General features: G+C 33.4%; 8 protein-coding genes and 1 pseudogene across 24 annotated transcripts; 5 read left to right on the top strand and 4 right to left on the bottom strand.

The window, feature by feature from the left end:
- The window catches only part of LOC107931310 (pentatricopeptide repeat-containing protein At4g18975, chloroplastic-like), a 5742-nt pseudogene extending 3136 nt beyond the window's left edge, over positions 1-2606 (bottom strand).
- Positions 2607-7017: 4411 nt separating this feature from the next.
- LOC107931348 (ribosomal L1 domain-containing protein 1) lies at positions 7018-8420 on the bottom strand. Its single transcript, XM_016863223.2, has one exon. The coding sequence runs from the start codon at positions 8318-8320 to the stop codon at positions 7259-7261; it is 1062 nt and encodes a 353-aa protein (XP_016718712.2). The 5' UTR covers positions 8321-8420; the 3' UTR covers positions 7018-7258.
- A 10304-nt stretch (positions 8421-18724) lies between these two features.
- On the top strand, positions 18725-21152 carry LOC121221081 (uncharacterized). The gene is made up of 4 exons (XM_041101535.1): positions 18725-18911; positions 20420-20499; positions 20653-20730; positions 20864-21152. The coding sequence occupies exons 1-4, from the start codon at positions 18779-18781 to the stop codon at positions 20963-20965; spliced, it is 393 nt and encodes a 130-aa protein (XP_040957469.1). The 5' UTR covers positions 18725-18778; the 3' UTR covers positions 20966-21152.
- Positions 21153-42142: 20990 nt separating this feature from the next.
- On the top strand, positions 42143-76821 carry LOC107931356 (ubinuclein-1). Of its 5 annotated transcripts, XM_041101532.1 has the most exons (12): positions 42143-42615; positions 59238-59312; positions 59517-59800; positions 65613-65712; positions 65815-65924; positions 66042-66128; positions 68382-68486; positions 68913-69053; positions 69142-69189; positions 69776-70000; positions 74391-74492; positions 76044-76821. In XM_041101532.1, exons 2-12 carry the CDS (start codon positions 59270-59272, stop codon positions 76461-76463), a joined length of 1665 nt encoding a protein of 554 aa, XP_040957466.1. In that variant the 5' UTR covers positions 42143-42615; positions 59238-59269; the 3' UTR covers positions 76464-76821. The 5 variants fall into 5 exon arrangements, with proteins under 5 accessions (XP_040957466.1, XP_040957467.1, XP_040957465.1 ...); XM_041101533.1 differs by having other exon boundaries at positions 59238-59800; positions 76049-76821; XM_041101531.1 differs by having other exon boundaries at positions 59238-59800.
- On the top strand, positions 53974-54636 carry LOC121221080 (uncharacterized). Its single transcript, XM_041101534.1, has one exon. It carries the CDS (start codon positions 53974-53976, stop codon positions 54634-54636), a length of 663 nt encoding a protein of 220 aa, XP_040957468.1.
- A 2000-nt stretch (positions 76822-78821) lies between the features above and the next one.
- On the top strand, positions 78822-83919 carry LOC107931308 (RNA polymerase II transcriptional coactivator KIWI). Of its 4 annotated transcripts, XR_001693201.2 has the most exons (7): positions 78871-79123; positions 79300-79405; positions 81493-81515; positions 81952-82055; positions 82714-82796; positions 82885-82978; positions 83579-83919. XR_001693201.2 is itself a non-coding variant. In XM_016863168.2 (4 exons), exons 1-4 carry the CDS (start codon positions 78986-78988, stop codon positions 82009-82011), a joined length of 327 nt encoding a protein of 108 aa, XP_016718657.1. In that variant the 5' UTR covers positions 78822-78985; the 3' UTR covers positions 82012-82305. The 4 variants fall into 4 exon arrangements, 1 of the variants encoding a protein (XP_016718657.1); XR_001693200.2 differs by having other exon boundaries at positions 78845-79123; positions 82885-83919; XR_001693202.2 differs by lacking the exons at positions 82714-82796; positions 82885-82978; positions 83579-83919 and adding an exon at positions 80035-80082 and having other exon boundaries at positions 78864-79123; positions 81952-82068.
- Positions 83920-86112: 2193 nt separating this feature from the next.
- On the bottom strand, positions 86113-88222 carry LOC107931340 (large ribosomal RNA subunit accumulation protein YCED homolog 1, chloroplastic). The gene is made up of 2 exons (XM_016863209.2): positions 87604-88222; positions 86113-86636 (listed from the first exon to the last, which is right to left on the bottom strand). The coding sequence occupies exons 1-2, from the start codon at positions 88161-88163 to the stop codon at positions 86228-86230; spliced, it is 969 nt and encodes a 322-aa protein (XP_016718698.1). The 5' UTR covers positions 88164-88222; the 3' UTR covers positions 86113-86227.
- A 384-nt stretch (positions 88223-88606) lies between these two features.
- On the top strand, positions 88607-100837 carry LOC107931339 (tRNA uridine 5-carboxymethylaminomethyl modification enzyme MnmG). 8 transcript variants are annotated; one of them, XR_005918363.1, is made up of 15 exons: positions 88613-88842; positions 88917-89074; positions 89182-89273; positions 89621-89734; positions 91793-92123; positions 92814-92993; positions 93919-93999; positions 94803-95021; positions 95844-95986; positions 98507-98673; positions 99344-99561; positions 99725-99817; positions 100187-100327; positions 100436-100590; positions 100727-100837. XR_005918363.1 is itself a non-coding variant. In XM_041101530.1 (14 exons), the coding sequence occupies exons 1-14, from the start codon at positions 88659-88661 to the stop codon at positions 100445-100447; spliced, it is 2127 nt and encodes a 708-aa protein (XP_040957464.1). In that variant the 5' UTR covers positions 88607-88658; the 3' UTR covers positions 100448-100837. The 8 variants fall into 8 exon arrangements, 4 of the variants coding, with proteins under 4 accessions (XP_040957464.1, XP_016718695.2, XP_016718694.2 ...); XR_001693210.2 differs by having other exon boundaries at positions 100687-100837; XR_001693209.2 differs by having other exon boundaries at positions 100187-100373; positions 100450-100590.
- A 1642-nt stretch (positions 100838-102479) lies between these two features.
- Positions 102480-109697, bottom strand: LOC107931303 (CDP-diacylglycerol--serine O-phosphatidyltransferase 1). 3 transcript variants are annotated; one of them, XM_041101527.1, is made up of 13 exons: positions 109401-109697; positions 107933-108101; positions 106838-106903; positions 106689-106748; positions 105259-105349; positions 104679-104733; positions 104434-104580; positions 104212-104300; positions 103987-104071; positions 103345-103436; positions 102977-103230; positions 102807-102895; positions 102480-102724 (listed from the first exon to the last, which is right to left on the bottom strand). In XM_041101527.1, exons 1-13 carry the CDS (start codon positions 109468-109470, stop codon positions 102597-102599), a joined length of 1395 nt encoding a protein of 464 aa, XP_040957461.1. In that variant the 5' UTR covers positions 109471-109697; the 3' UTR covers positions 102480-102596. The 3 variants fall into 3 exon arrangements, with proteins under 3 accessions (XP_040957461.1, XP_016718650.1, XP_040957462.1); XM_016863161.2 differs by having other exon boundaries at positions 104212-104328; positions 104501-104580; positions 109401-109696; XM_041101528.1 differs by lacking the exon at positions 109401-109697 and adding an exon at positions 108389-109332 and having other exon boundaries at positions 104212-104328; positions 104501-104580; positions 107933-108128.
- Positions 109698-144179: the final 34482 nt, after the last annotated feature.

Below are 144179 nucleotides of genomic sequence, written 5' to 3'. Positions count from 1 at the left end.
AGATCAAGAAGCTGCATAGATGGAGTTATTTTAGTAATTTAACAACCCAGTTTAGCATGAAAAATTAAAGCCAATAAGGAAAAAAAAAAAAGAAGATGACATGCTGTTATACTTACTGTGGTGACAAGAAACTTAATTTTGTCCTTTCTCGAGACATTCTGCCCAATTTGGAGCTTCTGTTGACCTCCAACATTTGGCTTGGGATAAAGATTCGCGACTTGGTTATTACATTGATCCTTAAATAATTCCCATATCGGTTAAGGCAGTCAAATAAAATGAACTCAACAACTCAAAAAGTTGAAGAACTTATCCAAAATAAAGCAGCATGTAAAAAACAGATTAACAAATTAATAAGATAAGATATCTGTGTAAACCTCTATTATATTTGATAAATCATGCTTGTCCAAAAGATAAATAAACCCTTTTTGTACAAGAAAGAAATATGAAAAACTTCAAAATAATTGCTTAACCCTTCTTCCAATCATAGAACACCGTACTCAAACATGTTTCAAACTTTAAGGATCTGTCATGTTCCCTTCATTCTATTTTTTGCAAGTCAAAAAAGTTCCTATGCTATTTATTCCTATAAAAGTTGATATACATGAGAAATGAAGGAAAATAAATAGAGATAACAGGATGGCTTGAAATATTAAATGGAAATTACAGAAAGATGATATTTGATGACAAATTGAAAATTAAAATTTGTGATAGATACCTATGTTGCTTTGTTTCTTCATAATCCCTAAAGAGTCTGTATTTGACATAAACCTAGACACTGTACGTAAGTATGACCTTGCAAATTTATAACAGGAACGAAAAAAAAACTTGCAAAACATTTCTGAGTATACCCATTCCAGACACATAATCATATTCAACACTTACCAGGTGTTTGAGTGACATAGCTAGTTAATCATTTTAAGTACCACATAATATAATATTCCAAATTAAAACTTTAGGAATATTTAGTAGTTTAAATAAATTTATTTCATTCAACCAACAATATTTTACTTTTAGACCACATTATCCTAGTGTCTTACTAATGGACCTTCTGTGCCATCTTCTATTGCGTAAAATCTCATTAGTTGTAAAATCACTACAAAATAATATATTACAACTTCAAAAACCTAATAAAAGCAGATTCATGCTTCTTCTCTTTTTAAGCAAATGCAGAATCAAGCTTTAGTTATTCAATATTTATCTTTTTTCAATTTATCAAATAAAATTAACTAAAAGTTGGTTTTTATTTATTTATAAAATTTGATTAAGAATGAATGAACCTCCAATTGAAACTCATCCTTACTAGGAGTGTAGGGAAGCCAAGTCTTGCTCATACATGTATGTAATTGAGCTGTTGACTTAATAACAAATCTCTCTGTCACAAAGTGTATGAGCTTGATTTTATCTTTAATGATATGAGGCTAATTGAATAGCTCACTAACTTTTAGAATCAATATCAAATTTGAAGAATAAAACTCTATCAAACTTAGCCCTATTTTAAGTTTTTGCGAGTGAAGTTCAAACATTTAACTCCGTTGATCAACTTGGTTAGAGTATACCACTAACAGTAAAATGACAAAGGCTTCAACTTTTTGAAAAATTACAGCAACTCAATGGCAACATATCAAAGAACTTACCTTCACAACGTGGTCACAGTGTGCTTCTCTTCCTTGTCCTTTTGGGATAACCTATATAAACATAGTTAAAGAAATGAGCAAATCAGACGGCCTAGTTATTAACTGTCAAGTATCTCCCCCCCCCCCCGCTTTTATTTTTCTAATATATGCATAAATACATACACATATTTATAAATTTTATACATTGATTACATGAAACCAGAAAAGGGTAACTCAAACAGAGACCGGTTCTTTACTTGGACTAAGAGAAAAACAGAGAAGTTCAGAAGCTGAGAATCTGAATAAGGAGTAGACATTAACCAGCCATCAAAGAATAGCAGGGTCTTCAAAGTTAGAAATATTAGCAGAGAAGGAAACCAAAGTTCTAACTAAAAAAAAAAAGTTGAATTACATTGAAAACTCATTTCGTAATTTAATCAAACAGGTGATGGGGGTGACAGATTTTGGCACCAGTTATGAAAGAAAACTTGAAAACAAAAATATCACCTCATATGTAGCAAAGGAGCAACCTCTCATCAACGTTGATGTTGCAGGAAGAAAAATCCTTTGCGTGGAGTGTCCAGAAATCTATAAATAATAATGAAACAAGTATGTAGCTTTTAATTATATAAAAATGAACATAAAAGTGCATGATTTACATGGAAAAGGAGAAAAGAAAGAGTACTTTTTGCAATGCAAATCGCAGCATCAGAACGGGTTGGATTCGATATGGCAATGGAAGAGCTAAAAGCGTGGTAGTGGCGCTGGTCTTTCAAGACGAGAGCAAGAAACAGGTGGAACTCGTAAATATGTTTATAAGTACCTACTGGTTACTGGCTAATTTCTTGTCATTCAAAATAATAATAATGGTATAACCGAAGACAAAAGAGGGAGTGAACCTGCTCGGACTGAATTAGGTCGAGACGGGTTTATCGTTTACCAAGGGTGGGATTTATTTGGGTCGTCATTACAATTTGTATTTCGGTTTGAGTTGTCTTTGGGCTGGAATTATTTTTTATTTATTTGTATTTGGTAAAAGTATTACTCGATCGAGTTTAAAAATGATATTAATTTATTCTAATTTTTTATATTTTTTTAAACTCGGTTTAAAATACAAATTTAAAATTTACTTAAATCTATCTATAATTGTAAATTGCTAACCCAAATTCATTTAGTTCATCCATAATTTTCTTAAAATAAAAATTATATTTATATTATTTTTAATTTTTTATTTATTACAATTTTATATATAGTCATCTTAATATTTTTTTAATATTTATATTATAGTAGTATTATAGATTTAATTTTTATGTGCTATAATTTACATAATATATAAAAATAACATAATATAAAACATTACAAACTTAACAAAAGCGGGTGGAACCGAGCCGAGCTTGGGCCTTGAATGTTCAAACTCAAGCTCGACCCATATTTTAAATGGGCCTGATTTTTTTGCTCAAGCCCATTTTTTGAACTCAATATTTTTGCTCAAATCCTCTCAAAATTCTGGTGGGCTTTCGAGCTTGGGCGGATAACTTAACCATGAACAAACTTAGCATTTGAAAATTGGATAGTTGAATCAATCTCCCGATCCTTTCACAAATATTTTTGCCCAAATCCAAATGGCAAAGGATCAATCACCCGATCCTTTCACAAGTCAATATCCACAAACAATTCTAGATGGGTAAAGGATTCATCATCTTTGGTTTTTAATGGCTAGTTTTTTTCTTAAGGGAACGATATCCTCTTCAGAATAATAAATTTCCTCCATTCACAGGTCAGTATCCATAGACAATTTTAGAGGGGAAAGGATCAAGCCTTTTTGATTTCTAATAGCTAGTTTTTCTTAAGGGTCATTTTCAAAATGATCGATCCTTTATGTTGAAATGCTACAGTTACTTGTGTATTTAATGTTTCAACGACTATAATCACTCTCTAGCTACTTCAAATGGCTAGAATTCAATGAGAGGATATAAATGAGGGTCCCTAAATATTCAAATGAGACCAAGATATAAGTTCAAAAGATTAAAAAGCAAATATTTAAAGATTTCATCCTTTATCCTTTCTATATTTAAATTTAATTTATAGACACTTGTTAGAGTTAAAGTTCTTATTCTTTGTTCAAGTGTTTATTTGTATATATTTTCCTTCAAAAGATTAAGATATTTGCAAATGTTCTACCTTATTCGAAATTTGTAAATGTTATACATTATCATGAAAACTAAGGTAAAGTAACTAAATAATTGAGTAAAAATCACTATAAATTCTTATATTAATTTTTTATTTAAAATATTGAATACCAATTCACCTCCATCAGAAATGGGTCACTCATCAAGCTTGAAATTCTCGATCTTGTTTCAAAGAACCTCATTACGTGAAAAATCTTCCGTGCGCACACACAAATATCTAACTTTTACCAAAATTTTAACATTTTTTTGTTGAAAGTATTGGTATTGCGCACATACAAATATTTAATTTTTTTAGAAATATAGGTATAAATTAGAGATATTAGTAAAAGGTTAAATTTTTTGGCACAGCAGAACTGTCCGAAAATTTGAGCTCTTCTTTGCACATGTAACTGTATTTCCTACTAATGGAGATAGATAGTTCAAAGTATGGTCATATGAAGATAACAAACAGAAATAGGATCATAGAAGCACATTTTGCAGCTGTTGATGTTGAAGAGTCTATCTTGTTTGAACTTAGAAAACAGTTTACAATGCAATGGCAAGAGTATGGAACCCCACAGGAGAGGCATGTTGTAGAACCTGCCAACTCTTTCAACAGCAGCAACTCTACATTCCTTTAAACATCCACCAAGTGCAGGGCCGACTCGATTAATAACAAACGAGCAGTGGTAACTCAATGATTTGCCCCTTCTGAATGTCATGGAAACAAAAGCAAAAACACCAGTGTACGTTAAACTTAAATAAGATATAGAGTTAAAACTCATATATTTTGGCAGCCATTTATCTTTTATGGCAGACAAACGCACTTCTTCAGTGCTCATCACGTGATTGTAATGTTGACTGTATGTTAAAATTCTAAGATGAGCACTGAAGAAGTGTATTTGTCTGCCATGACGAGAACACTTAGAAGGTGAAAGCTGAGCCATGATGAAGAAGAAGATCACACACACAGCTGTTCTCAATGGTCAATGCAGATCAGAAAGATGAGCTTCTTCCATGTATCAAAGCATTAGCAGAGTGGTAGAACAACGAAGGCTGACATTTTACCATTAATTAGATGGAACTAAATGGTAACAGTCAGCACCAGCTCTAGCGATAAATTCATGGTCAAAGACTAGTCCAAAAGGCAAGTCAAGATATGCAAAAGATTGCCAAAGAGCACAATACTGGCTGCTGTCTGAATAAAGTTCTTAAGAATATCAATAATGTACCAGCAATATATGAGCAAATAGTTGATATGCTCCAAGTAAACATTCGAAAGTGGTCATCGTAACCATAACTAAATCCTGAAGGAGAGTGATGATACTAATTCTGGTCATAGGGGCATTAAAACAGCCTCTGTTACTCCAGAATCCAGGGCCTGAATGGTAACTTACATCATCCAACTTACTTTAAAGTTTGTCAAGTAAGATATTATTCACAAGGAATACAGGAAAAACAGAAACTCAAAACTTGCTAATTACATGTACTATTGAAATATAATCATAAATCAAGATGTGCATTCCATATGGTACGAAATGGTCTGTACTTGCCACCAAACTTCAAAGCAACAAGTTCAAATAAGTTAAAAATTTTGGCTTGGCACTTCGATTTGTGCAAGGCCTATTAGCATATGCAGCTAAAGATGAAATCACTACTACAATGATTTTGGATCATCTAGATGAAAGTTTGCTCAGAAAATAAAAAGCGGAAGGGTAACAATTTAGTTTAAGTGAGACAAACACTACAAACTTGGAGGAGAAGTTTGATGATGCTGGTGGTGACCTGAGAGCTCAATATTGCTAGTTCACTGATTTTCCTAGTGTTTCCCTGCCATTGTGTAGCATCATCTAATAAAAGACTAATAATTGATAACATATTTTTACTTTACTAAAGCATACAAGAAGATGGGGGTTTTGTTCTGACAATACCAAAGAACAACTAAACAAAATTTAAACTCAAAAGCAGCAAGCCAAAGAGGTAGAGTCATAGAGAGTAGAGACTAGCACGGAACAAAAACTTACCACATCAGACCACGGCAATTTATAAGATCCCTTTGCTACTATCTGTGAAAAGTCACCTTTAGTCAAGGGACGGTTGAGGTATCTTTTTCATTTTCTAAGCCACAAAGAACATCCACTTGAGTCCCAATATATCAAATATCAAATATCAAAATCACAAACAGAGCAAAAAGAAAAGAGGAGACCAATATCCCAAATTTCCCACACCATGAATGGTCTCCTACTCCCCATTTGGCTCTTGAAGGCAGGGGACCAGCTGTAGAGACAGACAGAGAGAGACAGAGAGAGAGAGAGAGATGATGGTTACCGCTTTACCTTTCTAATGAGTATTGGTTACATCTTGCTAGAGCATCATAGTGATGGTTGTCCAATCGCCGTGGCAATTAGACACATGGAATAGCTTATTTCTTTTTAGATTCATATTACAAGCAACAAAATCGTTTCTCATTCAGTAATTCTTACAGTAAAGGCTCTTTCTCTTTCACTTAAGTTCCCTCTCCATCATTCCATGATACCATCAATTCACCTTCATAGGTTTAGAAATTAATGGGACCTCAAGACATCTGATGCCTATAGGTAACACATGATATATAAATGTGTGTGTGTGTGTGTGTGTGTGTGTGTGTGTACACGAAGCTCAAACATACAATACTTTTTTCACATCAGTTCCCTCAATAACTTCCAATTATAAACATCAATCTGATTTAAAAAGTCTAATCCTACCATACTGGGATTCTCAACAAACAAATGAAGTTGAAACTAAGTAAACACTGAACAAATCCTGAGGGGCAACAAACAAACTAATAGATTTAAACAAAAAAATGAAAACCAATTTGATGTCAAAAATCAATCAAGATAATAAGCTTGGTATTCAGCAAGTTTCAATCAACCGCCATTACTTTCATCAAAATCCAGCAGCACCAACAAGACAAAGATAAACAGAGTATGAGTGTAAAACCTATAGATCTTACAAATAATTCTGTATCAAACTTCTATTCCTCCAAAAATCTTACCTTATTATTATCCAAACACGGAGTATCTTTAGGTAGGACAATCCAATCTAGAAGTAGTCCACATATAAACAAGCAAAATTAGAGGCACCTTCTTCAGATTCATTTTGAAGTCTTAACACAGTTTAGATACACATGGATATTTGCATTTTACAATATGTAAACTCTTTTCATAACATTGTATACCATTAAATATGTAAAGAAATTAGATTCAAATGCTGCTTACAGCAATCATTCTCCAAATTCATTCTTAACAATCTAATACAAATAAAAAGCTAAGTAAAGAAGCATTCAAAATAACATAGACCTTCAAAAGATCAAGAACAACCCAAAATTGAAAGGTAAAACCAATTACAAAAGAAACAATAATGAGTACTAATCCGGAAGAACAAGAAGCAGTAAAGTTGAACTTAAAGTTTACTAGGTGGTACTAAGCAAAAAAAACATTAAGCTGCTAAACTTTTCTTCTTTTTCTTATCCTTGACCTTGATGTCAATAGAGCATAACTTTTTTAGTGCAGTCTTCTTTTTCTTGGTTGAGATATTCGCATTGATTTCATGTTTTCTATCAGCCTCAGAGTTAGAGTCATTAATATGTTCTTGATCATCCATGTACTGAACATCGTGTATCCTCCCCTTGTTTTTCTTCTTCTTCTTCGTCTTCTGATGGGAAGTATCATCTTCCTCTTCTTCAACTTCCTGTTTTTCCTCCTTAGAAGAAGTATGGTGATCAGCATCAGCGAGAATCTTCAAACGCAAATCAGGCATAGCTTGAAAAAGAGGTAAAGCCAAGCTATCGAGCAACTTCAAATGAAACGACCTGATATTACCCCACTTGCTCGGCACACGCTCTGCAATCCCATTAATAGCAGCAATCACGTTTTCAACAATCTCCTTCTTTTCCAACGAAAGCTTCGCCACCTTCACCACGCAGCAAGTCCCGCTACCCAAGAATAACATAGCAGAGGAACAAGCATTATGGATCTGCTCCTTCCAGTTGTTATGCTTAAGGTCCACAGGCACTGGAATCTTCTTCTTCTTGAAAAATTGCTTCCCCAATAACCGAGGCAGAAGTGGGATAATTCTCTTATCAGCGAAAAACATATCATATGAATCACAAAGCTTCCTTTTGGCCTCGAAGGGCTTATAATCAGTCTTGAGCTTGGACAGCTTAATGACCTTGTTGATGGGTATGTTTTCCGACTTGATTTTCTTAGACGCAGCGTCTTTGGTGATACCAGACTTCGAGCGGTCATCGATGAACAAGCAAAGCTCGGCGGGATCATCGATGATGGGGTGAGGGAGAGGGACTTTGATGGGGTTAACGCGAGCCTTTTGAGGGATTTTCTTCAGGCTGACGATGAGATATAGGAATTCATCCTGTTCAAGAAGTTGGGGTTTTTGGGCTTGGGACTGAGAATCTCTCCATTTGAGCAGAGCATTCACAGCCTTCTCCACATTCAATTCGGATAAAGCAGCCGCTACCGCTACTCCCATGTTCTTCGCCATCTTCCTTCTTTCTTTCTTTCTTTCTATTTTGCTAGGGTTTTATTCACTTTTTCCCCAGCCGCCAGTTAGGGTTTAATAAACGTCACAAAAATTAGTCGCTTAGCCGGGTTAATGTTTTTATAATTATTTGATTTATATTTTATCATTTCTGTATTTTTGAGTAAACTATATAGTCATTCAATTATCAAAAATTTTCATTTTAGGTATTTAAAATAAAAAAATTGTAATTTAAATACCCACATTACATAGTTCATTCATTTGAGTCACTCTCTTAAGCTAATTATTTATATATAATTCATGCAAAAACAATTAATTTAAGTTATTTTTGGTGTTTTATGCCTGTTTGAGATTATTACCTTTTTCTTTGCCTCATTACTAGTTTGTCTAGAAAGAGGCTTCGAGTTGTTTAAATTCAACAACCCACTCTATTCAGCGGCAAAACTCTAAACTTGAGTTCAAACAACAGGGTTCATCAATTTAAAAAAATGGATATTCCCTTTCCCAATAATACTTATTTCAATTCTGAATTTGCACATATATTTTGTATTGAAATGATGACTTGATTGTTCTTGCGATGTTAATTCCAGAAATGGAACAATCTCCAAAATTAGGGCTTTCAGTCGAATACAAGGATGTTAGTATTTCTCTGGCTACGATTCAGGAAGCAAAGGACAAAATTTCTCAGAACAAGTACACCTTTTGAAGCCAACAGTATCCAAATTTCCAGTCGCAATGTAAAGCTCGGAGAAAATATCTGAAGAGGCTGAAGATGCATTGAAGAAGAAGTTGTAACATATGGCATTCATTGACAGGTTCATGTGTCAAAAAAATCGTGTCAAAATTTCGTTTTTTTTAATGTAAGTAACCAAAATGACTTATACAAGGTCAATGATCATGCTCATACAAACCAAGCTTCTGCATTTTTTAGTTTTACTTTTTAAAATTAAGTTCTAACGTTAAATATATATTTGCAATAGATAAAAACTAATCTATAATTTATATGTAACACCCTTAACTCATTTCTATCGCCAAAGTCGGGTCACTAAATGTAACACCCCAAACTCGGCCTAAACGTTATGGTCGAACCTGGCGATGTCACATTATAACACCCCTTACCCGTATTCGATGCCAGAATAGGGTACGAGGCATTACTAGAACACTTACACTTATAAATGTATTAAACCAAGTTATAAAATTTCATACAGATTAAAACTTTCAAATTATTGTCTTTGAATCGCTAATTAGGGCTTACGAGGCCCAATATATACTCATTCAATCCAAGCCTTATAGCTACCACCATTGTAATATATTAAATATTCAATATCTCGTAACGATTCGCTAATCTATCCCATATACTTTCACACAGATTAATTCACAATTCACAAGTCTTATCATTTCAAAGCTTATAAGACACATGTACATATCTATACTAACTCGTATGAGTCTCATACTCATTCATATGCTCAATAAATCCGTTAAATCATTTCAACATCGAAGAATCCACATTATGTCAAAAACAATACTAATAACAATCATAAATCTTTTCATATTAATTCCATGTATCATTTACTGAACTTCAACTATCATTTCATAAATAGGTAATTCACTAATACATCTTGCCATATACAATATCCAATTGGTGAAATCACTTAATTGAATTCAACTTCAATCACAATAAATCTATCACTTGAATATGAGTCCATGTGACCCTTACCAACTTTGTCAAATTAGTGAACGTCTTACGGAATTGAGTACTTATTTTCTCGATGCCATAGTCCAACTATGGTCTTACACATAATCACATAACATATACCGATGCTATAGCCCAGCTATGGTCTTACACGGAATTACATATCACTTATTGCCATGGTCCATTCATGGTATTTTCCGTCAATTCGTCTTTATCACTGAACGAAAGTATTCAACCCTGTGTTCTACTAAATTTGAACTTTCATTCCAATTTATCTATCTTTCTCAACAATCATAATTCAACCATGAATATATATATATGGAATAATACATTATGTCATGCATAATATTAACAAATAATTGTTTGGTTTCAGCCATATGAATTTACAATTCAATTAATAATAACTAATTGAAATGAAACATTATGTCATTTCTAATTCAACGTTTATCAAATATAATCGGGCATATGACCAATTTATACACAAATCATTCATATATTTCATTTTTCCTCCTACTCCTCTCCATTCCACATCCTTAATGTACATAACACTCTTATAAATAACATTTTCTATAATTTTACTATTCACTCATATGTATATTCAAAGCTTTCTATCCGAGACAGAGTCACTAAATTATTTTTATTTGGAGCTACAAAGCTCCAAATTAAGATCCGTTAATTTTCCCCGAAACTATATTCACATATCTTCTTACCATAAAATTTTCAGAATTTTTGGCTTAGCCAATAAGTACAGTTTATTCTTTAAAGTTTCCCCTATTTCACTGCTCGTCAGTTCTGACCTCTCTTTACTAAAAATTAATTATCTCACTGTACAGAATTCGGATGGTACTTACGTTTATTTCACTTGAAAATAGACTCATTTAGGGTCTAAACATATAAATTTTAGCTTGTAAATATTTTTTATATTTTTTAACAATTTTCCAAAGTCAGAACAGGGGATTCCAAACTCATTCTGACCCTATCTCACTAAAGTTAAAATATCTCAAAATATATAACTCTGTTGCTTGCTCTGTTTCTTTTATGTAAAAAAAGACTCATCAAGATTTCATTTCATACTTATTCACTCTCTAATTTGATTTCCACGATTTTTGGTGATTTTTCAAAGTCACACAATTGTTTCTGTCCAAAACTATTTTGTTGCTAATTCTACTATTTCACAATTTCACTTTTTCACTTTCAATCAATATTCAATTCAATTCCAAACATATATTCATCATTCAATTACACTTAGTCGTTACATGATCTCATGTATTGTCACTTAGTCAATTTCCCGTTGAACACTCGGAATATACACAAATACGTAGAGAATTAGCACATAAGTGCCACACTGATATGTAGCCGAAGCTACCACTGATATGTAGCCGTAGCTACCACTGATCAATAACACTGGAAATGTTCACAGGCCTGCTCACACAAGCTGTCAGGTGTCTACAACACATGCTAGATTACCCAGCACCCGGGACTCACTGTAACACTGTAACACTGTAACATTGGTCTCTAGTGACATGTCACTTGTATCCACTTCTATTCCTAAGTTCAACCGGGAATTTACACTTAACACTTTATTTTAAACACTTTATCACTTGAATAATTCATGAACAATTTTCCTTCCACATTCAATATTAATTCACATATCAAATATAATTCACAATTTATAAAAATATATTGCTATTATTTACACATAACTTACTTTGGTGCAACAATATAAAAATTTAGCAATTTAGTCTTTAATCTTTTCTTTTCTCCGATCAAGGACGATTCCACTTATTTCTTGATTTATAATAGCACATTTGACTTATTTAATACTCACATTTATCAAAACAGTCCTTGACTCAAACTTTGGCAAAATTACAATTTTGCCCCTAAACTTTTGCATATTTACACATTTGCCCCAAAGCTCGTAAATTAAAATTCATCCCTTATTCTTATGTATTATGGTATACTGAACATTTTTCGCTTCTATGGCAACATCAAATTCCCACTCTAACACTTACTTATGAACATTAGGTATTTTTACCGATTATATCGTTTTACTCGTTTTCACTTAAAATCACTTAGCAAAAGTTGTTTAACATAATTTCAAGCTTCATATTCTACCATAAAACATCAAAATAAACACATTTCACCTATGGGTATTTTTCCAAATAAACCATAGGTTAAATTATTGCTAGAATAAGCTAAATCAAGTTACTGAGACTCTAAAAAACGTAAAGAACATTAAAAACGGGGATTGGAATCACTTACTATAGAGCTTGGAAGCTTGAAAACCCTAACTATGGCTTCCCCCCTTGTGAAATTCGGCCAAAGCTTGAAGATGGAATTTTTTTTGGCTATTTTGGCCTTTTTAATTCTTTTAATACTAAATGACCAAAATGCCCCCTACTTAAAAATATCTTATTTCACTTATCTTATGTCCATTTTTGTCCAAAAAGTTAACCAATGGTCTAATTTCCATTTAAGGACCTCCAATTTAAAATTTCATAACAATTGGACACTTTTAACATGTAGAACTCAACTTTTGCACTTTTTACAATTTAGTCCTTTTTATTAAATTGAGTGCCCAAACGTTGAAATTTTTGAACGAAATTTTCAAAAAATCATTCTGTGAAATCGTAGACCATAAAAATATAATAAAAATAAATTTTTTTCTCATCAAATTTGTGGTCCCGAAACCACTGTTCTGACTAGACCCAAAATTGGGTTGTTACACGAAATATTACGATGTCAATTTAAACCTTTATTATTACTTACTCATAAATATCCAACCATGAATATAAGCAATTAATCACACTGCAATTATAACAAACATACACTTACGAGCCTTAAATCGAGTTTACGGGGCTTTAAAAATAGTTTTAAAATATTTTGGGGTGGATTCGAAACAAAACGGAAAAGTTAGAAAAAAGTTGAAAATTTTGAGAATAGGGGACATACAACTGTGTGTCATAGTCCAGACCGTGTAGACATTTGAAATCCAGACGCACGACCGTGTCCCAGCCCATGTGTCCACCTGTGTGTGCATTTAATGTTGAGTCACACGGTCGTGTCGCAGACCATGTCTCAGACCGTGTAACTAACTATTTTAAGACACACGGCCTTGTGCCAGGCCATGTGAAACCTGCACCTAAATCATTACGACACACGGTCGTGTGACAGCCCATGTCCCTGGCCGTATGCCCCAAAATTTTCTTATAAAACAAGGCAATTTTTACATCTATCTTGGCTCTCAAGCCAAACCTAAAACCACATTAAAACCATGACCAAAATTGTCCTTAAGCAATTAAAATATATATATACATATCAAAATCCTACAATTCCTGTGTCTAACCAATATGCCATTCAAAGACACATTAACAAGGATTTAACATTCAATAAAGTAATATAAGAAGACACATAACTCAAACCAAGCTCTCACATTCTAACATCAACCAAATGACCAAACATATATATATATATATAGACATGAGTACATATATGTAGACTTTTTTTCTAATACTAATTCAAGCACAACAATAGCATAATACCAAAGTGACCAATTCACTAGAATAACTACCATGTGAAAACATTTACATAAATAACTCCAAACATCTATATATAACTATGTTTTAAAGTAACATATCATTCATAACTTATAGAACTACATTCAATACAAGTAACCTTCACTAGAATAAACCATAATCAAAATATCGTTGTTTCAATATCAGTAACCTAGGTACATGCCAAGACACAAAAGAAATATATCACCAACTTGAGTTCGGGATTGATGTGTTAGATACCGAAATGTCAATCAAAAGTAGGTACCTAACCTACACATAAGGTAACGATCAATTAAAAAATACTTTACTTGACTCAAAGAGCTACAATTTTATTTAATAACCATCATTTCATAAAATAATTCATATAAACCTTAATCCAATTTGGTTATCATTGAATTCAACCCGAGTATACATAATTATATATATCTTTCTTAATAATTCTCGTTTACCAATCTTCTTTAATGTTTTGATTATACCTGATTTGTATGAGTCATTTAGTGGATGACACTTAGTACCTAACGGATAAACTGTAATAGAGATTTGCACCCAGTGCTAGTCAGATCACCGACGATAGAAGTGCCTAGCACTAGTCGAACGAATCGACAAAAGTTGTGTCCAGCGCTAGTCGGGTAAACTGAAAAATATAATGGTGTATCCAGTACTAGTTAGATAAACTAACAAAGGTTATGCCCAGCACTAGCCGGATAAATCGACAAGTATAATGGTGTGCCTAGCACTAGTTTAATAAAACAATAAAAATTGCGCCTATTGCTAGTCGGATAATCGACAATAGTTGTGCCCTGCACTAGTTGGATGCACCAATGATAAGTTGCGCCCAATGCTAGTTGGATAAACCGACAATTTCAATTACATAATTCCACATTCCATCAATTCATAATCAATCTTTCACATTAATCAATTATGCTATATCCCATGATCGAATTTCATAACATTCAATATAATTCCATTCAAGCAATTTAAATTCTAATAATTCATTGATTCATTTCATAATGCCACATTTCATATATGTTGGGAATCGACCCGATTAAGCAGCGAATAATTAAAAATAGCGGAAGAAATTGAGAAATTGAACACAATAATTTAACGTGGAAAACCCCTCCAAAGAGGATAAAAAACCACATGCAAAGATAATTCTACTATAATGGCAAAAGAACGAAGAGTACAAAAGATGGAGATAAAAACTAAACCTCGAAAACTCAAAAATAAAGAATCCTCAAAATGTAAACACAAAATTCTCTAAATGTGTTATGAGTTCTAATATCTAATGGGTGTGTTTTCTAAGGTTGTAAATGAGCTTATTTATAGGCTAAATTCATAAGTCAAATAATAAAATAATCTAGACTAATCAGAGTTTGATTAAAACAAATAAATAGAGTTTAACTGAAAGATTATTTCTTAAATTTGACTAAAATAGGAGTCATACTCAACAAATCTTCACCTTGACTCATATTTCCACAATGCCATCTTTGTCAAAGCCCGTCACGAGCCTATCTTGAACTATGTAGGGAATTAACTAAGTCGAATCTGTGCTTCGAAACTGGAAGACTTCTAGCCTTCGACTTATACACTGCCAAATTAAAACTAACCCGAGTCTAATTTTCACAAACACGGAGCCCTAACTTTTCAAAACCTGCATCCAAAAAAGAACTTTTCTTTAACGAAACGGTTATACCTTTTTCCCTCTTATGACCAAGTTGCCTCCGCTCCAAACGAGTTAGATTTGATTCCGTAACGGACGAGAGACGTCTGATTTCATCGATCACTGTAGAACCTTCCAGAATATAAAGACTGCCAATTCTTTCACCTTTTAACAAAACAAGAGCTCCACGAGATATTTTAATGTCACTCGACTCGATGTTGATTCTGCATCCTTTCAAGTCTAAAATACTCAAGGATATGAGATTCTTTCGTAAATCAAGTACATACCTGACATCTAAGAGTGTCTTAATTTTCTCATCGTGTATCTTAATTTTAACAGTACCAATACCAATTACCTTACTAGATGAATCGTTTCCCATGCGCACAACTCCACCTTCAATCGAACTGTATGTGGAGAACCATTCTCTATTGGGACACACGTAGAAAGAACATCCTGAATCTAGGATCCACTCGGACGTGAGCTTGGAGTTATCCCTCGTTGACACTAACAAGAAATCATCACCGCTTTCATCGGCCAAATTAGCACCAGCTACATCTTCCTCGTTACTCTTAGAAGCTCTTTTATTTCACAGTTTATAACAATTTGCTTTGATGTGACCTAACTATTTACAATAGCGATACTTTTTGTCTTGTTTCTTTGATGCTACCAAAATGGAAGCTTGCCTATCTACCTTGCTATCCAAACCAAACTCATTATCGAGTTTGTCTCTACTCAAAAAATGACCATTCACATCTTTGAACGAGAGTTTGTCTCTGCCATTAATCAGGGTTTCCCTGAAAGACTTGTATGAATGGGGTAAATAGCACAATAAAAGCATAGTCTAATCTTCATCGTCAATATTAACCTCAACGTTCTTTAACTCATTTAAAAGAGTAATGAATTGACTGATGTGATCTCTAAGAAGCTCACATTCGTTCATGCGAAACGTAAATAGATGTTGTTTCAACACTAAACGGTAGCCAGAGACTTAGTCGCATACAGAGTTTCTAACTTTTTCCACAAGGCGGATGGGGTCTTCTTCATCAAAACCTCTTGCAATACCGTATTCGCGAGGAACAACTGGATTGCAGACAAGGCCTTTTCATCAAGCTCTTCCCATTCTGTTTGATTTAGATTCTCAGGCTTTTTCCCGGTAACAACCTTTTTCAAGCCAGTTTGAACTAGAATTGTTATTATCCAAACTTGCCATAGATTGAAATTTGTCTCACCATCGAACTTTTCAATTTCAAACCTTGTTGCTGCCATATCTGAACGGGCTGGTCTATGAAAATTGAACCAGCTCTGATATCACTTATTGGGAATCGATTCGATTAAGCAGCGAACAATTAAAAATAGCGGAAGAAATTGAGAAATTGAACACACAAATTTAACGTGAAAAAACCCCTCCAAAGAGGATAAAAAACCATGTGCAAAGATAATTTTACTATAATGGCAAAAGAACAAAGAGTACAAAAGATAGAGATAAAAACTAAACCCCGAAAACCCAAAAATAAAGAATCCTCAAAACGTAAGCACAAAATTCTCTAAATGTATTATGAGTTCTAATATCTAATGGATGTATTTTCTAAGGTTGTAAAAGAGCTTATTTATAGGCTAAATTCGTAGGTCAAATAATAATAAAATAATCTAGACTAATTAGAGTTTGATTGAAACAAATAAATAGAGTTTAACTGAAAGATTATTTCTCAAATTTGACTGAAATATGAGTCATACTCAACAATATATACAATTCACAATTTTTTCATTTCATAATTTAATCATTTGCATATATATAAATATAATTAAGATATCAAAGTAGTAATTAAGTATTTAAATTAAATAAATAGAGTTTGAGTTCAAAGACTACGAACTTACCAAATTTACAATAGTTTCCACTGATCGAGGTTGATTAATCGATAACTTTCTCCTTTCCTCAGTTAACGGCCGCTTTACTTGTTTCTTGGTCTAAATACAATAATCTAATTCAATTAACTAACTCAAAACTTCAATAATTCAATCTAACTATCAATTATAAAATCATATTTCAACATTTAACCCTTAATAATATGTCGCTACACAACTAAATCCTTAACATAAAAGTTAACTTCATCTCATCCTCATTTAATTTCCATAGCTAATCGAATACACATATAATTCACTATCAGTCCCTAAATTCTTGAAATTTATAATTTAACACCATGACATTTTAATTTATAACACTTAACTTCTTTAAAGCTAATACTAATTAAATCACTACTTAAAGTAATAATTTCTCACACCATACAATTTAATAACTCAACCAACAATTTCCAGCAAGATAAATAGTCTCAAAAAAATCCCTATGTTTATCATAATTTATCCATTTAGTCCCTCAATTAGCAAATTTTTATATAAATTAGTCCTTAATGCAAAATTTCCTAAATTCACTCTACAAAGTACTCTCACTTAACTTCTAACCCCAAAATCTATCAAAGCAACTTCAAAAACTTAAATTTCTCAAAGATAACATATCCCACAACATTAACAATTCTAAAAACCCCAACATGGGCAATCTACTTTATGATCTCAAGGTTCCAAAAACATAAAGGCTGTGTTTGATAGGGGGAAAACCAATTCCGGAATTGGTTTTACACATTTTCCAGTGTTTGATAGCAGGAAAATATTTTCCTTTTGTAAAACCAATTTCGCAACACGGGAAAACCTATTACAAATTTGGAGAAAATGTCTTACGCTTTTGAACTCGGTAAGACATTTTCCGGAAAATGATGCCTTCTTCTACCCTTTCCCCTTTCCCTTCCCCTTCCCTTTTCCCTTCCCCTTGGATTGCAAATCAGTTTGGTCAAAGACCTCTTCCGGTTCCTCCTTAATCCAGGTAAGGCTCCTTCTTCTTCTTCCGTTTTTCATTCCTTTTTCTTCTTCTGTTCTTCATCTTCTCTTCTCAGCATATTCTGTTTTGTTTCCTCTCTTCCTCTCTCGTTCTTTGATTTCTAACATTTTTATTTTAATAAATTATATTGATTGTCATCAAATTGAGAGAAAGTATAGTAGCCGATGAAGATTACAGATTATCTATTGGGCTATTCGCCTCCTATTTGGGCGACTTTTCTTGCTGGATGATGTTTTGGTTATATTTTGGTTATATACAGATGGTTGAAGCCCAAGTGGAGCCGCCCTATCCTCCAGATTATGAAGGTAAGTTAGCACAGCTTTGCAACTTCTTTCTTGCTTCAGGTTGTGTTAAAGATTAACAGTATTTCTTTACTAACTGATATTGGAAATTTCCTCTTCATATTCCAAGACTTTACTCTATTCCAGTCCACTTTTCTTTCATTGTTTCTTAACTAATCTCAACCAAACAGTAAATTGCAGGTTTGGTTCATTTGAGTATGTACTTGAGTGTTTAGAATTATCCTGTGATTTGCTTGTAAATTTGTACCAACCCAATACTAGTTCCTCCAATTGCTTCTCAAATATTTGTTCTTTTCTTTCTGGGTTTGCAGTAAGAGCTCTTCGTGAGATAGCAACAAAACTTGGGAAGAAGGATTGGAATTACAATGAAAACCCTTGCAACAATAAGTCAAGTTGGTTTACTCCACCGCCGCCGCCAAATGTGCCTGAGGCCATTAACAACAGTACTGTCACCTGCAATTGCTCCTTCCCCAATGGTGAATGTCATATTGATGGCATGTAAGTCCTCACTAGTCATAATAAAATTGATGCTTATTTTAATTTCCTTAACCATAGACAGTCCTCTTTCTTTTTATTTTCAGTATGTTAACTTTGATTTCTGTATCAGTGATTTGCTTTGCTTGAATTGTCCATTTTGATTTTAGCACTATGAAATTATTACCATAGGCAAATAGAGTAAGGGTGTGCCTCATTCAAGATGAATGGCTGTATGAGTATGGCTTCGAATTCGGATACAAATTTATCCCAATTAATCATCTCAGTCATTAGAATAGAGCACATATTTCGAAGTGGCTAAGGTTATCCATTAGAATGTATGGAAGTTTTGAGAACTCATTGGACGAGCTGAGATCCTTTTTTAGAGAAGTCAATGTCCGTTTTGAGTTCCTTTATTAATATTTCCTTTCTTTTTAGACTGTTTGGTTTCTTGTGCATGGACTGTGGTCTAATGGTGTTACATAAGGTCTTTTCTCTGGCTTCACTTGTTTGCAGGACTTGGTTTTCAAGAAATCATGCTCATTCCTTGATGTTACTTAAAAAAAACATATTATTTATCACTAAGCAAAACAATACATGTTGACTTGTCACATTGTGCTGAAAACAAAGTTTCAACTGAGCAAATCACACAAAATCGCCTTGTAGCATACAAATATGAAAATCTTCCTCACACTCCTTTTGTGAACGATTTTTTTCTTTTTTTCATATAATAATAAAGCAAATGAGAGGTTTATATTTCATCGATTTCTGTCTTTTTCTTCTATAATTTTCTGGCCTTATGATGCGGGGAACCTTATTGAACCCCATATTCTTTTAGGAAAATATAGTCATTTTTCTCATGTTGTACTAGCTGAACTGTATTGTTCTTTTATATATGTGCTGCTATAATTTTACCGGGTTGTTAGACATTATCTTAACTCACACGACTTGTACCTCTTTGATTATGTTCATCATTGCTAGACATTTTTTTTGTTGTAGTGACTCCAACCTCTTCAGTTCAGTGCTTAGAAATGTGTGTTTTCCATTTCTTTTAGGCAAATGCATGACCAAGTTGTATTCAAGAGTGAAAAATGAAGAAACATGTTGCTATTGTATCATCTGATGTTGTCACTGTAAACATCTTATCTTGCTCGTTACTTTCAAAGTAATTAGTTATTTTGAGAATGAAAAATATTATGTGGTTCTGGCTATAAATTCTTATGCTGTGATTGTGTTCATTTATGCTATGTTTGGAAACATTAATTTGAAAATTTGGATTTGGAATTCATTTGTAACCTCAGAGTACTCTTCTGTTTTAATTGCTGTAATGTGGGTTTTAAGATCCATTGCAATTACATGTCAAGCTTTTCACTTTGCCAGAACCCCAAAGGCATTATTGTTTGAGATTTTTGACGGAATTATTTGATATGTACTTGAAATATTTTGCTAACAGCCTAAAAGTTAAAAATGAATTATTTGCTAACATTTTGCAAAAGGCTCACAAGGACCTTGACAAAATGGGTCTACTGCAGTTTCACAAGACATTAACAGTCTGAAACATATTGCATTGATGGAGGCCAAGATGAAAAAACTCTCTAATTTACTGAGTAAGGTTAGTTGGTTGCTTACTTTGCCCTTAACTGTCTTTGATAAAAATGTGAAACATGAGCGAAAGTCTTTGCAAAAGTATGTCGCTGCTGTTTGTAGTCCAGATATGGTAACTATAGTGGATGGTTTTAACTACTATTTCTGTGATCTTTTACAGACAATTGAACAAACAAAAGAAAATGTGGTAAAGAAGCTAGCATTGACGTATGAGGAAATGGAACAAGAATGTAAGGAGGTAAGTTAATCTCTTGGCATACTAATTCAAGTGTATCTAATACTAGAACAAAAAAAAATGTTGGTTCCAATTTACATATCATGAAGATGGTAGTTATATAATTTTACATTCCTGTGTTTTGGTGTGATTGCAGATCATGGATGGTTTTGCTGAGGGGAAAGACCTGGTTGTGTCTGTTATGTCTGCAATGGGGGAAGAGCAGATATGTGCTCTCAAAGACATTGGTCCTAAGTAGTTTCAAATTCATTTATTGCAAATCTTAGATGGAACCATAAAAGACTTTGGTAGTACTAAATGCGGTTTTGATGTTTTGTTTTGGGTTTGGATAGAAAAAAGAGAACAACAATATAACTAGTTTCTTGTTGTGCTATGGATTACTGTTTTGCTTTTCTTTTTCAATAATTTTTATTATCTCGTCTTTATTTTTTGTGTTGGTAACATTTAAATTCTAGCTTTTAATTGCATATTACACTTGCATTAGTTACCCAATATATATTAATGTAGCAATTTAAGTTTGACATATCATTTAGTACGAGTTAATACAATATACTAGTTTTTAAAAAATGAAATTTTCTAATAATTACAGTATTTTTTATTTTAATTTAAATCCCATGTTAAATATATGTATCACAAGAATCAGATTGGATAAAAGTAGAATCAAATTAATATAAAATTTAAATACAAATAAATGTTTTAATAATGAAGAAGTAAAATCAAATCGGTATAATCTACAAATAGATGAACATTTGGAATTTAATTAGATAAAAACTTTTATTAATAAAAAATTTATTTATAAATAAATCATTGCAATATGCGTAAAAATAATTTAAAATATAAAAATTTATTAATATGTATATAAATTTATTAATATATGTAAAAACAACTTTTCCGGAAAATATTTTCAAGAAATCTGTCAAACAGCAGAAAATATTTTACACAGATTCAATCAAACACTAGAAAATATTTTCCAGTAAATCATTTTACAGAAAAGTAAAACATTTTCCAGAAATCATTTTACGGAAAACATTTTACTGCCAATCAAACAGACCCAAAGTTTATGCAAAAAGGACCAAAGTGTACTCACCAATTTGAGTTCCAAGGGTTAAAGATTAAGGCTGAAAATGCTTCTTCCCCTCCCGAGTTCGGCATTCAAGAAATACTATCAAAACCCATATAAATATTGGTCTATTTATTTAATAAGTCCCTTAATCTAATCCCACTTTAAAATTTAATGTTAATTACTATTTTTATTACTCATTTAATTTCGTCCTTGTACTTAATTTTAAACACTGATAATTAAAATTATCTAACTATCATTCAGTTCACTTCTAATGTAATTAAAAAAATAAATATAATAATAAATATTTACAATCATGGTTCTCAAAAACGGAGTCCCGAAGGTATGTTTCCTGACACCTCTGACTTTTGAGTTGTTACATTATATCTATAATGTATAATCTATAGCATATATTTATATTATATTTAAGCCCCTAACGAAGTTAGTGTCACGAGCCAACCGAAAACTAACTCGATTAGAGAAATTATGGAAACATCTATTCGTTATTAAAATAAGTTATATTATTTAAGGGTACTTTAATCTTTTCATTTTAACAAAAATCAATAAAAATATGCATATGATGATATTTGAACCCACTAATTGGACTAGTGGTTCGGTATCATAGGTGAGAGTTCTTTTGTGTAACCCTAAAGAACCCACCGTTATTCCGATAGTACATGAATTTTATGCATCATTTAAGGACTAAGAATCTAGGAGACCTTATGATGATGTTTGGGAAGATATAACAGTAATGGGTCAAGAGGTGCACGTCACCCCTAGGAAAATTTGTGACTTTTACAATGCACTATATTATGTGTCTTATTTTCTTAACAATACTGATTTAACACACTTCAAAAACATAGACATGGATAACATTGTGAATTATCTGATCAATGGTAGGGGTGAATGGAAGCACTGATCGGGTACTAAATTCTCATATTCCTTTAACCAAGCGATCATGTTTCCTATAGCAAAAATGTGGATGTAGTTTTCATGCACTCGAATTACGCCTATTTTAAATGTATCTAACATTAATAATTTTTGAGTCATTTTGTTATATGTTGTTTTACAAAAGAAACAAGAATGTATCGGGAAGTGGATCTACCATAGTATGAAGTGGTGGATAAGGGGCTAGAAGGTCAGGTTTTCATTCCCCACTTAGTGATGACACTATGCAGAAAGGTTAGGGTTCCAATGACAGCAAACGAAAAATTTATGAGGTCGAAGAAGATCTTAATTGGAGACTTAATGTATACTCAATATGTCAAGCTTAACCAAAAACAAATAAAAGATTGGAACCAGCAAAGGAAACAGAAGATAGATGTACCAACATCCCTGAAAGGAAAAACAACATCAACAACATGAAAAGGAACTGAGGGAAGTGATATCCTTGACCTTGAATAGATCATATGGTGGATGCAAGATATGGGACCAATTGGACAAGAATTTGCAAGGCAACACGTTATGCAAATACCGAATTTACCCCCTAAAAAAATGGCCCGATACAACACCACCAACGATCTGAGGAGGAAGAGGAAGAAAATGTGAAAGATGAAGAAGATAATGAGGATGAAGAGGAGGAGGAAGAGGAGGATGATACGGAGCATGATGATGACCACGATTATGATGCAACATTCCAACCGCAATAATCTTCAGATAGAGAGCTAGTCATCCGCAACCCTACTCGACAAGTACATTCGTCGGGTGCAGGCTCATTGCGAGCCGAAGTTTCGGGAAAAGAAAAAGCTCCGGTGGAGGGGTGGCAGCCACTCCATTTTGACTATTAAAACTTTATTTTTAATTTTTATTTTAGAGACTGTAAACAATTATCTTGGATGATTTTTTATTTTATTTTAGAGTAGGAGTAGGTTAACAATAGTATAGGTATTTTGTTCTAATTTTTCTATGCAGGAACCTACACGAGGAAAGCACTACATTTACGAGTTTTAACGAACAAGGAAGGAATAACTGACCAGAAGGCTACGACAACGTCACAATCAATCGGGTAACTTCTTTCTTACTCTTAACAGTTGCGTATTAGGGATAATGTGCTATCTAAAGTGGGGGGTAACATAGTAAATATATGTCAGGAAAATTATGTATTTAGTTCATACTTTTAATCTTTGTTTTTATTCTTATTTTTCTTGTTGAAAGTGTGCTTGTGCTTGTAGAAATACAAGTGATTGGTTAGGAGTATGAATTTAGGTTGATTCTGTTTACTGTAAATTTGGCATGATTGTGAATTATTTTAAATTATCAACTATTAGACTAATTAGTTCTATATATTACACTGTGAATAGACATTAAGTAATTAAGTATACCAAATGATAGAGAAAATATAGCGAAACGAGCATTCGAGCATGAATAATAGATGACTAGAATTGTGATTACTTAGTAGATTAAATTTACGAATATTGAGATACCTAGGGATGACCTAAGGCATTTTTTGGTATAAACATAGAGCCAAAAAGTCAACCTTATTCATTGACCTTGAAGACCTATATTTGAGCCAGAAATCACTTCTCGAGTAACCTCTGTACAAAGTTTGAGGCCAAAATGTGAATTGTACTTGTCCTTTTTCTTTAGTCCCCAAATTGCACGAACTTAGACGTCAGGCCATACTTATTGAGGGATACGTAGAGACATAAATGTATTTTTGAAAAATTAAAGTGAAATAGGAAGAAATAATGTGATACAATAATTATAGGTCAAGATAAAGTGTGTAAATAAAGAAAAATTTAGAAAAAAGTCAAAACGAGAGGAAAAAGTACCAAAGCAATAAAAAAGCATTGTGAGTGAAAAAATAGTAAAAAAGTCAAAGTAACCCAAAAACAAGGTCACAAAAATAGAAAACTCTGTCATTAGTGCACCAAAACTCGTTAAGTTGACCATCAGTTGCTATTATTATAATGTGACTTCCTACATGGAGAAATATGGAAGGTGAGAGAATGAGAGATAAGACAGTGAGTTGGAAATGGACACAAAAAAGGGTGAATAGGGAACAGTGCGATGTGTCAAACTAATTTCGTGCTTGAAACCGTTTTGATGCTCCCTATTCTTTAATTCCATACCAACCTTCAGCCTCAGAATGTTACTAGCCGAAAAGTCCTATGTGACCTAGGTAAATATATTTTTGAGTTGACATTGTATTGAGTGATTGTAATAATAGTTGTATGTATTCTACTAGTATTATTGAAATTCCTATGTAATTTCTTGATGACTAATATATTTGATGTTCTTTTTGCTTATATGCTTTGTAATATGTTGAACTGAGGTGTTTGAGGTTGACAGTGGTAAGTCATTCACGTATCATGCCAGAATTATGTCTATTTACGATTACTCCTACTTATTTTGCTCCAAAACTAATCTTTCTATCATACTTGCTCAAGGGTCTTCATTTACATTATGTTTTTTTGTATGTTTTCTTGCTTGAAGACAATCAATGACTTAAGTGTAGGGGAGTTTGATCTATCGTATTTTATTGTAATAGATTAAACTACTTTATTCACTTAATGAGCATGTAGGAAAGCAAATTAGTTATGTTTTCGTTTATTTCTCACTTTCAATCTTTAGGTAATAAAATGAGCGATTCCGGTAATTTATACGACCTTGGGGGCCAAAGTGGGCCTAAAGGTAGACTAAAATGTTTAGTGAGTGTGTCGGACATTATTCGGAGGCACGAAGATAGTAAACTGCCCACAATGTTGCAACACGGAGCTGGATATCACAATGTAGTGAATAGAGTACCAAAAGGAGCAGTGTGCCAATGGTGTCATAATACAGCCACAGGGTGTCACAATTGAGCCCTGAAGACACACCCTAATTAGTAAATGATCTGTCGTAATTCAGTGTAGCAGATTAAACTAGTTTTTGCATTTGAAGAGCTTGAATACAAACACTTTAGTTAAGGTTTTAGTGAAGTTTTCGTTATCTTATTTAAATTCAAGTAATTGTGTAATTTGAGTCTATATTGACCTTAGGGTCCCAATAATGCCTAAGGGTGAGCCAATATGCTTTACAAGTGCGTAGGAGACCATTAGAAGGTGTGCTAACTCGATACTGGTTGTTGTGTTGTAACACAGAAAGTTGGATGTCACAACATAAGGAGCAGAATAGAAGAATTTTAAGACGGCCTTCTGTGTCACGACATAGCCTAAGTGCAATACCCCCTAATCCCTCTCCCTCATCGAATTAGGGTCACGGGCATTACAACCAATTAGAACATTTAATTACATTGCAAGCTGTAGTAAAAGTGAACTAATATCGTCACAATAATGTCTTATACAATTGAACAACTAATCATGTTAAGTAATGCTAAACTTGGTCTTCCATTGTCTACACTCTTATCACTATTTATACCTTCTTGAATGCTAGAAGTTAGGTACATGCAAGACTATTCCAATTATTAGCATCAGAGTATTGGTCCATACTCTGACTATTTATTTTCTTTATCTTCAATGATGTTAGTAGAATGAACTTAATTTAAGGTTGCTAATCTATTCCAATTCAGGGTATAAGTTACTCTTATAACCCCTATTTTTAGTCTATGAGACCCTAAAAATAGTTTAGAAATAGGCAATGACTAATTTGGAACAATTCTAGAAGTTTAGGATCATTTTTTAAGATTCCCAAAAACTTGGGACACACGTCCATGTGGAATGCCCCAAGCCGTGTGACTCTCGAAGTTGAGACACACGGCCATGTCTCAGCCCGTGTCCTTGCTCGTCTAACTCACTAACTTGAGACACACATACATGTCTCTGCCCGTGTAACTCACTTACTTGGGTCACACGCCCGTGTATGTTGCTCGTGTGTGACACACGCCCGTGTGCCAAGCCGTATGCACCTAAAAGTACCATAAAGCTTAAGTTTACCATTTTCTACTTGCTTGGACACTAAACAACTCAATTACCAGTCATTTAGCTTATTCAAAACATGATTAAACATGCCCAAAATATACCAAATTCATTACCTAATATGTCTAACTAATGTACCCTCATTGGTACCATATTTTATATGTTCAAATACATGAACAACACATCAAACATTCAAGACTTCCATTCACATCACATTTACCATATTTCAACTAACTTTCAACTTCTAAATTTACCAAATTTGAAGCTAAGCACATACCAAGAATTATGCTACGCTACCAAACTTTAAACTATCACATATCAAAATATAAACTAGGCTAACATACCAACATAGCCTCAACCACAACCATATACACATTTAACAATCCTTTCACTAGAAACTAAGATAACAACACCTCATCAAAGATATCAACAAAAGACTCCCTAGGTACATGCCATTACAAAATAAGATATCACCACACTTGAGCTCGGAGTTTGTTGTTTGATGCTGAGTCGAGCATGAGTCGAACAGTACCTAGCCTACGCACGGAAAATAAAACCGCACGCTGAGTATAAATCAGTGGTATTTCTATAATCTGAATAATATAAACTTGATATAAGCATGTAACTGCAAAATGCAACAAGTAGGCTATGTTTAAGAGTTTCAATTCAATAATATAATTTTGCTCATTCCTTATTCACATCTACTAAGATTTCACATATTCAAATAGATATATACATATCAATGGCATTTCATATGACATTTGAATATATCAACTCATACAATGACATGATTCATCTATTTGATCACTACTTGAATTCATTTCAAGTTTCATATCTTATTTCATCATTTCATATTTTATTTCTCATTTTATATTCAATTACTATCTTTGCCATTTCAATATTTTCTCATCTTATATTCATTTCTCATCTTTGTCATTTCAATATCAATCACATAAACTTATTATTTAATTTCCCATATTAACACGACTGGGATTTGGATGGACACACAGATCCAACCAACACACCAGTTTGACACCTGGTGCCTCATTAGATAAATCCAAAGTAATAACTGCACCTAGCACTATATAAATTGACACCCAGTGTCTCATCGGTTAAATCGAAGCAAATTGGCACCCAGTGCCTCATCGACTCAAAGTCGAAGTAATCCCTAAACTTTTCCTATCCTATGATATACCATTTATATTCGACTCAGTCTGATACAGTTAATAGGGTTCCATTTCACTTTTCAATACAACCAATGTCTCAATTTCACATATATATACATATTATCAGATATAAACATATATTCAATTCAATCTCCATATTTTCAAATTCATAATATACCAAATCAATCCATTTCAATCGACTACGAATTCAATTCAATTTCAAAGTAAAAAAGTATTCACCTCAAGTGCTTACCATATGCAACAATTCAAAATGCAATAATTTATAACTTAGTTCGGATTATAGAAACACAAACCGTGAATTCTGAGCTATTCGACGTCGATTTTATCCTTCCCCTTTTTACTTGAGGATTCCGGTACGACATTAGCTATGTAATAAAACAATTAAACTGCATTAATATAACACAATTAAATTTCATATTAAAATTCAATTTTCACACTATATTTTACTTATCCTTCAATCTAGTCCCTAAATTGAGACTAATTTTAACCTACTTATTTAAACTCAAATTTTTATACTAATTTCACTCTAAGCTAAATTTAGCTTCCTCTTTTCCAGTTCGACCCTTTAACTTTGAATTTTTTACAATTTAGTCCCTATTGCTCAAAATCAACAATTTATTTCACAATTTAATCCTTTTCCATTTTAACTTAAAAATCTATCTATTTAATCCCTAATACTTAAACTATTCAACAATGTCAACATCTAAAATCTTAAACTATTCAACAATGTCGATATCTAAAATCTTGAACAATACAAAAATTACACCATAGGTTAGGTAGCCCTAGGTATCGGGATTCCAAAAACGTAAAAATTACAAGAAAATTACTAAATTGCACTAACTAATTTGAGCTTAAACCCTAAAAATTTCCTAGCCGTACGTGACTATCTTCTTCTTTTCTTTCTTTCTTTTAATTTGCATGCACTCATCTTTTTCTTTCCACTTTCTTTCTATTTTTTTTTTGTTATGTTTTCATTTTATCATTATCATCATTATTATATACATTAAAGTTAACATAATTATATTTATAATAGGCACATGAATTTTATTTAGCCCATGGTCGGCCACCTATACACCATCATTAATTAAGTGGCATAATTGCTACTTTATCCCCTTTAGTTTATTTCAATATATAATTCAACTTTTAAATTTAACGTGATTTAGTCCTTGTACCATAATGCTCCTAATTTGCGATATTGACTTAACCAGAATCTAATTCACCACTAAACTAACCTCATAAATATTTAATAATAAATATTTACGAATCTGATTTACGAGTATGGAGTCCCGAAAATACACTTTTCGACACCCCTGACTATCAGGTCGTTACACTAAGGATGTCGTGACACACCCCTGATGATACCCTGAAGATGAGCATACTGCCATCGATGTCGCGACACAGGACCTGGGGTGTCGCGACATTGACTCTATACAAGAAACAATTACAAGCCAAGGGTATTTTGACCCGTACAATCAACCCTAAGCACGAGAGTGGCAACTGACTTAGGGTTAAGGATGACAACCACTCTATGTCTATAAATAGGCTCATTTAACAAATGTTACAGACAACTTTTTAGATTGTATAATTTTCTTCATAGTTTTAGTTTTTAGTTTTCTCTTTTCTTAGGCTTTAGGATTATTTCAATTTTGTTGTTTGCTTTCATTTGGAGATCCGACCTATGAAACTCAATCAACTCTATGTGGATTCGACATTATCTTTAATACAATTCAAGCTTCTCATAAAATTTATTCTCTTGATTCATTATTCATGCCTATTTTCTATATCAAGTTTATCATGTTTACGAGATTCATGAGGAACTAATCATTTTATGGGGAATTAGTAAGTGGATGTATGTTTAATTAATTGTTGTGTAAGGTTTTCTTAACGGATTAACTATTCAGGAGAGGAAGAACTCAAACCCTAGCCTTGAAGACTCTAGGAAGTGATTTAGGTGAGAATTAACCCAAAATTGGTATGGCCTATCCGTGAACACCTTAGCCTCGAACCGGTTTGGATTGTGAGGTCAAGAGTAAGTAGTTCTTACCGACTCGTTATTCTGGTGGAAGATCAGAAGATCCTGTTTGGGTATCAACTACTTGATTGAACAAGGAACCCGAAGCTACAGTTAATTATGATTACTGAAGCGAGCTAATCACCCATGCTCAGATCTAACTAAATTTCCATAACAAATCTTCCAAGTTTTTCTATTTATATTATTTTATTTCTTTAGCTATTAAAAACCCTATCTTTATGTTTAGCTGTAATATAGTTTATTTAAGGTACTAATTCATTCTATTTGTGCTTAGGTTAAGATTAATTTAGTGCTCACCTCCCTTGGGTATGATCTTTGGAGTACTCACCTACTTCGTTGTAACTATATTACAACATGAACCGTATATTTTTAGACACCGCCTTTTTAACATATGTTGTGTAGGATTTTTACTCTGGACATTGGTACGGCTGGAGGTGGTTAGTAAACTGCCATCAGTGTCGCGACATCGATGTGACGAGGTCACTTAATGGTCTAAGAGTGTTTCCGTCTGCACAATGAACTTTAACACAGAATAGTCAGTCGAATTAGGTCAAGGATCAGCGGTCAAACCTAGGCATATAAATAGAATTGCTCTGAACAGTTTATGGACAACTTTTTACTTAGTTTTATTTTTACTTTCAATTGTAACCTAGATTTCTTTTCAGTTGTAGCTTTCATTTTAGTTTTCTATTTTGTTTTTTGCGAGGATCAGATTTTAGATCAATCAACTCTTCAATGGATTACGATTCACTCTTTTATAATTACATCAAGATTTTTCTTATCTATGTTTTTTATATGTTCTTAATGTTTTTATTTTCCATCAATTGCATTGTATCTGTTAAATCCATGGGGAACTAATCCGGTAAGGGAGATTAACGAGTGGATGTGAGATTAATTAACATTTATGTAAGGTTTCTTAGCGGGTCAGCTGGTTGAGATAGGCAACGAAAGAAGCGATATGGCTTCGAAAGTTCTTAATCAATCTTGAAGTCATTCCTAGTATGAAAAGAGTATAACACTGTATCGTGATAACAATGATGTAATAACTAATACCAAGGAAATAAAAAGTCACAAGAGGACCAAACACATTGGTCGGAAGTATCACTTGATATGAGAGGCAATAGCAGTAGGAATAATAAATGTGGTGAAAGAAGCTTCTAAAGATAACCTTGTGGATTTATTTACTAAGACTTTTGTAACTAGGAGTTTTAAGAAACATGCCAAGGATATAGGAGTGCGAAACATGACACATTTACTTCAATGGGGCAAATGGAAGATTGTTAGGAAATGTGTCCATATTGTAGTAAAAATGTAATTGTTTTCTACATATTTGAACGATGAATAAATAAATAAAGTTAATTTCATATTTCACTGTTATATTTTTGTGTTTCTGTCTTTCATGTTTTTGCATACATAGCAAAATTATGACAAGCAAATATTAGCTCATTGATTGTGTAAGTTCAAACTGATAATAAGTGGCATTGTAAAAATGTTTATATTGCGAGAAAGATAACTTACTTTAGTACATAAACTAAACAAGTTTATAATCCTGTAAAAGAATCAAAGTGAACGTTTGATTCAAACATTTAGATATAAGTGGAGGCTTATGCTCTAAAGATGATCGAGCCTACAGTCGATATGTTAGGTACATGACTTGTCTATGGCATGGCTTTACTAGAAACAATGGAATTCGTAACTCGATCAAAGATTTAACGATATACTTTCATCGACATTGTATGGATTGACAACTATGGAATGTGGCCACGGATTGCTTATTCTCAAACAAACAATTTATCACAGTCATTTGTTGACAGTGATCATATTAATCATTAAGAGGAAACAATGGTGACAATGAGATAAATTAGGATTGTATTGAGTAAACATATTTAACTTAAAGGAATCAAGGATATCATATGAGGGTAACACACACATGACGAGGTCATTGGAAAAAGTAATTGCATGAATTATTTTCGTAAAAAGTATATAATAAGAAGTTTTCAATCATGGTACTTCTTGTGGACTGAGTCCATAATTAAATAAATTGTGAATTATCAGAACGATGCTTCTGGATATAATTGCAATTACTAGAGCCTAATTGTATATGTCTAATTGTTCCCTCCGCTAGCTTAACAAAAGCTCGATCGGACTCCATTTGAATAAAAAAAATCTACAACTTTGGAAATAATTTAATTGAGTCGATTTATTTGATATGAAATTAAGTTGGGAGGTCGTGAGAATTGTTCAATTAGAGAACTTGATTAAAGAATTTTCTTGAAAAATTACTTTTGGAAAATCTCAGTGATTTTTAAGAGAATGAATTTTTATCAAACAAAATTAAATTAATAAAATTAATTAAAATAAATATGATATTTTTTGGAAATTAGTTTTCAAGTCAGACAATTGGCCTAATGAGTAATTGAACTTAAAAATTGGACTTGAGATCGAAAGCTGGAATCGAGAACCAAAAATCGAGATTAAAACCTAAACCTGGTCGAACTGAGCATAGTATGTGAAACCGAGCTGACGATCTAACCGGTGGCTAGACCAGACCGGTCGGGTAATCATTGGCATGAACCGGTTAGGTTGTCACAGGCTTGAACCGACCCAGCAACGGTCGAATTGCTCGATGTGTCGTAAAGGTATCGCACCTACGGTGACACCATCGAGCACGACAGTTGTGACGGCAGCATTCTAGTGGCCGGCGGATGATCGGCGGCATTCTTCGATAGTTGAGCAGTGGGAGAATTACACTCCTATTAGGACTCTATCAGATAATTTAATATTAATGTGATTAAGTTTGTCTTAGTTGAACTATCTAAACTCTCTTTATATAAAGAGAGTCCCGTGTCATTATTTTACACAAACTTAAGTTCAAGAGAAAGGAGTAGAAAGAAATTTCTCTGAAGAAATTATTTTAGAATATTTCTAGAAATATTTTTCTTATTTATAACTTGGCCTAGAAACGTTTGAGCGTGTTTTCAACTTAAAATTTGATCCTAGACATATCTAATCACTCACAAATAGTTAATGATTTCGAGATTATTTTAAAACTCATAAATTGATTTTTACCCTATTTATAAGATTTATTTAAATTGATTCCATGTTTAAAATCTCAAACATTTTCGAGATTTCAACTTCGCATGTGTTTCAATGACATCCCTCATCCGTACCGAATGTTGAGACGAGTAAGGTGTATTATAGCATTCTTGGTGTACGAAGTTGTGGCCTTGAAAGCAAAAAAATTCTTGCCCTGAGGCAAGACACGAATGATATAAGAGGAAAGTAATAAGTAATTCGTAAAAGAAAAAAGAAATTACGAAAAAATTTTCAAAAAATTAAATAAGTTTACCTCTAACCTATTAAATTGACTGTAGCTCATCATAATCGCATGTTAAAAGTGTTTATTGGAGAACTCCCCATAAATACATTTTAAAGGATTTTAAGTAATAATGAAACTATTAATTTATTTAAATTACATATCACTCAAGTTAAGTTTTGTTCTTTTGAGAGCCATAAGGGTAAACAAACAATTTTTTAAGCGTAGGTTTGGATGGGCGATTGGGTGCGATGCGGTGCGTTTAACTTATTTTTTGTCTCACGCTACAGTATTACTACTGTATATAACCTCACCACCACCATTGTTTTTACACTAACCGCAGGTAAACGCACTGCTCATTCAAACCCACCCTAAGTCAAAAGTTTTTTTTTATTACTCAAAATTACCGCTTTTCGAGTTAAATGATAATTTTTAAATTTTATATAATATTTATATTAAATATACAATTATTTTTATATTGAAATTTATTTGAAATATATAACATTATTTCTTTGAATTCGTAATAATTATATTTTAATATTTAAAATATAATTTATATACTCAAATTAAAATTTACAAATAATTAATATTAACTACTTAAAAAAATATTTAAAATTTATATTACAAATATATCAAAGTATCAATAATGAGTCAAAATAAATTATTTTTATATACTTCTGTCACAGCGGAAACTTAAAATTTTGAAAAACCTAGTCAGTTTGTGATATTTATAACAATATATTTTTTTTTCAAAATGTATCAATGCTTTGTGTGAAACAGATCCTAGATGTTCTCGGCTTTCAACCAAACAACCTTCTCCACTATTCTCGGACTACATCACTTCGAGTGTGAGTTTGAATAATCACGAATAAAACACAAATTTAGAAACAATTTATTAATTTCAGTGGGAAAATATATTTCTCTCAATAGAAACTGACAAAATTGTTATTCCCGAAAAGTATAATTTATACTCAGAAACTAAATTATCACTATTTTCGGGTAGAATAACAATATCTCAAAGTTGTATTATTTTAGCCCTACTAGTCCAATCTATTTATAATGAGAGATAGAATAATCTTGGTTGAATTAGTAAAATACAAATAATACTTATATGATAGAAAAACTAGCCCCCTAGTTCAACTAGAAGAGAGGGGCAGCACACCCTAGTTAAATATACTAGGTTGTCACCTCTCATATGTATTATTGTCCTCACATTATTTTTGCATATAAATCAAATAGAAGCAAATATTAGCTCACTAGTTTTCTAATGTTTAATTAATACTAAACGGTATTACGTGGTTGGATTGTAATATGGAAAGGCAACTTATATTAGTAGACGAACCTAAACATATTTTTAGTCTAATTAGAAATGAGCAAACCAATTGAAATGCTAATATGTTGTCTATCAAGTTCAATTTGGGAGATGCCTTGTTTTGGGCATCGGAGCTGATGACTCCCAGAAGATAGAAACATAAATGTAACTAACTGGACTGACAATACATCGGACAGGACCCAAGTAGAATAGATCCTAAATTTGTTTATAGATTTATTCACTTGTGACGTTTAAAGTGTGACATACCTTAATCCTGAGTGAATGACAGACTATGTATGCGTGACTCGTATACTTTGATATAAGTAAAAGCGCGAGTTCAAATAGATAAGGAATCGAAAGCTGGTACGTTGGATATACAACTTCTGCAATATGTAACGTCATTCACAATAGTGGAATTCATAACCCGAGATATGAGTAAATGATATTATCTTATTGGCAATTATATGATAAATGAAAAGTAAATATGACCGTGGATCCTTCGTCTTTGTGATAAATGACTTTATTACTATTTGATAGTAATTGACTTTTCATAAAGGAAAATGTAATGGTTATCATGAGATAAAAATAGGATTATATTGGGACAACAGATTTATCTCAAAGAGATTAAGAATATCCTATGAGGGTGACACACTTGTGACAAGGTCATTAGACGAGTACTAATAGAGTAACTTTCGTAGTGGTATGTAATTAGAGAGAACTTAGTCATGATACTATAGTAGAATGACCTTCGTGACTAAATGAGTTATAATTAATAGGCAAAAAAACTTAAATTTAATTATAAATCATTGAGTCCTAATTACATATATCCAATCGGTCCCTCCGCTAACTCGTTAAAACCAAAAATAAATTGCATGTTAAATCAAATTACCAAAAATGGATAGAAATGAGAAACATTCAGAAATGAATATGATTTTCTTATTAAATGAAAATGACCTGAAAAATTAATTTATGGTTTTTCAAATTGTAATTTAATTAAATAATTAAAATTTGAAAATGTAATTAAATTAATTGGTTATTATGAATTCCTTGAATGTAGAAATATTAAATATATTTTCTCATAGATTCTTTTATGGTAAAGTTGCAATGATTTTAATGGAATTAGAATTGGGTTAAGAAAATTATTTAATTAAGAAAATTAATTATTTAAATTAATAAATAATGTCTATTTTGAGAAAATAGAAAAGTATGTACTGAGTTAGATTCAATTATAAAGTGTTGGGTTAAAAATCTAGGAAGCACATATAAATGGACCCAATACAGCAAAGGCTTCCTTATCATAATACTGTTGGAAAAATGGGTTTGGAAAACGCAACGGAAAATAAATATAGGAAAAAACCAGAGTTTTAATTTTTTTTCAAAACAAGATATTGGTTGTGATATCTAAAGTAATAAACACTTAATCAAAATTGTACTTTTTCAATTCGTCTTGGATGAGCATTTCGACCGAGTAGTCTTCTCCACTATCCTCAAGCTCACGTCCGCCGAGTGTGGGCTCGCTTCGAATCGGAAAAATTTCACAAAAATTACTAGTGGGTAATTTTACAATTTCTCTAAACTTTTGGGTTAAGTTGTAAATCAGAAAAATATCTCTAGAAATTTAGAAATTTTCTGAAATAATCTCTTCATATAATTTTCTCTCTACAACTTTCTCTTGAATTCAAGTGTGTGTAAATAATGACCCAATACTCTATTTATACAGAGAGAGTTTAGAGAGTTCAACTATGATTAAACTTAATCACTTTAATATTAAATTAATATAATATTTATAAAGATAAATATTATATTAAATTTACTATTAAGATAATCACTTTAATATTAAATTAATAAAATACTATTAAGATAAGTATTAAATTTAATTTAATAGTAAACTATTAAAATAATATTATTTTTGGAATAATTAATTTGAAATCAAATTATCTGGTAGTCTTAGTAGGAGTATAACTCTTACACTGCTCAACCACCGATGACCAACTGTCGCCGGCACCAGGACACTGTCGTCGTAGCCATTGACACCACCATGTCCGGTGATGCAGATGCAACACCCCGAGCCGGTTCAATCTGGGTCAGTGACGACCCGACCGATTCAGTCTAGTCACCGGTTGGACAATCGGCCCAGTTCGACTAGTTTTTGGGTCTTGGTCTCATTTTGGGCTCCTAGGCCCAATTTACAATCTCAGGTCCAATTTTGAAGTTCAACTACCCATCGAGCCAATTATTTGACTTGAAATTTAACTTCCGAAAATATTATATTAATTTTAATTAATTTGATTAATTTAATTTTACTTGATTAAAATTAATTTTTCCAAAAATCACTTAGATTTTCTAAATTATCTTTTTCAAGAAAATTCTTTAACTAAATTCTCTAGTTGAACAATTCTCGTGACCACCTAATTTAATTCCACATCGAATAAATCGACTCAATTAAATTATTCTCAAAGTCGTAAAATTTTCTTTTAATTCAAATGCAGTCCGATTGAGTTTTTGTTGAACTAGCGGAGGGACCAATCAGACGTATACAATTAGGCTCTAGTGATTGCAATTATATCCAGAGGCATCGTTCCGATAATTCGTAATTACGTAATCTTGGAGTCAGTCCACAAGAAGTATAATGATTGAAACCCCCTTATTGTATAATATTTACAAAAGCAATTCATCCAACTGTTTTGTCCAATGACCACGTCATGTGTGTGTTACCCTCATATGATATTATTGATTCATTTAAGTTAAATCTATTCACTCAATACAATCCTATTTTATTTCGTTGTCACCACTGTGTCTTCTTAATTATTAATATGATCATTGCCAACAAATGATTGTGATAAATTGCTCGTTCGAGAACTAGCAACCCGTGGTCACGTTCTATATTTATCAATCCACACAATGCGAATGAGAGGATATCATCAACTCTTTAATTGAGCTAAGAATTACAGTGTTGCTAGTAAAGTCATGCCATACACAAGTCATGTACCCAAGATACCGGCTATGGGCTCGATCATCTTTAGAGCATAAGCCTCCACTTATATAAAAGCTCATGAGTTGCATACGCATGGTCAGTGACTAACTCAAGTTTTAGGTAAATCACAACATAAATGTCACAAGTGAATTAATTCACAAACGGATTTAAAATTAATTTATCTTGGGTCCAATCCAATATATCATTCTACCAATGAATACATCTATGTCTCTACTCGTGGAGTCAATTGCTCTGATAGCCAATACTAGTAATCTCCCTAATTGAAATTGTAGACGACGTAATAATGCTTCTTTGTATTTGAATCAAATGCTCACTTTGATTTTTTTATGGGATTACAGACTCATTTAGATTATCTACTAAAGTAAGTTGTCTTTCTCGCAATATAAACGTTCTTTATAATTCCACTTATCTTCAGTTTGAACTTTAGACAATTAATGAGTTAATATTTGTTTCCCATAATTTTGCTATGTATGCAAAATATAAAAAGTAGAAAATACAAAAGATATAATAGTGAAATGTGAAATTAACTTTATTTATTTATTCATTCATCATTCAAATAAATAGAAAACAATTACATATTTACTACAATATGAACACTGTAATACCCAAATTTTGCCCGGCCCGAGCCCAACTATTAAAACCCACATACATTTCAGAAATAAATAAATATTTAAATTTAGCCCAAATGTCCATTTACACAGCCCAATTACAATTACAATTAAAAAAACTAAAACTAAACCCAATACCTAAACTATTCAAATACTAGCCTAACCTGGTTGCATAAGCCCAACACCCAGTAGCCCATTACATTTCAGGAAGCAGAAACCCTAGGGATTCTAACTTCCCCTTCAGCCGCTGATGCCAACACACGTCCGCTCCTCCCACGCGCGCCACGCCACCACCTCCGTATGACTGTACCTGCAGAGGACAAACAAACAAAGAAAAAACAGAAAACGACAGCAAACATGGAATAACAAAAATAGCAAATAGAAAATAGAAGAAAAACAGAAAAAATGGGTATTTTCGGAGGCTATAAAACCCCATTTTCTGTATTGTTGAGGGGCATTTTTTTTCCTGTTTTACACGGAGATTGAATGTAGAACACCCACGATTATTGAATACAAAGAAAGATTCTTAAAAGAAAAAAAGCAGGAAAGATTGATCATTTTCTTTCCAGAAGGTGGTTTTATTTCTTTTTTTTTTAGAATTTTTTTCTTTACTGTTTCTTGATTGTTTTGATGGGTTTGCATAAATCGAATAAAAAGGAGTAGTAAATAGAGGAGGAGAGACTTACCTTCTCGAAGCACGCCGTTAGATCTCTGCTCGCTTCGCCTTGATCGGAGTTTGGGGCAGAGGTTTTGAGAATACAAGTCTTTAAGGTTTGAAGTGGAAGAGGAGAAAATGTTCTCTGGCTTGCAGATGAGATTGAAATGGCAGAAGGTTGTTTGAATCAAATTTTAAGGTTTATTTACCCTTTTATATGGTTCAAGAACAGTGCCGTTTTAAGCCTATGTTAGTGGCTTTAAAACGACGCCGTATTGGCCTATAACTGATGATCCGACCCGTTTGCATATGTGATCCGCGTCTTTCTGCGGTAAAAGGGAAATTTGCGCACTAAACCCGTCTGAGTTATTCCCGCTTTGTAATCAGATCCTTTATTCTATTTTATTTACGAATTTTCCCTCCATTCTAGTTTTAAATCCAATTTAATCCTCTTGATTTTAGTTTATAGTTTATTTGATTGGATGTATGTTACTTCATTTTAGATATAATATTTCTATATGGTTTAGCTTAATAATATTTTTAATTTATCATCAATATAATTAACATTATTTCATCTCGCGGTTGTTTCTTAAATTTATTATATACTACAATTTTAAGTCTTCATCAATTATTACTTAAATTTAACATTAATTTTTTAATGATTACCTTAACGCGATTTGCACATTCTTTTGTTATAGTTTTTATAATCTTTAGTTTTAAATTCTCTTTTATATTCCTATATTCTAAAAGTTACAATTATATAATTTTTTTATATGAACATATTATTGATTTCCTATTATTATAATTATTATCTTTTAGCTTTCTTTTAGATAAGTTACTTTTATAATTCATTTTTTAAAAAACCCTACCTTTCGGTATTGTTATTATGTATATATTATCATTCATTTGATATGTATTGTTTTGTATATTATAAATTTCAGTTTTCTACTCATACCATATTTACTTTAGAATCATGTGAAATCTATTTCAAACTTTTATACGTGTTATTCATTTTAAAAATTTTGTATATATAATTTATTAATTATAATTCACCTGCTTTCATACCATTTGTTTCTTAAACTATATCTTGAACTGGTACACTTTATTTGTGTTTATTCACTTGTTTTAATTAGTGTTGCCATGCTTGTTTCTATTTGTTTATTGGTTATTTGTTATTCATTAGTGTACATTCTATTTTCAAGTTATCCTTTTACACGGTATATTATCATGGTGTTTCATTAAAGCACTAAAATCATTCTATTTTATAATTTTCAAAAAAGCCTGGTTTTCATAGTTCTTGAGATAATTGTGCACTAACTCACTGGGCTTCAATTCTTCTCGATGAATTTAAATAGCCAAGTGTTTACTTTGTTAGAACCGTGTAATTTCAAAATAAAACTTTATAGATTTCAAGATGTCGGATCCTAACTTACTGGATATGGTATTTGGTTATCTTGATTTTAAAATAAAGGCAATATTTGGTGTTTAGGAATTTTAAGACATTGAACCCTAACTTATTGAATTCTAATTTCTCGATTGACCTAAATAACCAAATATCCTTCTCAAAACATGTGAATTTTTAAAATTTTAAAAGACGAATCTAACTTCAAAGATTGAACTGTTGCACCCTAACTTACTGAGTGCGACAATTTATTTCTTTAAATGAGTAGGGCCTATTATTCAATTTGATTATTCAGGCTTTTATTTCGTGGGATTGTATTCTAAAATCTTTTCAAAATTTCGACATTAAGACATTAAACAATCAATTCGGTACCAATTTTGGGCATCACGAGGGTGCTAACCCTTCCTCATGCGTAACCGACCCCCGAACCTGTTTTCTCAAAATTCGCAGATCTAAAATTATTTTCAAGGTGATCCGATCACACCATAATAAAAGATCGGTGGCGACTCCCATTTTCATTTTCAAAGTCGATCCCCTTTTTTTCAAACTTAAAAAATGGTTTCGACAGACACATTTCTCAACAAATACATATGAGGGAAAGTACACCCTCTTTTCCCTAGTTCAACTAGAAACTTATTTTTCGATTAAATAGATTTCTATTATTTAATTAAGAGTTTCACTTTTTCTCCCTATAAATAGATGACACTGGTAGGGCTAAATATACAATAAGTTATATACAACTTTTAAGATATTGTTATTCTACCCGGAAATAGTGAGAATTTATTTCTAAGTATAAATTTTATTTTTCGGAATAATAATTCTATTGGTTTTTATAAGAGAAAGATTTACTTTACTGCTGAAAGTATGAAAATTATTTTTGATTTTGTGTTTGATTCATAATTATTCGACCCCACACTCAAAGTAGTTCGTGGTACGAGAATAGTAGATAAGGTCATTTGGTTGAAAGTCGAGAATGTCTATGATTTGTATCGCTCAAAGCACATGTATTATTTAGGAGAAAGTTCACAAACTGGCACGATTTTCAAAATTTTTATTTTTTGTTGTGCAAGAAAATCGTTTTGGAACTGAATTTTTTCAAGCAATAACATCACTTAGTATTAGTTAAACATTAGATAACCAATGTGCAAATATTTGCTTTCATTTTGCTTTGCATGTAAAAACTATCGAGGACAATATACAAGCATATTAATGTAATTGATTGATATTTTCATTAACCAATTTGTTTGAAAAAAATACTAGTATACAAATCAAATATACTACACTTAGGGCACCAGGTCCAATAGTACCAACTAGCAGTGTTGTTTGAACCAGACATGATCGACCGGTTGAACTGATAACTGGCGGGGTACCTATATGAACTAGTTGAATTGACTAAATAAACAGTTGAACTAGGATTTTTTTTTTATTTTTAATATTTTTTAATCAAATTGGTTGGACTAATTGAATTGATCGGATCGTTGAACCAGTAGCTTGATCGATTCGACCACCAGTTCAGTTTAAAAAATATTGTCAACTAGATAAAAAAATTAAGTACAAACTAGGTACTTTTAACAACCTGAGGCACAAACTACATATATTAGAGGTGTTCATAGATGGGATTGAGTTAGGTTTAGTGTGAGTCGAGTTGGGTTCAGGTTAGACCTAAGTATAATATTAACACATTTTGTACTTACCCAAGCTAGACTCGACCTAAAACATGATCCTAATTTTTTGCTCAAACCCGTTCATATTTGCAAATGGCTAACCCATACTCATTATAATCCCGCTTATATTATTTAAAAAAATTTATTTCTATTATTTTAATTAATATTTAATAATTTATTATTGGTTAAAAAATTATATATAATTATGTAAAATTTTTAATATTTACATTATAATAATATTATATATTAATATATATATATATATTTATAAATTACATATTTTTATTATTCAAACTCAATTTTTGTATTTAAGGTACTTCAAATTTGGAACCAGGTTGGAGCTTCCACTTTACCCGACACTAGTTTAGCCCTTAGTTTCCCCAATCGGCAAGCCGCTTATAATAAGGGCAAACATTTGACCAGAGGAATGCATATTCAAATCAAATTCAATGGATTTGTTTGAATAACACGACTTAAACAGCTTAAACCTTCTCTTTCCCAAGAAAGATCACAGTTGTTCTTTTGATTATCGATGGCGGTAAATTCAACCCAAATGCTATAGAAATCGAGAATCTTCAAAGTGCTGATCCCATGGAGGAAGGTGATAAAAGCACTGGTGTTGGTGGAGAAACCTCTACGAGGGTTTCAGCGGGTTCAACATCTTGGTTATTTGCTAGCCGCCAAAGATTCACCATTGAACTCAGGCCTGGTGAAACCACGATAGTTTCTTGGAAGAGGCTTATCAAAGATGCCCAGGACACGTCTCCTCATTTGACTGCCCCAAACACTGAGGATTCTCTGGTGAGAGTTTGCGGTCCAAGCCTATCTTGCTAAATTGCTTGTTTTTACTTCTATATCTTTATTTTCTAGGATTGGATTTTGGACTTTATTGAAATTAACTTTGCAGGAATGGAATGTGATTATTAATTCTTATGGTAAATTTAATTATATGGGTTGGCTTTGGAGCAAAGTGTTATAGGTAAATGTATGGTTCTTTGAAATTAAAACTGCTTTGAATCCAATTAATTTTGACTTAACCAAACTCCTTATTGCTTGACATTCAACAAAAAAAGAAGCAGCAATGCGACTACCTATATTTCAGTATGGAATCTGATTAATACTAATTGTGTTAGGATTCCTTGCAACCATTAGCTTCTTTGTTGTCGGAACTAAAAGGATGTAAATTCCCCTAACTGTCCATGCTTTAGTGGCTAAATGCTAATTCTTTATACCTAATAGGTTGATAGATTTAGTTAGTTGGTTTCTTGTTGTGGGTCGTCCATGAAAATATTACCTATGGCATCTTTTTAAACATAAGTCAGATTAATCTTGTATTTGTAGTGTTTACTGTTTTGAACTAAAACAGAATAATTGCTTAGGTTTCCTTTACCCAAAATAATTTTGGCAGATAACACTATTACAATCCGCTTCATGATCTAGAATGTTCTCTCTGCCTGGCTTAGCTGTAAAAGGCATTTGCATTCCTGAGTGGGCCTTTGTGGTTCTATAGGGTTTTATGATGATTTCTCCAACTACATTTTTTCAAATAGAAGCAGTTATACTATACAAATCTATTTGTGATTCTTTGGTTTTTGGATGGGCAATGATGTAGTATTTTAGTTGAAGATCCTGTTTCATTTTAAAATTGCTGCAAATGAACCCGCTTAAATGTTAAAATTTGAACAAAATACTGAGTGCTTTCGTGTTACAATTTAGCCACTAGTGGTTCACTTGATGTTTGTAAACTTTAGGATGCCATGTAGGGTAAAGCTAAGTTAGCCAGTTATAACTATTCAATGTGGTAAGCGTGAATCTGGGCATGATCCTTTTTCCTTAATCTTATTTAAGACCGCTTTATATTATGAGCAATAATTTCTAATTAATACTTGCTTTTGTGTCCTTGGACATAAAAAAGAAAGACGAAGAGGCAATACCCCTCTAACTTGTTTCGTGATCTTAAGACATTGGACAAATGATTTGATAACCACATCTTCCTATGTAGATCACTTAATTGCTACAACTTGTTCTCTATTGCATATATTTCTTAGACTCCATTTTAAAATTCAAACTCTTGTCCTTTGTTTCTTTGGTTATCTAAGACTAGTTTAACTAGATTGGTCAAGTACTGATGATTTGGGATGTAGTTTTTCCATAAATGACTAACCAAGCTGGAATTGAAGTTTGATACCTTATCAAATGCTTTAGAGTGCCAAAAGATTTAGTCTCAAAGGTTGCTGTGAATCTTTGACTTTTAAGGATGTGTTTGTGTCATAGAAAATGACTTAACGGAAAATGTTTTCTTTCTATATTGTCCTGCGTTTGTTTGATTGAAAGCAATTTGATCAATGAAAAATGACTTACAGGTCAATAGAAAATAAGTTTTTTTTCTTTCTAAAATTGACTTACCTTTTTTAAAAGCGTAAGTCATTTTTCTAAAAAGAGCTAGTTTATTAGTAATTTTATTTTTATATAAAAATTAACTTAAATCAAGTTTAATATTATCATATTAATAATAAAATTTTAATTTTAATTTAAAAAAATATTATAATATTAATATTCAATATTCAATATTATTAAACATATATATTTAATCATTTATATTCAATAATATAAGGGAAATTATTTGGTACTGCAAGTGAAGTTTTCAGACTCCACAAGTAGGTTAAGGGGGTTGACAAATGTACTTTAGGGGTACAGTAAAATATTTAAAATAAATATTTTAAAAAAAGAGACACATGTCAGTTTTTTAAGACTTGTGGAATAAAAAAATGCATTGCCAATATACCAAATATTCATCTATATAATAAATTGTTAATATAATTTATTAAATTTAATATTAGACTTTTATCTTAATAATAAATTTTAACAATAATCATTTTAAATTTTAAATAATATTATCAATATATTATTTGAGAATACTTATATTAATATTTTAATAATAAATATATTATAACTTACAAATGTTTTATAGTTTAAAATATGAATATTTTGATTACATAAAAATGGGTGTTCGTTTAAATTATGCTTAGTTTCATTTATTCCTTCCAACTCTGATTTGTCATTATCTACTCCAATATATGTAATTTAAATTAAAACTTAATTAGGAATTGTTTATTATTAAGTTTATATAAGATATTAATTATTATAAGATATTATCTTATTATAAAATAAATTTTGATTGTCAAAAGGACATGCTACTATAATATTTTGTAATAAATATATTTATGTTGTGTTTGTTTCATTAAAGAGCAACTTTTAAAAAAAGTTCTTAGAAAATTTTGCCAAATAAAGAAAAATATTTTACACAGAATCATCTAAAATCTAAAAAGTATTACCTTTTTTAGGAAATCAATTTATTTTTTAGAAATCATTTTACGGAAGTTGTTTTCAATGAAACGGCTTCTATCCATTATTTTATAATAATTTTTACGGAAGTTGGATTTGGTACTGGCCTTTGTACCAAAAATATCAGCACATCTTGCTAAATGTAGGTCAAACATTTTGTTATGATTCAATTGGGTTTTGTTTCTTGTTTGTAATTTTTCAAGTATAGCTTGGTTAATATCTTAGCAATAGTACTAAATCATTGCATTCCCGCGTTTTTCATCTATTTAATGATCGCTAAAAATGTTCATTTGTCTATTGTCACGCAGGATGAATGTTGTCGAGATGACAAGTCAACAAGTAAACAAAATGGATTACTTGTAAAGTTTGATAAATTGGAATGCACGTGAGTTTTTTCCTTATCTAAGTCATTCTTCTTTATTTACTTTTCATTTTTACATTGTTGGGATGCTCCAAGAAAATGATATTTTTTCTTTGATTTTCTAATATAAAGCATGGTTGATAAGCAATATGCCAATTTTGAAAGATTCTTTATTTTTTAATGGCTTAAACAACAAAATGGTACCTAAACTTTTTTTTTTGTCAGAACTGGTATCTAAACTATTAAACCGTTACCCATTTTACCTCAATTGTTAGTCCTGTTAGAAAAAAAAATTTAGCCAATCATAACTTGCCGCGTAGACCTTTTCCACATTGAAATTGGGAGAAATCATTTTATGGCTCCTCTCTGTTAGCTTATTCCTAGTGGATTTGAGCAACTCTTGTACCTTTTCCACATTGAAACTGAGAGAAATCATCACAAATCCCCTGAGCTACTCCTTCAAGTCATTTGTGTGTCCGTTGACCACATCGAGTGTCTTCCTCACGTCCCCTATTGACTCTTCGAGATTGATCATTTGTTCTTTTACAGCTGACAATATGTCTTTCAATAGGATTAGTTTTCTGTCCCTTCAATGGGTCTTCCTTGGCTCACTTTGATCAGCAACTTCTTTCGACATCTCTAATGGTGTTTTCGCAACCTTAGCTTGGATACCAATTGTCACGAGGTTAGACTTTTAGTCTCATAATCCGTGCGGCCTTAAACGATTCTTTTGCTTCAAACACGCCTAACTCAACCTAACCCTCACAAAGTGAAGATTCTCGTAGAATTCCTCCAAGACATCAATTTTATAGCGGAAACAACTCGAGCTAAAAAAAATGCTCAAAGAACAGAATAGCCACAAAAAAACAATGTACGAAAGGTGTTTAAGTAAATGTTCTCAATTTAGTATTCACTACTAAAGAATGAAATACAATGGATGAATTACAACTGAATGGGGGACTCTTTATTTATAGTAGAGCTCTTTTAAATCCAACGGTCTAGTTAAATTTACATCTAAGAATGAGATGAAGTCTATCCCTACAATTAATGGATTTACAATATTATATAATCAAATCACGTCTAATTTTATCAAATATTATTTTTTTCAATCTTTTAAAATTAGTTTCCCTATTTACCGAGGTAGTCTAATTTTTCATATTTGTTTCATTGGGTCACCCAGTCTTTAAATAGACAAGTTTTTTCATCAGTTCTTTGAATCGAGTCAATTCTCGTGGGTCAAATAAGCCTTATCTAACTGATAGGCTTCCATGGGACCTATTTGTGCAATGATCATGGTCTTCAAACTATAGGCCTTGAAACTTGAACATAGAAATATTGTTGATTTGAGATGATCTTTAAATATAACTATGATAATTGAGGAAGGATAAGATGGTTGATATGGTTGATTTGTATAGTTTTTTTGAGCATATTTGGATAACCTAATTGGTAATGCCACAACATGACTACACCATCCTTGTTGGTATTAGATAATAAAGCTACACAAGTTGATTTTTAAGTTTGTCTTTTTGAGAATTCAACTCTAAGATGGATGAAGTGTTGAAAGTAAAAAAAATGTATAAGAAGTAACTATAGGAAAAAATGTATAAGAAGTAATTATAGGAAAAAATGTAAAACTTTAGAAAAGAAATATGAGGTGACTTGGGTTTGAAGGCCCAAAATATTGAATCCAATTGAAATATTTTATATTATATTCTTTTTCAAAATTATTTATAATTGATGATAATTAAAAAGAAATGTAATAGAGAAATGTTTTTGTAAAAACTAAAATTAGTATAATGTATTTATTATCACATATATATTCAAACCAATAATTGTAATCATATATATTATATATTCAAGCATATATATAAGATGAGCCCTGCACTCACCTCTCGGATCCTTTTGTCGTGTATCCTCAAGTTGAGTTCAAATCAATCTACGAGTCAAACGTCTAGATACGTACCTGTCGGACACCCATACTCCAATCTGAGCTACATAGGTTTAAAGAGAGATTGAAGGTTTCGTTATAATTTTTTAAAATGTTTTGAGATATGAATTAATAAAATAATCATATTTATTGTGTTTTGACTTTAAAAGGAAAAAAAATGAAGATTCAAGAGGTCAAAACTGGTTTTTTTTCATCTAGAGTTGAGCGCATTAAAGCAATCAGCTCTTTGAAATAGCCTTGCCTGGGAGGCTGTGAAGCAATTTTGATCACTTTGGCTACGCCTAAGTGCTTAGGCTTTAATGTCACAGCTTGCCATGTCTGGCTTGTGAGGTTTAGTTTCTCTTCTTCTATTTTTTTAAAGGAATGATTTAGAACTGGCTTTGGTACCATGTTGAGAACTAGGAATAGTAGGAGAAAAAAGTGTGTTGAGGAAGGGAATGAAAGAGCATTTTTGAGAGAATAAAGCTTTTTTCTTTTCCTTATTTTTGTTAATTACAATAGCCTAAAAATAGGAAACTATACAAAGCAGGATATTAGGCCCTAATAAAGGGTGTTATTACAAAAATGCAAGAACTAGTCCTAAATTATCTCTACCAACCACTAGTGTCATGGGTTGCGCATGGGAGCCCGCAACCATGACACATTCGTGTGATCCATCAAGTGGGAAGGAGGTCATTTGGCCCGATCGGACTGACCCATTGCTTGAAGAGATTGAAGGCCCATTGATACGAGTCACAAAAGCCCAAATTCTTGAAGGCCTCCAATAAGCAAATTCCCAGCCCAATCAAGAAATCCATCCATACTTAGTTGAAAATCAGGCCAAATTGTCAAAGTGGCCCAAGTTGTAAAGTTTTATTTTTATTTTTATTTTTTATTTATTTACTTAGTTTAAATTTTTATGTCAATATTCAGTCCAAGAGTCCCAGATAAAATGACCTTTGACCGAATTTCCATATTAAAATAATTAGGAGTTTTTTTTATTTTAGTTTTCTAATTAGATTAGGACTAGTTATAAGGCCTATTTAAATGCATGGCTGTCCACCTTGTTAAACACTTATCATTATTATTAAAATTTCAGATTTGTTGAGAGCAGAATTTTCTTTGAGTTTTCTCCAAGATTTCTCTCTTGAGTTTTCTTTAAAAGTTGTTTTAACAATCTTTTTGATTGTGGGAGCCATCTTCAACCTTCTTCTTGCCATTGATATTCTTTGGAGGGGAGATTAGAGCCGTTTGAAGGGAGTTGTGAGATCTTTCGAGATTTCAAGGCTTCTTAGGACTTATCTTTTAATTTCTTACTGTCAATTCTTTCTTTATTTCTACTTGTGCTGAATCATTATCTAATCTATTTTCTGTTCTTATTGTGTTTTCAGCCTTTTTCTATCTTAAGGAATCAGCCCAAAAATTCCCAATTTCTAGGGTTTTTCCATACTCTTTTTGGGTGAAATTAGATTGTCGAAATTTGGGGAAAACTATCTTGGTGTTCAATTGGGCAGAATCACAATCTCCTTGAGGGTTTCAAGAACCCTAACACTTATTTCTATTCTCAATTTAATTCTTGCTGTTTTCGATTTCTTTCTTTACTTTTCTTTGCTTATACTTGTGCCCATTTCTCATCTAATATTTTGCTATTCTTGTTTGTTTTCCAGCATTGATTAAACTCAAGATCTCATCGTTTAAGTTGTTCTCCTATTGGCAGCACCCATTCGAACCCAAAAATCCCCAATTCCTAGGGTTTGGCCGATTGGATTTCTTTCAATTTGGGAATCAATTGATTGCTGGAAATTGGGCATTCTTGGCCAAATCAATTCCTTGGCAGATTCGCATCTTTTCTTTCTTCTCAATTTCGTTTGATTCATCGATTCTATTTCTTTTCTTCTTGCTGCTCTTTTAATTGAATTTGGGAATTTTAAATTCAAATCTGATTCGGTTTAATCTTAATCTTTGTTTTTGATTTCAGATCTGTTCGTCTAGGATCTTTCGTAGTTTCTCGTGACTTGGCAACTCGATCTTGGTCCGCGCGCAACCCCCGTATCATTTGGTATCAGATTTTGGGCGTTTTGGGTGTTCTTGGTTGATTTCTAAACTGATCTCTATTTTTTAAATTACAAACAGCAGTTTTACCCAGAAAAATTTTCGAAAAAAATTCATTTGAGTGGGTAAACGTTTTCTGATTGATCTGAAATTTTACATACATATTTTTGGCACTGTTATTGAATATACAAAAATATTTCCCGCAAAAAATAAGTCGAAAAAGTCAAAAAATTGAAAAAATACGAAATCCAATAAAAAATTAAAAAAATATTCAGCGGGTTGAATTTGGTGCCCAAATTTTCCAGATCAAAAATTAAATATATAAGGACACTCCAGATTTAATTTCGTGATTTTTGGAGATCGGGAACACCTCGAACGAAGTTGTCAAGTTACTCCGCAGTTTTTCGGGTTTTCTGTTTTCAGCAATTTTTATTGATTCTTAGCTGTAGGTTTTCATTTGTTTACCTTTATTCTTCCTTTACGTTATCTAACACCTTCTTGTTTCTTGTGTTAGTAGGATTTAAACGTGTGCACAACTTCTTCCTCGGTGCAACACGAATCAATTGGTGTCTCGTCAGTTTTTGGCATCCTAGTGCAAATTAGGATTCTTTGGTAGTTTGGTTCACACTCTCTAATTGGTTGATATAAACTCTGATAAAGAACTCACAAGATTGAATTCGACCTCATTGAGAATTTGAATTTTCTTTTTGAGTGATTAATGGTGAGGTTTGCTAACTTTTATTTTTGAGTGTTGAGTGTTTATTTTTTACAGGTTTTGAAGATGTCTAAAGGTGATAATAATGATGCACTTATGAAAGTCCAACAACAGTTAGATGGACATACTGCTGCAATCACACAAATAAATGCTACACTTCAAGCATTGAATACTACTTTGAATGAGGTACGAGTGAATCAAAAACATCAATATCGAGATCCAATTAAGGAAGATAGGGATAACCAACCCCAAAGGCGCGGCCTTCGACGTGTCACTAGAATGGATGATGATTTTCATGATCGTGGACAATCATCTTTGGCAAAACCAAGGAGCGAGCAGCAACGAGAACATCTCTTTCATACTCGCTGCCATGTACAAGGTAAGCTTTGTAGAGTTATTATTGATGGTGAAAGTTGCTCGAACATAGCCAGCACGACGATGGTGGAAAAGCTTTGCTTAACCACTACCAAGCATCCACAACCTTATCAACTACAAGGGCTTAGCAACGAAGGCCAATTTAGGGTCACTCAACAAGTGCGCATTGCCTTTTCTATCGGTAAGTATCAAGACGAAGTTGTGTGCGACGTAATGCCTATTCAAGCCTGCCATTTGTTGCTAGGAGAACCATGGCAACTGGATCGAAAAGTCACTCACGATGGTCGTACCAATAGGTATTCTTTCAAGCATCAAGGAAAGAAACTTACCTTAGTGCCGCTCACTCCGGAACAAGTCCATGAGGACCAAATCAAACTGAGAAATTCTGTTAAAACAAGTGAGGAAAAAGAAAAAGAGAATGAAAAAGAGCAAAAAGAGATTGAGAGTGAAAAGGAATGTGAAACAGAAAAGAAAATTGAAAAAGAAGTTGAAGAAAGAAGAGAAAATGAGTTAGAAAAAGAAACAAAAGAAAAAGACGAGGAAAGGCTAGTGAGGAATGTTTCCACTAACCAAGATATGAATTTTTCTTGTGTTGCTACTTTTCAGGTTCCCGAAAGATCGAAAGATAACTTTCAACTTCAATACCTCTCAAATGAAAGACGCTTTCATACGATCAACTTAGGCAAAGATGAAATCACACTACATGATCCCGAAGGTAAGCGAGGTAAGGAAATTTTAGAAACCGAGTCCAGTGCAGATTTGAAAATTATTGATAAAACTTTTGGTGACTTAGTTCTTAAAAGATCCCCTCATTTTGATCCGATTAATTGTTACTCTTCGATTGTGGTTGATAAAGTCATTACGAAAAGAAGCGTGATTTGTTATTCTCTTGATTTACCTTGTGTAAAATCCTTGAATTTGTCCAAATCTGTTTTGGAGAATAAAGTAACGAAATTTTCCAAATTTGTTTTCAATTTATATTCGTGCCTTAAACAGTTTATGTGGTTGTACATGAAGTTTGAGTTCCATTTGACAAAGGTTAACTCAACAACGGAGATTCGACTACACTATGCCCCCGATGAGCGAAGGTTTGTTTTAAATGAAAAAGGTAAAATCGACCCTTATTCTTCTGCTTATCGAGGTAAGATGCTTGAAACCTTTGAAACACTTTTGTACTCCTCGGATAGTGATAAAGATCGTGTTGATGAACACTTAGATCGAAACGTGCTTGACTGTCCTATTTTATTTATTGATGATCTATCTGTTTTGATGGTTGATAAAAAGATTCTTGTTTTTGATAATGCATGTGTGAGTGAATCTATAGACCGTCGATTAATGCATGGTATGATTATGCAACTTTGTGAACCATGTGAATCTTTTCAAATACCTACTTGTGACGATTATGTTTACCATTTGATTTATTACTCGCAATTTATTCATGGTTTGTGGGAACAATGTGAGACGACTGAATGCCTTAAAACATGTCCATCTTTGTTTCAAATATTTGACGAGGCAGTGGTGAGTAAATTAGATTGTTTGCATGGTAATCTGAATCTGTCCATTCACATGCGTTATACCTGTTCTATTATGCTTATGATTGGACTACAAGCTTATTTCCGTTACTATTTACTATCTCATGGCTATTCTTCTCAGTGGACTCAATTGCCATTAGTCCCGTTCGATAGAGGAAAGTCGAGTTCATTTGATTTTTCAGATTCGAGGACGAATCTTTTTGAGGAAGGGGGAATGATACGAGTCACAAAAGCCCAAATTCTTGAAGGCGAGGCCCAATAAGCAAATTCCCAGCCCAATCAAGAAATCCATCCATACTTAGTTGAAAATCAGGCCAAATTGTCAAAGTGGCCCAAGTTGTAAAGTTTTATTTTTATTTTTATTTTTTTATTTATTTACTTAGTTTAAATTTTTATGTCAATATTCAGTCCAAGAGTCCCAGATAAAATGACCTTTGACCGAATTTCCATATTAAAATAATTAGGAGTTTTTTTATTTTAGTTTTCTAATTAGATTAGGACTAGTTATAAGGCCTATTTAAATGCATGGCTGTCCACCTTGTTAAACACTTATCATTATTATTAAAATTTCAGATTTGTTGAGAGCAGAATTTTCTTTGAGTTTTCTCCAAGATTTCTCTCTTGAGTTTTCTTTAGAAGTTGTTTTAACAATCTTTTTGATTGTGGGAGCCATCTTCAACCTTCTTCTTGCCATTGATATTCTTTGGAGGGGAGATTAGAGCCGTTTGAAGGGAGTTGTGAAATCTTTCGAGATTTCAAGGCTTCTTAGGACTTATCTTTTAATTTCTTACTGTCAATTCTTTCTTTATTTCTACTTGTGCTGAATCATTATCTAATCTATTTTCTGTTCTTATTGTGTTTTCAGCCTTTTTCTATTTTAAGGAATCAGCCCAAAAATTCCCAATTTCTAGGGTTTTTCCATACTCTTTTTGGGTGAAATTAGATTGTCGAAATTTGGGGAAAACTATCTTGGTGTTCAATTGGGCAGAATCACAATCTCCTTGAGGGTTTCAAGAACCCTAACACTTATTTCTATTCTCAATTTGATTCTTTGCTGATTAGGAGATTTTATTTCAGATCTGAAAATTCAAAAATCTAATCTTTTAATTTTCTGTTTCGTTTCAGATCTAATTGTTTAGGGTTTTCGTAGGAGTTTCCCGTGACTTGGCAACTCGATCTTGGTCCGCGCGCAACCCCGTATCACCCATCTATAAGCTCGTCACATATGGAAACATAATCTTTGAAGATATACAATCGTAGATTTGATATGTAATCTTAGGAGATATGATTTTGTAAATCTTAGAGATTTGATTTGTAGATACCATTCGATCTTAGCCATTCATGTACTTGATCTGTACCGTTGGATTTGGGGAGGCTCTACTATAAATAGAGGCCTCTCCCCTCAATGTAAATCACTTGAGTTTTGAGGAATAATAAGAGTTCTTGAGAGTATTCACTCAAACATTATTCTCTCTTGTGTTCTTGATATTTCGTGGCTTGTTCTTATTTCGTTCTTCGTTCGCCTTTGTTTGATCGTTGAGTTGCTTTCGTTTGTGTTGGTTTTCAAAGGGGAATTCTATTGAATCCTCAAATTGTGGGAGTTAAGCTGACTTAGGAGTTTTTAAAGCAAGAAACTGCCTAAGGCCGCACGGATTGTGAGGCAAAAATTCTAAGTCCGTGACAGTTGGTATCCGAGCCAGTCTTTCGAAAGCACTATTGAAGGATGTCGAGAGAAGTTGGTGAGAATGAGCCAATGGAGACCCGTGGGAGGGCCAGGAAGGCTAGTCGATCGAGGGACATATTGTCGAGCTTGGAAAATCGAGTAGTCAATCTCGAGGAGTCTGTTGGTGACATGAGGGAGACACTCGAAGTGGTCCTAACCCGTATGGAGGAACTGAGGGAAGACAGCAAAGTATTCGTGCTTGACACTCTTAGATCCACTTCGGACAAGCTGACGGTAAGGGACGAAGCTCTTGAGGCCCTGGTGACTGCCATGAAAGAGGAGATTGCTGAGCTTAAGGGGGAGCTCACAATTTGTAAGGTCGCTCTGGGAAATGGGATGTTGACTTCAGGACCGAAGCAACGCCATGTAGATGTTCCAAAACCCGAGAAGTTCAAGGGGGCTAGGTCTGCGAGAGAAGTGGACAACTTCCTGTGGGAATTGGAGCAATATTTTCGAGCAATGGGCATTGAGGATGATGCCACTAAGGTAAACACTGCTTCGATTTACTTTACTGATGTTGCTCTCTTATGGTGGCGACGTAGGTCCACGGATGAGAGACGTGGAGGAACGGCCATTGGGACTTGGGAGGAGTTCCAAGGAGAGTTAAAGAAGCAGTTTTATCCGCAGCATGCTGAAAAGGAGGCTCGTGCTAAGTTGCGTCGGCTTACGCAACAAGGCACTGTTCGAGATTATGTGCGGGAGTTTAGTGAGCTGATGCTTCAGATCTCAGACTTGAATGAGAAGGAAGCATTTTATATGTTTGAGGATGGGCTAAGAATGTGGGCTAAGTAAGAGTTGCGCCGCCTAGGCATCACCGATTTGACTGTAGCTATGGCTGAGGCAGAGAACTTCTACGAAGCTGGTGGGAGAAAGTTTGACAATAATGATGCTTCCAAACCCAAGCCAAGACCCAAAGGCAATGGTGGGGGAGACAAAGAGCAAACAGAAAGGAGTGGCGAAACCCCAAGGAATTATAATGGTAGACCAGGGGATAAGAAAGAGCCAATGAGATGCTTTCTTTGCCAAGGTCCACATCGGTTGAGTGTTTGTCCAAAGAGGGCCGCTTTCAATGCTATGGAAGCACGCGAAGAGGCCAATCCTGACACCAAAAGTCTTGGTACGATATTGGGCGGTGTTGAAGACAAGACGAGTAATGGGCTGATGTTTGTGGACATCATCGTGGCAGACAGAAAATTGAATGCCCTTGTTGATACTGGTGCATCTGATTTGTTCATGTCTAAAGAGATGGCGAAGGAACTCGGTCTCAAAGTGGAGGAAGATTCGGGTCGAATAAAAACGGTAAACTCAGAAAGTATTCCCATAACGGGTGTGGCTAAAGGGGTGGAACTCAAACTTGGCGAGTGGACAGGCAAGGCAACCATTAAGGTAATCCCACTTGATGATTATGATTTTGTGGTAGGATTGAGTTTGTTTGACCGACTTAATGCGTATATTCATCCTTCCGAGAACTACATGATGATCTCTGATTCGAACCATCGTTATATGGTGCGAATGAAAAGAAAGGGAAACATGGAAGGCAAAACATTGTCGGCAATCCAATTTGCCAAAGGAGTACGTAGAAACGAAGTCTCCTATTTAGCCACCTTAAGGAACAATGTGGAGGAGAAATTCGAGGAGGAAATCCCAAAAGAAGTGAAGCAGTTGTTGCAGTCTTTTCAAGATGTAATGCCCATAGAGTTGCCCAAGACATTGCCACCAAAGAGGGAGGTAGATCACAAGATTGAGTTGTTGCCTAATACTGAGCCACCAGCAAGGGCACCATATCGAATGTCTCCGCCTGAGTTGGAGGAATTGAGGAAGCAGTTAAGAGAACTTCTAGATGCCGGGTTTATTAAACCTTCCAAAGCCCCATTTGGAGCGCCGGTGTTATTCCAAAGGAAGCATGATGGGTCCTTAAGATTGTGCATTGACTATAGGGCCTTAAACAAGATCACTGTGAAGAACAGGTATCCCATTCCTCTCATTGCAGATCTGTTCGATCAACTTGGTAGCGCGAGATGGTTTACTAAGTTGGATTTGCGATCGGGGTACTACCAAGTGAGAGTAGCCGAAGGGGATGAGCCCAAAACAGCCTGTGTGACTCGGTATGGGTCTTTTGAATTCTTGGTGATGCCGTTCGGGTTGACAAATGCTCCGGCAACATTTTGCACCCTAATGAATAAGGTATTACAACCTTTCTTAGATCGCTTTGTGGTTGTTTATCTTGACGACATTGTGGTGTACAGTAAGACGCTTGAGGAGCATGTTGGACATCTGAGAGAGGTGTTCCAAGTCCTACGGGAAAATGAGCTGTATGTCAAAGAGGAAAAATGCTCATTTGCCCAACGAGAGGTGCCTTTTCTTGGCCATATTGTAGGAGGTGGCATGATCCGAATGGATGCAAGCAAAGTCCGAGCAATTTCCGATTGGGAGCCACCAACCAAGGTAACGGAATTGCGGTCCTTTCTTGGTTTAGCAAACTACTATCGACGTTTCATTGAAGGCTACTCCAAGATCACTACACCCTTGACGGACTTATTGAAAAAGGGCAAAGTATGGGACTGGGACTCTCGGTGTGAGAAAGCTTTTGACCAAGTAAAGCAAGCAATGGTGAGTGAACCTGTACTTGCTTTACCGAATTTTACAAAGGCGTACGAGGTACGCACGGATGCCTCAGACTATGCAATTGGGGGAGTATTGATGCAAGAAGGACATCCAATTGCTTTCGAGAGTCGAAAGCTGAATGAGACAGAACGGAGATACACGGTCCAAGAAAAAGAGATGACTGCTGTGGTGCATTGTTTGCGCACATGGAGGCACTATTTGCTGGGTTCCAGGTTCGTGGTATTCACTGATAATGTTGCAAATAGTTATTTCCTAACCCAGAAAAAGTTGTCCCCCAAACAGGCTCGTTGGCAGGTTTTCCTAGCAGAGTTTGATTTTAGCATGGAGTACAAGCCGGGGAGTGCCAACATTGTAGCTGATGCGCTTAGCCGAAAGATGGAATTTGCAACGATAAGCCAACCCAATAGTCCCTTATTGGAGCGCATTCAAGAAGGGTTGTCCCACGATTCCACGGCCAAAAATTTGATTGAGCTTGCTAAAGAGGGAAAAACGAGGCGATTTTGGCTCGAGGGAGAATTATTATACACTCAAGGACAACGTCTATATGTGCCCCAACATGGGAACTTACGAAAGGAAGTCATGAAGGAATGTCATGATTCAAGATGGGCTGGACATCCAGGCATGCACCGCACTTTAGCTCTCTTGGAGGATCGATTTTATTGGCCTCACATGAGTGACGATGTGGAGACTTATGTGAAAACTTGTTTGGTGTGCCAACAAGATAAAATCGAGTTGAAGGCTTCTGCTGGGTTGCTACAGCCTTTACCTATTCCGGAGTGCCCATGGGAGAGTTTATCCATGGACTTTATTGTAGGTTTGCCTAAATCTGATGGATTTGCAAGCATTTTTGTTGTGGTGGACAGGTTTTCGAAGTATGCAACTTTTATCCCCACAACCAAGGAGTGTCCTGCTGAGGAGGCTGCTCGCTTGTTTCTTAGACATGTGGTGAAGTATTGGGGAGTGCCACAATCTATCATCAGCGATCGAGATGGGCGATTCACGGGACGATTTTGGACGGAGTTGTTCAAGTTAATGGGTTCAAACTTGAACTTTTCAACCAGCATGCATCCACAAACCGATGGGCAAACTGAACGAGTGAATACGTTGTTGGAGATATATCTACGGCACTATGTGAGTGCCACACAAAGGGACTGGCCAAAGTTGCTAGATGTGGCTCAGTTTTCTTACAATTTGCAAAGAAGTGGGGCGACAAACCAGAGTCCGTTCGAGATAGTAACAGGACAACAGCCACTTACACCCAATGCTGTTGCGACTCGTTATGGGGGACCGAATCCAGCAGCCTATCGATTTGCGAGAGATTGGCAAGAGCAAAACGATTTGGCTAGAGCTTGTCTTCACAAGGCAAGTAAGCGCAATAAGAAGTGGGCGGATCAGAATCGAAGGGATGTGCAATATCAGGTTGGTGACTCCGTCCTTGCTAAACTGCACCAGATTTTGCGACACAATGGGTTGCATAAAGGGCTTGTTCGACGTTATGAGGGGCCGTTCTGAGTTTTGAAGAAGGTAGGCAAGGTGGCCTACAAGCTTGAGTTGCCTGAAAAACTCAAACTCCATCCAGTGTTTCATGTGAGTATGCTTAAGCCATTCCATGAAGATGGAGAAGACCCAAACCGAAACAAGTCCAAACGAGCACCGATGGGGGCAAAAACCGCCTATGATAGAGAAGTGGAGAACATAGAGGGGGATCGTGTGATCAGACGAAAGTACTATCGACCGCGGCAGGAATACCTAGTCCGATGGAAGGGATTCCCTGATAGTGAGACAAGTTGGGAACCCGCTGAAGCCTTGTGGCAATTTCAAGACAAGATAGATCGTTACCACGCGAAGGATGCAACGAGGACGTCGCTAGATTTGGTGGGGGAGAATGTCATGGGTTGCGCATGGGAGCCCGCAACCATGACACATTCGTGTGATCCATCAAGTGGGAAGGAGGTCATTTGGACCGATCGGACTGACCCATTGCTTGAAGAGATTGAAGGCCCATCTATAAGCTCGTCACATATGGAAACATAATCTTTGAAGATATACAATCGTAGATTTGATATGTAATCTTAGGAGATATGATTTTGTAAATCTTAGAGATTTGATTTGTAGGTACCATTCGATCTTAGCCATTCATGTACTTGATCTGTACCGTTGGATTTGGGGAGGCTCTACTATAAATAGAGGCCTCTCCCCTCAATGTAAATCACTTGAGTTTTGAGGAATAATAAGAGTTCTTGAGAGTATTCACTCAAACATTATTCTCTCTTGTGTTCTTGATATTTCGTGGCTTGTTCTTATTTCGTTCTTCGTTCGCCTTTGTTTGATCGTTGAGTTGCTTTCGTTTGTGTTGGTTTTCAAAGGGGAATTCTATTGAATCCTCAAATTGTGGTTGTTAGGCTGACTTAGGAGTTTTTAAAGCAAGAAACTGCCTAAGGCCGCACGGATTGTGAGGCAAAAATCCTAAGTCCGTGACACTAGTCAATAAATTAGTAGTAATGTATTTATACCAATCATTGATCAACATAATTACTCCTAAATATTTTAACATCCCTTGATTTCCACATAAACCATGTTTTCCAATATGAGCTATTATATCGTCATATAATTACAGATTTGTGATGCATACTTGTTTTTGTTTGCTTATTTTTAATAGTTATTCATGCCATACTTTTTGTTTGAGAAAATGATTTATTAATTTTATTGTTGATTTGACTTTTTTAATTGTATATTGATTTGGTCCAGAAATGAAATAGTTTTGTCAGTGGCTCAACCATCAAGAAAACGAAATAAAAATATGGCTGAAGCTCAAGGAGAGAAAGTTGGTGATCACAAACCTAGTAAGCATGTGAAAGTAGAACAGGGGAGGCTAAATTTTGTTGCAACAAATGCAGTGCCTAGAGAACAATCTTTTGTTCTCTTGCAGAACTTAGATGCTAATAGTGAACATGATAAAAAATTGCTTGATCTCTTTAGTACTTCTGTAAGCTCTATTAGAACAACTACTAATATTGGAACTAAGTTTGAGCATTCTTCATGCATAGGAGTCTCAAATAAAGATGCTTCTATATCTCCATCAAATTCAGAGGATGTTGATAAGTATAGGAGAGTGACCGTCCATTCCAACAATTTAGAGAATAATACAAACTCTCTAGCTACAAATCAGAAGTATGTGGAAAAAAAGCCTTGTAAAAAACTTGAGTCTCCTGTCAAAAAATTGATGATTGAAAATGACGTGGAAGGAATTTCCACGAAGGTAGAGCAGAGGGAGAAATCATGCGGTGAACTGCCAGATCTTAATCTTCCTGTTTATCCAGTGCAGTCAGAGGTAAGCAACTATATCTCCAAATTTCATAAAGAATATTTAGTATTTGGTCTTATTTTGTGAATTGTCACATTTAATGGCCATGTGTAAATTCATTGTTTAGGATATTTGTGAATGAAATACCTTTGTTTTTGTTGAAATTAGAGAAAAATACTCTAATGTGTTAAGGAAAAACTCTCTCATAAGTATGTATTTCTTAGAAATATGTACATCTACATATACATGAAGCATTTAATCAATTAAGGAAAGAATATCTCTAATTAGCATTTCTAAAAATCAGGTGTAATATCTAAAGATATGCTATTCAATGTTATTAAATAATCAAAGGTTCTCAACATTCCCCCCTCAAGTTGGTGCATATATATCTTGCATGCCCAACTTGTAAAGAAGATTATAATAAGTCTTATAGTTGGGCCCTTTAGTAAAAACATCAGCCAATTATTTTTCGGATGCTAGATAAAATAAACTTAAGACACTGTTGACTACTTTTTTCTTGATAAAATGACGATCTATTTTGATGTGCTTGGTTTTATTGCGCTGCATTGGATTTTGATCTATGCTGTGGCTTCTTTATTGTCATGGTACAAGGTTGATCCATTTTCATTCAACAAATTTAGCTCTTCCAATACCTGTTCTAGTCATAAAAGCTCACAAACACCTTGAGTCATGCCTCTATATTCAGCCTCTGCACTTGATCGAGCCACAACACTTTGTTTCTTGCTCTTATAAGTGATTAAGTTCCCTCCCACAAGTGTACAATTACCCATTATAAACCTTTTGTCATCAAGTGAGCCAGCCCAATCTGCATCTGTAAATATTTCTATCTTGAGATGACTATTTTTGGAGAAGAGTATCTTTGCCCGGTGTAGACTTCAAATAGCACAAAACTCGCAATAATGCCTGCATATGGGCTTCGCGAGGATCATGCATAAATTGGCTTATCAAACTAACTGCATTGGCTATATCAAGTCGAGTATGAGCGAGATAAATCAATCATCCGATAATTCTTTGATATCTTCTTTTATCCACCATTTCACTAATTCCTGCTTGTAACCTGTGATTACTCTCAATAGGTGATTCTGTTGGTTTGCAACCTAACATGCCAGTCTTTGTTAGAAGATCTAAGACATACTTTCTTTAGGAAATAAAGATTCCCTCTTTCGATTTAGCCACTTCTATTTTGAGGAAATATTGTAACTTTCCTAAGTCTTTGGTTTCGAATTCCTAAGCCAATTGTTTCTTAATCCGAGCAATTTCTTCTTTGCCATCTCTAGTCATAATTATGTCATCAATATAAACTATAAGAAGAGTAATCTTACCCTTGTAATGTTCTATAAAGAGGGTATGATCCAAACAACACCATAGCCTTACTAAATCTGTCAAATCAGGTTTTGGGGGATTGCTTTAGTCCATATAGGGTCTTTTTCAGTCTACATACCTTTCCTTTAGTGTTCTTATCTTTGAATCCTGGAGGAACTTTCATGTGATGACATCTTCTTTCTTGCTTTCTCAGTCTACTCACATGATAGTGAAGAGTCAAGGCGTAAAGTAGATTGTAAGATGGCATCTTTTTTCTTGCTTTTCTTAGTGTAAGTTCTTAAATCAAGTCTATCCAACAATCCTCCACTAGTCTTCCCTTGAACCTAAGTCTCTACTGGAACTAAATTCTCCCTCTGAAAGGTAACAAAATAGGGTGTATCTTTCATTTTCAATAACCTCTCCCTGAAGAGATGGTTGTGATGAAGAAAAGTAAAGTTCATTCTCACGAAATGTTACATCCATATTTACATAATACTTTCTAGATGACAGATGATAACATTTGTAACCCTTTTGTGTAGGAGAGTATCCAATGAAAACACATTTGATTGCTCGAGAGTCCAGTTTGCTCTTATGTCAAAGATGAATGAAGCAAACACAACCAAAGGCCTTCGGTGAAATTGGATAATCTGTCTTGCCCTATAAGGTTTCAATGAGACTTTTAAAATCAAGGACTCGAAGAGGCATCATATTAATGAGATAAGTAGCAACCAAAATCGCATCCCCCTAGTGAGGCTTTGAGAGGTTCATAGTGAACATAAGTGATCTAACAACCTCCAAAAGATGTTGATTTTTTCTTTTGGCAACATCATTCTGAGCATTTGTATCTGGACAACTGGTCTAATCCAAAATCCCATATGATTCTATATAATCATTAAAGTTATACTCGATTCCATTATCATTTTGCAAAATTTAACCTTAGCATTAAACTGAGTAGTAATTAATTTATAAAAAGAACGAAAATATGAGAAAACATCACTTTTGGACTTTAATAAAAAATACCAATGTCATCCGAGTGCAACAGTCAATAAATGTAACAAACTAACGATTACTAGATAAAGAAGGCGAGTAGGGCCCCAAACATCCGAATAAATAATCTTAAAAGAAACAGTACTTCTATTATGACGTAAAGGATAACTATTTGTTGTATGCTTAGCAAACTTATAGGCATCACAAATTAAAAAGTCTAATTGAGTTCTTGAAAACAAAGTAGGAAACATCTTGGCAAGAACAGTAAATGATGGATGTCTTAACCGCTTATGTCACTGAATTATCTCTCGATTGACACCTTTATTGTCTCCAACTAAGGCTTGAGACATATTGGGCGATCGATCTAGAAGATATAAATCATTACACAATCTACCATTGCCAATCGTCTTCCCTGTTTGGAGGTCCTGAAAGACACGGTAATTAGGAAAGAATTTTTAAGTTTACAATTTAAGATTTTAGTGATAGTACTAACAGATAAGAGGTTAACTGGAAATTTAGGAATATGAAGGATAGAGGATAAAGTGAGATTAGGAGTACAAACAATAGAACCTGTTCTAGAGATGAAGGTAAGAGAGCCATCGACTATTCGCATGCTATCTTTATATAGACACGTAGTATAGTTTAACTAGCTTTTGTTTGACCCTGTCATGTCTATTCGCACCGGAATCAATAATCCAAGATTTAGAAGTAGATGGAGTATTTAAAACAGTACTTGAGTTCGAATGATTAGACTTAGCAATCGAGGTAGAGTCCAATTGAGACAAGAGGCGTCGGAGATGTTGAATCTCGTCCGAGGTAAAACTCCCAGTAGAAGTGGACTTGTCCTCTGTTGTCACAGAGTCTGACAAATGTGCCTGAGGTCGAGTATTATCCCCTTGTTTTCTACCACAACCTCAAGTGGGGTGACCATACAACTTTTAGCACGGATCTTTAGTGTGTCGAGGCTTACTACAGTAATCACACGTCAAGTGATCCTTGTTAAACTTACCACCCGATGGACCATCCTGATTAGGAATGAGACCAACTTTCTTAAAAGATAGATTATAAAGTATAACAACACGATGACTCTCCTCTTATTGTTCATAGGAGTATGCCTCATGGAGAGAAGGAAAAGGAGTTTTGCCAAGAACTTAAACTCAAATCTAATCATACTCAGTATTCAACCCAACCAAGCAATAAAAAATGCGCTCGTTTTCCACCATCTTCTGAAATTTTTCGGCATTATTGGTGCAAGACGCCTGAAAATCTTTGTAATAATCAAGTTCTTGCCACAACGCACTTAATTTAACAAAATATTGAGAAGTTATTAGCTACCCTATTTTGTACCGTGGACCTTATTACAAATCTCAAAAATTTGCGCATTATTTTCAACACGAGTGTAGGTGAGAGTAGCAGAGTTCAAAATTTTTTTGCAACATCAAGTAGCAAATAAGTTTTGGAAATATTGGGTTGCATAGAGTTGATAAGCCATGCCATAACAAGAGAGTTTGTTGAATCCCACAGACTAAATGTTGAATCATTGAGTTTAGGTTTCGATGTTGCACTGGTGATGTATCCTTGCAGGCCACGAGCCTTGATAAACAAGAAATAGGACCTTGACTGAGTAAGGTAATTATGTCCATCAAGCTTCATAGGACTAATTTGCAACAAAAGGTTATCGGTTGGAATCACGAGCTTCTCGTCCTTAGACATAAGGCCGGAAAAACAACTAATACCCAAAAAAAATTGCTTGGAAAATTAGGGGGGGAAAACACCTAAAAAGAACACAAAAGAGATCCCAAGAAAAACTTAGCCAAAAAACACCACCGCTTAGAGGAGAATGACCAGAAGGGAGCAGAGAGCACAGTGGCGGCGTCGGAAAAAACACGGCAGCAGCAGGTGAAGTCCACACGCGGTGCGTGAAACGAAGCTGCAGAAGCTTGCAACGGCACATGAGGCCCACGCATGGGTCTTCTGGTCACCAGAGTTTGGGGTTTCGCTGGCGAGTGTATTTCGACTCCAATGGTAGGGGCGGAGAGAGAGAAAAATAAGACTAGGGTGGAAAGTACCAATTTTGTGTTTTATAAGATTTTTGGAACAAATTTTAAAATCAGAAAAAAAATCACAGAAGTCTGATAAAAAAACTGATACCATGATGAAATTAGAGATAAATACTCTAATGTATTGAGGAAAAACTCTCTAAAAATTACGTACTTATTAGAAATATGTACAACTATATATACATGAAGCATTGAATCAATTAAGAATATATCCAATTTGTATCTCTAAAAATCGGCTGTAATATCTAAAGATATGCTATTCAGTGCTATCAAATAATCAAAGATTTTCAACAGTTTTTGATATAATTGATTCCTATTTAGAATTTGAAATTAAATTGTTATAATTAGCTTTCATAGTTAGAATCCTTATTCTCATTCCATAGATTCATGTATCTATATCCTACCATAGTCTGTAATAGTGGATGGCTTTCGCATTGTCTTAGTGTTGATGCTCAACTCTTAACTAAATGTATATTAACTGAAAATTTAGCTATATCAGGTTAATCACAACTTTCAAGTTTTGGAATAATATTTCTATATGTAATATTATAGATCAAGTACAAAAAAATTAGTAAAAGTCATCTTAGCAAGCTGAAACTTACTCGGACTTGATAGCAATTAAATTGATCTATGAGCACTTAGCAAGTCAAGCTCGAGTAGGATGTGAGCAGATTAACTTACATGCTTAGAAATGTAGATAATTTATTGTCGTTTCTTTTGATTTTAAAGTTATATCTGATGATAGATTCAAACCTCCTGTGTTTTTCTATCAGATTAGAAACACACATGACATGGGATTTTTCTAATGTCTGGCTAAAGTACATGTGATTACATAACATGACTTATGGAAAAAGAAATTAGAAAGTAATAGTGACTGGAAAATTACTCATACACAATTGATAGCTGTCTTCTTTCTTCAAACCATTGATGGTGGAAATGATAAGCTTTTGAAGTTGGACAAGGTAACAATTTATATGTATCAAGTTCTTGTTTGCTGAGTGGTTCCATGTTTCTTCTATTCTTTTAATTTTTATGTAAACAAGAACAGGACATCTAAGCAGTAGCTCTTTAATTAAGGAGCCAAATGTTAGCATGCATGAACTTTTGCAATAACCTAACAATAGTGTTTTGGTTTAAATTGTCTCAAATATTGGTAGAACCCATGGATAGAAGACTTCCAAGTTCAAAAAATTGTTAAGCAATACTAATTGGCTTTTATACATGAAGGGGTAGAACGTTGTTGCCTTTTGGGGCCAAAATTGTTACTGCTATAATTTTTTAATAATTGAGCTGAGAAAGAATGTTGATGAACTAACTTCTGAATGTTAACTTCTTTCTAATGTATAAAGGTTGGTACATTTTACTTCTTGTCCTGGCAATTTTGTTTTTCATCTTTGTTGTTTCAAAGTTGTATAATGATTTGCATGTGCTTAGACTAATTAAGGTGATCTTATATTCAAAATTGCCAGAAAAGTCACTCTTTGCAGTCAAAAGATGTTTCTAATTTGAGGACAAAAGGAATAATGCTTGAAAGGGCAATGAGAGAGTTGGAGAAAGTTGTTGCACAATGTGAGTTGTGTGGTTACTTTTGTATGTTCAATTTCTTGCTTACAAAGAAGTTTAAGATGTGTTCTCTATAACTTGCTACTGTCTACTCAATATTTGTAACAGCAAGACTATCAACTATGGAAGTTCAGGATATTGATGCTTCATCTACCACTATCAAAAGAAGGTTGCCTTGTGAAGTGAAGCAGAAGCTTGCTAAAGTTGCTAGACTAGCAGTAAGAATAAAATATATCATCCGTTCAACTATTCTTTAGCTCCTTTGACGAGGAAGGGTTTCACTTCTTGCTAAAAGTTATGATTACGTTCTAAACCATATTCTATGGTAATTTCAGCACTCAAGCCAAGGGAAAATATCCAAGGAGTTAATTAACAAGCTTATGAATATTCTCGGACATTCGGTGCAATTGAGAACATTGAAGGTATGAGCTTAGTCACACAAATTTGGAATTAGTGAACAGGAGCCCAGTGCATCAAAATCTGGACAGTAAAACCTATTAGCCTAGTGCATAACATTTGATAGAAGTAAAATTTAATCAAATTTGACTATGGTGCCTTAAGGCCATATGAGCATGATTGGGATGCATGTATTTGATTATAGACCTATTATTTTTATATAAATGTATTTTTGTTTGTGTTTGTGCACTTGCATTATGATTTGCTAGTATATTTTCCCTTAAATTTCTTGTTGTGTTACATTATTTATTCATTCTTTACATGAGGAAATAATTTAAAATTAGTTGTGAAGTCAAACCGTGTGCCTAGGTTCTAAGATGCAGTGCAATAGAGGAAAAGAACTTTAAACCCCTCTAGACTAGAGGTCTTTTCTAGGGCAGCTTGCTTTTTGTTGATAAGCGTTTGCCTTGAAAGGCAAAAGGCACAGAAAAGGCATGCATTAATTGAGTTCTTTTCCATGAAGCATGGGCATTGCTTCCTCTCACATCTGTTTCTGGTATGCATTGCATCTTGGGAAGATGTTGCTAAAACGAAGTATCCAATAATATGTAAAGGAGTGGGAAAAAATGTTTATAATGCCGTATCAGGCTTTGGCCTTGACTCACCTTATGGTGCATTCTCCGGTGGAAAAGCACTTTCAAGCTAAAAGTGCTTCTCCACCGTAGAAGAAATGAAGAATACTTAGCTTTTGGAGTCAAAAGTGAAGTCAAAAAGTGTATTTTCAACCAAAAAGCTGGAATTTAGGTGCTTTTGGCTTTTGCGTTTGAAAGTGAAACTTATAAAAATATCTTTATTTATATTAACTATTTAAAAAGTATATAAAAAATTAGATTATTTTATATTTTATATTAAATTATATTAAATTATTTAAATCTTATTTATTATTATATTTAATTTTTTAAAGTATTTTATATACCATTAGTTTTAGAAATAATTTATATTAATTACTTAAAAAGTATTTAAACTTTATATTTCATGTATCGTTATATTAAATTATTTAAATACCATATAACTTAACAAATTTTTTACCTTCTACTATCATGTTTGAAAAGGACATTTTAACCTTCCATCACAATTTTTGGTAGCAATGGAGAGCACTAAAAATTAATAAACTACACTTTTCCACAACACTTTTCTACCACTCTTGAAAAGCACTTTTCAACCACAACAGCAATGAAGAACTAACCCTCAATCTATGTAGATGAAACCCATATTAGAAAGTTAAATATTGGGTTGAAAGATAATGCAATAAAAGGTACACAGGTGTATTGCCGCTGCTGTCTATTTCATTGTAAAAAGGGAGAAACTAGGTACTAGGGTTGAACACCAAGTTTGGTTAATTGGGCTTTTATTTGGAAAGTTTAGAATTTATTGGGTACAATCTGCAGGCCTATAAAGGTTTGGGCTAGATTAATTTGATTTATATGCAATCCAATAGCACATATTTCCATGATAATAATACCAAATAAGGAAGTTATGATAATAAAAATTTTCCACTGCATTTTTTTTATAGATATGCATATGTATGCGTGCTTGTGTGTAAACACATATTAAGGCTTTTTAGTGCTTATTGTTCATGATATCCATATTTATAATAGGTATACATATTTGTTTCTATTTTGAGGGTTTTGATATAGATATCATGGTAAATAAATAGATTTGCATATGGCAGAAGACTCCCACTAGAATCTTCTAGAGTCTTGAAATAAAAGTTTGAATTACTTGTATCCAAGCTGTAAACGAAATGCATGGAGTTCTCTTTTGTATGTATGATGCAGTAAACATTCATTGTCATGTCAGTATCCACATCTTGTAATTCTTTTTCCTATGCTGTAGCTTCTCTTATGTTTTCTTCAATAATGTTTCCTTCAATGAAAAAGAAATGATATATTAGTGTGTCATTTCAAGAACTAGGAAAGTGTTACATTGCCATGTATAAATTCTTCTTGGTGATGGAAGTGGGAGAACTTATAGCTAGAGTTTGATGATTTGTAATAATGTTTGATCTTTATAACACTATATACATAATTATGTCGACTTTTAACTTTTGCTGATTAGAAAAACTTATATACTGCAAGGTTTTAGGTATAAACCGTGTTCTCTCTCTATCTAACAATTAAGATGGTTGCATGTTCATAACTAGGTTCATTATGTTTTAATTATGTACTTGCATACTAACCTTCTTTTTGCCCCTGCCTCAATCGATTGTTTGGATTCAGAGGAACTTAAAAGAGATGATTTTAATGGGACTCTCGGCAAAGCAAGAAAAAGCTTCTAGATTTGAACAGATCAAATTGGAGGTCATTGAAATGATCAAATCGCAGGTTTCCTCGAAAATCACTTTGAGCAATATGCAAATTAGTTCTAGGTGCTTAATTTCTTTCAATAGAAGTTCTCTTTTTGATTTATTGGTTCCATATTGGTGTTTCAATAAGTTTTGGCCTCTTTCTATCTTCATTGGTATTTTATATCATGAAAGATTTGGATACTATCACTTTGATCACCAGCATCATACATTTTTCTTTCTCATAAGAAACAACACTTATACCAACATATAGGCTGGAACTTTGATCTCCATCTTATGTTGTGAGAATAATGTGATACAAACATTTATGGTTGCAAATTGTTATCTTGTCACTTATGTTAGAAATACATTCTCATGCTAATATATTATTTAGTATATGTGCATATTCGGTGGAAAGTGATGCTAATATTTTAGTTCTTTGCTTATTAACTGCATTGCTTCCCAGGCATCTATGCTAGGAGATGTACCAACTTGTGACATACAAGAAGTGCTTGGTTATGAAGAAAAAGTAGCCCTTAAAAAACAATACAGCATGGATAACGTCATTGAGGATAAAATTTGTGATCTTTATGACTTGTACACTCAGGTGCTTTTATCAACTAACTATTCATGTTCTCTGTATTATAAATAATTTTATTAGGTCACTAAGTTCTTTACGTTATTAATGGTTGTAGGGGATAGATGAAGACAAAGGTCCGCAAATCAGAAAGTTATATGTCGAGGTATTCATTGCTCCTATGAAATTTGGTTGCAGTCATTTGATCCAATTTATTTGTTTTTCTTTTATGAATGAACTGCCTCGATATATCCTAAGGATTGACTTATTCTTTGTTGATAATTAAGTGCTAGCATAAGGTGTAGCATTATCAATCTTTGACCTAATTTGTGAAACATTGGTCTCGAGCCTTTTGACTTGGTTGTTATCCTTTCTCTCTGTTCTCCTTTTTAGTTCAAACTATTAAGGTGCTTTGAGCTGCCAAATTTTTAACTAGTAGTAGAAAATAGGTTAGGTAAGGTGACTATTTGTTTGTATTGTGATAGACATAATCTTAGAGATTGATAGACATGATTTTAGGAGTAGAGTTTAAAAAATTTGTATAATATAGGCTGTAATCTTATTCTTTCCTTTTTAGTATAGTTTATGATAGTATAAAATCCCATTCAAGGTTGAAGGAAGAATCAAGCTGAATTTTTAGAACTTCAACCTCCTCTTATTTGGCCTTTCCCTTTCTTTCTGCTCCTTTTCTGTTTCAGCATTCTCTCACTACAGCCTCTACATTTTCTTCTCACCATTTTGTTTCTCTCAAGGCACATGGTATTAGAGCCTATCTGATCTCACTGCCCCTGTATTGGAAAGCCCATCCACTGTCGAGTTGTTCAGCTGAATTCTGTCGACAGAAGCTGCGTGTGCAAACCACACACACCGCTACAAGGAATCTTCCTTTTCCCACGCACCGACGCGTGAGCACTATTTTGACCACCACTTTTTCGTCGGCTCTTTCTAATATGTCTTGCCCTATAATTTCAACTCAAGTAAGACCCTCAATTTGTTGTTCTGCCCCTTTTGAATTTGGGCATTTCTTGTTCCTCCCAACATGGTTGAAATCTCAGATTCTCTCAAACCTCTCTTTTATTTTTTGGTTAACTTGTTAATACTACTGTCAAATTACAAGATAGAAATAACTATGTCTCTTGGGCTGCTTTTGTTGAATTCTGGTTTATGGGGCAAGGGGGTAAAAGGATCATTTAGAAAATGGTGCTAGTAAAATTACTGAGAAAAAAAGAGATGCTTGGCTCAAAATTGATGCACAACTATGTAGTCTATTGTGGCATTCACTTGAGCCAAAGCTACTTGGTTTTAGTCTTCTAAAACGTGTTATAAAATTTTGGCTAAGGCCGACATTTTATACACCAATGGTATTCAGCGAATTTATAAAGTTGTTTTGAGCCTTGTTCATCTGCAACAAAATCAGCAGGATACTGATAGTATTTGGGTCAAGTTGAAACTTTGAAGGACAAATTTAATGTTCTTATGCCTCTTTTTGAAGATGTTCCTGATCAGGGACAATAGAGATTTTTTATGGTAATTGCTTTGATAGGACTATGACCAGATCTAGTCTCTGTCTCAGATTAGATTCTTGCTAGCCCAATTATTCTTAATCTTGAAGATGTGAGTACTCGTTTACTTCATATCTCGTCAAACCAAGCCCAAGTCGTGGAAAACTCCTCTATGTTAGCCATATAGAGAACTAGCTAGCAAGGATATAATATAAGAGGAAAAGGCAGAGGATTCTAGCCCACTGCATTTATTGTGACGAAAGTTGTCACATGTGACACTTGTTGGGCTTTACATGGGCGATCTTCTTGCAATAATTGGCTTGCTGCTCATATAGTGTAGGTTCAAAGAGATGAACTTTTTTCTGCTACCAACCTCCCATGCACAAGGGTCCAAATCAGTCACATTATTTGGATCAAATTATTATGAGTGAAGAAGAGAGAGGAAGAAAGAAAACAGCTGCTGTTGCAGCTCTACTGTTGGCTGTAACAGCCGTGAAAAAGAAAGAAAAATAAGGAGAAGTAAAGAAGAGAGAAATAGATAAAGACTTGTGTGAAAATATTACTTGTCAATTTACATCAAGTTACATAGCCTATTTATAATAAAAACTAGATACAAAAATAAGGAAAGTCTAAGATATGATATGATATGATATGCCTAATGTTATGCTAATTAATCTAGAATCATGACATAATTATGCAGGATATCACAACATCACAACAGAAACAATAGTTTTCCACCATGGTTTCTGTTGCTCAACCAAGTAATTCTTTTGCTTGCTTAACTTTGTCTTTCTCAAATGGACCTTAAATACTTGACTTAGGTGCTTTTGATCATAACTTTGGTTCTCTTGTTTTATAGTTGTTTTTCTGTAGGCTCTTTTTGAGGGGGTCTATCTGTATCCGCTCCGAACCCGTAACGGATAGTAATTGTAACATCCTAATTTGAATATTATTCGAATACACAAAATCCAAATTGAATATCTGTAGATATCTAAATTTGTAATGTGAATTGTCATCCCTATCATCACCTTAATGTTATGCCTTTACCGTGACTATATCCAATCTGTCCATTCCTAAGATTATTACTGTAACAAAGGCAGAGCTTGGATGACAACAAGTTATGGAGGAAATAAATACTCTTCATGCTAATCATTGGGATCTTGTTACCTTATCATTGGGTAAAATTGCAGTTGGCTGTCTATTGGTTTACAGAGTTATCAGTTCTGATTAGATGATAGAGTGGCTAAAGGTGCAGCTGGTTGCAAAAGGGTTTACACAGATTCTTGGTCTTGATTATGAGAGATTTTTTCTTCAATTGCCAAAATTGCCTCGGTTCGAATCCTAATCTCTCTTGCTGCAATGAATCATCGGATTATTTATCAGCTGATATTAGGAATGCATTTCTCCATTGTGAATTAACTAAAGAAATCTATATGGAGCAACCACCAGGTATTGTTGCTCAAGGGGAGTATGGGTTTAGCTTTGTTGCTGCAAAAATCTTTTAATGGTCTAAAACAATCCCCAAGAGCAGTTCAACATTGTTATGCAAGAATTTGGGATGAAAAGAAGTGAAGCAGATCATTCAGTCTTTTACTGTCATACTGGCTACGACAAGTGCATCAATTAAGTAGTATATGTGGATGATATTGCTATTATAAGAGATGATCATGAAGGCATTACCCAACTCAAATCTTTTCAGTCATTAGTAGCTACTAACCTTGGTACTTGATTCGTACCTCATGAAGAACTTATGATTAATAATATATCAAACTCTTAGGGAGCTCCTAATGAGTACATTAGACTTGTAAGGAAGTCTTAAATCTTTGTAATTGAAATGAAACTTTGGCTTACTCTTACTACTCCCAGTAGTCTTAAATAGAGGTTACATAGGAAATTAAAATTAAGAACTTTGAATTGTAATAAAAATAATTACTAAAATAAATCCTTCTAATTATACTACTGAAAATGAGGTTATTTGTCTTCTTTTCCGTCTTTGGTGCCTTTGACTTCTTGTGGCCCATGTCCCTTTTGTTTCGTTTACAGAGGCATCCATAACATTCTTATTTAGTTTGAGACCATTAAGAATTTCAAAATTATGTTATGTTCGTTTATTTAAAATTATTTGTGTTTGTGTCCATTTGTTTAAATTGAATGAACTTGTTATTGAACATTAGATGAACGTGTCCACAAACATTTAAAAATTGAGTATGATTAATAAAAAAGAAAACACAAGTAAACATATATCTTATTTTTAGATATAAACTAATAAAATATAAATATTAATAATTATATTATAAATAAATTAAACAAAAAATTATTAATTATAACGTACTGATCATTGAATGCACTATTCATTCAAAGCCCTACTGTTAAGTTCTAACGAGTTTGTTTTCAACTTGTTTGTCCTCTTGACTCTGGCCTGGAGTTTTGATTTGTTTTACTTTTCCTTTGGACTTAAATGTTTTGTTGTATGTGTGTCCTATCACATTGAAAGAAATCAATAAAACTTTTCTATCTTGAAGTATGGTTGTAATTGCAATTTTTGCATCTGAACTTTTAATTGAAGCCGTATGGACCTAGATGTTGGTAGTTGCTTATAATGCTTAAAATTTGGAACTCAAAATTCTGCTAGTAGTTGACTAGAGAATTTTAGTTCATTTTATTCTTCCAACTGTAATTAGATAGGAAATAAGTCACTTCTTTATTTCTTTAAGGTTCTCTTGCCCCTTTGTTGATTACCAATCAAATAAGCAATTAGTAGAAGTTTTCATCAACATTATTGAACTTTATATTGAGATGGAGGGGCATTGAAAATGGCCTATGTCTTAATGGAATATCACATCTGTTAGTAACTTTGCCACAAATTAAAATTAATCTCATAAATAAGGCGCAACCTATAATTCACCATTTGTTGATTACCAATTAAATAAGCAATTAGTGGAGGTTCATCAAAATTATCGAAATTTATATTGAGTTGGAGGGGTATTGAAAAATGGCTATCTTAATGGAATATCACTTCAGTTAGTAACTTTGCCACATATTAAAATTGATCTCATAAATAAGGTGCAACCTATAATTCATCATAACAATATGTTCACTCTTTTCCTTGCTTTTATTTTACTACTTTTGTTGCCAGGTTTACCAACTGAGCTAGTTGGCACCTTTATATTAACCATGAAGCGCCAACATTGTAAACCTTGCAACAAAAGTACACCTCAACACGTACACTCTGCCGACACGGTTGGATACATACCGGACATGCCTTAACACGTTGGAATTCTTTTTTCAAATTGGACACGGTCAAGACACGCGTGTGTAAAAGGGACACTGCTGGACACGGGTATAGTGATTTTTATTTTCCTGAAAGTATGTTTCAGAAACGAAAAAAGAAGAGAAGAAAGACAATGGAAGAAGGAAAGGCAGGGAAGAAGAAAAACCTTAAAAGGGAAAAAAGTGTGGAGAAATGAAAAGGGGGGCATGGGGAATAAGGAACTTTGGGAACCGAGAACTGAAAAAAGTAAAGTTTAAAAATTGTGGGCCCATTATTTATAATTATTAAAGTAAACAAATGTTATGATAATAATACATATAATATTTGTTTACTTAATTTAATTTTTGTATAAAAAGATTAATTTTGATTATAAATTAATAAACATATTAATATTTTTATTTGAAATGAAACATTATAATGTTAAAATATTTTTTATTGCTGTGTCTTGCCATACCCGTATCCTAATTTTTTAAAATTTGTCGTGTCACTGTGTTCGTATCGTGTATTACATGTCCATGTCCGTGCTCCATAGTATATTAATGACGTTCTTTTCTTTCATTGGGTCATTTTATTTATACTATATATGTCATCCAGCTTGCAGAATTGTGGCCAAATGGGATCATGGACAAACATGGTATAAAAAGCGCAATTTGTAGGGCAAAGGAACGTAGAAGGGCATTGTCCGAACATGATAAGGTATGCACATGTTTTGTATTTATTGCTCAATATTAATCTTTAGTTCAATCCTGCATTATAATTTGGTATCATTAGATATTGAAAAGAGGAGATGAGGATCAAATGCATTAATTTAATTTTTTTAGTTCAAAACTAGGAGTAAATAAATAGATACTGGATATAAAGTATTATGTTTTAATGAATGGAGGCCTTCGTCTTGATGGGGTAGGCTGTCAAAGGACTATATTTAAATCATTTATTTGCAGGTTCCGATCTTTGATAAAGAAGGTTGGGATGAAGGGGATATACTGGGCCAGATTATAGCCTTTATGATACTAATTTCTAGTTACCCTGTTATGGTCATAGATACTTCACAAGGAGTTGACCACCTCATGTGGGTAATAAGCAAGAATAAATAGCAAACCTAGGTTTTGATATTGTGTTAAGTATCTAACCTAGAACCAATAGGCTCTAAAGGTCTAACTTGAGATCATAGGAAATTTATGATTTAAGAGATGTGGGATAACACCACTTAACTAGCATAGTGGAATTTCCAATTGAAAATTTATGAAATGATTTTACTGGCGGTTGTTCCCACTAAATCAAATCTAGAAAACTACACAGGCAAATGTTTTATTATGATTGATGCTCTCTCTCTCCTCCATTGAACCGTGGAAAAACTAAAGTAACTTCTCTCTAGTTAATAGATATCAATAAAATTTGTAATTCCTGCAAGAAATTTGAACGGGAGTGCTGTGAAATGCATACATTAAATGGATTTTAGATGCAATATTCAGTGCTCGAATTTTTTGTCCCTGATTCAAGGAATAGAATGCGCCATTCTCTCATATGTTGGTGTTGGACTAAAATGCAGCATTGCACAGCATGCCTTTGAAATGTATAATTAACATCCTGTATAGAGTTTAATCACGAGAATCATATGATGCTGCAGTCTATTTATGGTTTGATTTTCTGCATTTTCAGTTCAATCAGTTTTTTGCTTATACTAGCATATTTGAGTCCTGTAGAGAATTTTATCGGTAAAAGTATCATAGAGGCCTACATACTAGGAGTCAGATTGCATTTTTCTATCTCTACTAAAAAGATGAGCAACTTAGTCCTTGTACGTTAATCGAAGAGCAAACCGATCATTTTTGTTAAAAGTTTCATCCATTTGTGCTCTTAAAAACTGATGTGATTGACGGAATAACCAGATAGTGACATATGTTGTGCAATGTATACCTCATGTTGATGTACAGGGACCAGTTTTAAACAGTAGAAATGGATGAACTTTTTAACAAAAGAACCAATTTGCTCTATAACCTAATGTACAAAAATTAATTTGCTCATTTTTTAGTAAATGGGACAAAATGCAATTTAATTCCTAGTAAGGGGCCTCCATGATACTTCTACTAATTTTATCTACTCAGAAAAATCATGATGTAGCAGTCTACTTAAGATTTGGTTTGCTGCATCTTAGTCCTAGCAGCTACATTTAGTAACATAGAATGTCGTTCCTTTTATTCTAAAATTGAAAATTGTTGTAAATGTTTGGATGTGGTTATTGTTAAGGTTAGAGAGGACAGGAGAAAGAAGTCGGCACAGAAAATGAAGACCGGTGTTGTAGAAGCTTGTTCAGTTTCTCAATCGCAGGCTGGGCAAGAGAATCAAGCTTCTGCGTCTAGTGGTCACGTATTAGCCTTGCCTTGTATGACAATTTATTGTAAAGAAACCCTGGACCAGCACCTTGCTGCACCACTTGACAGTTGCAGTGTGCCACCAAATTCGAGCCTGGATATTTCTGAAGAAGAGAAGAATGAGAAAATGACTATCCCAATGCTGAAAAAGCGAATGAAGCACAAGAATAGGGTCAAGAAATTATCCATGAAACTGGAAAAGGGATCTCATAAGTCTCATAAGCAGGCTATTAGACATCCAGATGGTGCGAATCATGAATTGGATGGCCCCCCAAGCTGTGGACATCCTGTTTGATTTGGCTATTTTCAACTTAAATTTCACAACATGGAGAGTGAGGCGATGTAAAATTGCAAATTTGCATGTATAATTTTAGGGGATCAGCTGAATTTTGGTAAAAATATCATGGAGGTTCTTGTATTAGGAGTCAAATTGCATTTTACTCTTTTACTAAAAAATGAGCAAATTAATTCCAGTACGTTAGATCAAGAGCAAACTGGTTTTTTCTATTAAAAATTTTATCCATTTCTAACAGTAATAACCAAATAGTTACATGACTTGTCACATGTATCTCATATTGACGTACAATGACTAATTTTTAATGGTAGATATTGATGAAATTTTTAATAGAATGATTAGTTTACTTTTGGTTTAACGAATAAAGATTAATTTATTTAATTTTTGAGTAGAGAAAGTAAAATGCAATCTAACTTGTAGTCCACGACCTTTATGGTACTTTTATTCTGAATTACAGTTTGTGAAGCTGTGTTTATGCTGTTTTTGACTTAACAATCATTTCATCATGGAGAAGATAAGTAGCAGCATTAAAGCAGCATAGAGTTTTCCTGATAAAAGAGCAATACTAGATGATGATGATGATGATGATGATTATTAACTTTTTTTTTTTGGCCAAGCACTAATAGTAGATTATTTATCTTTCTAAAATATTATAATTGCTATTGTTAGTTGTTTTGGGTACTTTGGCAGCAAATTAATTTTACTTTTCTCATACCAGATTTTTAAGAAAAGCTATTTAGATGTAATTGTTTAAACTATTTTAATTAGTGAATCTCGGATTAAGTGTAATTAGAGTATCCAATTAGATTTTTTAATGTGAAAGGTGAGATTTGAAATAATTACATTGAAAGTTTATAAAAAAATTACAGTTAAATTCAATTACCTTATAATTTATCAAACGTTTTTGTACATAATTCAAACTAATTTTTTTGGGTAAAAATAATATTTTAATTTTTGAACATACAATTTATTTTAAAAATATAATTATATATTATCTTATTAATATTGTTTAAAGAAGATAAAAATTTTATTGATTAGAGATGATTTTTTTATACGTTTTGATGTATTAAATAATTAATTAAATTACTTAGTATTTATTACTAATTATTTATATTTGACTAAATATCTATCGATAAAAACAAGGAGTATATGTTTGATGCTAGAAAATAATTTAGCAAATACGGAAGGCTTGAATAACGAGATAATTTTTTTTTCTCAAAATCTTATTAATTGCACTAATAATTGTATTGTCTAATAATTTTAGAATATTGTATTACATAAGATGTGTACACACTTAATTTTGTGCGGGAGCATGTTAGGGTCTTGGCTTTATTGAGCAGGAGATTGCATAAGTTCTTTGAGCTGAACCAACATTTTAACCTAGCTTTAGAATTAAATTAATTTTTGGTTTAGTTTTAGAGTTGTGTTAAATGACTAAATTGAATTTCATTTAAAAGTTTAAATCAAATTTACTTTGAAAGTTTTAGTAGAATTAGGTTTAACATAACATTTGGTACTTTAACTTATCCTTTTCTTTAATCTGATATTTAAAGTTTTTTTTGGCCTAATTTGATACTTGAACTTGACACTTTAATTCGGTACTGGAAACAAAAAGGTTCATTGGGCAACGGCTTAACATAACATTGGTACCTAAACTTGACACTTTTTTTCTAATTTGGTGCTTAATTTTTTTTGGTCCAATTTGAAACTTGGACTTGATACTTTTTTCTATTTTGGTACTTAAACTTAACACGTTTTTTAATTTGGGCCTTATTTGGTACATGAACTTGACTCTTTGTCTTAGTTTGGTATTTAATCTCTTTTTTGTCCGATTTGGTGCGGAAAGTTGTCGAATGTTATACCAATAACTCTAGTATATTAACAATGTTATTTTTTATGAGGTAGTAAAAATAATCAATATATGATCAACATGTGATTGAAGATATGATATTTTCTTTTTGTATTTCAAATATCCAATTACTTTTAGTTTAATTTCTTAACCTAAAATAATAAAATTTCTTATTTTGGGTTTTTAAAATTCTTGTTTTTTATTCAATATTAATTCGTTAAATATAACTCAATGCATATTTTTTAACACAAATTTTCTCTAATACTAATGATATTTTTGTAGCATAAAACAAATTTTTTTAATACTGTTAGTGTTTTAGGTTATTTGTATAACGTTTAACAAGGTTAGATACGAAATTAAATGTAAAACAAGTTTAGGTACTAAATTAAGAAAAAGTGTCAAGCTTAGGTATCAAATCGAAACAAAAAAGTTTAAGTACCACGTTAGTAAAAAGTATCAAGTTTAGGTACCAAATTGAAAACAAGATTCTAGATACCAAATTAAGAAAAAGAATTACAAGTTCATGCACCAAATGTTATATTAAGCCAAAGCAAAATAAAGACACCGAACTGTTTGTCTGCTTGGAATCGTTTGCAAGTTTAAATGCCAAAATTATCAGAAAACCATTAAGAAAAAAGAGTGCACTTTTTGAAGAAGAAAGCAAGTTGGAGAGATGTCGTTTAGAGGGAAGAGAAAGGGCGGAACGGATCATGCTTCTGACGAGACTGATGGCCACGCGCCTCCCAACAAAGCTTCTAAGATTTCAGCCGCCGATGACTCTGATGATTCCGACGACATCGTTGTCTGCGAGGTCACTCTCAACATTCTCTCGTTAATTCTCCCTTTATATTATATATTTGATGCCTTTTTTTCGAACGTATGCGATTCTAGGGTTTTGTATTTGGAGGGTTTTTTTTTTTTTTGAAATTGTATATTGAACAAAATTAATGAAATGTGGAATTCTTTTCCCTCCCTTTTTGACTGCAGATATCCAAGAATAGAAGAGTTTCAGTAAGGAACTGGAATGGAAGAATTTGGGTTGATATTCGTGAATTCTATGTCAGGGATGGCAAGCAATTGCCTGGCAAAAAAGGTACTTTTAAAAAAAAAATTTCCAAAGATTATAATTTCAAGTTTGCTTTTTTTCTCTCTCTCAGGCTTGAAGTTTGATTTACTTAATCAATCTGTAATATATTAACAAAGGTGTCTTAACTTAGAAAGTTCCAATATTTGTGTTATTTTGCTGTGTTTAGGACCTTGCAAACATGTTTATTTCATGGGATAATATATAATTAAGCCCCTGAGCTTGTCCATTTATACCTAGTAGATTGTTGAACTTGTATTTCGTCAACCAGGTTGGTCCCTCCACACTAACACCATTAGTTTGTGTTGACGTGACATTTCTAACCAATTTGGTGGTGCCACATGGCAGCCTCTCAGAACTTCATGTGGCAAACATAGTTTATATATTTTTATTTTTAAATTCATGTTTGCCACGTGGCACACTTGGAGGCTGCTATGTGGCACCACTGGATTGGTTAGTAGGGTCATGTCAGCGCAACTAACAATGTTAGTGCAAATGTATCAACCTGGTTGACGAAATATAAGTTCAGAGATCAACTAGGTTAAAAAAAAATTAGGGGCCAATTAGGTACAAATGGACAAGTTCATGGGCCAAATTATATACCCTTATTTTATTAAGTATAGGTCTTTTTTTTTCAGCAACATGTTGAATCTAAATGTGAAGGCAAAGTGGCGTTATTAAATTGGGTATGTGACTTTCTTTTAGGTTGGTCCTTTCTATTATTGCCAATTGATGGTAAAAGTACCATGGAAGCCCCTATACTAAGAGTCAAATTGCATTTTGTCTCCTCTGAAAAAATGGGTAAATTGGTCCCCATATGTTAAATCAAAGAGCAAATTACTCCTTTTTGTTAAAAATTTCTTCAATTTGTACCGTTAGAAATTGAGGTAGTTGACAGAATAACCAGATAGTTATACCTGACATGCCACATGTACCTCATGCTGGTGTTTAGGGACCAATTTTTAACAATAGAAATGGATGAAGTTTTAATAGAATTCTTCTTTTGTTATTCGGTTTGTTATTCGTTGCTTTTTGTCTTGTATTTGTTGCTTACATAATCGGAGTTCTTTTTAGTTTTAAATATTTGATCTATTAAATTTAGTCATCAGTTAAAGTTCATGTATCCGTCACTTCTATCTTTAAAAGACTTGTGCATGAATATTTTGTTTTATGTTCAGGAGATTTAACATTGTTATTTTTTCAATACTAGAAGAAAAGCTATAATAAAAGAAAGTTGAGTGGCACTTAGGGACCTTTTAAGTCTTACCTTAAAAAGGAGTTTGCCTAGGCAGAAAAGGTGTGTGTTTGATTGAATAAGCATGACCCAAAGTGGCAGGAGGTATTATAGTTGATTTGCTTTATGACTTGGTCCCAATGTGTGCACTTGCCGCACTGCATTTCCCAAATTACACTTGTTATTCTGTGTTGAGATTAATGTACCTGTTTTCTTAATATTAATTTGGTTATTGAGTTTGTTTCCCTATTGTTTATTTCAACCAACATAAACAGACCTGTTAAAGTTGGGAACATCCGTTATTGTATACTTTATAAGGAGAAAACCTTATTTTTAGAAGTTATTGATTGTTGAGGAATTTTGGCATAATGCCAAATTTACCCCTCAATTTTTACATTTTTTCCAATTTAACCTTTATTCTTTTTTTGAGTTAAATTTGACCCTCTACCTTTTAGAAAAGGTCGAATTTGACCATTAACCTTTCAAAAAAGGTTAAATTGTTGTTTTTAAACGAAAATACTAACTAAAACGTTAACTTTTTAAACACAGTTGCTCGAATGACAATCTACATGAACTTCATGCTAATCTTTTTGAATTTTTATGAACTTTTTATATTTTTTTTGAATTTTAAATATTTTTGTTTTAATCTTTTTAAAATTATTTGTTGACATGGTATATAAGACAAATAGTGTCATAAGTATGAAAATACATGTGGATTGCCATGTGGGTTGCCATGTGATGATTAAAAGCATTTGAAGAGTTCAGTTTCTGAAGCTTAGAGTTAGTATCTATCTTTCCCATTTTCTTTTTCCTTTTTCATTGTCAATATTTATGAACTAATATCATCTTATGCTCCTTCTAGGTATTGCACTAAGTCTGGATCAGGTATGAACTACAAAAGTTTATGCTTTATCTTTGTATTCTAGGGACTGTATCAAACTAGTCATTCTATTATTAAAATGATCAATTCAGTCCCTATATTATTAAAATGAATCAAATAAGTCTGAATTGTAACAGAGTTAACATTTGTTGTATAGAAAAATATTTTGAAAATGATTTTATTCAATTGCAGTTTAATTCCAAACAAAATATTTCGTTTACAAAACCATAAAAGCTTTAAAAATATTAACTCTGTTAAACAGTAAATGATATTTTTTAAATAATAAATGATAACATTATTTGATTCTTTTTAATAGTATAGAGACTTAATTAATCCATTTAATAATAGAGGGACTAACTTCATACAAGGATCCCATAGGTACTTTTACCTCTTACGATAATTGTTGAGACATTTCACTTATTTGATTTTCTTTTGGTTCAGTGGAATATTCTTCGGGATCATGCGGAGGAAATTGACAAGGCACTTGCTGAGAACTCTTAGGAAGTAGACAGTGTACCCTGTACAGAAGATGATGGGAGTCTAAGGTGTGTCGAGACTACTTTTTCTTTATGCTGCAAAAATGAAGTTGCTGGAGGTGGAGGTGGAGGTTTTGATTTTGACTGTAGTCTATTTCGACTTGTTTTTGATGTTGCTGAACTTAAAGATTTCATTAGGTGGACCTCCTATTTGTGTATTTAGTTGTGTAGCTTTAGCTTTAGACTAATATCTGTTGTATCTTGATGTTGGATGATATTAACATAATCTATTAAATGGAGAATATAGGCGTTTATAGTAGTCAGTTGAACATTTCCAGCAAAGTTGATGCTATTAGTGGTTAAAAGTACCATGGAAGTTCTTGTACTAGGAGTCAGATTGCATTTTGCCTGTCCTATTCAAAAAAATGGGCAAATTAGTATTATAGAGTAAATTAGTTCTTTCTTTTAAAGATTTCATCCTTTCGCACTGTTAAAAACTGGCGTGGACCTTCTGCTGATTAGTTTTTAATAGTAAAAATGGATAAAATTTTTAATAAAAAAACCAGTTTGCTCTTTGATCTAATATACAGGGATTATTATTATTTTAATATAAGGGTCAAAATGCAATCCGACTTCTAGTACGTGGGCTTCCATATACTTTTACCAAAAAGAAGTCTTTTTCTGATATTTTCTTTACTGGTTTCTTCCTTTTCTATGGAAATACTAGTGGTTATAGATGTAGATGAAGATGGAGGTGAATGGCTGTGACATGATGTTTTGTACCAGCACTAGATATCGGACGAGAATGTTGTAAGTTTGCCTTGGATACAAGATTACCAGCACTAGATATCTAGGTTTTCAATAAAGATCATTAAAAATAAAATTGCCTTGGATACAGGTTTACCAGCAGGCAATGGAGAAGGTTCGGAAACGAAGATGAGACTGGTTTACATGCACTAAGGGACCGTCCACTTTCAAGATCAGTGTTCCAGGTGAGAGTAATATGCTTAATGCAGTTGACTGGGTTGAAATGGCAGCAAAGAAGCTGGAAAGAGAAGCTTTTGATAAGTTTCTCATGTTAATATAGGGTTTATGGACGACATAATGTTTGATTTAGCTCTTAATGTTTACATTTTTTGTCATTTTGACATTCCACTTTTTACAAAGAGTTGAATTTAACTATCAATTTTTCAAAAAGAGACACATTGTTGGTTTTTTAATGGAAATACTGATTAAAACATTAGAATTTTTAAATATGACAACCTGCATGTTAATTCACATGTTTTTCATGTATTTTTTAATTTTGAAAATTTTTTAATATTTTTTTAATTTCTAAATTATTTATTGACGTGATATATAAAATAAATAATTTTATATCAGCATGAAATGTAGGTGGACCGGTAATCTGTTATGTAGATTGTCACGTCAAAATTGTTAAAAATTTAATGTTTTAATTAGCATTTTCATTAGAAAAACGATTTGATATTTTTTTTAAAGGTTCATAATCAAATTTAGATAAAAAAAAAATTTAAATTGACAAAATGTAAACTTTGAGGAGCTAAATTTGACGTTATGGATTTATGAAATGGTAGGGATAATGAGACTAGGTTGGATCAAAAGCTATCAAGAGGTGAGCTTTGGGGAGGGAGTAAGTAATACAAACTCCTGCATGAGTACCAGAGCAGTTATGTTAACCACAACTCAACTGCATGGGAGTCCACCACCATTGCAATTTCTCAATAAGTAAAATTCAAGGCAAAGCTAATGAGGTAGCCCATCAGGTGTGGATGGTTTAGCTTATCAATTTCTGCTAGTAATTAAATCAAAGAGTTTTTTGTTGAAAGTTTTATAAATTTTTACTCAGCTACAGTAGTTTTCAACTGTAAATATGGATAAAATTTTTAACAAAGAAATCAATTTATTTTTGATTTAATGTATAAAAATTAATTAATTTATTTTTAATTAAAAAAATATAATGTGATTCAGACCCTGGAAGAAGGAATACCCTCCTTTTTCTGTGGTGATGTCTCATGCGATTGCTGCTTTACTTTCAATAAAAGTTTCTATTTTATCTCAAGAACAGTTGACAGGACACCAATCAAATTGAATTTATTTGTGAGATATATCTCATCAAATACAAATTTTATTAGGAACGAAAATCAATAGAATAAGGTGTCTACAAAAATATCAAATTACTTCAACCTTCGACTCAAGGATCAAATTCTGTTATTAGGCCAAAACTTTTTATTTGGTCCTCACTTTAATTTGATTAATTTTAGTTCTTATTGAAATTTTATTTTTGATCCAAATTGTAATAGTTAAATTTATTAAGTTAAATTATACTATTAGTCATGTATTACTATAAATTGTGGATTTAATTATTGTGTTTTAATTTGATCATTTTTAGTCCTTGTATTGTTTTGAATTTAGAAATTTTAATCCTGATTTAAATGGTAATCACCAAATTTATTATATGAAAATGGCGAGTTGATATGATATTTTTTGCTGCATAAGATTTTGAAAAAACTACGGGTAAATTATAAAAATAGTCACTTTTGTTTGCCTCAGGTTACATTTTAGTCACTTATGTTATTATTTTGTTACGAAGTGATCACTCTTCTGTTAAGTTCTGTTATCTCCCTAACGTTTATCCTATTTGGCAGTCCAATTAGATTTTAAGTGCCAACTTGGATTTCCTAATGGGATGAAAATAGATTTTTAATTAAATAAATTTAATTAATTAAAAATTTTAAACCCTAAATTTTAGTTAAAAAATCGTTCATCTCCCCCTTTTTTTAGTTTTCTTTTTCAGTTAAAAAAACCCTATGCCCATCAGTGTTAGTCTGATCCTTAACACCTGCGGCCTCACCCTCTAGCAAAGCATGGATTAATTTATGAAGGTTAAAACTTTCTTATAAGATTATCATCTTCCTTTGAAAAATTTGAGCAAAGTACCTTCCAACCAATGAGCTCTTCTCAAGGTGTCTTTCCAAAGCAGGGAATCCATTGAGTACCTCTTCCTTGAATGCAATTTTGTTTGGGCAATCTGGTTTGATTCTTCCCTTGCCCTTTGATTCGACTCCCTTCAGATTTCTTCTCTATCTTCCTAGTTCCTTCATTGGCTCAACTCAAGCAACATCAACTCCATCGGTTCAAAGGATGTTTGCACCTATGCGGCTTGCACTCTCTAGATGATTTTGAAATCAAAGAATGAGCTCATTTTCAGGATGGTTGATCCTTCTCCAACAAGGGCAGTCATAAGACCATGATTCCATAATGAATGCCTTCCCCTTTGACAACTTGCAAAGCCATCAATCAAGAATTCCTGTCTCAGAGCTCTCTCTTGCATTGTCTATTGCAGGTGAAATGGCATAAGTAGTGGAGCAACCATCCTCTCAACTCTTATCCATCCGAAACAACAAATTTGCTAGCAAAATTCAGGCCAAGCTTCTCACTCTTCACTCTATCCTTATTTTCCTCAAAAATCATAATATTTATCTGTAGGTTCTTTGAAAGTGACAAGTATTTCCTCCAATTTGTGGGCGTTGGAAGCTCCAACCAGTTAATGCTGAGAAGGCATGTGAAACTGATGAATTGAGACCCTTGAAGAAGGCCAAGTTTGTGGTTGATGAAAAATGCTTTGATGATAATAGCTTTCTTAGTCAACTGAAAATGAAAACTAAAAAAAAGGAGAGATGAACGGTTTTTTAACTAAGATTTAGGGTTTAAAATTTTTAATTAATTAAATTTATTTAATTAAAAATCTATTCTCATCCCATTAGGAAATCCAAGTTGACACTTAAAATCTAGTTGGACTGCCACGTAGGATTATCGTTAGGGAGATAACGGAACTTAACGGAAGAGTAATCACTTCGTAACAAAATAATAACATAAGTGACTAAAACGTAACATTTCAAACACAAGTAATTAAAATGTAACTTGAGGCAAACAAAAGTGACTATTTTTGTAGTTTACTCAAAAAATACAAAGAGTTTCGAGTATTTTTTATTTGTTTAATATGAGTTCAAACCATATGACTTCCATTCCTAATGTTATATGAAATAAACACGAGACATGACATAAACATAACACAAAAAAGCAACTAAAATGTGAGACAAAGACATGATAATGTGAAGATCAGTATAATTAAAATTTATACAAATATACAAGTATATCATATATCCTTCACATACCCCCAATATATATAAATATTTATCTGGAGGGAGTTGGTATTGCATAAACTAAGATAATTTCTTCTTCATCTGTTTCCTCAATATTCCAAGTGGGCCAAACCCATTGTCTTTTACATTATCACTACAGCTACAGCTGCAAGTATTCAGATTAGTACCGCATTCAAGACATATACCTTTGCAGCTTGGATCACAAACTGCGTTGATTGTGATTTCTAGATGCACCAAGTCTCTTATGTGCTTCGAAATATCGATTTCTTTTCTTTTGGGAGGAAAATAAAGCCGATCATCCCAATCGATCGACGCATCATCATCCTCCGCTCGGTTACTTGCATAGGAAGATTTGAATCCTTGCTCAAAGGTTGCTCCTATATCAATAATTTCAGGCTCTTCAATGGGGTTTTCAGTTAGTAGAAGTGAGAAATTGGAGAATATGCACTCAGCAACAGGTTCACCACACCTTTTCAATAAAAAGTTGGATTCAGTGCTAAATACAACGAGGAAAGAGGTGAATTTAATGCAGTAGAAACAATTCAAATTCAAAAGAGCTTGAGGCAATGCAATGTTACGGTAAAAGTACTATAAAAGCTCTTATACAAAGAGTAGATTGATCTTTTTCTATTAAAAATTTCATCCATTCATAGTGTTAAAAACTGGCGTGGTTGATGGAATAATCATATAATGACACGTGTACTACATGCTGATATAAAATAATCAGTTTTTAACAGTAAAAATAGATGAAACTTTTAACAGAATGACCAATTTAATTTTTGATCTAATGAGTAAAATAGGAAAATTTCAATTTGACTCCTAATACAAAGGTAGATCCATAGTACTTTTACCGCAGTGATACATACAGATTTCATTTTGAATATGACGTGGATGAATTCACAAAACATGAACTAAAGGGATGAAGAAGTCAACAATCCTAATAGGTGTGATGATAACAATTACACTGGTAAAATTACTAAACCTCTTTAATTCCTTTATGTATGTTTGCAAATTTTATCATTTGAGGCATTCAGGGTAAGTAAATATCATTTTAGATAGAAATTTTCTGTAAGCTAATCCATAGTCGTTACCTGTTCTTGAGGAAAACCTCCAATCAAGCAGAAAATCAAACCCTTTTGTAGGCATTGGATGATTTGCTTAATATCTAATCTTAGAAAATCACATTCCGTCTCATGTATATATATAAACAAAAATCAGATTCCACTTTACCCCTTTTACCAAAAAGAAAATGAATAAATTAATTTTCTTAAACTAGATTAATGAATAAACTGATACTTATACTAAAAATAATTCTATCATTTTTATTAGAAATTGGTCCATGTATATCACCACCACTAATTTTTTCATTTCTATGAATTGAGGAAGCAAAATATAAAGTTTAACGAATTGAAACTAATTAAGGAAAAGAAAAATACCTATTGCAACCGAGAGTGATGACAGTTTTAACAATCCCATCAAGCCTCATCTTTTGTTTCTTCCTTGTCACATCAATGGAGATCTGAACTGGGGTACCATCTGGAAAATCTTTCACATCTTTTGTAACCCGTAATCCCTTCAATGAAGCCCTAGATTTTGAAACAACGCTCGAAAGCTTTCCTAAACCCAACCTCTCTAAAGTTGTGCAATACTCCATATGAGTAACAGAAGGGTTTCTCTTATACATAACTGCTCCTTCCCATGGTGATTCTACGTTTTCAAAATCTTCTTCTTCGTCTTCCCAATCAAAAGATATGGTGCTGTCTTCCTCGTTGAAAGATTGATTCTGTGAAGGGTTAATGGAATCTCTAACGGGCTTCAAATTATTTCTGAAAATTTGATGGTTATTTAGAGTTACACTCCATGGAAATTTGCAATGGCCAACGGAAGAACAGAAAGGAATCGATAAAGCAGGTTGCTGCAATTTTATATCATAAAAATTGGATGGACTAAAATTAGAGGGAAAAGCTATAAAAGATGATGACATTACGAGAGACATTTAGGTTTCCTTATTATCTACACCACATCAATTACTGCTTTTTCATTTTTGTTGCTAGCTAAACACATATACCGTCTGCCACAAGCCATAAATAAATGGCTAAATTTCAGTAGAGGTCACCCAACTATAATTTTTATCTTTTTGATCACTTAACTATGGAAAGTCGTAAAATAATCACACAACTATTAATAAATTTCTTTTTTATCACCCAACTATGAATAGTTACAAAATGGCCACCAACTATTCAATTTTGTCTCTCTTTTTTTTTTCACCAACTAGCTAACCTGAAAATAGAAACACTCAAAAATCCTAAATAATTCTATGACCATTTTGTAACTTTTTAAATTTGAGTCACCAAAACATAAGCTTACTAATAGTTTAGTGACTTGGATGCAGTTTACCCAAATATTAATCGGATGGCTCTGCAGTAGGCTGAGCCTTACAAAAAGAAATACAGGTTAGAAGACCTACTGCAGACGATATGCGATTAAGAAAATGTCAATATTATCCGTCCACCTTTCGCGTCTCACCCGCCATCACTTCCCCTTCTCTTCCCTTCTCTTTCCTTCCTCTCGCCCTTATTACCATGCCTGCGCTCCTTCCCGCCGCAATCTTCGTTTCTCCGTGATTAAAAGATTCCCTTTCCGCTGCATTTGCTCTTTTCCAGCTACCAATTCGAGTATGTATTGGTTCAGACATTTTATCGAACAGGTTCTCGTGTTGGACAATTATTTGATTTTCTTATTGGAAAAGTTGCAGATAGGAATCGGAATGTGGAAGTTGGCGAGGAAAAGTATGATGTTATTGTGGTTGGAGGTGGACACGCAGGTTGTGAAGCTGCTCTTGCGTCTGCTCGGTTGGGGGCCAAAACTTTGCTTCTCACCCTAAACATTGATCGGATAGCGTGGCAGGTTATCTTTCTTTTATCACTTTATTATTTTATTTCGTTAAAGCTAAGAAATTGCAAACTATGGCGGATATGTTCGTTACTGGCGTAAGTTGGTTTTGTTACTTACAGCCTTGCAATCCAGCGGTGGGTGGACTTGCAAAATCACAACTTGTACATGAAGTGGATGCGCTTGGTGGTGAAATTGGAAAGGTTGCTGATAGGTAATATCCTCAAATTTCCAATGTTGGCATATTTGCTAATTGTGTTTGTTTGCTTTGGGACGCTAAAGTGTAAAACTAAAATGTGTGTGGGTTTAATAAACTTTTGTAAATTTATTAGTATTAGTATTTTTTAAAACAACAATGTTTTATTTTTTATTTTTACATTTGGTAGCCATCTGCTTACTTTGATTGAGTATGGCTTTGTTTTCCAGCAACAATTTGGGAAGCAAAAACAGGCAGAAGCAAAATTTTCATTTGAGCTGTTGATTTCTAATTTATTTGCTTTAAGCCAAACCTAATCTTATTTGCAATCTATTCATTTGCATTTGGGACTTTGGTACTTTTAGGTGCTATCTACAAAAGCGTGTTCTTAATGTTTCAAGAGGTCCTGCTGTCCGGGCATTGCGTGCACAAACTGACAAACGGGAATATGCAATGCAAATGAAAAATGTGGTTGAGAGGCAAGTTTCTTTCTTTCCATTCCAATTTACATATCCGTTTGTAGCAATTAGCATCTATTGTCATTTTTTTATTAGAAGAATAATTAATATGTTTTAGTAGAATCTTGATTTTGTAACAGCATTAAAACTATCTGGCTAACTGATTAATTTTCCTATTCATGATATTTTTAGCTTATAGTTAGGTGCCTATATTATGTAGCATTTGTGATTGAATTGTGATATTCAAAGGCAAATAGATAGACTTTGTAATTATGATATAATAAAATCGATAAAAAAACATAAGGTGGTCGCATGGAAAAAATAGAAAATCCGTAACTGTTTTATTTTCTTTTGCAACATCACAAAAGAATTGTTGCCTTAGAAGTTAAATAATAGTTACAGCCAAACATCCATCTAAACCCTTTAAGAGCAACTATTTATAGGGCTGATGATAACAAAAAAGTCTCAGATAAAAATGAAAATTGTGCAAATAATAGTTAGTTTAAAATGTAGCTTCTCCTTCTTTCAGTTTTAATAAAAGGGGAAATTGATTTCTGATGAGCAAGCATAAGAATTTAGGAAAACTTATTTTAGAGTGGTCAATAATATTCTGAAGAAAGTTAGACTTTGATTTGTTATAACATTTTTTTATCTTTGGTTGTACTGACCCTTCTTTTTCCTGAGAAAAATATAAGCAACATATGCGTGCCCCATATTTTTCTGATGCATTTTTGTACTATAAAGGGAGTATGACTGAGCACTCATTGGTGGTAATCGTGTAGGTTTGTTAATGACAGACCTTCTCTTGATTTGCTTTTAGATTTGAATTCTTAAGAGATCATAGGAATCAAATAAGAAGAAAAGATTCCAGTGCTACCCATTAGTCCTTGAGATCCATACCTGTGATTGGTTGTTTTAAAACTGCCACAGTAGCAATTATGTTGGAGAACTCTCTAAAAATGCTTCTCTTCCGTAACAAAAATATTAGATTTGTATATGCATATGGAGCATTCCTAGTTCCACTAGGATCTGAACAAATTCTCAGACTCCAACTAGAAACTAACTCAACCTAGAACAAGTCAACATCCATAATTAAACCTACTTACAAAGGAACCCATAAACATGTCCTTAGACTCAAATATTGCAATTTCCAATGAATCTAAAAAAAAATCAAATGCTCAAAACAAAAGGAAAAGAATAAGGGATTTGTATGATGGAAATGTTTTAGCCCTTCTTTTTATTTGTATTCTACCAGTCAAGTGTTAACAAAATCATTTTTGCAGTGATAATTCAATGCTGGATTAGACTGCCGTAATCCAAAACCTGCATCTGGTAAACTTCAAAATGGGTAGTTTATGTAAGAAATTCCAAAAAGTTGATTCTGTTAGTCTTTCCTTCTCCTTGGTTTATAGATTCATTTAGGAGCAATTATTTTATCCATTCCTTCATGCATTTGATCAAACAATTGGGTTTTGGTTTCAGCAATAGTTTCATCGACATGCTGCAATGTGGTTCAAGTATCTGTTGTATCTTTGTTTGCATATGCTCAAGTTTCATACGTATTTCTGTTCGTCATTCTGTTAACCATTGTTTTACTATTATTAAGGACCATTGACTCTGATACTAAATTGTTACACTTTGTTTGGGATTAATAGTTTAGCTCATCAAAGGGAAATGGAAACCTTTCAGCTCATTAAAAGGAGACTGAAACCTTGGGACTCATTAAAGAGAGACCCATTTATCTATAGGATTTTTTATTGAAATTTTGCTTCTGTTTTTTATTCCGTACGTCTTTTTAAAGAAGGACCAGTGTTATTACATATAGGAAACCTATTTTAGAAAAGAAACAAATCAACTAAAGTAAAAGCACAACAAAACCTAAGGAAAGAAATAAAATCGAAACCTAAACCTTAATTAGAGAATAAACAGTAATAGCCTTTCCTAACATAGATTTGGCCCATAACACCTACTTTGTGCTAGTTAACTGTTCTTATAATAATGTGCTTATGACTATATTCATGGAAGAATGCTTTGTTTCTGTTCTTTTTGCTAATTGATGAGTTGGCCTTTTGTTTTCAGTACTCCAAATCTCTCAATTAGAGAGGCAATGGTGACAGATATTTTGCTTGGAAAGAATGACAATGTTGAAGGTGTTTGCACTTTTTTTGGTATGAACTTCTACGCCCCTGCTGTAATACTGACAACTGGAACTTTTATGAGTGGTAAAATATGGGTTGGTAGAACCTCTATGCCTGCTGGAAGAGCTGGTGAGTCTGCATCACATGGTCTGACTGAGAACTTGCAGCGTCTTGGATTTGAATCTGATCGGTTAAAAACTGGAACCCCAGCACGGGTGGACTGTCGTACTGTTGATTTTTCTGTTTTGGAGCCTCAGCTTGGAGATGAAGAGGTCCTTCCATTTAATCTCATATGTAGGTTCAGTGGATTAATCTTGTAAAATTTAAGATATTAAATCCTGCTTCAAAAATTGCCACCTGGTAACAGGGTGCATAGGTTAAATATCTTTGGGTCATAAAGTAATCTTCTTATATTTAACATCGTGAGAGAGGCGAAGTTTCTAGTTTCACCACAGTAAGAACATTATTTCAATTACACGTAGATCGATAGGTTACAGGAGCAGAAAAATTCCAGTTGATGTCCTTCATTTTTCTTGATTATAGAAACTACCTGTTAACAACATAAGATTTCATGATAAAATGCTGTTAGCTTGCAGTCTGCTTAAAACTTATTGTATCTTTTCCTACTAATAAGTTACTGATATTATTCTGGTAAACAAAAAGGAAAAAAATTACTCCCTGTTCCACTAAAAAAGTCACTGTTGACATATTTGGGGTCAAACTTTTTAAACTTTGGCCTCAACTATTTTAAATATTTTAATTAATTAATTTAAAAAATGTTTAAAAACTACATCGAAAATTTTATAATATATATTTCAAAAAGATTTCCACAATAAAATATAAAGAGCAAGAAGTAAAAGTTAAAAAATTTTGATCATTAAAAGTCAAAATGTTACAAATTTAGTGGGTTATAAGGAGTACTGTTATTTGTTGTTCTTATAATAGTCTTTGAAAATTTTCAGGTCAGCTGGTTTAGTTTCGATCCTGATTTCCACATTGAAAAGGAGCAAATGTGTTGTTATCTGACACGGACTACTAAGAGTACCCACCAGCTTATTAAAGATAACTTGCATGAAACTCCTACCTATGGAGGATGGGTTGAAGCAAAGGGGCCTAGATACTGCCCTTCCATTGAAGATAAGGTAACTTTGTATTGTTTGAATTATACTTTTATTGGCTGAATTAGCATTGAAATGTCATGTTAAGCACTGTAGTGTTATATCTACTTATGGTGGCGTTTCACTTATCCCTAGTTGAAGTCTTCCCTTTTTGTTTCATTTTTACATGCATTCTCAGGTTCCACATGATATCTTAAATTTTTAAAGAGCTATATTTTGACTTGTGTTAATTATGCTGTAAGATTGTAAACTTTCATGTACTTCAGTTTGAAGCTAGCTAATGGCAAGAATTCTAAGCTGTTTCTGTTCATATATATATGTATATATATACGCGCGGCTATATATCAACACCTAGAGGAGATTCTTGCTATCACATGAGACTTTTATTTGTAGACTATGTACTCATCTGCAAGTCTAACTCTGGCTCTATTCAAATTGTTTTTTTTTCTTTTTAATTTCTTATAAGTTAGCTATCCATTATCTTACATAAAATGTCAGCATTTTTTATTTTAATTTGTTTACCAGTGATCATCAAGTGTGAAAGAGAAATGCTGCCGATTAGTTTATGCTATTGCTAGGTACTGTGTCAATCCATGGTTTTGGACTTTTATTAACTTAACTAGTTTCATACAGATGTGAGATGTATCATAGAAATATGGAATTAAGAGCAATATTCATCAAGCTATTTTCTATATACATGGATGAATCTTTTTATACCTTTTCAAAAGATTTATGTTCTTATTACAGTTTAAGCCTGTAAAGATGCGACTGCATTGTTGGTTCAACCTAACTTGCTGATAGTATTTTTTTTTCTGCCTTAAAGAAAATGAGTCCTCTCTGTTTTAGCATTTCAATTAGACTTTTCCAGATAATGTAATTTAGTTTCTTTTTGTTACAATTTTTCACATGGTTTGTTTAGGCTATACTTGTTTCACATTGGTTTCTTTAGATTGTGAGATTTCAAGACAAAGAGTCTCATCAGATTTTTCTTGAACCAGAAGGTCGGACTGTGCCTGAGCTCTATGTGCAGGTAAGGTTTTTGTGTCTCCTTTATGGGATTGAGAAACCATGTCTATCAATTAGATTTTGGAGCTTTAAACTTGCCTTCTAATGAATAGCTTAAGAACTACTAGTTTGTTGTATAGGTGAGTAAACCTATGGATTATTAGTCATGTCTTAACTTTTATGACTTTTCAATTTAGATGCCTTGAAATTCTTAAGCACAAAAAGAAAAAAAGAAGAAAAGAAGAAAACTGCTCGACTATGCCTTTTGATCTGAAGATACTGTTTTCTCCAATTACATATGAAGTTGTCATTTATATGTTTTTGTCCTAGGAAGTTTCTGTCTTTCATTCTACATTGCCTTTCAAATTAGAATGAAACTTTGATTAAATCTTACTCTTTGAAAAACTTTTCTTCTTAAGTTCAATGCGAGTCATGCAACTACAACATGCATTGTAGCTATGTTGGGCATCCTATTAAGGGTATCCTAGGAAATTCTTATGTTTATTCTGCATTGCTTTCAAAATATTTGGAAAGTTGATTGAAACCTTTCTCTTTGAAAAATCTCTTTTTAATGAGGTTCTGAAATTAGTTTGATTCATGTAACGGGAATCCTATATTGGGCTGTCCTATGAATGTTTTATTTTCTGGTTCTTTTTCTATTGTAGTTGTTCTGTTCATTGTTTAAACATGCTGAATTTGTGCTGGTTTGTCCATTTATCTTATTAAGAGTCATGTGTTGCTGTTTAGTATGTGTTTGCACTTTATAGGGTTAATTCTGTTGCATCTTGTGTTTAACATAAATAGTTGATTGTTTGATCAACTTGACAGGGGTTCTCAACTGGTCTACCAGAAAGACTACAGTTACCACTATTGAGAACTTTGCCTGGACTTGAGAATTGTTCAATGTTAAGACCTGCATATGCTGTTGAATACGATTATTTACCAGCTCATCAGTGCTCTAGGTCTCTTATGACAAAGAAAATTGACGGTTTATTCTTCTCTGGTCAAATAAACGGAACTACTGGCTATGAAGAAGCTGCTGCACAGGTTTAAATATTTAACGGCCTGTTTAGTAGTGCTTAAAAAAAAAACACTTCTGGCTCCAAAAGCACTTTTGGAAGAAAAGCTGTGCTAAACAAGTTGCTTTTGGCTGAAATTTTTGGCTTTTTAGAAGTGTTTTTCAAAAACGCTTCTGAAAAGGAGAAGCTAAAACTTTTAGCTTTTCCTCTCCCAAAAGCACTTTTGGTGCTTAATTACTTTTTCACCCCTCTAATAACATAGTACTTTTTCTTTTTTCTTCTTGGTACTTAATTACAAATGTGTTAAAATCATTAATTAAAAATAATTTTAAAAAAATACTAATTACAAATATTTAATGGTTATATTTAAATATTTAAAATATAGTTTATATATTCTAATTAAATTTTATAAATAATTAATATTTATTGCTTAAAAATATTTAAAATTTATATTTCATATATTAAAATATTAACAAGTTATAATAACTTTTTTTATATTCTTACTAAAATATAATAATATTAACTATTAAATATTATTTAAATACATATTTATTACTTGATAATAAGATATCTAAAATGGACATTTTATTTCTCAAAAGTACTTTTTGACAGCAATGCTAAACACTCAAATTTTAAATCAAACTTTTCAAAAACACTTTTCAAACTTTTCAAAAGCACTTCTGAAAAGTATTGCCAAATTAGCCCTAAGTTTCCAACCTTCTTCTGTACATTATGGTGCCTTTACAAATTCATTTCTTTTATTGAACTTTTTCATGTATTAAGTATCAACAAATTATTGTGGTTCTTTCTATTATTTTTGTTATTTATTTATTTATTTATTTTTAAACAGGGCATCATTTCTGGTATCAATGCTGCTAGACATTCAGATGGGAAGCCCCTTATTGTTCTTGAGAGGGAAAGCAGTTATATAGGGACTTTGATTGATGATCTGGTTACTAAGGATCTTCGAGAGCCATACCGAATGTTAACAAGGTAAGCAACTCCAGATTTATAATGTTATGATAATTTTCTATACTTATCATACTATTCCTTTTGGCTATTTGATCTGGTTTTTGAAAATAGGGTGATTACACTTTCTTCTCATATGCTGTTAAGTCCAGAGAATTAAATTATTTATTCTTGGAAATGATCATGAATATGAGGATGCTTTCAAATTTTTTAAAATTTAATTTGTGAAGGATTTAATTGAGCAATTATACTTTATTGTTATTTCATGCTTTTTTAAAATAGGAATTAGAAAATTTCACAGCTTTATTTTTGGGAAAATATTCGTTACACTGCTAGTGGAATTTTTAGACTCCACAAGCAGGGTTAGGGGGTTGACAAGTGTCTAAGAGGTATAGTAAAATATTTAAAAAATGAATATTTAAAAAAAAAGAGACACGTCAATTTTTTAAAGCTGCTTGTGGAATAAAAAAATTACACTGCCAGTATACCAAATACTCGCCCTTTATTTTTTGGTCCTCTTATTTGTTCTTTTTACTTTTTCTCTCTCCATTTACTTTTTTTTTTCTTCCTACTTAACTCTGTTTCCCTTTCTTCTTTTGTCTTCTTTTCCCTCACATACATGGTGTGTTTTCCATCTAGTTAAATCAAATAATTTCCTTCTCTCTCTGAACTCTCAATTCTCTTTCTATCTCTAGTTCTTAAGTCCCAACTTGCAGCCACCTCAATTTCCAATATCCTGTTTGGGCTGCCTCCTGGACCATCACTCGTCATCACGACTGCTGCTCACCGGTGTTGGTTTGAGCCCAAATATGTTCACTTCTTCCTCTTCACTTGAACTTGATTTCTAAGTAGAATCTCTGGTTTATCCTAGATCTAACATCCTAGTCCACAACTCCTTTTCTCCACAAGCTTTACCTCTGCTGTGGAGCTGAAGAAGACATAGAAGAATGGGGGAAAACTTAGGGCCATCTTTTTAATTATAAGTGGGACATTTCATGGAGCTAATAATTATATGGTTTAAAATTTGAGGTAATTTAAAAATATTTAATTATTATTTTTGGTGGAATAAGAGTATAAGACTACTTAAATCAAAACTTGAATAAAACTTATTAGCCGCCTAGTAGAGTTTTGAGAAACTAATCTATCTATAATATATATAAGAACGAGTTTGGAAAACTTTTGAACTGACCAATATAACCTTTTTTTTGGTTCATTATATTACTGGATTTACTGTTTTAATTTTTTTATTTATCATATTTATAGATAAGAATCCTTTTTAAAGATTTATAATTAAGAATTCTAATTCTATTAAAAGACTTCTATTAAGTGAATTTATATAATAGTTAATAAAAAATTATTTTTATATTAAATTAAATTTAGATTATTATGTTTTACATAAACCAAAAAAGGAAAAAAAAGGGAAAAAATATATTACTTTAGTTTTAAATGGAAATTGACCATAATATAAATATAATATTTAGATTAGAATATTAAAATATATTACTCCCTTGATTGGCCTAGTAGCTAAAGGCTGTTCACCTATAGAATTCACCCGGATTTGAACCTCCTGGGGAGCAGTGGTAGCCTTTTATATGGGTCAGCTCCCTTTGGATGTAGTGTGTGTATGTGGTGTGGGTATGTTCCTACTGTGTGTGCTTGAGTACTTCATATTTCATAAATAGTAAATTCTTTTAATCTAATCTAAATATATTATATTTATATTATGGTCAAGTTTTTTACTATTAAGAAAGGGAAAAAAAATACATATTGAATATTGAAGAGTTTGATTTACAATATATCCATTTTAATAGTTTGTACAAATGCTTTAATAATATTATTAATTTTTTTATTCGCACTATATTTGAATTATCAAAATAATTGATATATGTTAAATATGTTTATTAGTTTTTTTTTTGAATGGTGTTTCTTTGTATTAATGACATGAAATAAAAGTATGTTGTACCTTTAATATGGTTAAAATGCTATAAATATGGTTTGAAATTTTATTATTATAATTTTTGAAATGTTAAATAAGCTAATGTATTTTAACTATATTCAACAATTCAAATAAGGAATATTACTTTATTCTAATTACAGTAATTAAAAATATATTATTAAAAAAATTAACTAAAAAAGTTAAATGCATAAAATCACGTGCAAGGCATGTGATATCGAAATCTAATACCATTAAAAGCTGTTCAAACTGGATTCTATACTATGGTTCAGTTTAATTTTTTGGTTTCCTTAGTTTTTATGCACAGCCCTGAACTGATATACACATGAAACTGCTTTGCAAACCTTGGATAGAGAATAAAGCTAGAAGGAAAAGTCTTTATGTCATTCTGTCTATATGGTATTTGTTTGGCATGATTATTCTTAAAAGGACACTTGTGTTTATGAAGTTCCACTTTAATTTATAAGTTATGTTTTTTGAAGTTGTATCATCGATTTTTTCTCTTCTAGAAGACTTGGTTGTCGGGGTTTTTAGCATCATACTGAATAAATAATCTCGTCTATTTGTGTCTCTTCTTTTCCTCTTTCTAGCCGTTCAGAACATCGATTACTTCTTCGATCTGATAATGCGGATAGTCGTCTCACACCTTTGGGGCGTGAAATTGGGTTGATAGATGATAGACGCTGGAAAATATACCAGGACAAACAAGCAAGGATTTCAGACGAAAAGAAGCGGTTGAAAACTGTCAGGATTTCAGGTTTGTATTCTTTCTTTTGTTCCCCTCCATGAAGCCTTCAGCTTGCAAATTATACACCTTATATCAGGAACCATTTTCTTTTTATAGTTTGGAAGAAGACTAATAACTAACGCAGTTGGGTAAAGGGGAAACTCTCTTATACATGGGGAATATTAGTTTTTCTGTGGTGTTCAGTTTGCTTGCTGTATGAGAGACTGATTGATCTTATATATTTATGGATCATCATTATTCTTTCTGTTACTTTGCTTTTTTGATTTAAATATTTATTGTTTGATTAGTTTTCCAGGACACTGTTGACCCTTTAATTTTTTCGATATGCGTGATAAGACTTATTACAAATCTATGAGAGTGAGGTCATAATATCTTGTGTGTATGTGAGATTTCTGTGCCCTTGAGAGTAATTTAACCAGAGCCAAATTGAAGAGAGCTGCCATTATAGTACACTGATATTGTTCCTAAACAATAATAGATTGCAAATATGGCTGCAAATTTCATGGCTGTTGTCAGTGGCCTCAATTTCTAGTATGCTTGATCATTGAATTCTTTGCATCAAATTTCATCATTCATCTGAAACTTGTTATAATCCTTCTTAGTATTTATAATAAACAATAATAGAAGTTTGTGATTTGTTGGAATTTAAAAATGGCTGCATTTTGTGATTGCTTTCCAGGAGGAGACTTGGCTGCTGATGTTTCTCACTTCTCTGGTCAACCTGTGAAGGAATCTTCAACACTGGAGAGTCTTCTAAAGAAACCACACATAGAATATAAACTTCTTGATAAGCATTGTTTTGGGAACGAAATGTTATCAAGAACAGAGAAAGAATGTGTTGAAATCGATATAAAATATGAAGGCTTCATTATTCGCCAACGAAACCAACTCCAACAGGTATGAATTTAGAGTTGCATGGTGAAACATCATTCTATGCCACCATACATCTCCATGTATCTGCTTCTTTCTACACTCCTTGGCATCAGTATATAGTGAGGGAATTATTTATCATCCTTGATTTTTTTATTTTCTTTGTCACATCCAACACTTTTTGTTGAAGATGGTCCATCAACAGCATAGACGACTTCCCGAGGACTTGGATTACTATGCAATGACAACTTTGTCTCTTGAAGCACGCGAAAAGCTCTCCAAGGTCTGTGGCACCAAAAATTGGATTTGAAATATATTTTAAAGCATGCTACAAAAGGAGTGAAAATAATTTCCTTTTGGGGATCATGTTTAGGCATTCATCCAGTTGACAGTAACTCAGCAAGTGATTAATGCATGGTTGTCCCTCTGTCTGTGTGCTTTGAAATATTTGCTTTTCCAGTTTTACCAGACTGCATTGAATACAGAATCTTGAATCGAATTTACTAGACTTTCAGCTTAATGCATTTACTCATGGAAGAAGTTCACAATAGAGGGAATTTTCCTGGATAAATTGTTCAAATTTTTGTGAAGTTGGTTCTCATCAAATGAGGTTTGTACAATTGTAATTGAAATTTAATTCTAATCCCAACAGGTTAGGCCGCAAACTATTGGTCAAGCGAGCAGAGTAGGTGGGGTTAGTCCTGCAGACATCACTGCTCTTATGATTATACTTGAAACCAAACGAAGAAAAGCTCAAGAAGTGAGAAGACACCAGATACGTGCTTCTGTCATGGTAGATACTGTTGAAAATTTGTCTGATACATTAACAGAGGCAGTTGGTAAGTAGCAGCAGAATATAAGCCAGTCATCTAATTTGAACTTCTGCATGTCTCACCATCAGTGCAATTTATGAAGAACAATTCAGGAACACATAAATGCGGATGAGATCTTGAGTCTTTAACAATTAGAACCTTGAGGAACAAGTACTTTGAAGATTTTTCCGGAGGCTGCAATCTCTTATAGCATCTGGACCAGGAATTTGACCAGGAATTTGAGGTTAGTTTAAATTTTAGTTTGCTTATATTAATGATATTCGTATCTCGGAATATTCTCGTATCGTTTATGCCATTTGTAATTAGCACAAATATTCAGGCTGTAACTACCATATTCGTCCTTGATTACTTTGTTGAAGCTCTTTGGAATTGGAGTTAACTTGCTGCATTGCCATTGATGAAGGTTCATTATGCTTCATTTTGTACATTTTAGCAGTTCAATATAAATTTTCCAAGTATGAGAATGTTAAGCTGTCTTGGGTTGTTTCAAGTTAAAAATTGTCATTTTGTGCTTTTGTGCATTTGCAACCTCTATTGGCCCCAAGGTTCTTAACTACTACTATTATTATTATATAGGGAAACTTATGTTTGAGTAAGCTTACGTTTTGATTACCGAATTTTAAAAATATTACTATATAGTCACTTGCATTATTGATTTAAGCCCTTAATTCTTGTTATAAATTTGAGATCGAAATGTATATTTTCCTTTTATTCATTAGGCTCGGAAAATATATGATATTTTCATTTTCTTGAAAAATTGAGAGCATTAAAGAAAACATGTTTGGTTGAAAATTTTAAAATGATTTTGGAAAAATGAAAAATAAATTAGGTGAAAAATTTAAAAACATGAAAAATTATTTTCAATTTTTCACAGAATATTTTTGTAAAATTGAAAATGATGAATATAAGAGTTTTGGTAAATGGTGGCAAACCTTGAACTTGAGAGCCCGTTAGAACCATATTTTCTTACTATCCCGATTATAACCAAAAAAGAACAGAATAATATGCATAATAAAAAATTGGCCCAGAAATTAGTGTTTTTTTTTTGGTCAAAATAGTACTAAGCTTTAATTTCGTTGTTAATTTTGGTCGAAACTGTTAGCTTTGTTGAAGAAAAATCCTAAAACCAATCAAAAAGTTCATCGTCATCTTCCGTCTCTCTTTCTCCAATCCTTTCTTGCACCTCTTCACTCCTCCAGGCCAGTAGCATGCAAATGACATAAATTCTCCAATCCAAATCCGAACCCCTCTCCTCTCTTTCAACAAAAACTTGACCGCTTACATCTTCACACCAAGCTTTCTCCTGAACCCACCGCCACATCCCCAAGCATCCGTACTACAGCCCAACACGACTTAGATGATGATTCCATCACCCCATCTCCGATCCATAATAAACATCAAAAGTTGCGAAATACCAAACCCACTATTCAACTAGGCACAACTGATGGTTCCCATGAGCCTTTGTCGGAACGGATGCGTCCTGGTATTGTTTTCAAGGTTCAATTGATCGTAGTAGAATCCTTTGCACCCTCCTGGCATTGATAAGACTTCCATTGATAACTCAGCTCAAGAACAGTCTTTGTATCGATTTGTATCTTTTGTCTGCTGTTACTTATGGGGTTAAAGATGTTAGGAAGCTAGGAAAACGAGGGTTATGAATAATAAAAGGAGACGTTCATAGGTTTAATAAATCACAACAGGATTCTTTCTTGAAAGTGATTGACAATGAAAGCATTGTGTTTATGGGCGAGAACCCTTCGTCATGGGTGCGAGAGTAAGAAGAGGAAAAAGAACGTAAAAAAGATTTGTATAAATATGAATATTATTCCATTCCAATAATTTAATTATTCTTTTCCAATAATTTAATACCACGTCAATAATTTGATCTTGAATTTTAAAATTCACTTAAATTTAATTTTTTTCAAAATAAAAATATTGATATAACATTAACTATTAAAAAAATATAAATAATATCACTATTTCATACAATTTTTTCTCAAAAAAAAATATTTAATTTAATTTAATATTAAAATTTTAATTTTAAATTTTGAATTTAATTAGAAATAGGTCATTTTGGTTCAGAAACTTTTTTCAACAAAAATTGTCAAAAAATAACAGAAGTACCTATAGTTATTATTTAAGCCTAGAATTACAATTTATGAAAAGTTACAAGTATTTACATTACAGCCAATCAATGGTGCAAGTAACCAAAAGAATAGTATATTGAAATTATCGTCTCTTTTTCTGGTAACTCCGCTGCAGTTTCCATGACCAAATCATAAGGAACAATACGAGAGTGGATCCCATGGACAACCAGAAAACTACCAACCATTGTGGCATCGGCTTCGGGTATAAACCTGATGGGTAGGTTAACAATATCAAATTAAATGATTTAAGGAAACCAACTCTCATAAATATTATATGGGGACTGCAACATACCATGTCCAAACTTGATACATATGAGAAGCTCGATGATGCAAATCGCGAGGGAAAGCCAACAAAATGCTCCTACCTTTTTCACTGGTTTACTGAAAGGGGAACAGGAATATTGTCAATATTCTGGCATTGTATGTACATGTCAGAAATAGAGAGAGAGAATGAGATAATACCGGTCTTGAAGGTATAAGTTGTACTCACGAATTGTTGGTATTGCTATTAGCCACCACAAAATCAACCTATAGACAATCACAGGGTTTCGAGGAGGAATCCAGAGACAAAACTTTAGAAAGAATGTATTAAGTTCTACTGTCAAGAAGACGATACAAAGGCTGAGAACTTGAATGAAACGCCATGGACCAAGCAAGGGGTGCCATTCATCTTTGTCCCACTGGGCTGGCGTAAATTGCCCCAATGTTCGTTTCACCTAACACCAATGACCAATGACCAATCACCATTTCATGACTTGGAATTTTTAACAAACTCTTATCAAACCTGAAGAAACACAGTAAAGAAAGTAATTACAGGTCAAAAAACATACTTTGCCAATAATGTTAGGCTGGCGACTTATTCCAACCCACTCATAGGTTCTGCCGTCAAAGTACCTGACAGTATGCATTCCAGCCCAAATGCCTACAAGAAAACCAAATAGGCTGAAGAATCATATTTACGCTTTGTTACCACACCAGGAACTAACAACAAAATAAAATTATATACTCATGATAACACAACAGACTACGACTTTGAGATCACATGAATAGAACAGACATGCAAAACTGTTATTCCCACTTAGGTTTCACATTTCATACAACTTAAGGAGTATGATCATATGTAGGGCTAAAATAAGGGTTTTCAAATCCACATCTGCCGTACAAATAAATTAGGCTGGGAACCTGAGAACTATTCTGAGTGGGAGGAATTATCAAAGCACAAAATATTATCCTTACCAAAAATTAATTTATTTTATCACAGTATAAAACTTACTAGAAAACATTTGAATAATTGAAAATGGAACGTGGAAAAGACCATTTAGAAAACAAGTTAACCAGCTAATAATATTGTTCAGTCGCTTCATCCCTTTCAGTCAATTCCATATGCTACAGCCTTAGGCACAACAGTGATCAAAGGACAAAAGAACATATCGAAAACAAAGGGTAAATAAAATGGCAATGCGGGATCTTACCAAACCAATTACATGTAAAAATATCAAGAATAATGCTGTCCCACCAGCACTCATTAAAGTTGGGGAGCATGTGTCGGAAGGTAAGCTGTATATGGCATCATAATAGTCAGTTTATCGATGTAAGACAGACCACACATACAAGCATTAACTTGTCAATAGTAATACTTCTAAACGGGAAATCAGAACAATAAGAAAAACTATAAGCATGTCCTGTGAAAATCTAACCTCCATAAACTCAAATCCAGTTGAGAGGACCCAGAGAAGTGGCTGATTGCGGATTAAAATGGCCTTGCCCCACCAACCTAAGATGTGGGCTAGAACAAATTCATCAAATAGAGTTTCCTATAAATTGTTTTTTTTTATATGAACAAAATTAGAATTGAGAAATAAAATACCACAGCCATTGCATCAAGAAAGACTAGCTCAAGTATGCATTAAAATAAATACCTAAAGAAAAAGAGGTAAAAGAAGGGGAATAAAGTAGAGCATTCAGGTTGTGCAAGAAGATCCATACATAAACATTCTTAAATCTGCTAGAGGGATTTTCAGGAATATAAATGCGACAATCAGCACCATAGGATCGTTCTGGAAGCTCTGCATGAAGAAGCAAATAATAATGAAGAAACTTTATTATAATTAATAACAGCAGAGCAAATATGAAACTAAATATATTTCAGAGCCAAAAGCAATACCAACACCAAGGTCAGGATGGAGAAACTTCATGAATTGCCTAGCATCATCACGTGTCTGGAAATGAAATTCAGAGCAACCATCACTAATCATTTATTCAACTTCAGATGACAGCATGCATGTCTGCGTGTGTGTGCACAGACAGAAACATTCCAGAACAACACCAAGTTCTGACCCCTTACAGACACACACACACACACATGTTTCACTTTTTCTCATATGTATGTGTGCTGTATAGAGAGTATTTGATGTTTGTAAGTAGTGCATCTCAGCTCCTATTTGCAAGGCTGAGCAACTTTTGATAATTGACATCATGTTAACATTACCAAATCCTTAACTTGTGAAGGGGCAGGGCTTTATGCTAACAAATACAATTAGCCGGGTTTCCTATGTGATCAATTAAGATTCCAGGTACAAGTACATAATGTCGACCAACAAAAAAAAAACAAAAAGCTACAATAGACAAATGCAAATATGCACACATGATATACAAAAATAAATAAACTAAGCAATGGACAATAATACAATATACATAAAGAAAATAAATAAATAAATAAATAAAAGCTGCACCAGGAAACTAACCTGAAAAAGCAAAAAAGTGAGTGCAACAAGGTAAACAACAGCCATTCCATGAACTAAACGCCAGACTGCAGGATGTGGCCGAGTAAGGACCCTGCAAAGAAGTTTGACTTCCTTTAAGTGCCCAGAGCAATAACACTAGCAGTCCATTAACCGTAGAAATAAGAAATGCAGCTGACTAGAAGATAGCTTTGCAAATGAAAAAAGATTAAACTCCAGAGTCATCCATAAACAAATTTATAAAATTCCATCACCATATTCTCCAGCCAACACAATCATAAAGCATTGCTTTCACATCATGAAAAATATTTTTGACATAGGACAGATATACGAATACATATTTCAACTTCAAATCTCACACCCTGCCTCCCCTCACTCCTTTATAAGGTTCAACCTTTTTTGAAATGTAAAATGCTGAACAAATAAAGTCACCCAGGAAATAAAATGTGAACATGTATACAAAAGCAAATAATGATGACAGAGAGGAGTTAGTTTTCTGGTCATCATAATATGGAGGCCACATAGATGATGCATTTCCTTTAAGACTAAGAGACTCCAATTGAGAATCATTGACAAATCTTGAAGGCAAAAATTTTCAGCTTTTATCGTGAAAGCCTCTGATATTGAAAGATCTATTTATCTATATATACACACAACTGAAAGGAAAACTCAAAAGTCTGTTTCTAAAAGGTTACAGAAGAGAATCGAGTCTGTAGCTTTCTAGGAAATTTCTTAATGAACCAGAAGAACTGTAACATCAATCAATACAACATAAATTACTTCTTTTAGGAGTGAGGGGGATTTATACCTGCTACTAAATAGTAAAGAATCCATGTAAAACAATTAAATAAGTGAAGCCACTTGGAAAATAAAATGTGAACATGTATGCAAAAGCATATGATGATAGAGGAGTTCGTTTTCCAGTCATCATAATAGAGACCACATAGATAATGCATTTCCTTCAAGCCTAAGAGAAACCATTGAAAGTCATTGATAGCTTTTTAGGAAATTTCTTAATGAACCAAAAGAAACATCTATCAATACAACATTTTTTTTTCTCTCATGGGAGGGGGATTTATACCTGCTACTAAATAGTAAAGAATCCATGTAAAACAATTAAAAAAGTGAAGCCACTTGGAAAATAAAATGTGAACATGTATGCAAAAGCATATAATGATAGAGGAGTTTGTTTTCCAGTCATCATAATAGAGACCACAGAGACAATGCATTTCCTTTAAGCCTAAGAGAAACCATTGAAAGTCATTGATAGCTTTTTAGGAAATTTCTTATTGAACCAAAAGAAACATCAATCAATACAACATTTTTTTTCTCTCATGGGAGGGGGATTTATACCTGCTACTAAATAGTAAAGAATCCGTGTAAAAAAATTAAATGAATGAAGTCCTACAGAAGAAATCAAACTAATAACTTACGTAGAAGGAGCCTGCAGCAAGCAATAAGTAAGAAAAACTGCAATCATTGCCCATACACCCCTATAAAAAAGAGCACATGTGAGATACTTAAAACATGTCAGCAAGTAAAAAAGCAAAGACATAAAACACCATTAGATATAAATAGAAACCTTTTTACAGATGTGACAAGATCACCAGATTTGTTGCTCTCAGGATCAAGGGCTCCACTTGCCCAGCTGTGAAACATATAAAGACTAAATAAATGAGTGCTAATATAAAAATTGAGATGTAATTTTACATTAAAAGAAATAAAGAAGTTTCTTCTTTAACAAAAAAAGGAAAAAGATACATATTCAGGTTATTTATAGATTTCAGCCATGTATCTAGCAAACAGAACTTAAACAGCAACATGCAAAACTAAAGACATGATGCTGGATGCAACTAGTAGAAGACAATGATAAGAAATTATCATTGTACTAAATTGAAGAAACTGTATAATGACCGAGCTGCACTTAATAGATAATCCCAATTGTTTCCCTTAGATTACAGTGACTTCAACAAGGTCAAAATGGAAAAAGAAAAACAACTATAGCTGAATAACATCAGTTCAGTTATAAAGATTCAAAACATACAAGTTTCCATGAGATTTTCTTAAAACTTTTAAAAATAATCAACACCGAAATGAAGTCATTGTAACAATAGTGTCCTTTTTAAAATGCAGCTCCTTGCTCACAATACCAATTGTTTCCCTTAGAGTACAGTGACTTTAACAAGGGCCAAACAGATAAAGAAAAACAACTATAGCTGAATAACATTAGTTCAGTTATAAAACTTCAAAAACATATATGTAAGTTTCCACAAGATTTTCTTAAAAATTTTGAAATAATCTACAACTCCATAGAGTCACTGTAGCCATAGTATCCTTTAAAACACATATCCTTTAAAACACCGAAGGGAGCATAATATTTTCCAATGTAATCTTGCCATCCTAAACATAGTACATGCAACGGAAACAAGTTCCAAAATTAAAAACCATAAGCAACCATATGGTTGATGACCCAAAAGATTGACAGCCATTCACAACAAAAATAAGAGCATAAATTCAAGCCAAAAACTACAAATTCTCGCAAAAAAAGAAGATTGTGTGTTATTGAAAGATAAGCGACCAATAATATAAAAGATGTCTAAAGCTAAAAAGGGGGAAAATGCAGAATTTTCAGTTGAGTTTATGCTAACAAGAAATATATATTAAGCAGGGCACTTACATTAGAAAGCATGCACCAACAAATAAAAATGAAATAGTACGAGGCTTGTATGCCCATGCAGTCCATGGATCTAACTCATCAATGGAACAAGATAGATCAGGATCTCCATTTTCCTGAACAAGATGATCCCTTCTCCTCAATCTCCTATGACCATTAGGTTCCATAAGCTCTGTGTTTCAGAAATACAACTTGCTTACTGCAGAACTAAGTAATAAAACATCATTAGTAATATTTACTTGAGAACTTCTAAAAATGGCAATCTTTCAATTAATAGCAAGAGAAAATCTAACATACATTACTGTACATAAATAAATTGGTGACAACAACTAAAAGTACTAAGCCCAAAGGAGGGCATTGATAACATATATGAATGTGAAATGCAATAAATTCATTCACCAGATCTAGCATTAAAAGAACTTGTCTTATTAACCAACTTTAAGTAGGGCAAAGCACAACCTTAATATAAGTATTGAAGCATCTTCAACGCAAAGATTACATAAAACCCAAACTCACACCAATACAGTTGGTGTGGTGGCATAGTCAGTTTATTGTGTCATCTTAATTCTAGGTGATGACTTGGCCACTACGGAAGCTATAAGCAGTGTAATGAAGCATTTAATTCGCAGTACTACCAAAGACAAGCCACTACCCTAGTGAAAGATGCGAAGGAATTACCCATAAAGGATGAAAGAAAAACAAAACCCTCCCCAGTTATGTTAATCAGACTCGAGTGCGAGTGTCGAATATGAGTATGTATCCTACATGAGCATGTTCAATATTTTTAAGTTTTTCCATATATTTGGAGGCTCCATAAAGGATCCTCTCTCCATGCCCATGCCCATGCCCATGCCCATGCCCATGCCCATGCCCATGCCCACATATGTATTGGAACGGATATTTCAAGAAAAATGAAAAAGTCAAAGGAACATAGCACCTTAAAGCTATGAGTCCATACAGCTTGCCCGAGAATTGAAACTCACATTCAACACTGGTTCATATGATGTGACAATCCACTTTACTAAAGAGAAAGTGATATTCTACATGATAATCTACCTACCACATTAATTATTAAAACAGTTGCTTTATTATCTTTATCATATTCAAAGCTACCGGTCATTTCAACCATCAAAAAGCAAAAGATTTCACGACAAGATAAAAAGATCCAAACTTCAAGCTGCTTCTCAAAAACCTCTTTTGAGAAGAGAATCTTTCCAAGGACCATCATAGTAGATTTTAGCAGCTAGAACATTAAGTACTTCTCACATTGAACTAAGAAATGAACATTTAAGATCGTTACATCAAAACCCATAATGGAGATATCAAGTTCAGCAAGTATTTAAAAACAGAATATTAGTAGGTATATAGGCATTATGACACTTGAGATTTATGCTTGCATTTTTATGTCTTAGAAAAACTTCAAATTCAAACAGAAAATAAACCTATAAAAGGGAAGAGACAACAACTTCACCATGATATCTAGGCTTAAAACCAATGAAACACCGACACGGCTCTTCCCCTCTCGTACCGGTGTCGTACATACGCCCGACACGTACGGGACACGCCGAAATACGTCAAAGAAAAAAGAAGTTGGACACACTCCTGACACGGCTCCGGGCGGCGAGCAGATGAAGAAGAAAAAGGAGGAAGAAGAGTTGTGGCGGCAGAAAGAAAGCAGTGTGACTAGGGTTAATTTTTTGGTTTATTAAACTCAGTTTTAGCTGTTGAGCTTCGGGTGTATTTCTGAGTTCGGCCTTTGGTTTTTTAGAGGCTTATAAGTTATAATATAGTCGGGTTATTTATTTAACTTAAAATATTTTAATTAATTAAGATTAAATTAAATTAACAAATGCTAATATTATTTTAACATAAAAAGAATATTTTTTATTGTGGAGTTCTACCGTACTTGTATTCTCATTTTTTTTTTTTGAAAATAATCGTATTATCTGTGTCCCTACTTTCATAGCTTAAAATTATTCCTAAACCTGGAAGCCAAAGTAACACTATAGAAAAGGAAAAGAACATATGCAAATAAACCTCCTAAAGATTCCATCCCCACTATATAAAGGCAAATTCCATCCCCACTCTCTTAACAAAACAAATGCAAATTCCTTTTTGATGCTGAAAAACAGAACAACTAAATAATCACTTTGACTAAGGTGAATTTGAAAAATGAGAGGTTTTAAATAAAAATATAATTTCAAAAAATTAGTTTCGATAAAAAATAAGGCTCGTCTTTTAAACGAGCCTGGCCTTGGGTAAGATTTCTTAGTCCAGGCCCAGCCTGAATCTACCTAATTGTTTTTCTTACGGTTGTTGTTTGGATATTGTATAACTGTTGTTTTATTATTAATTTTGCTATTATTTTATAGACATTTGTTTGTTAAGTTTCAACTATAATTTATTTAAATATTTTTAGCGTATTTGATATAGTATTTTTTAAAATTTATTTTTAAAGAAAAAAATAATACATGTAGACTGGACTGAGCTCGGGTTTAGTATTTTTATCTTGATCAGATTTGGATAAAATTTTAAACCTATTTTTCAGACCGGATTGAGCTCAGGCCTAAAAAATAGACCTAAAATTTTAGGTAAATAAAAAAGAAGAACATGTTTGATAATTTTTCATTGCATGTAATCAGAGAAAATTTACTGATAAGGGATTATTGGCGTAAGATGCTCATGTATTTCTCGATGAAAGCATGGCTCCGAAATAATCTCCACTCACGAAAGTCTCACTTCGGAATAGAATCTTTCGGTTATAAGAACATAAAATACCCTAAGTGAAAATAAGAACGAAATAAAAATCTAAGAATAAAATAAAAACTCTTTCTCCCTAAAATTGTGTGTTTAAATTGATTACAATGGCCTTTATATAGACTAGGAATATTAAAGTGCCTAAGTTATCCTTGAAGTCCTTAGATTTCAACTAGGATTAATACATCTAATTTCCCTCCAAAACATAATTATTACATGCAGGGCTTTTTGGGCTGTGTAGGGGCGGTGTTGCAATACAGCACGGAGCATATCGTGACATCGAAGGCAGTTTCATTCCATGACTTGTTTTTGGCTTCTGTCTTCGATGTTGAGACATCAGTGTGTTGGAGTCACGACATAGGCATCAATTTTAGCCCGAATATGCATCTTTAGCTCCTGATTTGTCCTACAAGACCGGGTAACCTTATTTAGATATATAGAATATAATAAAAACTAATAAAAAACATAATTTACTACTTTAAGCATGAAATCCTATATATATACTAAGATGCTTTGATTTAACTATTAAATTGCATAATAACCTGATACGCCACTTCTTGGTGTAGTCCTGGCATCAACCCTCATGGCGCAGACCCACATCAACTTTCTTGTAACATAACACACACAAATAAGTTCATAAGAACTTAGTGGGGAAAACATCATTTACCTGAGTCATATTTGCATATTGCATTTGATAATTTAGATTGATAATCCCATCATTTTTAACTTTCAACTTTGGCTCTTGCGAATGCTTCCTCAAGTTCTATTCATTTATACGCACCAGTTATTATACCTCACTCTGAAAGTATTTGTAACAGTCCATTTTTTAGTGATGTCGGAAACAATGGTTTTGAAATAAAAAATCTGATGAGTGAGTTCGTAAATATTATCATTTAATATTTACGAGTCAAATATAGTATTATATTGAATTTTTAATATTATAATTTTGCTAATTTAATAAATAGTTAAGTACAAGTGATTTGTCTCTAAAGTTGAGTAGTTTTGAAAAATGAAGTATCGAGACCTCATTTCTATAAATCGAACCCATAAATATTTTTATTAAATATTTACATAGTTATTATATAGGTTTATTAAAATTTGGTCCAAAAATTTTAACGTTTAGATAGTTAATTTAGTAAAAAAGACTAAATCGTAAAAATTATAAAAATTAAAATCGTAAAAATTAATTTAGTAATATAGTAATGTTTATTTATGCTTAATAGCCATAAAATCATGATTGGAAGGCCATATGTTGCAATTAGGCCATATTAAGGTAGCATGCATGGTTAGTGGGTTGTTTTTAAGTATTTTATATGTTAAAAAATTGTTTAATTAAAAGTAAAACATGTTTTATAATAAAACAAAAGTAAAAGCCATTTTATTATTTCAACTTCTTCCCCATTTCCTTCTTCAACGGAAAAACACCATAGCCAACATAGGAAGCTTCAGCCAAAGCTTATTTCAATTGCATGGTATGTGTTTTTGACCCATTTTTAGTAATTTTTATGTTTTTGATATCATTGTAGCTTAATCTAGCTAACCCAGGGACTAATTCGTAAAATTGTTAAATATTTTGAGTTATGCCATTGATGAATTTGTGATGTTTTTGAAGTTTGGTGATATATTTATAAGTTTGATAGTTAAATAAGACTATTTTGTAAAGTGATTTTGGTTGATTTTAAAGTTTAAGGATTAAGTTGTTAAAATAGTAAAGTTACATGAAATTATTGTGAAAATTTGATAAATATGGGTTGTATAGGGACTATATAAAATTCAGCTAGCATTTATTTGGTTAAATTGTGATAGATTTGAAAGTTTTGGGTTTAGAGACTAAATTGAATAAAAGGTAAAAATTTAGGGTAAAAGTGTAAAATATTGATTAAGGGTAAAATATGTGAATTTAAGTATTTTAAAGAAATTGAATTGGATAATTGAATTAAACTATTATATTTAGATCAAGAAACAAATTAGTCGGTTGATAATCGTGAGAAAGGAAAAGTCATCGAGTAGTCGTCGTCGAGATGTCGGTAACTACTGTGTTATGGTAAGTTTGTAAATTGGTTAGACTAATTAATTGATGTTTTTGTGATTTAATACCTATTTATGTATGTTGTGATTGAGTTTATTTGTTTGATAAATGGCAAGTGATGAAATGGATTAAGTTGCAATGTTAATTAAGTTAAAAGTCATGTTTGAAAATGGGAAACTACATGGATAAATTCTTGTGATGAAATAATGTGTATATAATTAAATGATATAGATACGAAACATGGCCCGTATGAACCTTGTGAATGCTTAAGATACAAATGACATGTCATTAGGGTTATTACCATTTTAGGTGCTGGTCTTGGTTGTCCTACCAATGGTTAAGATCCTACATTTGTTGCAGATTCTACACAACTCGTGTGAGCAGCATCGTGTAGCTTAATATCCCGACCTACAGCTTGTGTGAGCAGGCCCATTTCACAGCTTGCGTGAGCATTTACAGTTACAGCTTGTGTGAGCATTGTTCCACATATTCAATGTTATTTCATTTTGGTTTATTGGCTGAAACATGAGTAAATTAGAATGGTTATATGAAATGGTTTATGGAAATGGATATATGAAAGGAGACATTTGAAAGGAATTGAATTATCATGGCATGAAATGTTATTTATTAATTGAATGCAAGTTGGCATATGTGTTATGTTGTGTAGTAGCTTTATTGATATTAAATGATTATGACTAACCATTTGACATGGTAGGGAATTTGAAACATGGAAAGAAATACTAATTTGTATGTTAATTTCAATAGGTATGCTTTTAAATGACAAGTATGTTGTGTTTAATTATTCGAATTTACTAAGCTTTACGCAACCTTACCACATTTTGGTTTTTTCTTCTTTGTAGGTCGTCAGGTTCGAGCTGTCGATCGGATTGCTTTTGGAGATCACACTATCCATCAACTATTTTGGTAGCTATATACTTATTTCGACCCGGTTATAAGTGGCATCTAGATAGAGTTTTGGTATAAATATATGCTATAAGTATTTGGTTATGTTTTGAGCCTTTTGGTATATGAACCAATGTATAAGTGGTACGTTTTAATGGTTGTGTTGGTGGTTGTGATTTGTAAATTTATTTGGTGTTGTTCATGCTATCTTGGCAAAGAAATGTGCATAAATTTTGGTCATTTAGTGAACTTAGTTTCATGAATGTGAACATGATAAAATGATGATAATTTTTATGGTTGAATAAGTATAGAATGTTAGATTTTTATGCTTATCTTGATCATTTGTGGTAAAATGGTCATTTTGTTTTGGTAACTTATGAACTTTGGTTGAGTTGTGCTTGCATTTGAAAGTTTGGTGTCAATGGATGATTTTAGCACTTGTTACTTGTGGTTTAGAAGATGAATATATAAACATGACAAGTTAGTTATGTTTTAGTTTGGATGGTTAAAGTTTATGTTTGAATTGTGGTGCCAATGAGGGCATATTGGTTATGCACTTAGGTTGAATGTTATTTGACATATTTTGGTACATTTTGAATAGGTTTAAGTGATGATAATTGCATGGCTTGGTACCTAAGGAAGTGTAGGTGAAAAGGCTTGTGTTTGAAGGTATTTTGGGTGTACACGGCCTGTGACACAGTATGGCACACTGATAGCACTAGAAAGAACATAGGTTTTCCCCCTTACTTATTGGTTAAATTATTCCCATTTAGTTATCCTTAGCATACATTTTAGCATTTTCAGTTTAGTAAATTGTATTTTATAACTCAGTGAATCCTAGCCTATTTTATCCTTAATTTTTCTATCTTTTTGCATTAATGTCACTGCATAAGTGAATTCCAGATTGGGTCCAGAATTGTTGTCACACATGATGGCTGTCTGGATAAGAATTAAAATTGTATGAGCTGTCCAGTTTGGTATAACCAACCTGTACATACAAGGACTGAATAAATTTGAGGAAAGGACACCTATACTGTTGGAGGACATAAAAGGTGGATGTGAGAAGAAAATGAGAGATTTTTTTTTTTTGGGATTATCATCTTCATCATCCAATCTTAAAGCTTACAACCATGGCAGCTTAAGCCTCTCACGGGTGAGCCAACGTGAAAACCAGATGCAAACTAGCTTCTGAAGAGTAGACCTAAGTGCGAGACAAGAGGGAATAGAGAGATTCAGTCGAGTTGTCTAGGAATAGTATTCTCCACTCGATTCTTTCTTATTTCTTTATGAATGTTGGTGATTATTCTCCGTTTTCTGTTTGCATGGAAGTACACATGAATTCTTGATTAAATTTTATCTTATTCAATCTTGTTTTTATTGTTTAATCTCGAGGTTTGAATGTTTTTTAACACAGAAGTGTTATTGTAGTCACTGACACTGGAAAGTGCAGTGGCAGTTTGAGCCAACAAGCATTACAACGGAAGTTAAGTGAGGATTAGAGGAATTTAGTCTACTTGTTCTTAATAGTTCCGTATTGCCATCATCGAAAGGTGATGTTAGTATGCATGTTTAAGTCTCGGATTAAATAGAGAAGTGACGCCGAGTAAGATTTACATTGAACTTTATTGTTTCGACAATCACCTATCTGTTTATACCTTGTGAGCATTTAATATTCTACTAAAGATTCATGTTGGGATCCCAGTTTACCATTATCATATTTTATTTTATTATTTTCAAGATATTGCATCGACAACTATTCTCACAATTTATCTCGTTTCCATCTAGTTGTTGCACCGATATTAATAGACAAAAGACTACCATCCCTATGGGATCGATATCTGAGAGACTCACATCTGTCTACTATACTTGTATCGACATTGTATGCTTGCACATTATTGCTGTGACGTTAAACAACTGATCAAGTTTTTGGCGTCGTTGTCGTGGATGACGTTTGTTTGATGTTTATTTTTGTTTTTGTGTGTTTTTGCACTTTATTTTCCTTTTATAATATTTAGTATTTACTAATTGGTTTTTCTTTGTTGCTAATTCTTTAACTTTAATTTATGTGTTTTATGACCCGAAACAAATAAGATTTTGTTGCCAATTTTTATCCAGAAATTGAAAGGATTGTTCAGAGTAGACTTTGAGAACAAAGAAATATGGGTATACCAGGGAACAATGGATGGGTATACCAGGGAACAATGGAACCATACTCCTGATGGAACAACAAAATGTTAACAACCCGTTGTTGTCGCAAGATGCTTGCATACAAAATAGGACTATACGAGATTTTGTAGTACCTGTTTTGGATGATTTACAACCAGGAGTTGTTAGGCTAACAATCCAAGCAGGGAATTTTGAACTCAAGCCAGTAATGTTTCAAATGCTGAATTCTAATGGACAATATGTTGGACTGCCACATGAAGATGCGAGAGAACATTTTAAATCCTTTTTATTGATCTGTGCTTCTTTTAGTCGACAAGACGTTCCTGATGATTCCTTAAAGATGCAATTATTTCCTTATTCCCTACAAGGAAGAGCATGTATTTGGTCTTTTGGGCTACCTGCTGGATCAATTACTTCTTGGGATGTACTAGCAACACAGTTTGTTTTATGATTTAACCCACCGACAATGAATGCTCGTCTTCAAAATGACATTACTGCTCATCATCAACTGGATGATGAAAATCTTCACACCACATGGGATCATTATAAATCTTTACTTTGACGTTGTCCCATACACGACATTCAACGAGAAACACAAATTGAGATTTTTTATAATGGGCTGAATTCACATACATGGAATCTTGTCGATGAATCAGCCAATGGACCTCTACTGGATTGTACTTATAATGATGCTGTGAGAAATCTTGAGAGAATTGCTCAGAATGATTATCAATACCCTATCTCCAGAGCTGCACAAGCAAAACCTACTCCAGGAGTTATCAAATTGGATGCAATAACCGTACTAAGTGCTCAAGTTTCTTCTATCACAAACATGATTAAAAATATGCAAGGGACTAGTGGAGTTGCACCTATACAAGTTGCTCAGCAAGTTGACGTTCCTACTTTTTGTTGTGAGATTTGTAGTGACAACCATAGCTATGAAGATTGCCCACAACATACAGAGAATGCCTGTTATATTAGTAACATCCACAATAATTCTTATGGTAATTCTTACAACAACTCTGCACGCAACCAACAACTTTGGGGAACTCATAATGATGGATAAAATGCTATGACATTCAGATATGGGAATACATCTACTCAGGGCAATTATAATCCCAGACAAGGGAATTACAATCAACAACAACAAAATTACAATCAACACACTCAGATGCATCCACAACAAGGCCAGACATATCCACACCAAAATTTGATGCAGCCATAATACTTTTCAATACCAAATCAGCATGTTTAAGGACATCGATAGCAACCGTACATACAAGCTTCTACTTCTGACTCGTTAGTAACTCTTGAGGCATTAATATGGGAGCATATTACTCACATCGAAGTAATCGTACAAGGGAATTCATCTTCCATTCGAGCATTTGAGACACAATTAGGACAACTTACTTCAAATCTGAATACTCAACCACTAGGCTCATTACCTAGTGACACAGAAAATCCTAGTCCGAGGGGGAAAGAACATTGAAAGGCCATCACTCCTAGGAGTGGTAAATAACTAGCGAATCATTTATTGACTTTACTGTAGCACCTCAAGATACAGATGGAGTGATCACTGGTGAGAAGGTTGAATCTGAAAAGTTTGTCAATGCAACAGACAAAGAAGTTCCACGAATTGTCACTCATATGCCTAATGTCCAACCTTCGAAACTGTTGCTGCAATCAAATATACCAACGCGAGCAGATATATCTCTACATTTACCCTTTCCACAAAGATTCAGGAAGAATGAGCATGAGAAGCAGTATCAGCAGTTCTTGGACACACTGAAGCAACTATAGATCAACATTCCTTGAATAGATGCTCTAATACAAATTTCGAGTTATGGGAAATTTATGAAAGACCTCTTGTCCAAGAAAAAGTAGCTCACTAATATTGAAACTATTGCACTAATAGAAGGATGTAGTGCTATTTTGATAAACAAGTTGCCCCCTAAATTGAAAGATCCTGAGAGCTTTACCATCCCATGTTCAATTGGCAATCATTATTTGGGTAAGGCTTTATGCGACTTGGGAGCTAGCATTAACCTAATGCCACTATCTACTTTCAGAAAGTTGAGAATTGGTCACATGAAATCTACTGCAGTGATATTACAACTAGCCGATTGCTTATTGGCTCAACCTTAAGGGCAAATAAAAGATGTCTTAGTTCGTGTGGATAAATTCATTTTTCCGAATGATTTTATCATACTTGACTGCGAGGTAGACAAGGAGGTTTCCATAATCTTGGGATGACTATTTTTAGCCACCGATCGAATGCTTATTGATGTTTACAAAGGTGAACTAACCATGCGACTTAATGGTGAGCAAGTCACCTTTAGTGTTTTTGAATCTATTCAATGTAAGGACAAAGAAGAATTCCATGCTGTTAATGCGTTAGATGATCTAATTGAGGAAGAGTTCAATGACCAAAGCACAGTAATTTCTAAAGAGTTTGCAATGACATCTGATGCTGAATCTTTAGACGATTGTGACAACATGGTTGAAGTTATTAATCTTGAACTCAAGCATGGATGACAGATTGAATCCTTAAGCCTAGCCAACAGAACAACCCCAATTTCCAGACCATTTATTGAAGAAGCTCTTACTCTAGAGTTGAAACCACTACCTCATCATCTTAAATATGTCTTTCTAGGTGACCACAATACTCTCACAGTTATTGTTTCTGCAACACTAGATGCAACTCAAGAAGAGAAATTGGTCCATATTCTCAAGCAACATAAATGAGCTATTGCTTGGAGTATTGCTGGTATTCAAAGTATTAGTCCCTATTTTTGCATGCATAAGATCAAGTTGGAAGATGAAAACAAGTAATCGATTGAACAACAAAAAAGATTCAACGAGAAGATGAAAGAAGTTGTCAAGAAAGAAATCATAAAATGGCTTGATGCTGGAATTATTTACCCCAATTCTGATAGCAATTGGGTAAGTCTAGTGCAATGCGTGCCTAAAAAGAGTGAGATCATTGTGGTTCGCAACGATAATGAAAAATTAATTCCTACACACATTCCCACGGGATGGCGAGTTTGTATGGATTATTGCAACTTGAATGCAGCTACAAAGAAGGATCACTTATCGCTTCTTTTTGTCGACCAAATGCTGGATCGACTTGTTAGAATGGTCTATTATTGCATTTTAGACGGCTATTCTAGGTACAATCAAATTGCTATTGCACTAGAGGATCAGGAGAAAAAAACTTTAATAAAATTGCTATTGCACCAGAGGATCGGGAGAAAAAAACTTTCACTTGTCCCTTTGGTACTTTCGCTTTTCGCCGTATGCCTTTCGATCTTTGCAACACACCAGCCACATTTCAAAGATGCATGATGGCAATATTCTCAAATATGATCGAAGACTCTTTAGATGTGTTTATAGATGATTTCTCAGTCTATGGGAATGATTTTGATCATTGCGCTGATAATTTGGATAAAGTATTGAACGATCTGAGGACACACATCTTATCCTGAATTGGGAAAAATGTCATTTCATGGCAACTGAAGGTATTGTGTTAGGACATCACATCTCTTGTCAAGGTATTCAAGTAGACAAAGCTAAGGTGGAAATCATTGAGAAATTACCTCCTCCAACAAACATGAAAGGTATTCACAATTTTCTTGGACATGCGGGGTTTTACCGAAGGTTTATTAGAGATTTTTTGAAAATTGCAAAGCCCTTATGCTCATTGCTGGAACAAAATAAAAAAATTATTCTTTGACGATGCATGCTAGATGCCTTTATTCAGTTAAAAAAGAAGCTAGTGAATGCATCCATTGTCATTGCACCAGATTGGTATCAACCTTTTGAAGTTATGTACGATGCAAACAACTTTGCTATGGGCGTGGTTCTAGGACAATGAAAGGGAAAATATTTCATGCCATCTATTATGCTAGCAAAACTCTTACAGAGGCTCAACTCAATTATACAACTACAGAGAAAGAACTGCTGACTGTAGTCTTTACTTTCGATAAGTTTTGTTCCTATCTTATCGGTGCAAAGGTTATTGTATTCACTAATCATTTGGTGTTGAGATATCTCTTTGCAAAAAAGGATGCCAAAGTAAGACTGATACGCTAGATATTACTGTTGCAAGAATTTTACATTGAGATAAAAGACTGTAAGGATTCAGAGAATCAAGTTGCAGACCATCTGTCTCAATTGGAAGTTGGTAGCGAAGACGGAAACATACTTCAACTTGTCGACGCATTCCCAAATGAGAAGTTATTTGCTGTAGATGCAACTTCTTGGTATGCAGATTTGGTTAATTATCTTGTGTGTGGAAAACTCCTATTGGGTGTCACAGGCCATAAAAAAGAAATATTTTTTCGTAAAGTAGTGAAGTATCATTAGAATGAGCCGTATTTATTTAAGGTATGCAATGACAACATCATTCAACATTATTTCCTAGAAGAGGAGATGCTTTCAATCCTAAAACATTGTCATGATGCTCCTTATAGAGGTAATTTCGGTGGTATGAGAACTGTGGCTAAAGTTCTGCAATCAGGATTCTATTGGCCGATATTATTCAAAGATGCCCACAATTTTGTGATTCAATGTGATAGGTGTCAGCGCACCTGTTCTATATCCCGACGCAATGAAATGTTACAGCAGCCAATTATAGAGGTTGAATTATTCGATGTTTAGGGTATGGATTTCATGGGACCATTTCTGAGCTCATTTGGAAATCTTTATATATTAGTAGTTGTTGACTACATCTCGAAGTGGGTAGAAGCTGTTGTAGTCCCAAAGGATGATGCAAAGACAGTGCTAAAATTTTTTCACAAGCATATACTCACCCGCTTTGGCACACTAAAGGCATTGATTAGTGATCACGATACGCACTTTCATTGCAACCAAGTGGCAACCGCACTAGAGAGATATGGAGTTAATCATAGAATGACTACTACTTATCATCCACAAACCAATAGACAAGCCAAAGTATCGAATCAACAAATTAAGGTCATTCTTGAGAAGGTTGTAAACCCTTCGAGGAAATATTGGTCTTTCCGATTGAATGACGCTTTATGGGAATTGCGAATAGCATACAAAACTCCATTAGAGATGTCTCCATATAAATTAGTTTATGGGAAAGCATGCCACTTGCAAGTTGAATTGGAACACAAAGCAATGTGGGTAATTAAGCAAGTGAACATGGACTATCAAGCGGCTGGAAAGAAAAGACTGTTGAATATCACTGAACTAAAGCAGATTTGGCTAAATGCTTAGGAAAAGACCAAACGATGGCATGAAAAGATTATTTTGTAGTGATAATTTATCATGAGTCAACAGGTTTTATTGTTCAATTCTTGACTCAAATTGCACCTAGGTAAATTACGTGCACGTTGGTCTAGACCTTTTGAAGTTGTCGACGTATTTCCTAATAGTGTAGTCACAATTTGGGATTTACGTGATGGACATCAATTCAAAGTAAATAGACTGAGGCTGAAACCTTATTTTAGCAACAGTGATCAAAAACAGGAAGAGACCATTAAATTGGTCAAAAAGTTTTAATTTTTAACGTGATTTTAGTTTATTTTATTTATGTTGTGTTAAGGTTTGTCTTCCTTTTTGCAGAATAAATTAGGTACATTTGTCGACGCATTAAAATTTTGCTATCGGCGCATTCAATAAGTATGTACTACCATTTATATCTCATCAGAATTCAGGAAAATTCAGATTCCACCGTTGGATCAAAAATCACTCAGCCGTTTGATCCTTTTGAGCAGACACAATTTCTATTGGACACAACTCTACACGTCAGCTTTATATCTCTCCACAAAACAACATGCCTCTCCATCTTCCTCTTTCACTCACTATAAATCCTCTCCCATTGTACCGACTGTCACGCATTCAAGCAACCATTTTTATTTATTTTCTCTTCTCAAGATCATATCTTTTTAACTTTAAATCGTTTTCCCTAAACAAAAGATGGCAAAAACAAGAGGTTAGATTAAGAAAGCCACCAAATCTGTTGGAGAACATGCGTCCTCTGTGACAATAGTCTGTGAATCAGAATCCCCCAAGCTAGTGCAGACAAATGAGCTAATAATCTTTTTGAATAAATCGGCAAAAGAACGATTTCACGACAACATTTTGAAGCGAAACTTCCATCTCGAACAGGGCATTTCCCTTTCGCTACAAGAAGGCTTGGGTAAACAAGTCTACAAGACCATCTCAAAGTTAAAGTGGGAAACTTTTTGCACCCATCTTGAAAGCTACTCGCCTTCACTGGTACGTGAGTTTTATGCTAATCTCTAAGATCATGAGTTAGAGTTTATTTTGTTTGAGAAGGTTTAATACCATAGGACGCTGAAAAAATCAACGAACTGTACAACACCAAGCTTGATGTCGACGAACACTCTAAGCTCATTAATGACATCATAAATGAAAAACTAGACATGTTGGTGAGAGACTTGTGTGTCGAGGGAGCAGCGTGAACGGGTTCCCATCAAAAGAATTATATGATGCACCGTCACTTCCTGACGCTACAAGGCAAAATTTGGTTTCATTTTGTCAACTGCAGGCTAAAGCCCTCTACTCACAGCACCACAGTCACCCTCGACAGAATGTGTCTGATACATTCTATCGTTAAGGGCAGAAAAATTAATGTAGGCGCAACACTTCACCAAGAAATTACTGACTGCGCCGTAAGGCAGACTGGGATCTTGGTTTTCCTATCACTAGTGATGTGATTGTGCCAACAAAGAGGAATCGTGCCCCGTGCTGGTGGGGAAGTCTTGGAAAATAAGGGCCTAATCAATGAAGCTTCTGTAGAAAGAATGACTCGTGGCAAGGACATGCCGATACTAAATAAGGCAGAAACCAGTAAGACAAGAAAGGGCAAAGCTAAAACCGATAGTAGAGGAACAAACCTATATGCAGAGACATCATTATGGCGCAAACTGAAGGATGTCAAAAAAATGGTACATTCCATCAACAACAGGTAGATCAGGTTTGTCGCTACGGTAGAAGATATGGAGAAATCCCAATATTTGTTTTATACTTATACTAGTATCTGAAACAGTTCTATTGTAGCCACATTAGGCCAACTGAGCCCATCCTTACTACCGAAATTCCCAGTGTTTCCACCAATCATTCGAAATTATGACCTCTCTTCCTCAGATGACGACTTAGAAGATCGAGACCGATCGGTGACATCCCCACCTATTGTGCAGGTATCTGATAATGAGAAAGAAGATGAATCCAGGGACATTGACGAATACCTGCGAAAGATTGATAGCTTATTCGAGGATGGTATTTTTGCTTATCATGAGGATACTATTGTTGAAAAGAAAATTGTTGCTATAGAAGAGGAAGTTGTTGTTGAAGAAGAAGTTGCTAAAAATGAGAAAGAAAAAAAGAAGAAGATTTTGTTGGGAAGACTATCACTGTAACCGAGTCTATGGGTGCATATATTGATAATTTAGAGTGAGCTAGAGCGAGACCGGCGGAAGTTATTGAGGTAACCAGTAAGGAGCAATGTAATTCATTGGCAATAGTGGTCTACATTAGAGCACTCCAGGTGGCCTCTCCTACACAGGAAGCAACCGATGATGTCGGGGCAGAGTTGGGAACTGAGGAGCAACTGAAAGACTGTACAAAGCCCAAAGAAAAGAAAATGAAGTGCTTTAAGGATAAAAAACGAGAGAAGGAGGATAAATAAACATCATGCAACCATATCGACGATTGCAGATAACTAAGTTAGTTTATTTTAAGTTTTAGTTGTAGTATTCATGTATTGCATGTAGCTGTAAGTTTTATTTTGATAAGTATACATTGTTATTACATTTTTTATTGCCATTACATTTTCATGTTAATGCATTGGGGCCAATGCAAGCTTTAAGTTTGAGGGAATGCACATGAGGCTTGAAAATGCACCCACATTTCAAATTTTTTCTTTCGATAATGAAGCATGCAAGGTTTAATTATAGTTAATGAAAATTGTTCAAAAATTTCTGTTACATTTGATGCTTAATTCTTGAATCATGTGAATTATCAATGAATGAGTTGGATAAATTTGACAGATGGTTGGAGCTTCAATTCTTTGATGAATGGATTAGGTTGCATTAGTAGTGGATGACTACTATCATTCTTTAAATCTTGAATGAATCTGCTTTTTGCAGCTGCTTATATATGTATATGTAGTTATAAATTACAGACACTCCAAAGTGGGTGTAGTATGGAATGTTAAAAAAGGAACACTTTAATACAAGCGTTAGAAAAATCAATCTGGCCAAAGGCTGTTGCTGCATAGGTGTGTGTCGGCGCAATTATGTACTCCTTAGGGGTTTGTTGCAACCCATCGTTACTTCTCAGGAACAAGGGTACAGTAATGCAACGATATCCCTTATTTTAAAAATATATAGATAATATAAATACTTAGTATTGTGCAATAAATGTTGTAATGGTAGATAGAACTTAGGGTTTGAAGCGTGATGCTAGCGTTGATGAAGTTGCAACCTTATTCGTTCATGCTTATGGATTATCGATGCAATATTCTTCCATCTAAATGTGATTCTTCCATTGAAAATTTAGAGGGTTCAAGTTGCTAGAATGATCATTTGCCTTAGTAAAATTTTTGTAGCCTTGCTAGTTTTGTTTTACTTGAGGACAAGTAAAAACTCAAGTTTAGGGGTGTGACAGCACTAGAAAGAACATAGGTTTTCCCCTTTACTTATTGGTTAAATTGTTCCTATTTAGTTATGCTTAGCATACATTTTTGCATTTTCAGTTTAATAAATTACATTTTATAACTTAGTGAATCCTAGCCTATTTTATCCTTAATTTTGCTATCTTTTTGCATTAATGTCATTGCATAAGTGAATTCCAGATTGTGTCCAAAATTGTCGCCGTACCTGACAGCTTTCCGGATAAGAATTAAAATTTCGTGAGTTGTCCAGTCTGGTATAACCAACATAAACGTACAAGGATAGAATAAATTTGAGGAAAAGACACTTGTATTTTTGGATGAGGACATAAAAGGTGGACGTGAGAAGAAAATGAGAGCTTTTTTTTTCAGGATCATCATCTTCATCATCTGATCTTGAAGCTTGTAGTCATGGAAACTTAAGCCTCTCATGGGTGAGCCAACCTGAAAACCAGATGCAGAGTAGCTTCTGACAGAAGACTAAGTACGAGACAAGAGGGAATAGAGAGATTCAGTCGAGTTGTCTAAGAGTAGTATTCTCCACTCGATTCTTTCTTATTTCTTTATGAATGCTGGTGATTATTCTCTGTTTTCTGTTTGTATGGAAGTACACATGAATTCTTGATTAGATGTTATCTTATTCAATCTTGCTTTTATTATTTAATCTTGGGGTTTGAATGTTTTTTAACACGGAAGTGTTATTACAGTCACTGACACTGGAAAGTGCAGTGACAGTTTGAGCCAACAAGCATTACAACGGAAGTTGAGTGAGGATTAGAGGAATTTAGTCCACTTGTTCTTAATAGTGCCGTATTGCCATCATCAGAAGGTGATGTTAGTATGCATGTTTAAGTTTTAGATTAAATAGAGGAGTGACGCTGAGTAAGATTTACATTGAACTTTATTACTTCGACAATCACCTATCTGTTTATACCTTGTGAGCACTTAGTATTCTACTAAAGATTCATGTTGGGGATCCTAGTTTATCATTATCATTATCATATTTTATTTTATTGTTTTCAAGATATTGCTTTGACAACTATTCTCACAATTTATCTCGTTTCCATCTAGTTGTTGCACCGACATTAATAGACAAAAGACTACCATCCTTGTGGGATCGATATCTGATAGACTCACATCTGTCTACTATACTTGCATTGACAGAGTTGGAAACACGAAAATATATACTCTTTTTCATGCTCTTGTTAACTCAAATTCATGCATTTCCGGTAAAATTCGTGTCGAAAAATAAATAATAATTATAAAATAATTAAATTGCACTCAAATTATGAACATGTTGAATTTTAATTAATTTTATATCAAATTTTGATTAATTTTGATTATTTTAGACAGATTTGCACAAAGAGCGAAAAACGACTCGGTATACAGTACTAGAAGCGCAAAATCGAGAAGCAATTTTGAAGCATCAAGGTGAACTAATTTTTCAGCCTAAGATGGTCCAAATTATTTGTATTCATTAATAATATTATTAATTTTAATTTTAATATAATTTAATTTGGGTTAAATAAATTATTGTTAATTAATTATGAAAAAGGGGCCCAGTTGAGTTGAATCGAGAAAACCGATCCAACCGAGCACTGGGTAGCCCAAAACTGTCCTACGTGATGACCCAATAAGCTTTCTTTGCTGATTATTTGGCTTGCAAAATGGCCCTTGAAGACTCCTTCAAATTGCATTCAAACCCTTATACTATTTATGCCTTTCTAGATTTGCCCCTACCTTAAAATATCATGTTTTAAATCTTCAAACATGCCACATGTGTGGCCGGTCATGGGGGGAGTCTTTAGATGCTGATTTTAGCTATTTTTAGCAGCCTTCTCAACCTATAAATAATGCCCTTGGGTACTCACTTCAAACACATCTCAACCCTTCTTATCTCTTCACTTCTCTCTCATTTCTCTCTCTTCAATCCTTTCCATTGTTCTTCATTTTCTTCCCCTATTCCCTTGCCGATTTCACCTCTTGAAAAAAAGTCATTCAACCATCATTTGGAGTAGCATTCAAGTTTTCGTAGAAGCCTCGATTCGATAAGAACAAGCGGAGAAGGAGGAGTGGAGCAAACTACTCAAGCCATGTAGAAAACACCGGATTTGATTCTTATTCGCTATCATTTTAATTTTGCTGTTGTTATGATGAAAATGTCTATTAATATATGTGATGTTGATATGTTTTATTTAATTAATATGGCTTAAATTTAATTCGTGTTAGTTTGATTGCATTTCGTCTACTTAATTTATTAAATTTGTGTTTGTGTTGTTATAGGTCTCGGTAAGATGTTTGATTAAGTAAAAATATGACTAAGTTATTCTTGCATTACAATTGTAAGGTAACTAATGATTTAATTATTTAAACAGATTGAAATTGTAATTTATTGACACGATACTTAATCAGTGCATGTTTAATCATCTAAGGTAGCTGAAGGTTAAATTAGCAATGGTATCTAACGATACATTAGCCTTGCATAACTAGCAAGATTATTGTGAGTAAACTGTTTCAAGGTAGAAATACATTGTTACCGCACGTAATCTTTTATGTGCTTATGAGATTGAATTAATTGTTTGAATTGACATAGAGATATGTACAAGAGATTATTTTAATTTCATAAGTATGCATGTGCATTAACATATTTGCTTACTAAAATTTGTTTAATCGGTTGAATTGACATAGAGAGATAGTCAAGAGATAAATGGATTTTTGTAGGTGAGTATTTTCATTAGCTAGCAAATCACCGAGTTGCCGTGAATTTGTTCGTAACAACATGAACATAAGTTTAATAATTCTAAGTTAAGAAATCTAATTAATCTAACACAATTATGTCATCTTGATAAAAATCATCTTTTGAAATCGTACATTAGAACTTTTATTTGATTTTTATTTATTTTACTTAGTTTAAATCCTAGTTTTTAATCACCTCTTCAAATCAAAATATTTTTCTTCACCAAAGTGTTTTAAATTGCATTCATAAATAATTCTTTTCACAGTCCCTGTGTGTACGATAACTCGACATTTACTTGTCACTTTATTACTTATTGTGATTGTATACACTTGCACATTTCCATCGTTCCAAGTGTACGCTTGCACATTATTGCTGTGACATTAAACAGTTGATCACACATGGTCGTGTGCCCTACACGGTTGCATGACACAATCATGTGGCCTATTTGATTTTGGTGCAAGTTTGTCCACATGGTCATAGAGAGTTACATGGCCTAGGGACACAACCGTGTGACCCTGAATTACACGGGCACAAATTGTTACACGATTTGGCCACACGTCCATGTCCCACACAGTTTGAGCTCTGCCACACGGCCTAGCCACATAGTCGTGTGATCCCTGTTTTCATTTTTTTCCTAAATTTTTGTAAAAGTTTCAAATTAGTCTAGAATTGTTCTCGGTTTGTTTTAAATACTTTATATGCTCGATTTAAGCTTAGATATGAATGAACAACATGGAAATGATTGTAATTTTATTATGAAATGAATTCTTTGTTAATTAGGACAAGATAGTAAATAAGTTGATGTTTTACAGTTGTAATACCTTATAGCTCGGGTCGGGTGAACAAATCGAATATAGGGTGTTACACTATTTCCTTCTCATTTACTGTCTTCGATACATCACTCACATCTTTCAAAATTTGAGCCAGCACCTCATCACGATTCAAGTAGTAATAGATACATAGGTGACAGGTACTTGATCTGCCATAATTTGTTGTAGTAGATTAACCAGTTTCCATGTTTTAGGAGCTTGAATACGAGAACTTCTAGTATGTTTTAGTTAGTTTTTAAATTTTACTTTGAATTAAATAAAAAGTGCAATTTGAGTCGTTTTATGACCTTAAGGACTGAAAGAGGCTTAAGGGAGGACTAACGTACTTAGTAAGTGTGCATGACACCATTCAAAGGCATAAGAGCTCGAGGCTGGTCGTAATGTTGCAACATAGGAGTCCAATGTCACAACATAATGAACAGAGTGACAAAATTCCAAGACTGTCTTTGGTGTCACGACACAGCCAGTGGATGTCGCAACACACCCTAGAAGTTGAACTTGAGCCAAGCAAACTGCATTCGATGTTGCAACATAGGCACTAGATGTTGCAACACCGACCCTATATATGAAAGCATTACCGAGCTGAGGGAATTTTGGTTCGCACAATGTAAATTGACATGAAAACGTCAGTCGACCTGGGGCTAAGGATGACAATCAACCCTAACTCTATAAATAGACTCATTAGACCCTTGAGAAGGATAGTTTTCACAGTTTAGAATTTTCTTTGTAATTTTAGTTTCAGTTTTTTTTTCTTTAGGCTTTAGATTTTTTTTAGTTATTCCTATTCGTGTTCTTCAAAGAACTTATTTATAGATGCAACCAAACTATTGTGGATATCTTCACTTTCATCAATCAAATACAATTAGGATTCTCTTAAACCTTATTCTTGATTTATTCTTTACGCATATCTTATTTATCAAGTTTATTGTGTTTATGCATTCCATGAGGAATTAATCTTCTTATGGAGGGATTAATGAGTGGAGGTGTGATGAACTAATTATTATGTAGGGTTTTCTTAGCGAATCAACTATTTGGGAGAGGAAGAACGTAAACCCCAAGCTTGACGACCCTAGGAAGTCATTTAGGTGGGAATTGACCCAAAATTGGTATGGCCTATCCGTGAACACCTTAGCCCCGACATAGTTTGAACTGTGAGGTTGAGAGATAAGTAATTCTTGCCGACTCATTAGTTTAGTGGAAGATCGAGTGATCTTGCAAGGTAACAACTAGTTGATTGAATAGAAACTCGAAATAGGAGTTAGTTATGACCATCGAAGCGAGCTAGTACCCATGCCTAGATTTGATTAAGTTTAGATATTTTTTTCTGATGTTCACTCTTTTATGCAATTTTTATTCTATATTTATAAAAACCAAAAAATCTCTTATTTATGTTTATTCGTAATATAATTTATTTAGATTACCAATTAATTCCATTTGCATTTAAGTTAACATTAATTTAGTACTCGCCTCCCTTAGGTACGATCCTCGGAGTGCTCACCTACTTCGTTATAAAAACTATATTACAACCTGACCCGTATATTTGTGGACATCACCTCATTCTTACATCTTTAGTTGTATTCACAGTTTGGACATTGGTACATTTGGAGGCAATCAAGTTGTTGGGCTGTTGCCGGGGAGGCAATGTTACTAGATTGATTTTAATTTTTGCGTTTTAATAGAATAATTAGGAAAATTTTAAATTATATATTGTTATTTTTTAATTAATTTAGTTTACTAACTTCTTTCTTTTCTTTATAGATCTCAATGCATGCCTCGGGGGAGAGGAACACTCGTCTTGTCAGTTACTGATTTATAAAGACTAAGTCAACAAAGATCTTTTAACTATGGATGTGTCTGGTTACATGTGGTTTGACGATGAGATGAACTATGATGGTGAAATATATGATGAGAGAGAGAGTATATGAAGAATAAGAGATCATGGAAAATCAACAATTGTTCATGATAGAGCCAACTCAACGCGAAAACAAAGCCTTAACACACCAGTGGAGTGATGACCAAGGTTCTGATATAATCGAACATCCACATGAGTTCACGGGTAATTTGCATGAGGCACTTGAAGAAGATCATGGTATGCCTGAACATTCAGACAAGCCTCCTTGCAGTTCGTATGAGATGTATTCATATGGAACCACTAGGATGGCCAACTCTGAGGTATTATCAAACATGTCAGACATGATGGTGCAAATGATGAGAATGATGCAGGAAATATTTGAAGCACTGCCTTTAAGGTAAGAGGACATATCTAACGTTCACAACTTGGATCATGAGAAATCTTGCGTTATTGATAAGCATAATGAGATTCTTGGTAAGATTCAACATGAGCTTATAACTAAAGATTATGGAGATGAGTTGAACATAGTCAAAACAGTCTCTGATCCAATTGACGTAGCAACAGATCTAACCATAAAGGTAGAAGTGAAAGATGAATTAACCACTAGCATGGAACTTAAATCGATATTGAATGAAAATGTATAAAAGCCAATAAGTTCCTGGCCGTAGCAGGGAAGCTGCCAACTGAATAGGTCGAAGAGTCTAATTTATTCTCATTTGACAATAGTAGCAAGGCTCGAGCAACCAAAACTTCATGCTGCATGAAAGGGAGGAAGCTGGAAGCAATAATTCCCTCAAAACAATTTGGGGGTTAGCTAGGATTTGGTACTAAATGGCTCACAATGTGGATGTCACGTCAGTTGAAAATAAGGCAAAATCATTGGAATAGACCAAGGTGGTTGGTTTATATACATAAAAAAAACCATCGGATCAGGGTGTTGAGAACTAGTTAGAGGTTCTTCTATGGTGGCGACACAGGTCGTCCCAGCTTTTAAAGAACTTTTATTTGTTGTTTTAAATTTTGTTTCATTTTTTTACTTTACTTTTATTTTATTTTACTCATTAATTTTTTTCTTTTATATTATATTACATATTTCATATTTCTTGTCATAGTAATTTTTTTGTAGGTACTCTTTGTCTACTTGGAGCAAATGAATCCTGATGCCAATACAACAAGTATTCGACCTTCTAATGGAAGTTTTCTTGTTTGCACTTTTATCATTTTACAGTTAGGGCAATATATGCTCTAAAGTGTTGGGGGAAGTACATCAAGACTAATTTATATCAAGATTTAATTTTCTTTGAATTGTTTAAAATTAGGTTGTGTATGTTTTAAGCACTTTGAAATTCAAAAGGAGGGGCTGAAACAGAGCTTGTGTTGCAACAAAGATCCTCCATGTCACGACACCACTCATAGGTTCAAGAAATCAAGCAATCCAACTCGATAGTGCGACATATCACCCCTGTGTCATGACAAAGTAATCAATAAACCCCAAATTTAAAAATTTCAAGGTGTGTCACTTCAAACCCCAATGTCACAAAAACAATATCCTGGTAGGGGTGACGTGACATGGAACCCCTATGTCACGACATTGCTGCAAATTTCTGCAGGGTCAACCCGACCTGTTATGCAATCCATCAGTTTTTAACCTTATTTTACCCGATTTTTTAACATAGAAACACCTTAAATTTTAAACTAGAACACTTTCAATATATTTTGAAATCCCTTTAACCTTAAACCCTTGTAAAATTCTCCAAAACCCTTTTATTTTCAAAACTTCTTCTTCTTTTGCTCTCTATGCTACTGCAATTTCTTTTCTTTTTGTGTTTTCATTTGGTGCAAGTTAATTACTCTGCATTAACGAGGAATTCACAACAAGCTTCTGGAAGGAACCACAAACTTCCAAATCGAGGTTAAGAGTTTCTAACTTTACTGTTCTATTGCATTGTCCTTGTTGATTTTGAAATATAATGCTTGATCTTTGGTTATTTCTTTTAGTTGGAATATTATTGAAAATGCCTCCTAGAAAATTTAGAAGAATTAACGTACAAGAAACCATGTTGGTTTTGGATCCCTTAAAATTTCAAAACCCATATGCCGAGAAATATTTTCTTGAATTACAAGGAAAATATTTATTCAGGAAAGGGGGTTCGAACCATCAGTGATTTTGTGTAAAGAAATTTGGGCATTAGTCTGGTATCATCGGTGGGAGCATTTTTGTGTCATTCCTAAAGAAAATGTTGTTATTCCCATAGTCCAAGAGTTCTATGCCTCCTTTAGGGATCAGGAGACAAGGAGAACGTAATGGTAAGAGGTAAGGAGGTACGTGTTACTCCTCGAGAAATTTGTGAGGTGTAAAGTGTCCCATACTATGAAAAATATTTTCTTGATAATACAAATTTAGACACCTTTAAGGACATAGACATAGATGAAATTGTTAGATACTTAACTGAAAGGAGGGTATATGGAACCATTGACCAGATACCGAACTACCTACAAATTTTAATCAAGCAATTAAGTTCCCAATTATAAAAATGTGGATGCAGTTCTTATGTACTCATATTGCACCTACTTTCAACGTTTTTAATGTCAATACTTTTCGAGCTATTTTGTTGTATGATATTTTGCAAAAAAAAAGATATGTGCTAGGAGATGGATCTATAGCAGCATGAAGCGATGTATTAGTGGCCAGAAGGTTAGAGTTTTCTTCCCTGACCTTATGACAACACTGTGCAAAAAGGATAGAGTTCCAATGTAAGAAAATGAGCAATTTATGAAGCTAGAAAAAAACATGATTGGAGATTCTATATACACCCAATATGTTGAGCTTCATAGAAAGCAAATTATAGAATGAAACCAACAAAGAAAACAAAAGATGGACGTCCCCGCATCCTTGAAAAAAAAACCAACATCAAAAGCTTGAAAAGAAATAAAGAGTGAAACCTTAAAAATAGAGTGGATGAGTGGATGATCAATTGGATGCAGGAATCAAGGCTTTTCATTGAGGAATTAACACAACAAAAAAACATGAAAGAACCTAATTATTTTCCAAACATGTATACATCCGGATAATTACAAACTAGATTCGAGAAGTAGAGAAGCAAAGACGAGGAAAGGAGTAAGGATGAAGAAGAGGAGGAGGAAGAGACCACACAATAAGAATTTGAAGAGGAGGATGAGGACTTCGAGGTGGCATTCCAGTCACAATATCCTACATAGATAGGGATCATCATTTGTAGCTCAACCTAACACACACATTCGATAGGTGGAGAGTCCTCTTGAGGACACGTGTTGGGGAAAGGAAATGCACCAATGAAGAGGGGGCAATCACCCTATTTTGATGATTCTGATGATTGATCGAACTTCAATTTGAGTTTATTGTAATGATGTTTTGGATCATTTTTAGTTTATTATTTTAGGAGTATGATTAACAGTAGATTTCTATATATTCGATTTCTTGTTATTTTCAAGCTTTAGTGTAGGAACCCTACATGAAAGAACCACAATAATTTTGAGCTTTGAATGAAAAAGGAAGGAAGCATTCACTATTAGACTACAACAATGTCACGATCAATCAGGTAACTTCTTTTCTTATCTATTCAGGGTTGCACATTAGGGGCAATGTAGAAATACAAGTGATTGATTAGGAGCATGTATATAGGTTGATTGTGTTTACTGTAAATTTGAAATGATAGTGCATAATTTTAAATTTTCAATTTTTGAACTATTAAGTTCTATATATTACACTATAAATAAGCATTAAGCAATTGAATATACCACATGACATAGAAAATATAGGGAAACGAGCATGCTAGTATGAATGATAAATAATTAAATTTGTGAATATTGAGATACTTAGGGATGACCTAGGGCAATGTTTGGTATAAGCTGAGAGCCAAAAAGGTAACCCTATTTATCAATCCTTAGTAACTATTTTGAGCAAAAAAAAAACACTTCTTGATGAACCTTCATACAAAACTTGAGCCAAAATAATTTGTACTTACCCCTTTTCTTTGGTCCCAAATTGCACGAATTTAGATGCATGACCATATGTATTGAGGGTTAAGTAGATACATCAAGGAAAATTTTGTAAAAATCAGAGTGAAACAGGAAGAAGTAGTATGATATAATGATTATATGTTAGCCAACCTGTGCGGAAAAATAGAAAAATTCAGAAAAAGTTTAAACGAGTAGAAAAAATACTTGGGCTGCAAAAACATTGTGAGTGAGATGTGTTGAAAAATTCAAATGTGACAAAGTCATAAAAATAGAAAAATTCAGTCATAATTACTTTATTATGTTGTGTTCCTATATGGAGAAATAAGGAAGGTGAGAGTAGGAGAAATAAGGCGGTGAGGAGGAAAAGATTATTAAGGGGGAGAATAAGGAATAATACGATGTGCCAAACTATTTTTTTGTTTGAAACTATTTTGCTGCTTCCTATTCTTGAAGTCCATACCTGTCCTAAGCCTCAGAACGTTACAAGCTGAAAAGTCATATATGACCTAGGTAAACCTATTCATGAATAGACATCATATTGTGAGATTACAATATTGATTGTTTGTATTGTGCAGGGATAATCAAATTACCTGTATGATTTACTAATGGATTCATATATTTGAGGACCTTATTATTTGTAATATGCTAAACTTATGTGTTTGAAATTGAAAATAGTAAGTCATTTACAAATCATGCAAGAATTATGTGTATCTATTATTTTTCCTAGCTATATGTTCCAAAACTAATCTTTATATAATAATTTTTCAAGGGATATCTTTTAATTTTCGCTTTTACATTTCTTTGCTTGAGGATGAGAAATGAATTAGGTGTGGGGGAGTTTGATTTGTCATAATTCGTTGTAGAAGATTAAGCTAGTTTTCATACTTTAGGAGCCTGAATACAAGAAATTCTAGTATGTTTTAGTTAGTTTTTATATTTTAGTTTCAATTCAAAAAAAAGTGCAATTTGAGTCATTTTATGACCTTAGAGGCCGAAAGAGGCCTAAGGGAGGACTAATGTAGTTAGTAAGTGTGCAGGACATCATTCAAAGGCTTAAGAGCTCGAGGCTAGTTTCAATGTTGTAACATAGGAGTCCAATGTCGCAACATAGTTAGCAGAGTGCCAAAATTCCAAGACTACCTTTGGTTTCATGACACAGCTAGTGGATGTTGCGACATACCCCTAAAGTTGAACTTAAGCCAAGCAAACTGCCTTCAATGTTACGACATAGACACTAGATTTCTGACACTGACCTTGTATATGAAAGCATTATCAAGATGAGGGCGTTTTGGTTTGCACAATGGAAGTTAACACGAAAACGTCAGCTGACTTAGGGCTAATGATGACAACCTACCCTAACTCTATTAATAGACTCATTAGACACTTGAGAAGGACAATTTTCATAGTTTAGAATTTTCTTTGTAATTTTAGTTTCAGTTTTCTTTTCTTTAGGCTTTAGATTTCTTTTTAGTTATTCCCATTCATGTTCTTCGGAGAACTTGACTTGTAGACACAATCAAACTATTGTGGATCTTTGCACTTTCACTAATCAAATACAATCAAGATTCTCTTAAACCTTATTCTTGATTTATTCGTTATGCATATATTATTTATCAAGTTTATTTTGTTTATGGATTCCATGAGGAATTAATCCTCTTATGGGGGTTAGTGAGTGGAGGTGTGATTAAATAAATGTTATGTAGGGTTTTTTTTGCAAACCAGCTATTTGGGAGAGGAAAAACGTAAATTTTTGGCTTGACGACCCTGGGAAGTCATATAGGTGGGAATTAACCTAAAATTGGTATGGTTTAACCGTGAACACCTTAGCCTCGAACTTGTAACATCCCAAAATTTAGTTTAATGAGAATGTAGAACTATATAAAAAAGAAGGAGTTTGCTATGTGGTTAGTTGTTAAATGTGAAAGTATGGAATTTAATTTGAGGTCCCAAGTGCAAATATCTTCCTTTGCAAAATAATTAAATTTTGCAAAAAAAAATCCCTTGTTTTTAATGTGTTTGCCATCCATACCCTTGTAACCTAGGTATAAATGTTAATTTTACATAAGATAATCAACCTTTATTCCTTTTTCTCTCACCATAGCCTTCCCTCCCCTCTCATCTCTTCCTTGATCTTCAATTTTTCTTTCTTCCTCCATTGTTGTCGTCGCCCATAACACCTAGTTTTATCAACTTTTTTCTTTTCTTTTTGCCATAAGATTTTGCATAATCTCCTCCATCTTATTGCTGCCATTTTTATCTAATTAAATCAGCCCAAAATATGAAATATTAAGTCTCCAAGATTGATCCCTATTGTTTCCAAGAAGTGCCATTGTCGCCCATAGCATCTAGCTTGTGTAAGATCTTTTTCTCTCTTGTTTTCTTGCTAAATCTTGATCAATAAAAACCTAAATTTCTAGATTTGAAATTTTTGGGATTTTTAAAGATTTAATGGATATTTTTATCTAATTAAATCAGCCCCAAATATGAAATATTAAGTCTCCAAGATTGATCCCTATTATTTCCAAGAAGTGCCATTGTCGCCCATAGCATCTAGCTTGTGTAAGATCTTTCTCTCTCTTGTTTTCTTGCTAAATCTTGATAAATAAAAACCTAAATTTCAAGATCTGAAATTTTGGAGATTTTTAAAGATTTAATGGATATTTTTCAGCTTTTTAATCAATTCCTACAGTGGTTTTAGATCACCCCAAAATTGGCCACAGTGGGTGGTGGTGAATGTGCCTATGGGCAAGAAAGGGGGCTGTTGTTCTTTAATTCTTTCCCATATTTTTCCAGCATGATTTGGGGTTCTTGAACCCCTCCTAATCATCCTTGAAACATGTTATAATTAGGAAAAATCATTCTTGAGCAATCAACAAATCGGATCTAACAATTCCTGAAGTGTAAGTGTGGGTAATCGTAAACTAGTTAATTGTTTCGAAATAGATTTTAGGAAAAGGGTTATGGATTGATTAAATGAAGGATTTTAATCAAGATTAGCTACTGATTTTCCAATATGTAAATATGTTAGGTTCTGACCCAAACGCTCCAAATCTATAGTAATACGAATTGTTCACGTGTATGATTCGCATCAAAACAGTGTAAGAAATCTAACTAGTTTGGATTCGAAAAATAATGGTAATTGTGACGATTGGATTGAACCCATGAGTGGGTGTTTAGGGGCTGTATAGTAGGTGCAATTATAGAGTTATATACTGATTTCTTTTAATTTAATTAATTTAGGTCCATTTTAAAGTTTATTAAAGAAACCACAAGATTCACTAGTGTGTTGCAAAAGAGCGTAAACAAGGTGTGGGATCTAAACTCAATAACTTGTTTGATAATAATAAATGTTATGATTAAATTGATGGTTTGGCTTGCTAATTGGGCTTGGCTTAATATCTAAGAAATTAAATTTGTGAGTGGCTGAATCAGGTACGTTACGAGCCCTAACTATTTGGCATGGTAGCATTGTTACTGGTTTGATTGAATGATTGAATGATTGACATTGTCATGAATGTTTGGTTAATTTAATGTATGATTGGTGGTATGTATGGAATGTTTATGAATGAAAATAAGGCTTATGCATGATGTATTCGTACAAGTGAATTTCTATGATATGTTTGAAAGACTATTGTACATGCACACAGAAAAGAAATATGAAAGTACATGAATTTTCTTTTTGGGAATAATACCATATTTATGGTAGTTTGAAAGTTGGATTATTGATTCCATATTCTGAAAGTATGTGATAATTGAGGGCATGTATTGAGAATGCCAACTAAATGTGAAAAATATTGATTTATGTCTATGTATGAGATAGTATGACATATTGTATGTGCATGGGGTTGGATTATGTGGATGATGGAAGAGTTCCGTGGAGTTTTGGCGGCATATGAAGCCCGCATTTATACGTAGTCAGTACAATGCACCTGGAGTACCGAGGGGATTTTTGATTTTATCGCATTATATGATATTGACAATTTTATCGCATTATATGTTATACGACATATTTTCTGCATTTATGTTATATGGTGGTTTCTACCACATCGAGCTTTGCTCGCATACGTTGGAGTTTGGCAGACGGGTTCTGGAGAACTCGTGGTGTGTAGCGGATGGTTTGGGTAGGAATTCATAATTGCATTATGTCATGATCATGTTACATGAGAATGTTATTATGAATATTGATTGTGTTATTTGGTTCTATGAGAAAATGCTTGAATGTATGTTATATGCTGGATTGTTTATACTTACACTGAGCTTGTTAAGCTCATTCCATTACTTCAACTTCTCAAGTAATGAACGAACTTAGGATCAGAATTGGCATGCAGATGTATGATGAACTTCAGATTCGAAACACCATTATGATTTTATTTATTTAGTTTTCTATTTTATTATTATTCAGTTTTTGGATTGTAAAATTATTTAAAATTGTGGTTTGGGACTGTTTTAGTTTTGGGGATTTTCATGTATGCATGATTTTCATTCTTAGGATGGATTTTCAGATTTATAATATAAAAATTGAACTATGCATGTTATTTGGCTAAGTTAATAATTGGGATAGTATGGTATACTTTCCGCTGTAACCAAGATAAACAAAATATTTTTCAAAGGCAATGGTGTGTATTGAGTTTTTCAAAAAACCACACCTAATTCACTATCTTGACTTAATAATGGTTAGATTAATTAAATGAACATTTTCCAGAATTAATGAAGGCAATCGCAGTTTTATAAAAAGTGTGCTTTTTAGGTTTTAACTATTGATAGAGTATGTTCGTCGCTTAGGTGACCAATGTGACTTTCATGATTCGGCCATAATGCCTAGGCCGGGTTTGGGAGGTTACATTTAGCCGACCTAAATCGTGAGGTCGAGAGATAAGTAATTCTTATTGACTTGTTAGTTTAGTTGAAGATCGAGAGACCTTGCTAAGGTAATGACTAGTTGATTGAATAGAAACCCGAAATAGGAGTTAGTTATGACCACCGAAGCAAGCTAATCACGCATGCCTAGATTTGATTGAGTTTAGATATTAGTTTTCTAAAGTTCACTCTTTTATGCAATTTTTATTTCTTTATTTATAAAAACCTAAAAATTTCTTATTTAAGTTTATTCTTAATATAATTTATTTAGATTACTAACTAATTCTATTTGCGTTTAGTTTAACATTAATTTAGTACCCGTCTTCCTTGGGTATGGTCCTCAGAGTACTCTCCTACTTCATTGTAAAAACTATATTACAACTTGACTCGTGTACTTGCGGACACTGCCTTATTCTTACATCTTTAGTTGAAGCATTCACACTTTGGATGTTGGTATGTCTAGAGGCGATCAGTACTTCCTTTGAACATACCAAGTTCACATCCTTATTCAACATACATTTTCAATATTAACCCCTTCCTTCTCTATATCCCTTCAATTTTTTATTTCCGACTGTGTTTCAGTCTTATGAAATACTTTACCATATAGTCAATAGATATATTTCGTCCTTATTGATTTCATTGATTTCGTTTAAAAACTATACAAAATTCGCCACAAGGGGAATTGATTAGGATACGCCACGAAGGCCTTATTGTGATATGCCACAAAGAACATCCTTGAAAGTTATTCATTGAAAGTCCTATTAAGACAAGCCTCAAGGGCATTCCATCTGGAGTACGCCACAAAGGCTATCCTTACAAGATTCACCATAGAGGCTATCCCTTCATAATTTGTCATTAAGGCTATTCTCTCGGAGTTTGCCAAAAAGGTTATTCTTCTAGAGTTCACTACAAAGGATATTCTTCCAGAGTTTTCTACAAAGACTATTCTTTTAGAGTTTGCCACAAAGGCTATTCTTTTAGGGTTCACCACAAAGGCTATTCTTTCTTGATATGTTTACGATATGAATTTTCCTAAATTCATATTATGTGAGGTTTACCCATCATCATCCTGGGACATGTAGAAAACCCCATTGGTTAATCATTTCCCTTTAGTTCATTTTCAGAAGGCGCCATTGTCATGGCTTAATATACATGTAAGGTTACCAGTCCAGGTTAAACCTTTAAAATGAAAATAGATTACCAGTCCAGGCTAAATCTGTGTCACATTTATCTTCGAGTTCACAACTAATGCTGGAGCTTAGTTTCAATACATATTTAGTTGTAAACTGTAACACCCCTAACCTAAATTTGTCTCCGAAATAGGGTTACAGAGTATTACCAAATTTTACAATTTAAACGAATAAAAAATTCAAACATTTCATAACATATAAAATTCATGTCAGAAACCAATCATAATCATGCATATTATTCCTAATACGAACCCCCGATGCCCAAAATACACCTTAGAGACAAATCGAGACTAAATTGGAAACTCAAAAAATATTTCAGAAACATTTAAAATTTTCAAAGCTGTAGGGGTCAAACGGTCGTGTGACTTATACTGCCAAGAGACACACCCGTGTGGGCATTCGAAATAGGGACACACGGTCGTGTCCCATCCCATGTCCATGCCCGTGTAACTCACTAACTTGTGCCACATGGCCAAGCCACACGCCCGTGTACTAGGCCGTGTGAGCATACTGACTTGCACTCTTTAAAAGATACAGGGAACACTTGGCCGTGTCACATGGCCGTGTGTCACACAAGACTGAGACACACGCCCGTGTTTGCCCGTGTGGACAAAAATAGGCCATTTTACAAGCCACATTTCTCACCCAATTTGGCATCCATCTACACTCAACATTTTGCATATACACAAGTCATAAATATGCATCCAAAACAAGCCAAAATCAAGCCTTAAACATGTAAAATCATCACATACAACCAATATGCCCTTAGGCACCTCAAATAACAACTTATAACATGTAAATCTAAACATTCAATATATCCAATTGTTTAACTAACTCATATGCATATTCGTACCAAAACTTACCATGTAGATTATTAATCAAAACTTACCATTTAGTAACATTTATGTACTTGATCTGTAATATCCCGAAAATTACTACTGAAATACCCCAAAAACTACTACAGTAAGAAATTAGGTATCATTGATATAGTAAAATAAGGAAATAAAGTGACAAAAAGGGAAATTTTGAGTTATGGCAACATTGGGAAGTATATTATGATATATTAATTCAAGAAAGGATTAAATCGCAAAAGTGAGAAAAGTTTTGTTGACCAAGAGTAAAGACTCAAAATTTGAAGGGGTAAAGTGTAAATATGAAAAAGTTGAAGGACCAATAGTGCAAATATTTTAAGGGTGGAATAATCTAGAAACTAAGGAAAATGGATGAATTAGGACCAAATTGAAAAGGTGAAGAATTTTGAGGGACTAAATCACAATTTTACCAAATTAAGTGATGACTCAATGATGGAATTTTAAAAGATTATGAAGGGCAAAATGGTCAATTAGAGAGAGAGAGAGAACGCTAGAAGGTAATGATGATGTTGGTGATATTTTTAATTAATTAATTAGATAAATGTTATTTCATTAATATTTTACTAAGATTTTTAGTATTATTTTCTTATTAAATGATTAATATAAAAGGGAGGAAAGATGAAAAGAAATCATCATCTTCCCATGCATCCAACGTGAGAAGAAGAGAGAAAGAAAGAAAGTTTTGCTTTATTTACAATTTGGTCTTTCCATAAAAAAATTACCATTTTCACCTAGAAATCAAAAGAATTTCCATATCCATCAAGAGAGAAAGATAACAAGGAGACTATGGGGAGCTAGAATATCAAGTTAGATTCAAGAAAGAGAAGCTGGAGGAGAGAGAAAATCAAGTTAAAAGTTGAAACTAATAGGACAAGGTAAGAACATCAAGATTTCAATATATTTTTAAGTTTGATATTATTGAAAAAGCATAGAAATGATGTTATAGTAGAGTTTTATTATATAAGGTCTTATGTTCTTGATATATTAGTGAAGGGAAATAAGTGAAAGTGATGAAAAATATTATAGAGAAAGGGAGTTATAAACTTAGTAATCAACATCTTGCACTAAAACAGTTTTGGACAACAGCAGTAGGTTAATTTTGAAAAATCACCATAAATTGTGGAGATCGAATTATAGGATGAAAAAAAATATGAAATTAAATCTTATTGAGTCTAGTTTCTCATAGAAGAAACAGTGTAAGTAATGTAATTGTAAATCATGATATATAATAAATTTTGTGAGACAATGTCAGAATGAAATCAGGTTCCCCTATTTTGAGTTTGGAAAATCATTAAAAATTTGAGAAAAATAATTAGGGGCTCAAATTTATATGTTTAAATCCTTATTAAGTCTATTTTCAATAGAAACAAACATTAACATCATAAAAATCCCGTACGAGGAGATAATTAATTTTTAGTGAAGAAGGGTCGAAACTGTCAGACAGCAGAACAAGGATGACTTTAAAGAATAAACTGCACTTATTGGCTAAACCATAAATTCTGAAAATTTTATTGTGAGAATATCTGTGAGTCTAGTTTCATATAAAATTTTTTATCTTAATTCGGAGTTTCGTAGCTCAAGATATAAATAATTTAGTAACTATGACTCAAGTGGACAACTTTGAATGAACATATAAATAAATGGTGAAATTATAGATAATGTTATATATAAGCATGTTATGTACATTAAGGATGTGGAATGGAGAGGAGGAGAAAAATATATAATTATTCAACTAGCATGAGTTTTCATTAAAAATGGCTAATTTGCATGTTTTAGGTTCAGGGACTAAATTGAATAAAAGTAAAATTTTAAGGGTAAATTTGTAAAAATGTCAAAAAGTGAGCAAATTGCATGAAATGAATTGTTTTATTATTTAAATTAATAAATTGAATGAAATATTAATTTAGATCAAGATTGGGTGGAAATTCGAGGAAAATAGAAAATTACCAAAATGTCCTTAAATTTTGGTATTTCTACAATTTAGCCTTGTAAGTTCGTATGAACTATATTTTGTATAATTTTAATTAAAGTGAATGTTATTTGGTGATGAATATTATATAAATATGTATTTTATTATTGGAATTGAATTATTATTGGTAATATGTATAATTATTAGATGCATTGAAATGATTATTGGAAGCTCGATTGGATTGGAAGCTTGTCGGAGATATATCACACTATCCATTGGTTCTATCAGTAATTTTGGATGATTTGATTCTGGTTATAATGGCATGAATAAGTTAAATTGGCAAACGTTAGCTCATTAATGTTTTGATTTTGATTGGTTATAAATATGAATGCTTGATGAAATAATGAAATGGTTGTAAATTAATTTGTAAACTCCGGTAATGCCCTATAACCCTATTCTGGTGATGAATATGGGTTAGGGGTGTTACATGATCTCTAGCATCAAATGGTCATGTAAGTCACTTGTAATTTGTGCACTAAAAGCACCAATACAAACCATTCAAAAACTAACCTCAATATACATATGTGCTTTCTACAATAAGCACTAAATCAATCCAAATTATAATACATACCCAAATGCATATTCAATTGCCATTTAAATTTTCATCCATCAAACATAAATTAATTCACATATTGCCTATACCAAACCACACATCAAACATGATAAGACCATTTATATATACATAGCAAAATATACCAAAGCATATGGCCATAACCACAACATCACACATAAGCCAACATTAGCCAAAATAACCTATACATGCCATTATAACTGAAATTAAACAAGTGAAAGTACCAAAAGAGCCGATAGATAGTGTGATATAGCTCCGACAAGCTTCCAACCCGAATTGGCTTCTAAATCACTATAAAACACGAAAAATAACACAGAGTAAGCATTTAAACTTAGTAAGTTCGTATAACAAAGAAATTAAGTTATCATTTAGTCACATTTAAGGTAAGCATGCAAAATATATCCAACTCAATTTGGCCAAAAGCCTAAACACATATCCTCATCAACCATGTTAGTAATGTAATTCATATAATATCAAGAAACATGTATAAGCTCAACAACAATCAAACTTCCATGTACATATAATTTCCACTTCATGTATCTATATATCATGTACAAATCATTTTCATATATCTCATGTAAATACCTGTAGTAGTTCGTATTGAACTCATGTAATCTCGTAATAGAACAGTGCCCGTTAAACCATTTAGAATATCGTTGGATACACGGGTAGTACACATGAGGTGTACTGAACTACAATTTGTCAATTCATGTACATGTATGCTCATACGAGTTGTAAACGGTAAGCTCCTCCGAGTTGAATAATGGTAAGCTCCTTCGAGCTGAATAACGGTAAGCTCATATGAGCTGAATATCGGTAAGCTCATAAGAGCTGAAATCGGTAACCCTAATGACAT

This window comes from Gossypium hirsutum, chromosome D09 (assembly GCF_007990345.1).
Source record: "Gossypium hirsutum isolate 1008001.06 chromosome D09, Gossypium_hirsutum_v2.1, whole genome shotgun sequence".
Taxonomy (NCBI): Eukaryota; Viridiplantae; Streptophyta; class Magnoliopsida; order Malvales; family Malvaceae; genus Gossypium; species Gossypium hirsutum.
Note: the sequence above shows the minus strand (reverse complement) of the source record. Positions and strands in the feature narration are given on the sequence as shown.

Coding starts and splice junctions, on each gene's coding strand:
- LOC107931348 (XM_016863223.2), bottom strand. CDS start 8,320: ATGGCGAAGAACATGGGAGTAGCGGTAGCGGCTGCTTTATCCGAATTG.
- LOC121221081 (XM_041101535.1), top strand. CDS start 18,779: ATGAAAACCCTTGCAACAATAAGTCAAGTTGGTTTACTCCACCGCCGC. Junction 18,912..20,419: donor GAATGTCATATTGATGGCAT/GTAAGTCCTCAC, acceptor GGTCTACTGCAG/TTTCACAAGACATTAACAGT. Junction 20,500..20,652: donor TCTCTAATTTACTGAGTAAG/GTTAGTTGGTTG, acceptor GATCTTTTACAG/ACAATTGAACAAACAAAAGA.
- LOC121221080 (XM_041101534.1), top strand. CDS start 53,974: ATGAGGGAGACACTCGAAGTGGTCCTAACCCGTATGGAGGAACTGAGG.
- LOC107931356 (XM_041101531.1), top strand. CDS start 59,270: ATGGCTGAAGCTCAAGGAGAGAAAGTTGGTGATCACAAACCTAGTAAG. Junction 69,054..69,141: donor TTTATGACTTGTACACTCAG/GTGCTTTTATCA, acceptor TAATGGTTGTAG/GGGATAGATGAAGACAAAGG. Junction 70,001..74,390: donor GCCCTATAATTTCAACTCAA/GTAAGACCCTCA, acceptor TATGTCATCCAG/CTTGCAGAATTGTGGCCAAA.
- LOC107931308 (XM_016863168.2), top strand. CDS start 78,986: ATGTCGTTTAGAGGGAAGAGAAAGGGCGGAACGGATCATGCTTCTGAC. Junction 79,124..79,299: donor ACGACATCGTTGTCTGCGAG/GTCACTCTCAAC, acceptor TTTTGACTGCAG/ATATCCAAGAATAGAAGAGT. Junction 79,406..81,492: donor GCAATTGCCTGGCAAAAAAG/GTACTTTTAAAA, acceptor TGCTCCTTCTAG/GTATTGCACTAAGTCTGGAT.
- LOC107931340 (XM_016863209.2), bottom strand. CDS start 88,163: ATGTCTCTCGTAATGTCATCATCTTTTATAGCTTTTCCCTCTAATTTT. Junction 86,637..87,603: donor ATCACTCTCGGTTGCAATAG/GTATTTTTCTTT, acceptor TTTATTGAAAAG/GTGTGGTGAACCTGTTGCTG.
- LOC107931339 (XM_016863205.2), top strand. CDS start 88,659: ATGTCAATATTATCCGTCCACCTTTCGCGTCTCACCCGCCATCACTTC. Junction 89,735..91,792: donor ATGAAAAATGTGGTTGAGAG/GCAAGTTTCTTT, acceptor TTTTGTTTTCAG/TACTCCAAATCTCTCAATTA. Junction 92,124..92,813: donor CTCAGCTTGGAGATGAAGAG/GTCCTTCCATTT, acceptor GAAAATTTTCAG/GTCAGCTGGTTTAGTTTCGA.
- LOC107931303 (XM_041101527.1), bottom strand. CDS start 109,470: ATGTACGACACCGGTACGAGAGGGGAAGAGCCGTGTCGGTGTTTCATT. Junction 104,072..104,211: donor CTGGATTTGAGTTTATGGAG/GTTAGATTTTCA, acceptor TGCCATATACAG/CTTACCTTCCGACACATGCT. Junction 102,896..102,976: donor AACTTATACCTTCAAGACCG/GTATTATCTCAT, acceptor TTCCCCTTTCAG/TAAACCAGTGAAAAAGGTAG.